The sequence below is a fragment of the Amphiprion ocellaris genome, chromosome 10 (assembly GCF_022539595.1).
Source record: "Amphiprion ocellaris isolate individual 3 ecotype Okinawa chromosome 10, ASM2253959v1, whole genome shotgun sequence".
NCBI classification, from domain to species: Eukaryota; Metazoa; Chordata; class Actinopteri; family Pomacentridae; genus Amphiprion; species Amphiprion ocellaris.
Window position 1 is genome coordinate 22,489,594 of NC_072775.1, and position 143,656 is coordinate 22,633,249.

The 143,656-nt window shown below is 39.7% G+C and overlaps 7 protein-coding genes and 1 non-coding gene across 12 annotated transcripts; 5 read left to right on the forward strand and 3 right to left on the reverse strand.

Annotated features, from left to right (window-relative positions):
- The first annotated feature begins 420 nt into the window (after positions 1-420).
- On the forward strand, positions 421-13,756 carry oprk1 (opioid receptor, kappa 1). The gene is made up of 4 exons (XM_055014070.1): positions 421-6,856; positions 6,989-7,339; positions 8,715-9,067; positions 11,032-13,756. The coding sequence occupies exons 2-4, from the start codon at positions 7,095-7,097 to the stop codon at positions 11,568-11,570; spliced, it is 1,137 nt and encodes a 378-aa protein (XP_054870045.1). The 5' UTR covers positions 421-6,856; positions 6,989-7,094; the 3' UTR covers positions 11,571-13,756.
- A 6,465-nt stretch (positions 13,757-20,221) lies between these two features.
- chmp5a (charged multivesicular body protein 5a) lies at positions 20,222-26,992 on the forward strand. Its single transcript, XM_023286845.3, has 8 exons — positions 20,222-20,380; positions 20,751-20,855; positions 20,936-20,982; positions 22,500-22,593; positions 22,911-22,982; positions 24,558-24,666; positions 25,051-25,166; positions 26,534-26,992. Exons 1-8 carry the CDS (start codon positions 20,312-20,314, stop codon positions 26,582-26,584), a joined length of 663 nt encoding a protein of 220 aa, XP_023142613.1. The 5' UTR covers positions 20,222-20,311; the 3' UTR covers positions 26,585-26,992.
- Positions 26,993-29,291: 2,299 nt separating this feature from the next.
- On the reverse strand, positions 29,292-29,383 carry trnar-ucu (transfer RNA arginine (anticodon UCU)). Its single transcript is given in 2 exon segments — positions 29,292-29,327; positions 29,347-29,383. It is a non-coding gene; the product is annotated as a tRNA-Arg (tRNA).
- A 235-nt stretch (positions 29,384-29,618) lies between these two features.
- Positions 29,619-34,130, forward strand: bag1 (BCL2 associated athanogene 1). Its single transcript, XM_023286851.3, has 7 exons — positions 29,619-29,740; positions 31,665-31,793; positions 32,328-32,410; positions 32,485-32,598; positions 32,701-32,808; positions 32,899-32,961; positions 33,064-34,130. Exons 1-7 carry the CDS (start codon positions 29,704-29,706, stop codon positions 33,151-33,153), a joined length of 624 nt encoding a protein of 207 aa, XP_023142619.1. The 5' UTR covers positions 29,619-29,703; the 3' UTR covers positions 33,154-34,130.
- A 12-nt stretch (positions 34,131-34,142) lies between these two features.
- On the reverse strand, positions 34,143-37,092 carry myl12.2 (myosin, light chain 12, genome duplicate 2). Its single transcript, XM_023286835.3, has 4 exons — positions 36,975-37,092; positions 35,366-35,575; positions 34,914-35,075; positions 34,143-34,668 (listed from the first exon to the last, which is right to left on the reverse strand). Exons 2-4 carry the CDS (start codon positions 35,547-35,549, stop codon positions 34,496-34,498), a joined length of 519 nt encoding a protein of 172 aa, XP_023142603.1. The 5' UTR covers positions 35,550-35,575; positions 36,975-37,092; the 3' UTR covers positions 34,143-34,495.
- A 3,088-nt stretch (positions 37,093-40,180) lies between these two features.
- Positions 40,181-66,688, forward strand: myom1a (myomesin 1a (skelemin)). 3 transcript variants are annotated; one of them, XM_035955690.2, is made up of 38 exons: positions 40,183-40,339; positions 41,660-41,871; positions 45,961-46,101; positions 46,196-46,382; positions 46,521-46,678; positions 46,902-46,994; positions 47,145-47,233; positions 47,657-47,701; positions 48,432-48,593; positions 48,720-48,881; positions 49,477-49,618; positions 50,076-50,275; positions 50,353-50,409; positions 51,940-52,064; positions 52,717-52,900; positions 53,115-53,289; positions 53,823-53,944; positions 55,387-55,583; positions 55,823-55,949; positions 57,534-57,718; positions 57,843-57,957; positions 58,170-58,326; positions 58,449-58,555; positions 59,293-59,337; positions 59,560-59,696; positions 59,814-59,958; positions 60,304-60,363; positions 60,450-60,517; positions 60,614-60,739; positions 61,303-61,386; positions 61,672-61,759; positions 61,857-61,895; positions 62,121-62,226; positions 64,765-64,928; positions 65,050-65,086; positions 65,325-65,347; positions 65,711-65,766; positions 65,954-66,688. In XM_035955690.2, the coding sequence occupies exons 2-38, from the start codon at positions 41,711-41,713 to the stop codon at positions 66,221-66,223; spliced, it is 4,539 nt and encodes a 1,512-aa protein (XP_035811583.2). In that variant the 5' UTR covers positions 40,183-40,339; positions 41,660-41,710; the 3' UTR covers positions 66,224-66,688. The 3 variants fall into 3 exon arrangements, with proteins under 3 accessions (XP_035811584.2, XP_035811583.2, XP_023142611.2); XM_035955691.2 differs by lacking the exon at positions 41,660-41,871 and having other exon boundaries at positions 40,181-40,339; XM_023286843.3 differs by lacking the exon at positions 61,303-61,386.
- A 1,566-nt stretch (positions 66,689-68,254) lies between these two features.
- On the forward strand, positions 68,255-91,894 carry lpin2 (lipin 2). 3 transcript variants are annotated; one of them, XM_023286838.3, is made up of 20 exons: positions 68,255-68,569; positions 74,719-74,919; positions 77,647-77,742; positions 78,282-78,646; positions 78,736-78,843; positions 78,946-79,072; positions 79,153-79,489; positions 79,586-79,685; positions 79,870-80,057; positions 80,498-80,591; positions 80,687-80,756; positions 80,846-80,938; positions 81,094-81,176; positions 81,526-81,673; positions 81,933-82,081; positions 83,464-83,550; positions 84,053-84,205; positions 85,578-85,692; positions 87,830-87,933; positions 88,906-91,894. In XM_023286838.3, the coding sequence occupies exons 2-20, from the start codon at positions 74,728-74,730 to the stop codon at positions 89,048-89,050; spliced, it is 2,754 nt and encodes a 917-aa protein (XP_023142606.1). In that variant the 5' UTR covers positions 68,255-68,569; positions 74,719-74,727; the 3' UTR covers positions 89,051-91,894. The 3 variants fall into 3 exon arrangements, with proteins under 3 accessions (XP_023142606.1, XP_023142604.1, XP_023142605.1); XM_023286836.3 differs by lacking the exon at positions 68,255-68,569 and adding an exon at positions 71,778-71,974; XM_023286837.3 differs by lacking the exon at positions 68,255-68,569 and adding an exon at positions 71,780-71,974 and having other exon boundaries at positions 78,285-78,646.
- Positions 91,895-91,976: 82 nt separating this feature from the next.
- Positions 91,977-114,881, reverse strand: emilin2a (elastin microfibril interfacer 2a). The gene is made up of 9 exons (XM_023286852.3): positions 114,600-114,881; positions 113,875-114,000; positions 110,753-110,943; positions 108,638-110,596; positions 99,833-100,180; positions 95,806-95,859; positions 95,442-95,501; positions 95,170-95,310; positions 91,977-93,130 (listed from the first exon to the last, which is right to left on the reverse strand). The coding sequence occupies exons 1-9, from the start codon at positions 114,743-114,745 to the stop codon at positions 92,808-92,810; spliced, it is 3,348 nt and encodes a 1,115-aa protein (XP_023142620.1). The 5' UTR covers positions 114,746-114,881; the 3' UTR covers positions 91,977-92,807.
- Between the last annotated feature and the right edge of the window lie 28,775 nt (positions 114,882-143,656).

Consider the following 143,656-nt stretch of genomic DNA (forward strand, 5'->3'; position numbering starts at 1 on the left):
AGTATTACTTGATAACAAAGGAGGGACATTCTCAATGGGACAATACAGGAAACGTTAGACATAATGGTCTAACAATGTTGTCTGAGAGCATTTCAGAATGCCTGTAGAGGACATTATCCTACCTTCAAGAAGAACATTCTGGGAAATACAAAAAGAAATAAACATGTTTTTGAAACATTACTAGAACTTTGCAGAACTTTTGTTTTTTGATATTCCTCTCCAGTTGTTGATTAAAGCCCTAAAATCCCATTCCTGTGTGTTGAAGTTACATAGAAGGAATGGGATTTCATTGTCATGGGGTTCAGAGACCCCAGGGGCAGACAGAGAGAACAGGCAGACAGGCTGCGTAAACAAAAGGATTTATTCAAAACCAAAGTCCATGCAAAAAGGCAAACTACAGAACTAACCTAAATGGGAAAATCACAGACCGGGAAACTAAGCTTGGGGGAAAACTAAACCAAACCTAATACAGAAAATAAGCCAATCTACGTAAGTATACTAGATTTTCTATCAATGGAATTTTTCTTCCCTGATAGCATGGACATGTTCCAAGATGACGATGCCAGGATTCATGGGGCTCACATTGTGAATGAGTGGATCAGGGAGCATGAGACATCATTTTCACACATGGATTGACCTCAACAGAGTCCAAACCTCAGCCCCACTGAGAATCTTTGGGATGTTCTGGAGAAGACTTTGTGCGGTTCGACTCTCCCATCATCAATATAAGATCTTGGCAGAAAATTAATTCAACTATGGATGGAAATAAATGCTGTAACATTGCAGAAACTTATCGAAATGATGCCACAGTGAATGAGTGTCGTTCTCAGAGCTAAAGGTGGTGCAATGAAATATAAGAGTGTGTGACATTTTATTGGACAGACAGTGTAGGACTGTGGTGTGTACAGCCAGTGTGGGAGGTAATAGGACTTTTTTTTAAAATTCATATTCTGTCAAGTGCACCTATGTTCAGTGAAGAACTGGATTTTTTGTCTTTTCTTAAAGACTGAGAGAGACTCGACAGATTGAACAGAGTTTGGTAACTCGTTCCACCACAGGGGAACCACAGAGGAGAAGAGTTTAGCTATCGACCAGCCCTGCTGCTGTTGTTGGTGGTTGTATCAGGTGCCTTTTGTTGGCTGAGCATAGTGACAGGAGGGAGTGTAGACCTGAATGACAGAGTTCAGGTAGGAGGGAGCTGTTTTCATTGTATTTTGAATGCAAATGTCAGAGTTTTGAATTTTATGTGAGCAGCAGCTGGAAGCTAGTGAAGTGATCTGAACAGCAGAGTGACCTGCTGTTTTTGGCTGGTTGAAAACCAGACGTGCTGCTGCATTCGGGATCATCTGCAGACGTCTGGCCGTGCATGTGGGGAGGTCTGCCAGCAGGTTGTACTAGTCGATGTGTGTATTGCAATTCTACTACAAATCGACCACTGTGGACTTATCGGGACTTATCCGTCAGAAGTCATACAACGACTGAGCAGCCTTGGCAGAGAGTACTGTGCTCTCTAAGTGCTTTTCTTGTTTACAAATGTATTGATAGACAGTGGTTCTAAATTGCACTCAGTTGCATCCTGTTTGTTTTAATTATCCTTGGGATGTAACAAGCACTTGATTGGAGCCCTCATGTGGCAAACTAAATGGATGGAGCAGAGTTTAGAAATCACACACCTGTATATAAGATCCCACAACTGCATGTCAGGACAAAAACTTCGAAATTCCAAGAACTCCGTAGATCACAGCAGTTTTATTGTAAGCAGGTTTTATTGACATCATGCCTATATATGTCAAAAACAGACACAGGAAAGTGTTTCAGCATAAGAAACTAAAAAGCAAAAAAGAGAGACAGCAGCAATCATTAATTTCAGAAAATATTTCAAAGACAAACACGGATCAAACAAAAGCAGGCCTAAACAATGGGTCTTGAACTGCTTTTCAAGTGTCCACAGTGCCCACAGGTCTTAAGTTCAGTGGGAACGAGCTACAAAGTTTCAGAGCTACAATCTCAAAAACGTCTTTTATCTTAGCCTGGAGGGAGGGCAAAGATGTAAAACCATCTCTAAAGCTTTGAGTGTTCCCAGATGAGCAATGGTTTCAGTAACAGTAAAGTATGAAAACACCAGGACTCTTCACAGCGTTAGGCATTCAGTTAAACCGAGTAAATGAGCAGGTCGCTCCTTGGTCAGGGAGGAGGCCAAGAATCCCACTGTCCCTCTAAGAGAGCTTTCGAAGTCCTCTGCAGAGAACCTGCTGGAAGGATGACCATCTCAGCAACACTCCACAATTAGAGTCTGTTAGGAGTCTGTCAAACAGCTTTTAAAGGACATCTAGAGCATTAAAAAAAACATCAGTTTACCTCATGAGTCAACAACTGAACCTATATGAACAGAAATTCAAGCACTATGCCTAGCAAACACCAGACTCTGCTCATTACCTGCAAACCCTGAAGAAAAGCATGGTGGTGGCAGCATCATGCTATGGAGTTGCTTCTTAGCAGCAGGGACTGGGAGAAGAACTGAAGGGAGATTCAGTGCAACCAAAAACAGAGAAGACCTTGAAGAAAACCTGCTCCAGAACACAGTAACCTGAGACTGGGGTGACACTACCTATTAGCAAGACAGGGAACCAAAGCATACCGCCAAGACAATGTTCGGTGGCACTGTCCAAAAACATGCTCAGGTTAATTGGTCACTCTGAATTGTCCGTAGGTGTGAATTTGAGTGTGATTGTTTGTCACTCTGCCTTCACCCTTAATCAGTTGGGAGAGACTCCAGCCCCCGACGACCCTAATAAAGACTAAGCGGTGTTTAAATAATGGATGGATAGAAGCATGTTTTTGGACTGTGGGAGGAAGTCGGAGAACCCGGTGAAAACCCACAAATGCACAGTGAGAACTTACAAACTCCATGTAGAAAGATCCCAGGTCCAGGCCAGGATGCAAACTGGGCATCTTCTAGCTACAGTGCTAACCACTGAGCCACTGTGCAGCCCTCTGTAGCACTGTGCCATTTCAATAAAGTTGTTTTTTAAGGCGGACTGTCATATTCACTGGTCAAAGGCGTGTCACTGTCTGATCACTGTCCCTTAAAGCCACACCTGACCAGGCTGTGGGTTAAATTATGGCTTAAAAATTTATCACCAGTTGAACATCTCAAAAACATTTTGAGCACAATTTGCTAATTTAACCCATTTCTACTGATAGAAATTCAATTTTTAAGTTTTTCCCCAAGATTGAAATAAGACCCTTTTGCATATTGTCTTTTCTTTTCTTGTGTGTACTGTTATTATATGAATACTATATTAAGTTGGAAAATTTGATCTCCTAATTAAGATCATATGATGAACTGTCGGATTTTCACATTAAAGCTATACAGTCTATATAATCAAATATACAGAGATTATTGTGAAAGTTTTTGCCAGTAGTGACTGACCCACAGATTTCTCCTGACGCTGTTGTTCCTCTCAGCTCTACAGGGCATTTTAATGTTTCAGTGCAATGATTTGGTGTTACGATCTGCACCTTTGCTGTTTTCTTTCCCTCCTGTTTCTCTTGTCAGCCCCTTGTCTAACAGAAAGTTGTTAAAGGTCTAAAAACAACAGGTTATATTGGCATAACACAACAGTACTACTGACAAAATCCAGAGTCCTTACTACTTTGTGTTTTGTCGATGTCGGACCGTGTTTTCTGCCATTCCTTCTTTCTCTTTGCTCGGTGAAGTCCTGTGGGTTTCTGTTTCAGCGAGTTGTTCAACCAATGCAGTGACCTTAAGGCTTTAAGCAGATGAGCAGCTTTTTTTGAATGTCTGTGACAATTCTAGCCAAGCGTGGGAGAAGGAGTACAAGAATAATCAATAATATAGTTGTATGGAAGGAATATTGTGCTATGGTTGAGTTAGGGGATTTGTCTGTAAGATCTACATTTAGTGCTGAAGTTGAAAGCTCTTTTTGTCACAAAGCTCTTTTTGCTCACAAATTGAACTAGCTATTGTTCCTGTCAAATGTTTACCAAGAAGCTAACAATTCACGTGGAAGGATTAATTTAAAATACCAAAAAGGAGAGAGTAATCAGTTGGTGAAGAACTCTTGAAGGAATGAAAATTTCTGTAATCATTTTGGAAATCCTCAACAAAACGAGACACTACTTGTCCTCACAGAATGTTGAATAGATGCATTCATCGTGATACCAATTAACTGAAGCACTTCACCGAATGGACTGCACTTCAGGTGTATTGTACAAAAGGGAATAAGATCCTTTTTGCATTTTATTTTTCTTTAACGTATAAAATAAAAGGGAATAACATGTACTTGAGTTCCAGAGAAGGAGAGGAAGTTTTTATAATGTTAACTCCAGATCAGGTTTAGAAAAAGCTCCTTTTTGCATTTGATTCCCTTCTAATGGAATCAAATGCAAAAATGTGGTTTCACACCTCCAACTACATGCTCAGCTCCTTGATGTTTGATGAGGTGGAGTGCAAAGTCTTTATCCACATCAACTGCTACAACATGCTCACCAGCATCTTCACCTTGACCGTGATGAGTGTGGAGGCCTTGGATTTCCACATGCCTGTCAAGGCCGAGACAATCAATGTGATGATAAAATCCAAAAAGGAATTTATCCTTGACCTCATCTGCTGGGGGTAATACAGCAAGCATTTCCTCTCCTCCTCTGGAACGCGAATTTAAAAAAAAAAGAGCCACAGGAAGAAGCAGATTGTATCTCTGCATAAACAGACCTTTAGCACTGCATTGTTAAGATTCTGGGTAAATAAAGTAAATGTGTTTTTCCTCCACTGAATCCCTCATGAGGAAAGATGTGAATGTGTGTTAAATATTTGCAGTGACAAACACATCCATCTCTAAAAGTCAAGCATGTACAGTCTCTAACAATAGAAACACACCTACATGAGGGTTTTGTCACTCATGCAACAGCTGGCCATGATGGGTCTCTAAGCAACAACTGTTAGTGCATGAAACGAGGGAAAGACAAGAACAATTACGTGCTGGTTGAAATCTGTTTCCTATATGTTGGGGGAGAAAAAGAGGAAGAGCCGGTGATTTCTATCAACGAGCCTCTTCTTTAGCTGGATTTTTTTTTTTATTTTGAGCTTTCAGTGCTGTTTCAGTCTATATTATCGTGAGTGATTAATAGATGCATGAGTTATGGTAGAGTGAGAGTACAACAGATGAATGATAGACATTTTTTCCATTATATTCCACTGAAATGAAAGGCAACGGTGAAAATGAGAGTCTTCTTCTATTGCAGGACAATAGATTCTGACCTGAGTGGAGTCCAAACATGCTGCTGGGAGAATGATTAGTTTTTCTTGGAAGCTTCCTCCCCATGTCAGTGCTCATCTTTGCCCATGCTATTTTACACAGCTGCTGCTTCTCGTTTCTGTGCTGCTGGCATGATGCAGATGCAAAGATCTGGAGGTTGCCGCTAAATGTCCTTCATACGTTGATTGTCTCCTCAACATCTAGGACTCTGATTCTTTTTTTCTTTTTTTTTGCAGAGTTGCTAGGAAACATTTCATAGGTCATTCCAGAAATGGAGGACATTTTACGTTCCACTTATCAGATTTCAAATAATCCATGTCCAAAATACTAAAGAATGCAGTTGTTGTGTAAATTTAATTGTCCTGAGACCAATTTTTTTTTAAAAAACTAGGAGAAAATAATGTCTGAAAATATCTTTTTAAATACCAAAGCAAGTCTGGAGTTCCCCATAAAAGGCAATTTTTCTCTTGTCCGACCCACCTGATGACCAAATTGAATCTCAAATAAAACTGTTAAAATTAAATTTAAATCTCCTTTTTTTGGTACTATTTTTTTCATTGATGTCTCTTGTAATTGTTTGAACATATTTTCAATCAACATAGTATTTTAAATAGTAATTATTATGCATGGAATGTGTGTCCCTCAACAACCCTGTTAGCATAACCTTTTTAGCTGGTAGAAGAAGAAGAAAGCAGTGAATCACACAATACACTGGAATTACCATCATTAAACAATTTTCCAAAAGAATTTTGGAAAAGAAATTTTCCATATTTTCATAACATAGTCAGCCTCATTTAAAAAAAAAACTTTTTTCTTTACTTTTTTCCCTCAGTAAGTTTGTCCTCTTGGTCAGCAGTAACAACCAGCTAAATATCTAGCTTCTACTGATGAGAAAAAGCTAACATTAGCATGGATTAGCAACCCTGTTAATGTGATTAGAGTAGGGTTAGCAAACAACAAATAAAGCATGGAATAAAAATGGTACCATTGATGTGTAAGCTGAGCCAATCAAGCCTTTCATAGTTTATTATCTATTATCGCTGAATATTAAGCATTTTGTAAAAGAGAAGAAAACTTTTGACGCCCAAATGTCCTCCAATTCTAGAATGACCATTATAGCAGCAATGAAGGGAAATCTAACATGTACAGAAAGCTGGGTGCATGAAACTGAAGCTTTTTTTTCTCTAACAGACAGTTGAAGGTTAGTGTGACTGGATCTGCTGGTGTTTTAGGGGGTTGTTTATGAGAAATGAATGCAAAACGTAGCGAATCTAAATAAAGAGCGTCAATATTTTCATCTGCCTGTGATTCATGAGGTTGGTCCCCCGCTGCTGGCTGGATGCTCTGTCATATCTGTTGGCTCAGCCTCTGATGTCATTGGATGAGCAGTGCGGGCTTCCAGTGCGCACCTTCGGGGACGCAGCGGCGACACGGACACTGAATTTTCCAGCTTGCTCACCAAACTAGTCACAAACCTTCTGTTGGTGCCACATTTCCTCCGCGCAGACCTTCCTTTAAGCTGCTCCTCACCAGGCTGGCTTCATCCGAACGAACTTTTCAGAAGCAGAAAAGAACAGGTAAGGTGGGTGCTACACTTGTGTGGCGATGTCCTTGAGCGCAGGCTGTTGCGCGCTTTCTCTCTCACAGATCCCACAGTGTTGAGAGAAATTGCCCTTTTTTTAATTGTCTTTTTTTAATGGTTGCTGTAGCAGTGGTGTGAGATTCGCATGTCTTCGGATGTGTGAGAGCTGCTGAAGTTGAGCGGTGAGTTTACGCCTGGCAGCAGCAGCAGCAGCAGCAGCAGCGTCCGGCACCATGGAGAGCGGCGTGGTGCACATCTTCAAAGAGGACCGGTGTCCGTCGGGCCAGCCGGGAGAGTGCGTCCCAAACTTCACCTGGCAGCCCGGCTTATCCGACATCTTCAACTACACCCCCAACGGCACCTGGGAGGCTGAAGCCGAGCCCATGTCGCCCATCATCCCCATCATAGTGGCCGTGTACTCCGTGGTGTTTGTGGTGGGCTTGGTGGGCAACTGTTTGGTCATGTATGTCATCATTAGGTGAGTTTTCAGCTTTGAAATATGCAACATAGGCATGCATGCTGTGTTCAAAACAACGAAAGTCATATGGGTGAAACGGCATCTTCACGCAGAGCGCAGCTTACACAGTACAATAGGAGATCTGGTGCGTACTGGGCTGCACAGTGGCTCGGTGGGTGGAACTTTAGTCTGCAGCTAGAAGATCCCAGGTTCGCGTCCTGGCCTTTCTAGGATCTTTCTGCATAGGGTTTACATGTTCTTCCTGTGCATGTGGGTTTCTTCCGAGTTCTCCGGCTTCCTCCCACAGTCCAAAAACATGTTGAGGTTAATTGGTATGTCTACATTGTCTGTGGGTGTAACTGTGAGTGTGATTGTTTGCCTCTATACCTAGTGATAGACTGGTGACCTGTTCATGGTGTCCCCTGCCCTCACTGTAAGTCAGATTAAGCAGTGTATAGATAATGGATGGATGGACTGCATCTCAGTCACTATTTCATACTCACTGTGCTAAAAATATGTGACATAAGACAACTTTATTGTGAATTTGGCTGAACTAAAATGTAACATACAGTATATGAGCACAGGGAGCAGGAGAGAAGCAAGTACACTGAGTTTAGGTTGCACTGAAGCAACAGATGACATGAAAACACCCACAGCCTGCTCTGCTTTGTGATTTCAAAACAGTCTTAAAGTTTCAACCATCACTGAATGTATGTCAGCTTTTACCGTTTTCACGCTGACCTGTGGACATTCGATCAGCGCCAACGGTGATGTTAGGTACATTCGGTGGGCTTTGCTTGTGGCTGAGTCATCTTACAGTTAGCAGAAGCAGCTCTAGAAAGTAAATATACCTGGTGGACTGTGAGGCAGCAGCTCCTGAATGGTTTACCTGGGAGCAGAGAGGAGGCAGGATTATACAACATTTGATCCTCAGTTGGAATGTAGCAGCTCAGTAAAATTCACACTAGCTTTTTCAGCTGGGAGGCTAATTGTGGGGGCGTACATTTCATATCTTAACAACTTTAACCACATACCTCCAAGTTTATAACAACTACACAACACAATATAAGGATTTTATCATGTGGGACATGTAAAGTCTATAGGCTATATTTCCTCTTGAAGCCTATTTGTTACCTTTTTGTGTGGTTCAGTGTAAAGCATCATACAGATTTTCTTATTTTAAATGTTGCCCATAAATCAGATGATGGAAGTGGAAAAGTGGGGGTTATTTTCCTCCCTCTGCCTCCTTTCGCTATGTTTTTAAATAATTCCTTATCTGAAAAGGTGATTTCATTATTCAATTTCTTCCTTTACAGCTTTTAAACAAAAAACAAATGTACAATAAATAACAATCCAAGACTATTGCTTCTTCATGTTTCCATCTTCTCCGCTACAGATACACCAAAATGAAAACAGCCACAAACATCTACATCTTCAACCTGGCTGTGGCCGATGCTCTGGTCACCACCACTATGCCCTTCCAGAGCACCGACTACCTGCTCAGCTCCTGGCCCTTTGGTGAGGTGGCGTGCAAAGTCTTCATCTCCATTGATTACTACAACATGTTCACCAGCATCTTCACCTTGACCATGATGAGTGTGGATCGCTACGTGGCCGTCTGCCATCCCGTTAAGGCCTTGGATTTCCGCACGCCTGTCAAGGCCAAGATTATCAATGTGATCATCTGGGTGCTGTCATCGGCTGCTGGGATCCCTGCCATGGTACTCGGCAGCACTAACACCAATAACGGTACACTGACCTTGCAAGCATTTACTTTTTCTTTGTCTGAATCAGTTGTGATGGTTAAGAGGGTTTTACAAGTCTTCCTGTTTCACTGATGGAACATATTTGTGTCATCTGTAGAGACAGAATGCCTTCTATCTGCTGCAAAGGGATTCTAAGGCAATTTTAAACTCAAAGCTCTACTACAGTCAAGCATCAGTGCCCTGAATGCAGGTTTCTCGAGAGTTTACTTTGGCTAGTCAATTAGATGAAGCGATGGCAGGTATAATGGGTCTTACTTTTCTGAGAACTGCAACTGAAAAAAATGTTTTTCTTTTAGTGACTGTTAGATGTGCATATATACAATGAAGCTCCATTCATTATACGAATAGGGCACTTTGACCCAGGGCTAACAGACTACCTGGTAAGTCTAGTTAAGCTTTCTGGATGGACAACATTACTGCATCACAGGGCCTCATACTGTACGTTCTATTGATGCTAATGACATGGCTCCACTGATGGCAGTGTTGGTTGTTTATTTAGCACTTTGGTCCGGACTGAAACAGTCAAGGCTAATTGTTTTATGGATTGGCATGAAATCTTGCGCATACATTAATTTCCCCAAAAGGATTCATCGTGATGACTTTAGGGATCATCTTATTTTTCCTCTGTGGGGTGTCATCTTTTCTGGTTTAATGAAGTGGCTCAAGCCAACCCAGCACTTACTGGGACTGGGTGGATTACCATGAAATCTGGCATCAAGACCCCCGGAAGATGAACAGAGTTTTCAGTGTCACCAGAAATATAGATTTTAAACCCACTTGCGCATAAGCATAAGCAATTAATACATTTTTGTGTCACATTTTAATTTAGTTCTAAGCTGCTGTAAGAATCTAATAATGCCAGTCTTAATAACTGTGGATCCTCTTATGTGAATCCATAAATGGAGGCAGTGTATGAATAGATAATAAATGTCAAAATAATATAACATTAATAAATAGTTAAAATATATAATTAATGCTAAATATTACAGTGGCATTAAATTAAAAATCCTAAATTCAAACATTAAAAATGCATGCAGCACTGTTATTACATTATCTTGCATAAACCAGTCATTAAATGTTTAGGTACAGTTAAAAAAAAAAATGTTAAATGGGTGTCTTGAAAAAAAACAACTTGTTTATCTATTACCATTCCTGAAAATGATTTTCTCTCCTACTGTACTTCAGATTTTATGCTAATGCAGAAAAACGTTACACTAACACTTATAATTAACAGGGCAAACATTACAGCTTTTGAGCACATTGGCTTGCTGACATTAATGTTTAGCTCAAAGCACAAGAGTACAGACTATGCCCTGAATATTAAAGGTGGAAGTAGCCATTGTGACATAACCATTCAGTATGTGGACAACTGTTTTAAGCCTCAAGTTTGGAATTTAGCTGTCACCATCTTGGTCTTTTGAAAGTGGATGTACCCAACAGAGGTTGGATCTGACTGACAATCCAAGGACACAACACATGTCCATCCAGTCACAACTTGGCAATCATGAAGTGGCCTCGTCCTAAAACATAAGTTTCTATATTTTCTGTTTTACTCTAAGTGGAACCTCAGTTTAAATTAATAACATCATGCTGCCTGAAAGAACAAGTGATTGAGATCATAAATTTATTTAAAAAATGTTTACTGAGGTAACAGATACACTAAGAAGTATTCATTTTCTCATACACTTCTGTATAGTTGGAGTTTTTTTTTTTTTTTAACAACCAGACACGTCGTTCCCTGCTGGCTATTAGAAAGACTACAGGTCAAAGGCAGTTTCACATTAGCTTCAATTTTCAGTCCCTGAGGCTACGTCCATCTATTACGTACAGTGCTAACTTACAGAGCTGCTAGCATGGCTGTACATTTTGTTGAAGTCTTGTTTTTTATGTCTTTGAATGTGCCTGGTTAAGTCCGCTACACTAACTCTGCTTTTCTGTAACTAACAGGGACTACAGAATGTGCTTTACAGTTTCCTGAGCCCTATACCTACTATGACACCCTGATGAAGATCTGTGTCTTCATTTTTGCCTTTGTGGCACCTGTCATCATTATTACCGTCTGCTACACGCTGATGGTCATGCGGCTGAAGAGTGTGCGCCTGCTGTCGGGTTCACGCGAGAAGGACCGCAACCTGCGTCGGATCACTCGTCTGGTGCTCGTGGTGGTGGCCGTCTTCGTGGTGTGCTGGACGCCCATCCACATCTTCATCCTGGTCAAGGCGCTGTCAGCCAATGTCCCTGAGACTACCGCCGTCACGGCCGCCTACTTCTTCTGTGTGGCGCTGGGCTACACCAACAGCAGCCTCAACCCCATCCTCTACGCTTTCTTGGATGAGAACTTCAAGAGGTGTTTCAGGGACTTTTGCTGCCCAGGAGCCCAAGGACACAGTGACTGTCAGGGAGTGAGCCGAGTCAGAAGCACCCTACGGGATCATTCATGTCCTGCAGAAGCACGGGGAGGAATGAAGCAGGCCAGGTCTGTATGACTAGCCATGGACATGTCTTCGATGCCCCATCAGGGCTGGGAGGACTCCAATGACCTGGGCTTGACTCAAATCACCACTGCCATCTGAGCAAGAGCCTAGACGGAGAGCTAGATGGGATTTCCGCTTCTGTTATGTTGGTCAAATAGTCCAAAAACATGTTCACTTAAAGAATAAGCAAAGTGCTAATCTTTATTTTCTTTTTATTGTTACCAAATTCAATGAAAAGTCAGAGAAACAACAATGATTTCATTCCGCTAATTTCACACACAATATGTTGCCATGAATATTCACTAACACACTAAACTGTATTAATCCACTGCTGAAAATTGTCCCCACCAAATCCACTATTTACCCCAGGTTGAAAACAATTTTAAAGAGCGTCAGACCAACATGCTTTGGTTTTGGCTTATTGGATTTGTTGAGAAAACATTAGATATGTCCTCTAAAATAAACTTTATTATAAACATTTTAATCCTGTGAGAAGTATAAACCTGTTCAGTCATTCTATCATATTTCATTATTTCTGCCATTCCTACTGAAGAAATTCAAGCATCTATGAGGACATGTACTTTTCAAATGATTTATGTTTCATATCAACACTGCAAAGATGGAGAAAGATGTCCAAACAAGACAAACCAAAAGTATTTATGTGGCTAAATTCACATGACATGTATATTTACATTTAAGTAAATAATATAGTTCATACATGCACAAAAAAATAAATTGATGCTGTAGGCACAGAATGAAAATAAATTATTGTCCCTGCTTATTTAGGGAGCAACATGCAGTACAAGCATCCGTTTAAAGTGACATTGTTTTTTGTGAATCCTAGTTTTGTGCTTAGCTGGATTGTACATGTGTGAATAGCTTTTTTCTCTGCATATTCTAACTTTGACATGTATGTATGTATAATATAAAATAACCTCTCAGGGATGAATCCTCTAATTCACAACTCAATCACTGAAGGTTCTCAATCTAAGTATTTTGTCCCCTCATCAGACGGCTGAATTTCACTCGACCTCACTGTGAAATCAGCAGCTATTGTTCTTTGAAGGTGGACTTTGTGCTATAATAAACTACAATTACTACATCTGACGCTGTTCCACACCTTTAAGCTATTACAGCTGTGATGTCGCGTCTCACCATCAAGATGACGAATATTGTGCACAGTGCCAACCTGGCATGTTCTCACCTCGTCTTAAATGACAACTATGTGAAAACTGGGCAGAGGGCTCCAAGGCAACTGCCAACATGACAGTAACAAACTTCTATTTGATTCCATGTTCATTCTGTACATTTCTGCTCAGTGTTGCATCATTTCAGCCTTAAAACCGTGTTGTTGTGAACTGGAATGCTCATGTCTGGAAGGTGATATTGAGCAGGTCATTTAAAAAGCAACACCACTTTTTCACCTTTAGATATTCTACACTGTCTGTGGTGACTGTGCCGTCTTGAGCTGTGGTTCATTATAATGAATACAAGTCTGTGAATACTTACAATTAAGGGACATTTCTGATGATGTATCTTGAATTTATCTACTTCCACATGATTCTGTTGTGGTGTATACTGCGCCTTTGTTTCATCTTGTAAAAAACGATTCATGTGACTGATTTACTGTCTTGGTTTCTTTTTTTTTGTCTTGGTTTCTTGAATTATTGTAGCTGTTGTTGTAGTCACCAGGTAAACCATATTTAATGAAATATGTTCTTAGTGTAGAGTTAAGCATTCAAATATTTATCTGTTCAAATCTGATAGAGTAGTGATAGCAGAAAAGTGTTTTTGTGCCTTGTTTGTGTGCCTTATGTTTAGCCTCTAATTTCAGCTTCTGAAAGATCAGCGTTTAGCCACATCCATTTGTTTCCTTTAAGAGTGTTTGAGATTACTGCTTGAAGTTATTGTAGCATTACTTAAGAAAATCAAAGTTTTACAGAGGATGTGCTGTACCACCAATAGCTTGGTTGTAGTGTAGAATTCCTCTGCTATTCTAACTTATTTGATAAACAACACTGCATTAAATTCTAACTGTTTTTAAACAAAACATCAGCTGAATTCAGCCCAGGTCTGAGCCTCATGTACGTCCAGTGTGCTGCTGCTACTGTATCTGATGGATATTTTGATGTATATTTTATCTTTGAATGTCAAAACCTGCTTTATACATGCACAACTGAGTCACAATAAAGCTGTAAAATCAGAAATTGGTTGATTCAAGGAAGACATTGGATAATAAGGGTTTTCATTCAGCCCATAATCATATCCATGTGGGTTCAAGGAAGACGACTGTCACAAATCAGCCTTGAGAATGTATCCTCCCCCCTCCCCGTTTTTCAATCATGTCCATTCAGCTCAGATTAAAAAAAATTGCGTTTCCATAGTGAGTGCACTGACTGATAAGCAGAAGTCCAAGGCTGGCTTTGCTAATTGTAAGGCATTCTGTGTTGCTGGCCTTGCAGAGGAATTCGAAATGACTGAAAATGCAGCTCCTGTGTGAAGGGCTTAAGGATATTTTGGTGCTGTCATGCCTCTCTAGTTTTTTTAAATGATTATCTTTTTATTCTGCTATAGACTTCTGTGTGTCTGGAACATTTGGAAGCTGTGGGTACAGGTTACAAGGCCAGCACCATGAAAAGCTACGAGTGCAGCCTTATATCTAATTAAATTACTGCTATCCACACTGACACACTCTGTGATGAAGGATTTCTGATAGCATGGCAGCCAACAGAACAATCACATGCAATATTAGAGTATAAACTGAGGCAGCTGTGACACTTACGTCAGTCCAGTTCTCTCCATCATTCAGTCGTTGTCACAGCTCTCCATCTTCGTGTCTCCTCCGATACATGTGCTGCGGCCTGAAGAAAGGGATATGAGAAAGAATGTTCAGGATACGAGAAGCTTCCTCTGGCAGCTTCAGTCCAAATGTACTTACAATTAATAAACATACTGTATGTACAAACAACTATTTTTTTGACATACAGTGGTGGAAAAAGGTTTTCGGACACCTCAAGGATTTGTGTAATATTGCATTAAGATTCACTCTTAGGTCTTCAAGTACAATTTCTTTTATTACAGTCACAGCCAAAATATTAAACAAATTCTAAAAAAGCCATTTAAAACTTAAAATTGATTGGTTCCACAAAAATGCATAAGAAATTTTGAGTACTGAGTCATTTTAGTATCTGTGATCCACTAATGAAGGTCCTGCTTTTTATTAAAAGACAATTTTTGTTGCCATGCTTCGTGTCTATATGAAGCCACCACATTGTGAAAGTTCTTCAGAGACAAAAATGGCTAAAACAAGGAACCTAACATAGGAAACATGCCTGAAGATAGAGATTCTCAGCCAGGAAGGGTACAGCTGCTGCCAGATAACCAGGAAGTGCAGATGTAGTCCTTCAGCAGTTGGGTAAACTGCAGAAATATAGATGAACCAACAGCTTGGAAGACAAACCAAGATCTGTGCCTCCAAGGGTTTCTTCAACAAGATATGATCACATCCTGATCTGAATGTGCATTGAAAACCACCAAATGACATCATAGGAGCTTCAGCAGCAGTGGTCAAACCAAACTGGTGTCCAGTGTTCCTCCTGCACTGTACATGGTCGACTTTTAGATCATGGCTTAAGATCCTACAAGGCTGCCAAGAAGCTCCTGCATTGTTGGGTCCAAGCACACAAGAACTGGACAGGCAGGAAGTGAAACAAGAGTCTGTGGTCAGAGGAATCCAGCTTCCAGCTTTATCTTCCTCCTGCTAATGTGAGGGTACACAGAAGGCCAGGTGAATCATTATCTTCAGCATGTACAGTACCTACTGTCAAGCATGGTGGAGGCAGTATCATGGTTCGGGGATGCATGAGTGCTGCTGGTGTTGGTCATCTCACTGTCTGTGATGGCACATTTAACTCTGTCAAGTATTGTGATATTCTCCAAACCTGCACGCTCCCTTCTGTACGTGCTCTGTTTAGGTCAAAACTGAATGTTTCAACAAGATAATGTCTCTTGTCACACATCCAGGGCCAGTAGAACTTGGCTGCAGGAGCACAGTATCCAGGTCTTAGAGTGGCCAGCTCAATGCCCGGACATAAACCCCATTGAAAATCTGTGGTGGATTATCAAAAGGTCTGTTTCAGAGCGTAAACTAAAAAATTTAGAAGAATTCAAAGCAGTAATTCAAGAAGAATGGGACAAGATTACCCCTCAACAGTGTGAAAGGCTTGTGGGGAACATGCCAGCCAGGATTAGAATTCTTCATATTATGAGGTTCAGTAACAGGCTCTTGCTTCTAATAAGGACCTGACAGGCATCGTTTTTCAAAGAAAAACTGTGACTTATCACTTGTTGCATAAGGCATGTGGTAATCATAATGGCGATGGAAGAAAATAGAACATGAATCTGTTATTTATGTGTGTTAGTACTAAGTGTAATTAGGACATATTAACAGGCCATTGGTGCTTACTGCTTTTTGTTGAGACACTCATTATAAAGGGTTTATGAGAAGTAACATTATTTGTGGTTCATAAATTATTTGATAAAGCTTCAAAGATTTCTCACAAGAACAAGACTAAGTTGGCAGGTTGTCAAAGATCTCTTTGTAACTGATGTCACAACACTGTGAATGTGAATACAGCGTTGATAAAGAGATTTGGATCTTTCTCAGAAGGGAAGTCCTATCATTGTTCACTGGAAGGTTTTTCTGATGAAGTAAACAGCTCAAGAAGCAAAATGAGTGTTATGCATGAGCCCCAGCCAAGGACAGGAGAGGTTTCTGCTTTTGTTAATCATGCATGACATGACTGATAGTCTGAAGTCTGAAAAACAAAACATTTAGAGATTTCACCATACAGGAAAATATAGAGGGCTTCGTTTCACTATTTTCTTGTATTTTGTAGCCAAAATTATTAATTGATGTGGGCTTGGTTCATTTAAATACCTGTTCAGATCAGCCAAATTATCAAATTAGCCATGACAAGAAAATATAAAGTCTCATTAGGCATCAAATTACCCTCACATTTATCTCTTGACCCATTAGCAGGGAGCCCAACCCCAAGTTTAGGTGCCACTCGATCTAAATGTAAAGTAGCTCCACTTACATCAGTAGATTGCTACTTCCACTCTAATACATCGGGAACATTCTAATGAAATTACATAATAGCACTCCAGTGGAACCATTTATCTGCAGAATAAATGCTTCTGCTTTGATTTCAGGCACATAGCTGTATTTCAGTATGATTTTTGAATGCTTTTACTTGCAGTATTTTTGTATTGTTGTCCTGGTATATGCCCCTGGACTTCCACTGAGTCCTGAAGTCATTGATTCAACCCCTAAAATCTCATTTCTGAGTATCAAAGTTGCTTATTCACAAGTATTTTTTAATGAAAATAATCCCTTATGTCTCAGATGTAGACACCGTTTCTCTGTCTAGAATGTGCAGATCAATGACGTTAATGCGACTGTTTTCTTACCCTTACCTACTCATTACCGTCACATTACTCATTACTCCGCCAAGGAACACGATGGAGTTATGTGACGATCGGCGTACGTGAATCCTTCCTTCCGTCTGTGCACAACATTACTCAAAAACAGACAACCGGATTTACATGAAATTTTCAGGGAAGGTCAGAAATGACACAAGGACCGATTGATTAGATTTTGGCAGTGATGCAGCTGATGGTCTGGATCCACGATTTCTGTATCACTGATAACAGCATGGAGTCACTGTAAATATGACAACAAGTGAACACTACGTCAGCTGCCTACTGACGATCACATGGTTGTGATCCTACTACAAATCGACTGCCGCAGACTTATCGAGACTTAGCCATCGGAAATGATATAAGGAATGAGCTGCCTTGGCGGACTACTGCAGTCTTTGAGTACTTTTCTGGTTACAGCTTGTGCTCACCAGATTACCTGCAAAACTGCAAAACTTCCCTGTGCTACAGAATAGCAAGTTTATGTATTAATAATGAAGTAATTACACCATAATTAAAATCCCTTCAGACTAAAATCTCATTTTCAAGAGAGACCTGGCCAAGAAGCTACACATTATAAATCAGATTATAAAATTAAGCTCGACAACAATTGACATAGGACAAAGTTAGGCACATTAAAGCAATCAAGAAATGAAGACCCACAAAATAAAATCTACTTTCAGAAGAGAAGTTGCACTCTCCAGGTACACATTTTTGAATGAGAGCTTTGAAAGAAGACAACATAATTAAACTGTAGTTTCTTCTCAAGGTTATTCTGGGGTCAAAATAGCAGAGTGTAGTTCTACTAAGTTTAGAGCAAATCCTGGGTACCATGTGTCATTTAAATGAATTAAATTTTTAAAACATCTGTTGCTGTGCAATGGAAAGTTACAAAAGTAACAGGGGAGTTTGCCGAGTATTGCTTTGGACATAAAAATATACAAATGCTGTAGTTTTCTTGGGTTTGATGAAGGCCAAGTTTCAAGGTGGGAATGCTCAGACATAGTGTTGATTGCTAATGTTGCTCATAATGCCGCCAGCATTTTAAACACCATACATATTAACAAGGTGGAAAAAAGGATTTTCTCCAGGGGTGGAGGTGTCTTTGAGAAAAATCTACCAACTTAACCAATAATTCCACCTCTGATCTGTAAAGCACTGGTTATTTGATTCACAGACTTTTGGTCAAGCCATGGCAACATATAAACCCTTTGTAAAGGTACCTTTTCATAATGCAGTAACAATTACTGTGTATCTCTGGAGGGGTATTTTATACATTGTGAATTATACATTACAAAAAGTCAATATTAATGTGCAAATTAGTCAACATCTGATTGAAATCAACATTTCATGCCACTGAGTAAGCTCAAAGGGAATCTTTGGATTTGTTGGGATTCTCACAATTCACAGATCAATAGGTTGTTTTGCCATGAATATCAGGTTAACAATGTTGCCAAAGCGTTAAGGATTGAGGAATTTTATGTAGTATTATTTTCCAGCAATTCATTTGCTATACCTATTTATCTGTTGGGGGACATAGGGAGAAGGGAAGGGTACACCAAGAACACGCACAATCACACTCTTACTATGGCCAGTTTAGAATCTTTAGTTACCCTATTGTTCCTGCTACAGGATAGAACGGTGTATAGAAAATGGATAGATGAAATTAACATATCATGTTATGTTTTTAGACTGTTGGAGGAGGGCAGAGTACAGGGGAAACATGCAAACTAGTTGAGCCAGAGACTTGAACCCAGGACCTTCTCTGTGACAGTGCTAACCACTCCATCACTGAGCCACCACATGCTTTATTATGTAATATTTGACTGACTCTGATTAGGACTGCAGAGCGACATTTTCTTCAGGTGGTCAGTGTTGGGTCTTACCTGATAAGTAAGTCTCAGGACCAGATGTCAAAAGGGACTCATTGGGGTTTGCAGTGCCTGAAAATCTCACTATGTCTTTGGAGCTGGATTTGAGATGTGACCAAACTGTGTTTTTTATGTAATAGTGTAGTCCTGATGACTGAGTGGACCCTAAATTTCACTACCATTGAGGGTGATTCCTGAGATTATACCGTAAATATTTGAGTTCAGATTCTAATTGGTATGCCTGTTTTGTATTTTTCCCCAAATCTGAGTTTATCTTTGGTTTCCTGAGATCTAGGATTTCTTATGGAAGATCATGACTTTAGTTTTGTTAAGGCTGACGTTCAGGGTCCAGATCTGACAGTATTGCTTCAGAAAGTCCAGATGCTGCTGTAGTTCTTGTTGCGTGACAGAAACGTTAGGTCAGTGGCACAGAGCACAAATTTAACTTGCTCTTAGGTAAGGGTTAAACCATAACCATCCACACTGCTCCAACATTACCTCTGGGTCATTGATGCAGATGTTAAATACTGTTGGTAATAAGCTGTTGCCCTCGACAACACCGCTCTCAGGTGAGGAGGTCTGGAGTTTTCTTGTCAGACTGAATGCTGCATTTATTACTAACATACATTGACAAATATGTCATCATTTTTAACCCCCGTACTGATTTAGATATAGTTTTTTTCTAAAGATAACCGAATATAACCAGATAGATACAAAAGCCATCATCATGTTTCAAATTCAAGAAACGTGCAAAGATTTTACTTTTGTTATTTTGCTGTATGTTATGATTAATTACAGTATAAATGTGGTCATTAGTGCTGTCATCCAAAGGCTGTTGATACTGCTGCATCAACCTTCACCAGATTACCGCTCACACATCATTGTTCTTAAGTGTCTACTGTGCTGTATGAACAAGTATACAGGGCTATTTGAAGATGCAACATTTGCTGTCATTTTCCCCACCCAAGGAAAAAGGTTTACCTTTGATGTGAAAAAAATTTGTCTGTTATGCTTTCTCTACAAAATAATACTGCAAGCTCTTAAACTTGTTATGTGAAATGCCTGAGATGACAAATGCAGTGAATTGGCGCTGTAGAAATAAAGCAGAATTGAAGTGAATCTTACAGGCAGTGGAGGACTAACAAAGCCTGACGGTGGGAGCTGTGTCTGTCAGCTGGGACAAAAGGCTTTTTCTGGAAGCTGCAGTTCATCCACTCACCACTGAGAAACAGCAGCGCATCTAAATCTTCATTGGTCAAAACCGTTAAGGCCAACCAATGGGATTCTTTTGCGTCTGCGCAGTTGCTTCCGGGTGTCTTCAATGAAGAAATCCGTTTGGAATAGATTCGCGTTGTTTTCTCAGGAAAGCTAAAAGCTACGAGGCTATTAAACGTGTAGAAAATGAACAGAATATTCGGTCGCGGAAAACCCAAAGCGCCTCCTCCGAACCTGTCGGACTGTATTGGTAACGTGAGTACAGTCAGGCTGGGAGTTAATGTTGTTTACGTCCATATTATGTGACCTAACGGGACCGTTACTGAGCTAGCATGGTTACAAAAGGGTAGTCACAACAACAAACCGGGTTCGGTAGCTCACAGGCTACAGTTAATACGTGCTCTCCGTTACAAAAAAGAGAAATACAAAGAGAAATGTGATACAAACAGCGACGCTTCTTTTACATTCACCATGTTTGTGAACGACAACTCTCAATTCTTTGACAGGCTTTCACCCCCATCTTTTTCTGTAATGCACACACATACTAACAGGACTTTTCAGGACCATTTCTGCCCTGTCAGGATGCCGCAAATCATTACCTCTAACAGATCTCCTCCTCGCTCAGGTCGATGCCAGGTCAGAGTCCATAGAGAAGAAAATTAGCAGGCTAGATGCTGAATTGATGAAGTACAAGGATCAGATGAAAAAGATGAGAGATGGGCCCTCGAAGGTAGGACACACAGCCTTTGGTGTTATAAAGGTTACAAGACGCACTTAACAGCAACGTTATTTATTCCCTTTCAAATGCAGAACATGGTGAAACAGAAGGCGATGAGAGTCCTGAAGCAGAAGAGAATGTAAGTGTCCCAGTCTAATGTATGTTTTAGCACAGATATAAGAACTACAACCAGACTGATGTGTGACTGATATTTTTTTGTCAGAGCCCATCCTAATACTAACAATAGAAGCACTCAGAGAGCGCAGTACTCCGCCAAGGCTGTTCATTCCCCCATATGGCATTGTCAGAAATGTAGCTTCTTTTTTTTTTTTTTTTTTTTTTTAGAAATGCAGCATTTGTTTATTAGTTGTTGATCAGAAATCACGGCAACATAGAATGTGGCCATTTAATATTGATGTACCCACAAACAAAATGACCTTTGGCTGAGCACAGGTATATATTATGCATGTGTACGTTATGTATGGATAATCGCATGACCTAAATATGTAGCGGGTGGCAGGGATTGATGGGACTCGGAAACACCCCCACAATTTCATCAATTGTTCCTCATATCATTTCCGATGGATCCACTGCGGTCGATTTATAGTAGGATCACAATCGTGATGGTCAGCAAGCAGCTGACGTAGTGTTCACTTGTCATAGTTTCAGTGACGCCGTGCCACTGTCTCGCAATGATACAGAAATCTGTAACAAATCTGTGGATCCAGACTATATGCCGCATTACTGCCAAAATCTAATCAGCTGGTTCTTGTGTCATTTCTGACCTTCCCTGAAAATTTTATCCAAATCTGTCTGTCCGTTTTTGAGTAATGTTGCTAACAGACAAACAGACAAACCAACACCGATCGTCACATAAGTCCGCTGCATCCCTTGGCGGAGTAATTATCAGAAATGAAAGAGACAAATAAGCGATCTCAGGAACCAATATATATATTTGCTGTAAAAATGTACATTTTGTTGTTAAAATGTAGAGTAACACAAGCTCAAAACTTTGTTGAAATGTCTTTATATGTTTTACATGAAAAATTAAAAGACAGTTTTTCAAGGTTCATCTTTCAGTATTGATAGGCTATCACAGCTGTTAGCGCTGAACAATTAATCGATTTCAGCTCAATTTGCAATTAGCAAATGGGTTCCAATTTAAGATGTAAAATTGGTAGCTTTTAGTGATGCTGTATTGAAAATCAAATTGCAATCGCAATATCATCAGAAAAATTACATTTAGATATTTTCACACAGTCATTCAGCCCCTGCTGTTAACGCGTGATCTGTAACCAAGCAGATAGTGCTGGACATTGATTGAGACTACAGAGTGGTAACTACTAACAGAGAGGCAGCTATAACAGAGAGGCAGCTACAACAGAGCCAAATTAGAAAATCTTTGAGTTATTTTATTCAAATAGAAATAGAAGAAAATTAAATCACAAGACCCTGAGGCAATGCCATCAAATAAAGCAGAAGAAATTCAGTTTATCATAATGTAAGACAAACAAATTCTCACAATTTGAGAAGCTAGACTGAGTAAAAATTTTGCAGTTTCATGAAGACTGACAAACAGTTTATTGATCATCAAAATTGATTAATTATCATTAACATGGATAAGAACTTTCAAAGCAAACTGCTGTTTTTACACAGGTATGAAGGTCAAAGGGAGCAGCTGGCTCAGCAGTCTTTCAACATGGAGCAAGCAAACTACACAATCCAGACATTAAAGGACACCAAAACAACAGTAAGAGCCACACTTCTTGAGAAGAACACCAAGCAGTTTGGGTTACTGTTACTGTTACTGTTGGGTTCATTTTTTCAAAACAACAGCTTTTTTTAAAACCATGCTACTGCTTTTACTATACAAGAAGTATTTTTTTAATGAAAGATTGTTTTGATTTTGTTCTATCTTTTAATCCCTCCCTAACACAGGGACACAGATCTGACTTAGTGACTCTGCATGTGTTGTTACCCAGAACGCACCTGTACCTAAATAGACATGAGACAGATTATGTTGCCAGTGACTAAATATACCTTCTGCAACTTATTTTCTGTTCCCAGGTGGATGCCATGAAGATTGGTGCAAAGGAAATGAAAAAGGCCTACAAGGATGTCAAACTTGATCAAATTGACGTATGTTTGTTACGTATCAGTGAACTGTCTCTGTTATATTTACAATTAAAGCATAGGTGATTCCAGCCAGGCAAGGCATGAATGCCAATTCCGATGAAGTGACTTGTACAAACTGAAGCAGGGATTATGTCCAGCTAATGCAGGAATCACCAACGTTAGAAATTACTTTATTTGTAGGAATTGTAATTTGCATTTCTGTGTTTACTCTTTGCTTTGCTATTTACGTTTTCCAATGAGGCAGCAAATTAGCAGGTTCCACCCTTCAGTTTGCAGATTTTAACAACCTGCAGTGTCTACCATGTTTCAAGGGGATATAATGAGCAAACCTGCCAGGTCTTGCTCTGTTTAAGCGTCCAATTATCTATTCCTTATGGTGTCTACTGTTAAGGTTGTGTGCTGGGAGAGCAGGAAGGAGGACCCAAATGCAGATGTAACCGGGAAAGCAGGAACAGTACTTAGGTTTTTTCACCCTCTGAACTCAAAGGTTCTGGGTGTTCTTTGCTCCTGTCACAGTTTTCCTTGCTATGGGCTCATTTTTCACTGCAACAGCACAACCATAGCAAGAGATAGACAGAACCCAAACATGTCTTTTGTGTATTATAACACAGTTATTCAGCATCATCCACAATTTTAAACTTGCAACTATGGCACTAACAAAGTTAGAATATCATCAGTTGTTAAAAAAAGACAAGAAAAACAAAGTAAAAAAGAAGGGTTACAAAAAAAATGTCTCTTGATACTACACATACTTTATTACATACATTTGTATTTGTTTCCTTAATTCTCCTGTGTGCTTTGTGGAAACAGCCTGCAGTTAAGCCAAAAAAGTCTCTGAATTTTGTCATTTGCATTTCAAAACTTTACAGTTGTACCAAAGACCACAGAATTACGTCTTTTTCAGAATCTGTTTTGTGTAATTATTGCATTTTTTAAGTGTATTACATGTAGAGTAAAATAATTTTGATGAAGTATCACAATTTTAACCTTAGACTTGGTTGCGTTTTACTCTCAGATAGAGAATTCAGCAATTCCTTCTGGTCTAACAATTTTTGGCTCTGATAAATATGTAATTTTAGCAGATTTTAAAAACAACATGCTGTTCAAACTTGCCAGTTGGTTATGGGATTCAGCGGGTTACCGAATGCAACAAACAGAAGTTCGCAGGCAGGATGGCAGGTTGGCAGGCAAATAAAAACACAGGCGGCCAGAGATAGTGGTCGGACAGCTTATCAGGAAAACAGGCAGGAAAAAACACAGCTGGAGAGCTGGGCAAACACACTAAAACAATCTGGCTCGGAGTGGAAGTGGAGATGTGTGTGTATATATAGAGAGAAGCTGACTGGGAGCAGGTGAGGTGGGTGTGGCAGATTGGTGGCAGGCAGCAGACTGAAAGACTGAGGACATCTGGTGGGTGAAAGGGGTGATGCAGAAAAACAGGATTAAAGTAATCTGTGAAAGTGTACCAGGTGGCGAGAACTTCTTATCTTACATGACAATATTGTTGGTTGCGAGTAAAAATTTCCCCTGTCGCCGAGTTCAGACACTAAAAGTGGGCACATATGTTTGGACTTTCAGGATTTACAGGATCAGCTGGAGGACATGATGGAAGATGCCAATGAGGTACAAGAAGCCCTGAGTCGCAGCTACGGCACTCCAGAGATCGATGAGGATGATCTTGAAGCAGGTATGCCTGAATGTCTGACGTATTGGTTTTCACTTTGTAGGCAGACCCATGCATTTAGTGTCATTAGTAGAGTCCTAAGTACACTGTGTTTTCTGAATGTGCCTTTTCTCAAAAATATCATGATAAAAAATACTCTACACATTAATAACGCTTACAGGCGTTGCTGACTGCAATTAAAGTCCAGTGCACTAACCAGGACAGAGCTATGCTCAGTTAAATTACTATGAGAAGACAGTAGATTTTAATGAGACTATGAACTGATGACTATTTAACAGTTTTTCAAACCTTCAAACTTTAAATTCTGTAGCTTTTTTACCCAGGCTACCCTGGGTTTTTTGATCCCTTGTGTACAGTATTACAGTGGCAGTATAACTGTGGTTTCAGAGCTGGATGCACTGGGTGATGAGCTGCTGCTGGATGATGACAGCTCCTACCTGGATGAGGCCTCAGCTGCTCCATCTATCCCTGAGGGAATCCCAAGTGACAGCAAAACAAACAAGGTAATGGTCTACAGGACACAAAGTTTGCTATCACTGATGACAGTCAATGCATGGAGTGGAGAGTTATGCTTAGAAAATAAACACCAAAGTAAAATCAGAAGTAACTAGAAAAGCACGCAGAGTGCAGTCCTACACCAAGGCTGTTCATTCACCCATATGGCATTGTCAGAAATGCAGCATTTTTTTTTTTTGCTGAATTGCAGCATTTGTTTATTAGTTATTGATGATCAGAAATCACACCAATGTGGAATGTGGCCATTTAATATAGATGTACCCACAAACAAAATGACCTTGCACTGAGCACAGGCATGTGTTATGCATGTGTACATTATGTACGGATACCGAATCACGTGACCTAAATATGTAGCGGGCGGTGGGAATTGATGGGACTCGGAAACACTCCCACAATTTAATCAGTTGTTCCTTGTATCATTTCTGACAGGTAAGTCCCGATTAGTCTGCAGCGGTCGATTTGTAGCAGGATCACAATCGTGATCATCAGCAGGCAGCTGACGTAATGTTCACTTGTCGTCGTTAGAGTGACACCGTGCCACTATCTCACAATGTTTCTGAAATCTTTAACAAATCTGTGGATCCAGACTATAAGCTGCATCACTGCCAAAATCTAGTCAATTGGTCACTGTGTCATTTCTGACCTTGCCTGAAAATTTCATTTAAATCCATTAATCCGTTTTTGAGTAATGATGCGAACGGACAGACAGACATTCAAACCAACGTCGATTGTCACATAACTCCGGCACGTTCCTTGGCGTAGTAATTGTTCTATAGTTCCATCTTTCGTATTTACCTCATTATGTCTGAATCATATTTTTTAGCTCCCCCAACTTCTAGGCAGCCGCTAAAATTATCTCATTAATATATGAAATAAGGGTAACCTATTACAATGATATACAAGCAACCTCTGTGATACCTGTTCATGGTTTAGCCTGTTTTACAGAAATTCCTGCGTAAATTAGCAAAAAGTCAGTTTATATATCAATTATATTGTATAGAAATCTCAAACTGCATAAGTGCATTTAAAACATAAAAAAAATGTTACATACAGATAATAATACAGATAATGCAAAGTTTCTATCAAATGGCAGTTTGTTACGTCGCCATCTTTACCCATCAGCTGTAAGATCAAGCGAGAGCCATTCACTTCCCATCATGCCCTGGGGCCATGCAGAGAGCAACTGCAACACTTGTTTCCAAAAAATGCAGCTGCTGGGATTTTGTGAGATTATTGTTGCCTACGTTTGCGTTATGTCAGACCAAGTCAGGTGTCGGACATCTCATGCAAGTGTGTATTCAGAGTCCCGTTTGCTTGTAAACTGACGATATTTCTTTGTTGTTGTTTTTTTCAGGATGGTGTTTTGGTGGACGAGTTTGGTCTGCCACAGATTCCTGCCACATAAACAAGGAATATATTAACACAACTGCACTACAACTAAAAACACTTTTATATGTAGAGTAACATTTATACATGGAAAACCATTTGACTTGAGAACACTACGATTTTGACGCAGTCCTGGTGTTGGGTTTGTGTATTGTTACTACTACCGTGCTAGCATGTGGCCTTGTAACATACTGAACCTTTTTTAAAACCTTATGCCCCTCATTATCTTCATGTCATCCTCTACACCTTGTCAGTGTCGATCATCAGTATTGTTAATTTATGTTTATTTGTTGCTAGTTTTGTGCGTTATTTAGTCATTACCGTTTTGTTTGAGTTCCCAAAGGTGGAGATGATTCCCACTTAGCCTGTTTAAAATACCTGCAGGGCTATCTGAAACATGCAAAATAAATGATGTGCTTTAAATTAACCTGGAGTTTTTGATTACTACCTCATTTTTCTCATTTGCTATACCTCCCTCAAGGCAGTTTAGGCGTCAAACACTGTTTTGTTTCTTGTTTTTTTATTTTTTTTGGTGGAAATGTCTCTTTATATAATGGGATCAGGTAGTCTTGCATAGGCCATTTTCTAGAGCTGATACAGTATTGTGTAGAGTGGTCTGACTACATCTCATCATTCAGCTGTTAGAGACAAAAAAAAGCTGTGGTGTGTTTGTATTTCTTTAATCTAAAGTGTCTTGGACAGTAACTTGTGGAGCTGCATTACTGCATGATCCAAACCAGTACAAACTTGAAATTTTCATTGAGCAGGTTGCTGCAAGTAGGTTGTTTTCTGTAGTGAAGAGGATTCTGAAAATGGAAAGGAAAACACTTAGGTAGTAGAGGGAGGTTAAAGTCTTGTGAAATGTGCAACAGGCAGCAGGCTAATAGCTGCAATCTACATCCAGTTAGACAGACTGGACACAAGGTGGCAATTCAAAATAGAATAACTATGGATCCAATAATAATGGATCAGATGGTGTTTTCCAAAATAGATTTAGTGATTATATGAGGTTATAATTCATATTTCAGGAGTAAATAAAGACCCTGTGCTGAAGGGAAAAGACTTTTCCCTATCTGAGAATTTGTTGCATTTTTTTTAGTTGTTATGGTGTTTTTCTTTCTTTTTTGAAATAAACTCCATTTCTTTCATGTTTGTATTTGTGGGTAACAAGTGCATTTGACATATATGGGTCGCAACTGTATTCTGTCAGAAAGTCTGTAGTACAAAGTATGGAGTCAGATTTGTGTCAAAATTATCAAACAAAGCTTCTGAAACTTAGAACTTAATTACAGTCCATGACCACACGTCTATCCTCCGTCCAATCACCACTCGCATTGCTTCCATAATATGATGATGAATCAGTGCTCAAAGCGCTACCGGAATTTACTATGCTCTCTGGCCAATCAGCGCTCGGATCGCTACGAAGACCAACCCCCCGTTGCGACCATAGACCGTATGTCTGGTTGCGATCAAGAATTGCCGGCTGGAAACTTTTAAATTGACAGACGATAACAACGGACTACATTGCTCAACAAACACTTTGAAAAGTAGTTATTGATTTATAGTAGTTTTTGTCGGTGCAAGTACATGTGATATTTTTTTTTAAATGAATAACTTAATGCTGTGGCTAAGTAACATTAAGACATACATAATTACCATCACCTGTCCCCTCACTGTTTAGTTTGTTTTCGGTAGCGGTGTGAAGACGTCATGCTAACTTGAACTTAATGTAAAAGATAAATGTTCCCATCTGTTGATGACATTTTTGAGTTGGATAAAGAATGAAATGGATGATAAGTTCTACATTACTGGTAAGTACAGTAAAGGTTAAGGATAGTGCATTTGACTTCTAGCCAATCACATGAGGAGTGATTCAAAGGTTGTGGGTTCATGTCCCACCTGAGTCGGACTTTTAGTAACTTCATGTGTCTGTTGAAATGGTATGGAATCAGACTTGTGTCAAAATTGTCAAAAAAGTTAGTTTTTTAAGAGAATAAAACTCACTGAAACAACAAAAGTCATCTCAAAAGTAAAACTTAAAACTTGCAGTCATTATTACTTTTTGTTATTACTACTAATTATTTGTCCAATAGTATAAACTATTAGTCTTTTGCAATTTTGATTATATATCCTTTTCTTCACAGTTCCCTTCATTCTTTCTGTTTGCAGTCACATTACCGAAGGGCTGTACTACCAAGCAAGTTTAACAGAGCTTTCTTTGTGTAAGTCAGCTTGACAAAAACTAAAGCCCCAGTCACGATGGTGGTTATCAACCTTCTTTGTTAAGTCAGGCTTTCTGCTTCAAATTCTGAGCCATGGTAAAAAATTCTGCTGCTGCCAGTGATGCAAGACATGAATGCTGGTAAAGAATCTTTAATCATGTATTAATATACATATTTTACCGATTAGTGCCAACGTTTATGTCTAACGCAACAGCTGCACATTAAATTTTAACTTCAAACTTCATTTATTTAAACATGACTTTCAACTCAACATACCTCACAAAGCCACTGATCTTGCTTTATAGTACAGTCCCTCTACTCTGTCATTTGGCCTTCTCAATTTTTGTTTGCAATTCGGAAAAGGCCTTCATATAAGAAGTCTTTATTCAGATGTTTGGCTATTGGCTAGTGACTTTTTTTCTTTCCAACGCTTTGACAGTTTTGGCACAAATGTGATTTCATATTAGTGCAACAAACACATTCAGTTAATTTGCCTTAAAAGTCCGACTCTGGTGGGACTCGAACCCACAACCTTTGAATCACCTCTCAAGTGCTTGACTAGAAGTCCAATGCGCTATCCATTGCGCCACAGAGCCAGCTGTCCCGTGTAATCGTACACTGTCATCAACTTTCAAATGTTCCGTGGTGATCCTCTGTTTTTGCTACATATAGCACCACGGCTGGTTGCCTTTACGCTTTTAAAAAAACAAAAAAACTTTCTGCTTTTGTTAAAACAATATATTACGTACGATCATTTTTGTGTGTGTGCTAATACGTAAATAAAAGATTAATCCATAAGATGAATAATATACGAAAGTGTTTCCGGTTCGTCCCGGAAGTAGTTAGCATCCGCAACAATTAGCAGGGGTTAGCTTTGTGGTTCATGTTGTGAATAAAGGACGCTTTATATAGCAGAATGTCAGAGCAAAGGATAACTGTGACAGTCGCTTACGGTAATAAGACTTTGCATTATCTTATATATGTTACCATGTGTTATTAAATCCATGTGTAGAAATAAAAACAGCAAGTTTACTAAACATCGACTAAAGCCAGAAAATACTTAGCTAATGTAGCGCTTTGCGAGTTTGCCCCAAGTTAGTTACGCTGAATAAAAATTAAGTCATTCGTAAAAACATTTTAAAATTCTCAGAGAATTATTGCCCTCCAATGAATGTATTGCACTAATGTCAAACTGAACATTTATTTCATACCTGCATTGCTATCAGTCAAATACATGGAAGTCACTGGTGTTTTACCAACAATTTGTCATCTGTGGTAGCAATTATTCTGATGTCTCTGCATTATTTTACCTGCTTTGCCTGAGATATTAAGTATAGGTGTTTTAACCGGTTGAATTAGCTGAAAAGGACCCATTCAAGTCGCATATCGTAGCTTTCCACTTGCCTGCAGCCCGTACATTGGTGACTGAAATGTTACTAATGCATCAAAATGACTTGTTTTAATTCACGAGAGTTATATTTAAAACATTAGAACCATAGAATAGTTACAGAATAGGTTTTTACTTTATTGTATATATAAAACCCATCTGTAATTCATGTTAATTATTGTTTTGACAAGGATAATAGACATACCAAACGCATACACCCTAAACAAAAAAACTGGACTGAAATATTGCCTATAATCCTGGGTTGTGACTCAGTTATTTTCATAGCTGATTAATTTCTGAAATAGTTGATTAGTTGATTGGTCTATAAAATGTGAGAAATGTTGATGTTGTTGGCAAACGTCTTGTTATTCACACAAGCCAAAGATATTCAGCTCACTGTCAAAGATGAGGAAAGAATCTAGAAAACATTCATATTTATTCAGCTGGGATCAGATAATTTACTGTTTTTCTAATTATTTAATCCAATTAATTATTAAAAGAGCTAATGTCATACCTGATCGAGCTATAAACTGCAAACATTACTTTGGTCACATGAATAAAAGTGTGAGTTTTCATGGAAAACATGAAATTGCCTGGGTGACCCCAAACTTTTGAATGGTAGTGTGTCTAAACACACACACACACATACACACATATATATACACACCGGTATATACCATTTGCTTTACTTTGCTGATTGATCATTAATTACTGCAAAGGAATTTTGTGTACCTTTTGTGGTCTTCTAATTTCTGTTGTTTTTGTTAGAGAAGTGTTAGTAACCAGCTGTGCACAAAAACGTTTCGAGCTATTCTGCTGGTCACAAACTCTCAACCACTGAGGTAATCCACACCCTGTTCAGGTGTGGCTTGAAAGAACAATGATCAGATCGTGATCAGTACACAGACAGTCATTTCACCAGCCAACATAACAGGTCACCTTAAAATGCAGCTCTGTTCAGATGACACAATGCTATAGATGACAAGAGAAGGGTGGTAACAGGCTGCTGGATGCCGTCATGTCAGTCAGCAGGCACATGAATGTTCACAATTCCACTATTTATTGTCTAAAAATTAATTTCAGACAGTGTGATCCTGTCCCCTAAAATTTCCACCAACTTTGCCAAGCCCTTAGGACAACATTCCACAAGTCTGCGTTGACAAACTCAGTAAATTTATACGTTGCAGATGTGCAGATTGTACATATTTTTTGTGTCATGATGTCCATTCTGTTGCAGAGGTACTGTATGTTGGAATAAAAAATACTAATACTAATACTAACAGATAGAATTTAATGAAATATTACATGCTTTGTTAATATGTTTGTTCAGTATAATTAAGTAACTAAAGCGTAATTCAGGGTTTAATGAGGTTATGTGGTGAAAATGATAAATATGTGGGATAGAACAGAACAGAAAAATCTTACTCTCACTGTTTCAGTGTATGCTAATATATTAATAATAGCAGCTGTATTTTTTCTTCCCACTCCAGGATCCACTAAACACAGCATCACACTAACAGGCCAAGATGATGGCAAGGGTCCTAATGTTAAAGACCTGTCAGATGCTCTCACTCAGGCCACTGGAGTCCCATCCGCCTCACAGAAGCTCATCTTTAAAGGTTAGACTGTTAGTCTTTCTTTCCTTTCACAAGCAATTGAGCATAAATTTCATAATATACTAGTGCATTTTTAAAAAAATGAACATTGTGTAAAATTAAACCAAGAAGGTCTGCATTCATTGCAAGTAAAGTGAAATATTTCAAGCTTTTTTGTTTTAATTTGTGGCTTACAGCTCATTATAATTAGTCTGGTATCTTAAAATATTAAAATATTTCCTAAGATCAATCCAACAAAGGGTTTACAACACAGGAGTGTACAGCTTCCTAAAAGCATGTTTATTTAAACAGTCTGTATTTGGCTGGGGCTCCTTTACTATGAATTACTGCATCAGTGCAGCATGGCATGGAGGCCATCAGCCTCCTGAGGTGTTATTTACGCCCAGATTGCTTTGATGAGCGGCCTTCAGCTTATGTTTTTGGATCAGGATATTTTCTCATTTTCTAGTCGACAGTACCCCATATTTTTCACAATGTTCAATTTTTTTGAGATGCTCCAGTATATCTATACTTGTCTTTTACATCCTGCTGTTCCAGGGAAGTCACTCAAAGACATGGAGGAGAGCCTATCTAGCTATGGAGTCAAAGAAGGCAGCAAACTCATGATGATTGGAAAGCGGGTAAGGCCTTTACTTGTGCAATGTTTCTGATGTGTGTCTGTTCATGTAATCAAATGCTGACCATCTCCAAACAGAACAGTCCCGAGGAAGAAGCTGAACTGAAGAAGCTAAAAGACATCGAGAAGTCTGTGGAACAGACAGCTAAAAAGCTTGAGAAGGTAGATGGGGAGCTGACTGGACTAAAAAATGTAAGCAACCAATCATGGCCAATGAGCCAAGTAATATTCCAGCACCAGGTTGCCTTGTTTTCTAATATATTTGTGTTTGAACTTTTCTCTGTTTTTCCACAGGGCTTCCTGGCCAAAGACCTTCAAGCAGAGGCGCTGGGCAAATTAGACCATAGAGTGAAAATAGCAGCTGAGCAGTTTATGAAGATCCTGGAGCAGATAGATGCTATGGTAACTTATTTTGGTGTTAGGTGCTCATTCTTTATAAATGTTTTATTCATGTTATTTATAGCAACCTGAAAACTGCTTCTCTTTCAACAGAGTGTCCCAGAAAATTTTAGTGACTGCAAAATGAAGAAAAAGGGACTTGTAAAGACAGTGCAGGTGAACCTATGTTTGATTTTTATTTCTCCTAAGAACAAAACCATCTTACTTTAATTGAAAATAATATTTAACATAATAAGTACTTTCTTTTTACATCCATAGGATTTCCTTGCCCAGTGCGACAAGATCGAGGCTTGTATATCAGACCACCTATCAAAGATCCAGTCGAAAAACCTTGCCCTGGCAGAGTAGTGAAGTCTCCCATATCATGTGCTATATATTGCTCTGTGAGCAATTTCCAAGTATACAGAGAGCTTCAAGTGTGAAGCACATCCTGCTTTATTTATTGTTGGTGTGATGTGTAGGACAGTCTTCATCACAAGGGATTCTGTGAAAAGAAGGATGCTGGCAACACACTGTCTGGGTTAGAGACAGATATGTAATGTTGTCTGACACTCTTTGAAAAGATCAGAGGTGCTTTGAACTGCAGCAGATTATGTAGATCCTTCAGAGCATCCAAACCTAATGGTGAAGAGAATTGCCAAAGCCAAATGCCTATGAAAAAAATCACCCGTGTGTCACCTGCTATTCCTCAAACTATACAATAACAGAGAGAACATGTTTTTCTCTGTGTACCAATTACAGCGTGCGCCTTATGGCCCAAAGTATATGGACACCCCAACATTGTACCCATGTTGAAATTCCATAATAACACAGATTATTCTACATTAATAGCTGCATCCACTCTTTGGGAATGCTATTTTCAAGAATAGGGTTTGAGGGAAGGGACCTACTCCAAAGTAGGACTGAAATTGTATTTTATTGTCACTTTTCTTCATATCATAAATGCTTATCTTTTGATTTTAGAGTGCCAGTCCCACAACAGCAATGTGGTGGCATTAGGAATTATGTGTCATGTGCATTTCTCTTAATATGATTACATTTCATTGACCAAAGAATAAAATGATTGATGAAACGGTTGTTTGTTGTAGCCCCAGCCCATAAAGTAAAATGGACTGAGGACAACACAGTGCTGTCAACATACTTTTGGTCATATGATGTATGCATTTATTATTCTACCTTATGAAAAACTTGAGTTAAATCTAGCATCTGACCCCATGTGATAATGTGTCTTTTGTGGAACTGTAATTGCTTTAAACCATCATTCAGTCTGACACATCACATCCACTTTCCTTTGTTTTAAAATAAACCTTTTTGAAAAATGAAAACAGCCTCGTCGATTCATCTCAGAACACGGTTTAATCTCAAAAGTTTAAATGTCCTACAAAATACAACTGATTCAGTCACAATAACAGATGTCGCGTGTCCGATTATTTCCAGCTTTATCCATGAGGGTCCTTTCGTAAATTTTTACCAACTTTTATAGACCCTTTAGTAGTGTTATCACAGATGTGCAAATGAGCTTTTAAAGTAGGGTTGGAAGGGGGTCCAACAAGCAGCTTAAACAAATGACCTTCAGTAGGCTGTACCACAGTGAAGCTTTGCCATGAGCCAGATTACAGGATATAGCTGTTCTAACTGGAATGGAAACCCATTAAAGACACATGAAGTACAGAATAAACCTTAAAGGGTGCTAATCGTCCTTATCCTTTGCACCATGTTTTAGAATACGTGTGAATGCTACATAGTTGAAGTTGCCTTTCTTGTCAATGGGAGCCTCACGGAACAACTCGTCAACTTCCTCATCTGTAAACCTGTCGCCCATTGTAGTGAGCAGCTCCCGCAGGTACTCCTCCTGAATCACACCTGTTGGGAGAAAACATTTTTTACTCGTATGTAAAAGGAAGATACAAATCTCAGATAAGTTCAAATTAAAATGCTAGTACAAATAGCTACACATGACAAAAGTGATGCCATTTCTGTATCCACTATGATCAAGAAAACCTCACTAGTTCTGGAGACATGTTGACAAATACCATAACGAGGAACAATCTGAATTCACAATATGTGGAACAGTTTACATATATCTTACATTTAACATTTGAACCCACCAGTGCCCTCCTCGTCAAAGCAGGCAAAAGCGTTGCGGATCACATCCTCTGGATCTGTGCCGTTCAGCTTCTCCCCAAACATGGTCAGAAACATAGTGAAGTTGATTGGACCTGGTGCTTCATTCATCATGGCCTCCAGGTACTCATCTGTGGGGTTCTTACCTGGGAAGGGCAAAAGGTTAGAGTGGCTTTAACCCATTGTAGATTTTACCAGATAGTTCTTTCCAGCTTTCATTTCTTTATCCCTCCTTTTGGTCAAACTACTCTTTAAGTTACTTAAAATACTACTTGAGGGAATGTTTGTTATTGTAATTTCTTGCAATTAGCTACCCGTCTAGTGACATCAATCTCAAATCCAAGCAAAATAGTCATTTGGTGTTGTACTGTAATTGAATTGGCAGAACATCTACTTTCAACCACTGTTTAAATGTGTGTTAACATATGAAGTCCACCTAATGAGGCCAGCATGTCATGAAGGTCTTCTTTGTCAATGAAGCCATCCCTGTTTTGGTCGATCATATTGAAAGCCTCCTTGAACTCCTGGATTTGAGACTGATCAAACATAGCAAACACATTGGAGGTGGCACGCTGGGGACGCTTCTTGGTGTTCTTCCCCTTGGCCCTTTTGCTTGACATGTTGACAACTGGTAGGTTCGCCCCTCCTATAATGTAAATGACATGAAGGCTGTTAGCTTTGGCTGAGCGATATGATCTCCTGTAAAATCTAGAACATTACGTATTTATCATATTTATCTTAGTGGCATTTTGTTTGCTGTTTTTTAATGTTTGTTTAGCACATTACAGTGTGACCAGTGTCTATAAGGGCCCGTACGCTGGATATATGGGGTGACTGAATGACCAAGCTTTGACTTGTGTCCAGGTAGCGCTACGACTGTCCTAAGATATGTACAATAGTTATGACAAAAGCAGTTAGACTGGCTTTATGGTTTACATTTTATTTGGCTGCAAATGAAACTAATAGAATAGAATAATACTTTATTGATCCTTTACAGGAAAGTACTTTGTTACAGCAGCATGTTAACATGCATTCAATCCACAAACCCGACAGAACACCAACACTACTAGTCATCAGTATGACCATATACATAGTTGATAAGTGAGAAAAAATTCTAAAAGTTAAAGCATATGCACAGCATATAACTCATACTGTGAATTGAAAAGCCTGATTGCAGATGGTAGGAAGGACTTTCTGCTGTGCTCAGACCTGCACTGAGGGGGGATGAGTCTGTGGCTGAAGATGCTTTGCTGAAACACCTCCAGATTGTGTAGTGGGTGAGAAGCATTGCTCATAATAGAGTTCAGTTTCCTGAGCTTTTAATGAATCATAGCAATGCATATCTCTCAGGATTAACCTCATAAATTAACACTTATGTCATTGTCTTTTGAATACATGTTAATCTCTTACACAAAATAGTAGAAACTGCAGGGCAATGTATTAGATTCAGTCTGCTTAATATAATTTCTGGGTGAAAATACCCATTTTATTAACGACTTTACATTACTGTATGGTTTGAGTTCCATTCAAAGTATCTGAAGTTAAACCAAAACACCTGAAACCACATTGCCTCATGTCTCAGTTGCTATTATGAAGCTCTACTCTAGGGCCATTTGTATTAAATGTTTTATTCTGGTAGTTTTGCACATGCTGTTTGAGAATAAAGGAATACATTGTCATGTACCTGCAGGAAACTAGTGTTGTCATTTCAGAATGACACCACAATATGCTAGCGTTCCCCTGCCACACATTAGCCAACAATGCACAAGTTAAAACAAATTACCATCAACTGCGTATTGCTGTGTGAAAATTATTGCCAATATTTGTGCTGTAATACATGTCTGCCACTCAGTAACCCTACATAACGGGAATAAGGCATTTTGTTTATTAGCCAGCTAGCCAACAGCTGACCTACATAACCGCCTGACCAGACTAGCTTCAGCTAACTAGCCGAGATGAATTCACAGGAAAAACATAAACTTTTTGTGTCCTCTAATCATGTGGCCCAAATATGCGCAGAACAGATAAAAATATAAATCACCTACCTTGGAAATAATGTAAAAGGTGTGCACACAGCTACCAGAGCATCCACAAACAGATGAAGAGGAACCATCAACGTTTTACTTCCTCCTTCATACACTGACCAATCAGAGCGCAGCCGGAAGAACCAACTCTTTGGAATGTACCATGTTGTCAGATCTACTGCTTTTAACATAGACTATATATAAAGATATACAGTCTATGGCTTTTAACTGCTTTTCATTTTACATTTAATTAGGTATATCAGTGGAATGAAAATGTGTGAGGGAACTGACAATAGACGACGAGTGATTTTTACATAAATAAAAATAAAATAATAAAAGGACAACTGCATTATTGTGATAATTTCTCCAAATGACAGACAAACAATTTAAGCAATATAGCGTTAATAGCTAAGTTGTTGAAGTATTTATTTATTCATTTAAGTGTTTAGCCAAAATTCTTTAACCTCAACAGTTTAAATGTAAATGTTAAGATCCTACAATATTGAACAAAATGCAAATTAAGCTGACTGAACCAACTATTAAAGTTCAAACCCCAAAATATTATAGAAAATACATATTTACCTGACTACCTTAAATGTTAAGGTTATGGCCCTTTATTATTACAATTAATTATGCAAATTCAACTGACTAATTTGAATGTTGCGGTTAAGAATCTACAGTATTATTTAGACACAAAGCTACCTGACTAAATCAAACAATAAAGGTAAAACCAGCAACATTATATAAACTGCAAATTTACCAGGCAAATTTTCAGATTTGGGTTAAAACCCTACAATATTATATAAAATACAAGTTTGCCTGATTAATTGAAACATTAAAATCAAGATCCCAGTATCAAATACAAATTTTCCCAAATATATTAAATACTAAATGTAAAACACCACAATATTATGTAAAACACAAATTTTCCTGACTAACTTTTAATATCAAAGTAAAGTCCCTACATTATTATGTACTCTAACCCAGAGGTGTCAAACATACAGCCAGCGGGCCGAAAGTGGCCCATCAGAGGATCCAATCCGGCCCACGGGAGGACTTTGCAAAGCATAAAAATTACAGAGACAACATTAACTGCAATGTTTCAAGAAAAGTAAGTGTTATTTTAAATTTGTCCACTGCACTGCCACATAGGGTGACCAAGTGTCCCGCTTTGTGCGGAACTGCACAGCATTTCCATCCCTTTTCCATGTCCCACCCATTGAGACGCTGTCCCGCATTTTGATTGGCAGCTATAATTTTCGAAAGTTGAAACTCTAAAGGACAGATGCTAGGAGTTTTGTTTTTTATCTGGCTTTTTTCTGTTAGTCAAACAGCGCAGATGTACGTTCACGACCAGATTAACCTGTCAGTGTCTTGCTGCCGAACCTTGTTGTCAGTTGCCGTAAATTGTGCCAGTCGTGACCGGTCGCGACACACCGCAAAGCAGACACAAACACTAAACTATGGATTTTGGCGGAGATAATGGAAAGTACAGCAAAGAAGAGGAGATGCAGCTTCAACAAAGACTGGGAAGCTACATATCACTGGGTGAAGCCGGTGCAAGGTGATTCTCAGAGAGTTTTCTGTGAAGTTTGCCAGAGTTCGTTTTCCGTTTCACACGGTGGGGAATACGACGTGAAGCGACACAGTACATGCAAGACCCCCCTCTCAGCTTTGGTAAGGTGTCCCACATTGTCCCACACAAATATGCTCTTTGTCCCACAATTAGTTTATTGAGATCTGGTCACCCTACTGCCACAACTTTCATGCATTTTTTAATGTATAAATTTGATAAATTTACAAGGCAGGGGGATAATGTAACCTTCTTCCTTAATAGGTCCCACTTTAATTTGTGTGGTGTGGTGGTCAGGATAGCTCTACATGTGGAAAAGAATGTAAATTAAAAATAATTTCTAGATGTTGACAAGCTGTTTTGATCATAAAGTGAAATACTTCATCATTCAGTTTCAGATACTCACGAGGAAATGTTTTGTGCCTTGTAGACACACTGTGATCTGTAAGTTGTATTGTGTAAATGATAAACTGAGGCAAAATATTATTGATATTGAACAAATTTTTCTTTTAAAATTCGAGTTGTTCATTATGTTTTGTAAAAAGATAGTTAATTCAATGTGAACATTTTCAGAATGTACTTTTTTGCACTAAAACAAAGGGAAATACTTAGTGTTGTTGTTATTTATAGGTTATTCGTTAATTTTACTGGTCTGGCCCCTGAAACTAAAATGAGTTTGACACCACTGCTCTAACCAATCAAGTGGCTCATTTCCATAATTGTGTAATAATAATATTTGACCGCCAGGTGGCAGCATGTACTAACGTGTCGCACAATCTGATTTTCCAAAATTTATAATATATTGATATCTTTCTTTATCTCGACATTGAATTGTGGCATTAACCCACAGCATGATTTTGCACAACAGAATGACAACAGATTTTTCATTTCTTCCTGTATTTGGACAGGACAGTGCATATTAATGAACGAATGATCTCATAAAGCTTACATAAGGTTGCCGCAAATAAGCCAGATTTAGCTCAAGGCTAATTTCCATCCGTTGTCCCAAACATAACAGAAAAACATACAGGGTTGCAGATGTATAAAAACAAGGTAGTAAAACAAAGACAATGGCAATGAATTAATTCTGGTTGGGTTAAATCTACCCTAAAGTGCTATTATTTTAGTAAAGTGCTTTCTAGGCAGATGAATAATCATAAAGTGCTTAAAGTTAAAGTGCCTGATTTTCTCAGTGTTCACAAGTTTGATTGTTAATCAACCATGCCTTAGATCAAGGACATAAAGTCAGTTGGGAGACTGAACTGTGATCTAACAGAGATCAATCAGTTTAAAGTTCCTTCAGGTCACATTTTGCTGCAGCTCTGCCATCAGGATACAGTCTGTGGGCCAGAGACAGCAGATTGGCAGGTTTTTGGATGAGCATTAGAGGCTCTGAGATGTTTCTGTCCATAGCAGTTGTTTGATTAGTTTGCTCCAGTTCATGTCAGTCACTCAAGTGCTACATATCTTCTTCTGAGGACTAATTTATCAGATTTCTCCATCCAGATGCCCACATTTCCCTCTGCAGCGAGCATATCGGAGGCTGAGGCCGAGCAGAGGCTCCTCAGCTCTCCTGGCCCTTCTCATGCTCTCATGGTCTAAATTTAAAGCTGTCCCAGCCTTAAAAGGTCCTGACGGTGTCTTGTGCTTTCTGCCGAGTGGCAGCATTATTTTTGTTCTGTGGACTGCCTTCCTGTCCACTGCCCCTCACCCTGCTGCTTTGCCTGGATCTGAACTTGCTTTAGCTTATTTTGGAATAAAACACCCTTTCTCTAATTTTCTGCATTTGTGGATTGGTGGATCTTTAATTGTGGTGAGTGATTTTATTTTACTTTTTAAATCCCAGTCCTTATCCAGTACTGAGGAACTGTTATTCTGTAATCCTGAAGTGATCAAGCCTGAGGCCTACTTCCACTGTATTGATTTTATGAATAATGTGTTTTAATCAGTTTGTTTTATTGTCTCTGATACTAGCAGAATTTTCTTCATTTTAGGATACTGTGTTCTTGTAGATTTAACTGCATGTGTCACTGTAGTGGGTTTTTTCCTGAATGTGAAAGTGCTCATTTATTTCATTAACATTTACTCTACCTTTAAAAACAAGAGATTTTTATGCCCTACATCTCTCTGTCTTCATTCCCTCTGTGCCCTCATGGCTTACAGTCCATTTAAACATGTAGCTCCTGACGCTGCTCGCAGTAGGTGTTGCTCAAGCACATAACCAGCAGAAAATATATCTGTGATCAGTTCTCATAAGACTACATGTGATGTGTAGATTATAGAATGACTGTAGTCTGTGGTTCCATGGTGATGGGATGTGTTCAGTGTTTTCAACCTGCCTAACTTGAGCAATGCCTTCATGCTTAAATTAGTGGTCGTGATTCATTGCTTGGTAGATTCACAGAAAAAAAATAGGTAACAGTTTTGATGGTGTATTATTTGTTGTCTTTTTAATTTTTTTTCCCAAAAATATCAAACATCACTCATTCGATCTGCTAGTTTTCTGTGACTCTAAAAACTTTGAATATGATCTGTAGTTTAGGTGAAAAAAGCAGTCAGAATGTGACATAGCTGGCTTTAGGAACTTGTGATGGTATTCAGTACTATTTCATCACTATATTTATGATAAATGAGTAATAAGAAAATAATAGGGAACTTAATCTGTAAAGAATTGAATTATTTGTTGCTGCCCTAATACCTCCTTATTGTAATATTAATATACACAAATCCTGCAAGTAAATGAAGACATACTTTAGTATTTTACCCTTCTTTTTCTAGCAGTCTTGCATCTCACCACATTTTATTTTCCAATTCTTCACAAAGTATTTTCAACTTTTGTGTTTTAAATTCACGTATTGTCATTGAGGACATAAAAAGAAGATATGGAGTTTTTCAAGGTTGCCACAGTTTATTTATTACCTGCTGCTTCATTTAACACAGTAGATTTTAACCAGAGCTAACACTAGGGCTACGCGTACAGAGCAAAAATCATCATAACACCATCTTAACACCATCTTTTAAAATATGTTTTGCCTGAAACATCACTCCTAATACCTCATTTCCATCCCCCGCTCTAAACTAATGCCCGGTTTAGAAATCCAACGATATTAATGACAGTGAGATTGATTTACAGAGCTGGTAAAGTAAAGGACAGTGGTTGTAAGTTGGCGGAGTGGCCCTCAGGATGTCAGGATCATTACAAGTGACGTTGAAGCAGCAGCAGCAGCAGCATCAACATGTGGAGAAGCAGCAGCAGCAGCTTCACTTTGAGAGCAGCTATTACCTGAGCACCAAGTCGTCTGTTAGCCAGAAGTCGTTCTCGACTTACAAGACCAGCAGCCATCGGTAAGAGGACGGGAGGGACGCTGATGCAAGGTCTAAAATACGTATAAGATGGGTGATGTTATAGCGCTGTAAAATAAAAAGCAGGTTGTCTGCATGTAACCTTCTACCTCCATCACTTCTGAAGTGATGGATGCGTTTACCTCTTTGAAATATTCAACAGTTTACTTAGAGTCTGGACTGACGTGTTCAGGAGCATGAAACAAGGATGATGTCGATAAAAGTGTGTTTTCATGAAGATCAGGTTGTTTCTATTCATTGGTCCTCATTTACTCAGTGGTTTGTTTTTTTAAAGATCTTCATTTTTCTTTTTCTAATTTTTCTAATTGAATATTGAGCCTGTGAAGCCTTGCACAGCCTTGTGTCACTGATTCACAGTTTTACTAGTTCATAAATTGATATTTTTATTTTTAAATCTCACTTGACAAGTCACGTTCGTAGTCTCAAGTCAGCGAAATCTCAAACGGTTAAACCTTTATTCCTAATTTGTGTTACTTACAGCCAGTTTCCCAGACATGGTTTAAGCCTAGTACTGGAATAAAAGAAGAAAAATCGATGAGTATCTCAATTGAAAATAAAGTTTTTAGTTCTGAAAACTGACCTAAGTCTGACCCTAGCCCACTTCTGAAGTTTACATCTCTGTGTTGTTGTAATGTTTCTACTACTCACTCACAGTATTTTGATGATGTGTTTATATGGAAATATTTGTACCATTGTATTTGGGTCTGAAGGGAATTAACATCCGTAGCCAATAGCACATAAATACACAGCAGTAGAAAGCCCAGTGAATACAGTAATACAAAGACAAAGTTATATTTCAAGAAAATATACTGAAACATGTTTAATATTTTCTAGTTAATACTTCTTTTTTTCTTCCTTTTTTGTTTTCTACAAGATTAAATGAAATAGATTTGTCTATGGACCTGGGATCATACAAAATAAGCCATTTTTTAATTTGAATATTTCAATTATTACATTTTTTTGCTATTGTCTGATATTTTACTGAATACATAGTTAATGGCTAACGAAGAAAATTATAGACAAAGTAATGGTTAGTGAAAAGAACTAAAAGTTTCAGTTCTAACTTGAGACCTGTGTAGGTGAACTTTCCCTTTCCAGCCTCTGCCTGATACCATAAATAACAAAGTGAGTCACAGAAACTTACATCTGAAATTTCGTTTTAGAATTGAATTAGCCTTGATTAAAATCGAGAATAGAGTTGTGTTAAAGGGATACTAACGATCAAAACAAGTCTAGAACTAGTAGCTGGCAAAAGTAGCACCTCAGAGCTGTATATATATGTGGCTCTTCCATTGTGTCACTTATCAACATGTAACATGTTGAGAGTTTCTTTGTCCTTCAGGCTGCAGGGCTCAGTGTACATGCTGGAGCCAGGAGAGCTTTCTAAATGGGGTCAAGGGAAGAATTTCAGCTGTAGTGAGAAGCTGCCAGATATATTCATGGACAGCAGAGCTATTTCTGTAGACAAGACATGAGACGCTGCCATTCGGCCAACTGTAAGACAGACATGAAATAGTAGCTGGCTGGACACTGGCTTCTACAGAAGGTTCATAGTTAATATTTGTTGGACATACACTACCGTTCAAAAGCTTGGGGTGACTTAGAAATGTCCTCATTTTTGAAAGAAAAGCAATGAAGATAACATTAAATGAATCAGAAATACGGTCTAGACATTGTTAATGTGGTAAATGAGTATTCTAGCTGGAAACAACTGATTTTTAATGGAATATCTATGCAGAGGTACAGAGGAACATTTCCAGCAACCATCACTCCTGTGTTCTAATGCTACATTGTGTTAGCTACTGGTGTTGAAAGTCTAATTGATGATTAGAAAACCCTTGTGCAATTATGTTAGCACATGAATTAAAGTATGAATTTTCATGGAAAATATGAACTTGCCTGCGTGACCCCAAACTTTTGAACAGTAGAGTATATTCACATTCTACTTGTCAAGGTGATTAGTGTGTGTTTTTTGTGGGATGGTGTGTAACGGCACCTTGTGTCTGAGTTTCCATGTGGTGCTTTCACTGCTCATCATTCAGCTCTTGAGACTGATGCACACCCCTCAACTTCTCAGACTCTTTAGAAATGAAATGCTCCTTACAGCAGGGAAACTTTCTGTACCTTTGACTTTCTCTCACACTGAACCAAGGACTTCCGTTCAGCACACCTGGTGAGTCAGCAGTAGAAATAACTTCTTGATAATCTTTTGTGAGACTATCTCCATGTGCCTCTCTCTGCGGTGTATTGAGCCCATCCACCAGCTTGATCCTGTCTTACCAGTAAGGAATAACATCTATTGATGTGGAAACTAAGTCCCAAATCATGGGCCCAAGTCTAAGACTTGACCGTATTTAAATGGTCAAAAAGCTTCTTTAAAGATCCTCCAAAAATCAGCCCTTGAAGTCAGCATTCAAGGGCAGCAGGATTTATTATCAACCAAAAATCCAGGAGTAATTCTTAGCAGTGAAAACACCACAAGAAAAACCAAAGATACTGAGCTGTGCATTGTCTTTTATGCTGTGAGAGATGGTCATTTTCCCACACCTATAGGGCGTATTATTGGAGGGATAGTTTTGACATCATTATACTTTTCTGAATCTATTGGTCAGATCATGACATCAGGTCATCATATTTCACTATTAGATCACACTTTACAGAGAACATGCCCAGACATGTTCAGACCTTGCCGTTATTTTGTGACAGATCTCCCGCATGTTATGCCATTATGTATTAAGTTTCTTACACATTTTTAACAGTTATATTGCCTTACATTTACACCATTATGTTTTGAGTACTCCATATTTCATTTTTCTACAAAGAATGTGATTTGTCTTTACACCAAAAATACATGTTTTACTTTATGGTCTTCACATATACCATACCATCAAAACATCAGTCATTACTAGAATATTCATCATTATGTATTTTATACACGTTTTAACTCTATTCCTCCATCTAATAGCATTTTCCATGATTATATCATCTTTTACTTTTAGCACATTATACCCAAAAATATTACACACTATCAAAGCTGTGCTATGCTGCTTTTTCTCCAGGACAAATGCAGAGACTAAAGCATACTCAGCAGAGATTATGTGTGAACGCAGGGCTGTAAAATCAACCTTTCCACCTTGGTGAATAGCCACCGGTTCCGGTTCCATTTTTAAACCCTGCTGACAAAAGAAAGGTCTGAGAGGCTGATGAGTCAGAGTGCAATATGGGTCAGGACCCTAGAAGGTAGATGGAAATACATCTTCTTCTCTGAGTAACTGGACTGTAGCATCAGCTGAATGTGTCATTACATAACCAACATACGAGTTTTAAGGTTTATATATTCAGCAAGCAGTGTGGTTCATGGTTTTTGTGTTATTTTTAGATGACTGCGCCTTTGCATTCTTTCTTTTTCATTTTTTTTATTCTTGCAAGCAAATGTGGTGTGTTTGCTCAGTTGAAAGTTTACAAGGCAAAGCGAACATTACAGCAAATAAGCTGCAGTCTCCTAAATAACCGTAACACCTGATTAAACTAAATCAATTTTAACATAAGCTGAACATTACAACCTTAATAAAGGTAGTATTTCTTCCAGAGGTGTTGTAGTAGACAACTTTAGACTAGAATTTAGTAAGCAGAATTTGTTTTATGTACTTAGAGTGCCAGGATTTGTTCCATAAAACCTACATAATGAACTGTCTCTGGCACTCAGCTCCCAGACACTTACCGACCTACTGATAATTACAATCGCAAATGAATAGCTTCATTATTTTAAAGGGCCAAGTAACTTTCTAAAACAGTTTGGCACTGTGGTATTTGGCAAATATTACTTGAACATGGGGTAGGTAGGGCATTGGTTTGAGTCTATTTTCCTCAGGGGATTAATAAACAAGTATCATTTACAGCAACAGGACAGTGTGGGATTGATTCAAAATAAACTAAAAACTGTATATTTCACAAGCCTTTTCTTTAATGTATAATGCTGTGTTTAAATGCTAAAGAGCACACCACAGTCTGTACATGCGACCACTGGATGTCAGAGTGCAAATGAGCTGAATCTTGTTTATCACTTCTAAGAGTGAAGACTGCCGTGAAGACAGAGAAGGGGCAGGAGGTGGTTAAACTGAGCCCGCTACCTACGAGAGCCAAACGCACCTACCTGGCGATGGACACAGACAAAGAAATCATTGGCTATGTTGTTCCTGTATTTAGAGCCAAGTGAGAAAGGATCTTCAGTACAATTTCTATCACACACACTGTGTTTTGGGACATGTTCCTGTTGTCACATCTTGCTGGTTTTGCATCGTTTCAGTCATGAAGTGGTTCGGGGCCTGATGGAGGCCCGGGAGGAGGATGTTACAGAGGAGGGGATTAACTATGTGGCCATGAGGAACCTGTTTGTCAGGGAGGCTCGGGAGGCAATGGATGTCAAAGTGGAGAAGAAAACCAGAACAAAGCAAGTCAGAGAATCCGCTGAACGCCTGCAACTCGGACGGACGGTAATTCCCCTCCATTCCTCTGTGGATTTATGTGTACAAGGGCATGATGTTCATTTTGAAAAAATCTAATCCATCGCATGAAGCTCACATGTAATCATTCCCTTTATATCACTAACTGGTTTCCCTCCTGTGCTGTAGATGGATGAATGGTCCGAGTTTCGTAAGAAGATGAATCCAGACAGCCTCACACACCCTCCGGAGTTTATCGTGAAGCCCCGTGGACAGACGGTCTGGGAGGGCAAGACTGTCAAGCTGCACTGCACTGTGGCTGGTTGGCCCAAACCCAGGATGGCCTGGTAAGTTACGCTCAGAGTTCATTTTTCTCCACCTTCTCTGAGTCACAAGGAAAGAGGAGGATTCGAGTGATCAGTCATGCGTGTGTCATCGGGAAGTTTCCGTCTCCGTCAGCCAAATCTATTTTCCACAGCTGCAGCCTGAACACACACACTCCTCTGCAATTAAACACTCTAAAGACAACAGTAAAAATAAACAGCTGTCTTCTTTTTTACTGTTTTCAAGGTACAAAAACAACGTGCTCATTGATGCCAAAGCCCACCCTGAGAAGTACACAGCCGAGAGCAATTACAACATGCACTCCCTGGAGATCAAGAAGTAGGTAATCATTCAGCTCACACCACGTGGTCTCAATCAGAACTAGGAACATTTACCCCAAATTCACTTTATCCACACCTGAATACATTCTTTTCAGCAATTTTGAATGAAAAACAGATCATCTTACACGTGTGCACATTCTGTTTTCAGCTGTGATTTCTTGGACACTGCTAAGTATCATGTCTCTGCCCTCAATGTGAAGGGGGAAGCTTCGTCTGTGGCCAACATTGTTATCAAAAGTAGGTACCTCAGTCTTTTCTTTCACATATTGTTCCCTCCTTCTCTGCACAGCCTCTCCTGTCTCCTTCAGTTAGAGGTCAAAATAGATGTTTGGAATGCCAACTTGAACTCTCCATGCTCCCACAGTTGTGTCTAGAGTAGCACTCTTTACAGAAACTGGCTGCAGGGAAGTCTTAAAGCTCATTTACAAAAGCTGAAGATAAGATAAAGATAAAGTTCTTTATTTCTCCCCACTCCAGGGGAAATTTACATTGTTACAGCAGCTTTATTTACAATATATACAAGGGTGAAAAAAATTTTTAACAGAAAAAATAAAAATAAAGTTTAAAAGTGCAAAGATGGAGTAGTTGATGAAGATGAAGCAGTTTTTGTGCTAACAATTCAACATAATTACTGGCTTACTGACAGATTTCTCTCCACAGGGTTCCAAGAGGGAGAGGAAGCAGGCCCACTTGATCCTAAACCACGTAAGACAGTTATGTATATATATAATATATATTGTACATTTCACACACCAGGTGGTCAATACAAGCCATCAAATCAAAAAAGTATAGCGTAAGGCTATGTTAATCCAAACTGCTATATCAGCAATGGAAAAAATGACTGTGTAACATTTAAAGACTTACTCATTGTGGTAAATCCACAGAATGTGTCAGTTAGGTTTGTTCTTCTCAGCACTACAGAGTGTTTTATGTTCTTACCTAGAAAGCTGTTTTAAGTGAAGCTTTTCTAGAAGACCAGATACGATGCAAATACGATACGACTGTACTGCAGCTTAGTCTGGAATTAATTCTGTATCTTTAAGGTCAGTTTTCTTGGTAAACACACAGTTACTAATTCTCATGATCTTTTTGCTCATACATAAAGATCATAGAAATAACAGTATTACCAAAGTATATAGGCAAAATTTTGAATACAATAATCTAATCTGGCAACACACTGATCCATATTAAGCAACAGAAAGGAGTTCTTCAGCCTGATACACTTAAACTGAAGGATTACAAATTCCCTGTTAGTTGCTACTTTCTGTTAAAGACACAAAGGGACACTGAAGAGACACTATAAGTGAGCCTAAACACTGTTGTGTCTAGAAAGAGTGTTGAAGGGACAGGAAATATGGAACTGTTAAGCGAAAAATGTGCTGGATGGGGCACTTTGACCATATCAACTTCATTGAGTGTTTTTTCCTGTCCCCAGATGGTTTCAGCCCTGAGCATGGTGTAACCTTTGAAACCACTATCATTGACAAATTTGAGGTGGCCTTTGGCCGTGAAGGGGAGACAATGAGCCTGGGCTGCACTGTCATCATTTATCCCACTGTGAAGAAGTACCAGCCTGAAGTGGTGTGGTACAGAAACTGTACGTAGAAGACTGAAGTGGAAATAGTGCATCGTCTTCACTAAATTATTCATCCATGTTTCCTTTCCAAGTGTAATCTACTCATGTGTCCAATCCCACTTCTTTGTTATTGACTTGTCTCACCAGCTGTCCCCTTGAAGCCCTCTAAATGGGTGCACACCCACTGGTCTGGGGAGCGTGCCACACTCACTCTTATCCACCTTAACAAGGAAGACGAGGGCATGTACACCCTGCGCATCAACACCAAATCTGGCTTTGATTCCTACTCTGCCTATGTGTTTGTCAGAGGTAAAGTGCCTAAAGTCATCTGTCACAGGAGGTGATTTCACTACAGAAGTAGGGTCTCTTAAAATGTAGCTTTCTAATTTTGTCTTACATCAGTATTTTCATTTACCTCCAAAACCACTGACCCTTAAATCAGCCCTGAATTGTACAGTTTATGTAACAGTGCTATGTGCAAACTGCACCATATTACAGATGTAGTGGGGAAGTATTTAATTCTGCTACAGCTTTAAGTGACACACGGCTCTGTGTGAGGTGTTTGGATGCCTATGAGGAATGTTGTTTCTATATCTGTCTGCATGTCTGAAAAGCCGCCACAGAGCGTGTGCTCTGTTTACATCTAAAGGTTTATACAGAAAAAAGAATCTTCAAAACCTCTTGTTAATGTTAGTAAGGTATAAAGTACTGTATCTTAGCTAGTTACAGTGCTGCCACACACTCTCTGTACTGTAAGGACCTTAGTAAGTAGGTCAGAAAGTGAAAACTGAGAATGTAATGGAGATCAGCCTGATTTAGAAACAGCTCCTCTCAAATGTGTGTCTTCTTGCTTATGTGTGTGTGTGTCTGTGTGTGTGCGTGCATGTGGACCTTGCCTTGCCAGATGCGGATGTGGAGGTGGAGGGGGTTCCCGTGGCTCCGTTGGATGTGCGCTGTCATGATGCCAACAAGGACTATGTGGTGGTAACCTGGAAGCAGCCAGCGGTGGAGGGCAGCAGCTCCATCCTGGGATACTACATCGACAGGTTGGTCACCTCCCTCACTCACGCTTTACAATATTTTGCCCATGTTTTACACAACATTATTTGCCAATTCAATTATAATTCACTTTACATAGGATTTCATATCATTCTATTTACAAGACATACAGTAAAACTTGATTGTACTTTTTCTTTTGATGTAGAAAAACAAATACTGCAGGCACATGTCGCTCACCCAAATTTGTCCTAGATTGCCGTCGAGCTGCAGTCTCGACAGATAAATGTCATCATCGAGATAAATAACACCTACATGGATCCCTACCTGCTGTCACTGTGTGGGCAGGTAGTCTGAATGATGGGCTGTTTATTTCTGTGTCAGTTATTTATATCATTCAAGCCCAAAGAGGCTGACGTTGTCTAAGACCAGCTTTTTTGCTGTGAGGTATTTTTTCTTGATGTTAAATACCAATGTTCGCAAATCTAACATAAAAATGTTCTGCAGGTGTGAGGTGGGCACCCATCACTGGGCTCAGTGTAATGACACCCCAGTGAAGTACGCCCGCTTCCCTGTCACCGGACTGGTGGAGGGGCGTTCTTACATCTTCAGGGTGCGGGCCCTGAACAAGGCAGGAGTCAGCCGTCCGTCCCGTGTCTCTGAGGCCGTGGTCGCCATGGATCCCTCTGACAGGGCCCGTCTCAGAGGTAAGAGTCCCGCTGATGTGATTCAACAAACCACCCCTCTGAATTTTTAAATATATTTCTGTTATTCCTCCCAACAGCTGGTCCTTCAGCACCTTGGACTGGAATGATCAAGTTCACAGAGGAAGATTCCACTGGTAAGGAGTATTAAAGTATTAAGGTATCATGTTAGATATTGTGCTCTTCAGTTGGCTCGGCAGTTTATAGTTTGTCCTCGGTGTAAAACTTTAATATCTTTCAAGTACTGATCAAGTTATGTCAGGAATAACAAGTTTAGCAGTCAGACAGCGCAGTACTCCACCAAGGCTGCTCAGTTGTTGTATGATTTCCGACGGATAAGTCCAGAGAAGTTTGCAGCTGTCGATATGTAGTAGGATCGTCAGCTGCCTGCTGACGATCATGTGATCTCCCAATGATACAGAAAACTTTAACAAATCCGTGCATCCAGACTATAAGCTGTATCACTGCCAAAATCTAATCACTTGGTCCTTGCGTCATTCCTGACCTTCCCTGAAATTTTCATCCAAATCCTTTATTCCACTTTTGAGTAATGTTGTGAACACACAGACAGACGGACAAACGCACACCGATCATCACATAACTCCACCACGTTCCTTGCCAGAGTAATAAATTAGGCCAGAGCTCTGCCTCCTGACACCCACATCCATCTTTCATACTATCACGGCATTAGCAAATCTCAAACAAACCCACAAATCTATCTATAGACACGGTTGCAGGATACAGACTTCTCTTCTTTGGCTTTGTCACACAGCAGTATGATCGATGTGTGTCTCCAAATTGAGAAAGAAACTGGAATATAAACACTTGACACACAGTGATTTTTCTTTTATATGTTTTCTAGCATGACCTTATTAAAATGGACTCATGAAAACAGATCTACTGCATACAGATTCCAAGTTTTTGCTGTAAAATCATTAACCCCTTGATGCCTATTGTTGTGAATTTGCATCATACTACTTTCATTCAGACTGCAGCCGAGATAGCGTATTGATTCCCCCAATGCCGGTTTGTGCATATTCAACACGTACCTCAAAACCTTTTGCAAGCACTGGTTTCTCGTAGGACCAGTCAAAGTGGGACCTAATTATTATGTATCTGTTGTTATTATTATTATATATCTCTTCTATGCATAATAGACAAATTAACAGTCTACTTCACTTTATTTTAGCATCAGCTGGAAAGCAAAAACACACTTTTTTTTAAATTTAATTGTAAATAAATTCAGGCATCAAGGGGTTAAGAACAAAGCTCCAGATAAGTCTACCGCCATCAGAGCTGAGCTGCTACATTTTTTTTTTCAGTAGATTCTTTATACAGACATTTCTTAAAATGTATGCAATATATAATTTTGGACAATATTTTATGCAGAAGGAGTTCCTATATGACTGCTTGTACTGACAAATCATTAAATGTTGATCATTTGAGACATATTTTGATAACTGGCATAAAAGGAGTTTGTGAAATAAATATATTTGTTTTCCTCATACTAATGCAACCAAAAATACTGTTTTCTTTTGGTATCTGCACTGAAATTCAGCTATATTTGCATAAGAATCAACAATCAGCCCAACAGACCTGCACTAGTCATAAGTATAAGCTCTCTGGTTGATCACCTTCAAATAATGAGCGTTGTCTTCCCTACTCAGTGGGCGTGGTCCCTGGAGAACCAACTGATGTTGTGGTTACCGAGGCAACCAAGAGCTATGTGGTTCTCGCCTGGAAGCCCCCTGTGCAGAGGGGTCACGAGGGAGTCATGTATTACATAGAGAAGGTGAGGAGAAATGGAAAAATGAATCATGGGCATACATCAAGTTTCAAAATATTCTTCGATATAAAGTGATTTCCAAGCCTTTGTTTTGGTAGTAAATGAGAATTCCAATGTTTTCTCATATGGACCATTATTATTAACAGAAATGTATTTGTAATACAAGTCACTGAACTAAAGTCTAACTGTTTTGTATTGGATATTGTATTGCTGCTCAATATTAAATGTGAATGTTCGCAAGATGATTGTCAGCATATGTTAATGGACCAGCGCGCAGTGATTAGCATCATTGCAAATATGTCAGTGTCAGTAATTTATAGCTTATGTCCTTTTTTCAGTCGTTTCATTGAAATATGAAAACAACACGTAGACGGAAAAAAGACAGTTTTTTCAGAATATCCCCTAATCTTAATTTAGATTTTTCTTTAATTGTTGAATTTTACTACCAAAAGTGAACCTATTCAAATGAAACAATGACAGTAAATGTTGACCACAGACCATTAGACAACTGACATGCAGAAGACTAGCAACTGGAGACTTGATACCCCTCATGCCATACCATAATATACAGTGACGATGACATTGTTCGATTTCCCTTATTACAGTCATGTTATCTGCCTCCGTGTCTAACATTTCTCTGGCTCTCGGTCGACCACAGTGTATGTCTGGGACCGACACCTGGCAGAGGGTGAACACTGGTATGCCAGTCAAGTCTCCCCGCTTTGCCCTGTTCGACCTGGCAGAGGGTAAATCCTACAGCTTCCGTGTGCGCTGCTGCAACTCGGCTGGCGTGGGCGAACCCTCTGAATCCACAGGAGACATCACAGTGGGAGATAAACTGGGTGAGCTGCCACACTTGGGAATCGGCATCCTGCATAGGGCTGCAGGAGGTTGTCAAAAATCATAATAGCACTGCTTTACTGCCCGGCCCTATTTCTTCATCAGAGACTCCTGCACAGTTCTGCATCATTGTTGTTCATTATTTACACTTACTGCTAACAAATCCTTTCTTTCTTTCTTATTTTTTTTTTACTACCCTCTTTCTCTCTCTAACAGATCTGCCGTCAGCTCCAGGCAACCCAGTGGCCACCAGGAACACTGACACCTCTGTGGTGGTCTTCTGGGCGGCCTCTAAGGATGTGAAACACTTGGCAGGTTACTATATTGAATGCAGTGTGGTGGGCACGGATGACTGGGTGCCCTGCAACAATAAACCTGTCAAGCAGACCAGGTGGGCCAGACATAAAGTATTCTTTATTAAAGTTTGAAGAAAGACTGTAACTTTATTCAATAGCATTGACAGTGACAGTTATGGGAAAATGAAAAATGATAAAATGTAGTGTAATAATAGCACAAACTGGGAAGAATTTGAAAGCCACAAAATGCCAGATTTTGAACAGAAATGTAACATTAATATTTCAACAAACAACTCTTCTCTATGTAAGATACAGTGGAGTGAAGGCATTCTTTTGCAGAGAATGAAGTCTCACTCTGGTCATACCAGACCAAGTAAAGCTAGAGCTGCCAAGTAAACCCCAGACAGACTGTTAGAGACTGTAAAAAACTGTTTTATGTTTGATGCCCTTTAACTTGGAGAGTTTCTGAAAGTAGTTCAAACTGCATGGCTGAATCCACTGAGGTATGTTTCTTCCAGAGCAGTTATTCCCCTAAATAACCCAGGTCCAGTCTGTTGGTTGGCGGTAACACTTTCTGCTGTTATTAATAATAAACTGAGTAAAATGATAATCTCTCTATTCTGTTTAGGTTTGTGTGCCATGGCCTGACCACTGGGGCCAACCTTGTGTTTAGAGTCAAGGCAGTAAACGCTGCTGGATACAGTCAGAGCTCCTCTAATTCTGATGCTGTGGTTGTACAGGCTGCCATCTGTGAGTATCTGCATCAGAATTAACTACCATTGGTCACATTGTCATTCACACTGATTCATCCTCCCAGCATCATCCAGAGAATGATTGTTGAGAATGTATATGTCTTTTTCTTTCTTTTTCTTTCTTTCTGCTTTCTTTCTATTTTAAGGATCTCATACACTACCTGTCAACAGTTTGGGGTCACTTGGAAATGTCCTTATTTTTTTAAAGAAAAGTAGTTTTTAAAAAAAAAAAAAAAATGAAGATAACGTCAAATTAATCAGATATATAGCCTAGACATTGCTAATGTAGTAAACGACTGTTCTAGCTGGAAACGATTGATTTTTAATGGAATATCTACATGGGGGTTCAGAGGCCCATTTCCAGCAACCATCACTCCTGTGTTCTAATGCTACATTGTGTTAGCTAATGGTGTTGAAAGGCTCATTGATGATTAGAAAACCCTTGTGCAATTATTATGTTAGCACATAAATAAATGTGTATATCTATATCTATATATATGTATGTATATATATATGTATATGTATATGTGTATATATATATATATATATATATATATATATATATATATATATATATATATATATATATATATATATATATATATATATATATATATATATATATATATATATATATACACACTACCTATATATATATGTGTGTGTTCATATATTAACTTCCACCGTTTCTTCGTCATGTCATGGCCCAAAATTTTCATCTGAACCCATTTTTAGATTCTCAGAGAATACTTTTTCTTTTGCAGTAAAATTCCCATGTACTCTTGAAATGCAAGTGCTGCTTGATGTACTGCATGCGCCTGCATGATATATTCATCACTAACACTACATTTAGTCATGTTTCCCATTCTGGCATATTTTTTTTTTTTTTTTAGTGACAAGGTTAAAGCAGTCAGATAATGTTTTACAATGCTTTTACTTTGTGTAGATATTGATTTCTGCAAACATGCTGGAAACATTCTTGCTTGAGTTTTGTTTTGCTATGTGGTAACTCTTCAGGGGTACCTCTTGGTGCATGGCCAAGGTGAAGGCTAAAAAATTGTGTTCTTAAAGAGCATGATCCTAACGAGAGACTCACCTGGCTTCGGAGATTTTCTTAGTGAGAAAGTTGTCCTGCTTCTGGCCTTGAGTGTAAGTATTTTATCCATTACAGTGATTCTAAAAATAGTGTATTGCTTGTGTGTGCAAAGCATGTGGCTTGTATAACTGTAGCAGTTATAAACGCTGTGATATCTTAATACTAATGACCAATAAGATCTGTATGAGATTTGGCTAATGCCAGGCCATCTGTTTGAAATTATGAGTGATTATGAGTTTCTCATTAAGTACAAGACAGTCTGAAGTGACTGATTTTCTTTGACACACTCCATCACGTTTTCTCTTACAATTGCTTGCCAACCAGCTTGTCTTCTCTCACCACAGCCATACCTGGGAAACCCAGCGGTGTAACCCTGCTGGAGGCCGTCAAGGACTACATGGTCCTGGGCTGGACTGCACCCGCTAACAACGGAGGAGCTGATGTCAGGGGATACTTTGTGGACTACAGAACCGTGAAGGGAGGCGTTGTTGGGAAATGGCATGAATTGAACCACCAGGCACTAACTACAACTTCATATAAAGTAAGTTCTGGTACCTGAGGCAGCACTACACATTTAGAGTGGAGCTGATCTGATCTGTGACTGGAGGAGTAGTAACCAGTCACAGTTCTTAGTATCATCACTACATTTTGTCAAGCTGGCAGTCAGTTTTACCACATTATTAGGTTGTTTACAAGCGCTGCTTGGTAATTACAATAAAAAATAAACTGTAGCTTAGAGTGCATGTATGTTTTAATTGTCTCTAATTATTTGCATTTTAGGCTGAGAACCTGAAAGAAAATGTTTTCTACCAGTTCCAAGTGAGAGCGATGAACATGGCTGGTGTGAGTAAAGCCTCTCTGCCCAGTGCAGCTCTGGAGTGCAAGGAATGGACCATTACTGTTCCAGGTATGGGAGGCAATGTGCTCTTAGATTTTACAATGAGAATGATGACTAATCAACAGAAAGTTTTTTGGCAAGTATTTTCAGGATCACTTTACCATTTAGGGCTGCACAGTGGCTTGATGGTTAGCACCATCGCCTTGCAGCTGCAAGATCCCCGGTTTGTGTCCCAGCCTGGGCCTGGGATCTTTCTACATGTTCTCCCGGTGCATGCATGGATTTTCTCCTGGTAGTCCAGCTTCCTCCCACAGTCCAAAAACGAGCTGAGGTTAATTGGTGATTCTAAATTGTCCATAGGTGTGAATATGAGTGTGACTGTTTGTCTCTATATGAAGCCCTGGGATAGATTGATGACCTGTCCAGGGTGTCCCCTGTCGTCACCCTAAATCAGCTGGGATAGAATCTCTCCCCCTGTGACCCTAATGAGGATTAATCGGTGTATAGATAAAGGATGGATGGATGGATGGACTTTACCATTTAACACTTTGCAGCTCTTTGTTCAATTTGTACCATCAAAATGAATCTAATGAAATATGGGTTTTAAATTTTTGTTGTCCATTTCCTTCAAGTACTTCACCAACGGATAATCACATTTGTATTGTTGCTTGACAATGCAATGTTTAGCAGTTAGCTACTCAGTGGTTCCAGTCTAGTATTAATATTCACAAATGTCTCCAAAACTGGGTAGCCAACAAATTATTGCATGGTCACATGTGTTACATGCATATTGTACCTGTGCTGTTGGATCAGTGGTTTTGTGTGAAATCCTCTAGCTACTAATAGTACAGTCCAACCATAAGCACAAAACACAAAAAATAGAACATTGAGTCATTTTTCATTTTGGTTCAAATATATTCTGAAACAAAAAAACCCATGTGACTAATTTAAAATGAGTCTGAGAGACAATTAAGCATCTGTATCCATTTGTTTCACTTTGATGGTGCAAATTGATCAAAGAGCTGCAGTGTCACACGGAGCACCTAAGAAAAAACTACTGAACGCTATCTGGTTGGAAAGATATTAAGAATGTATGCCCTACCTTTCTAATGTGATAATTCGAAATGTCTTTTGGTTCTGAACTGAGTGTTGGTCAAAACACACAGTTTTACGATATCAACTAGGGTCTGACAAAATTTAGTTAGAAAGATTTATCCTTTAACTTTTCTTACAAACTGAATGATGATAAAAGAAATAATTCATGAATTTATAATGAAAATTTGTGGTCGTTAAGGTAATACAAGACTTACAGAGACAAACACCCAACGAAGTTTAGATAACAGTCAGTTAGATCACTTGTATTGGCCACAGCCCATCTCTAATAGATAGCCAATTCATCGGATCATGAGGACACATTAAAAATGTATTTTGAACAATACGCAAAACACATTTCTGTTCATAATAGGGTTTCTGTGGAATTGCCATATTGGTTAGCAGTACCATGATTTAAATTAAATGTAATTCCACTGACTTTGAAACCCTCGCTATATTGTCAATATTTTTCAATTATATTTTCTTTTTTCAACATTTACAGTTTGTTTCAGAATCTGTAATTATCCCCTGATCATTTAAATATCTCATATGTGTTTCCAGGTGCCCCTGTTGGTCTTCATGTGTTGGAGGTCCGTGACACTTCAGTCGTGGTTCTGTGGGAACCACCTGTATTTAATGGCCGCACTCCTGTCAACGGCTACTATTTGGACATCAAGGAGGCGTCTGCTGGCAGCGATGGCTGGAAGGCTGTTCACGAGAAGGCCAACAAGATGAAATACATGAAGGTAAGGATGATCCATGTGTTGTGGATTGGACAACATGGCCTTCCTGCATTTATCTTCATCTGAAATATGCATATGAAATGACAAAGGAAGTTACCTCACCCTGACTCGTCATGTGCCGATTCAGGTGACTGGGCTGAAGGCTGGTACATCCTACGTCTTCCATGTGCGTGCTCAAAATCTCGCTGGAGTTGGAAAGCCCTCAGCAGCCTTAGGCCCAATCCTGGCCCAGACTCGTCCTGGTGAGTGTGATTGTTATGTAACTCACATATTCAGTCACATAGTGGTCCTACGCAGGTCTGGAAAGTTTTTCAATAGTGACACAACTTCAGCTTGTAGACGTCTCTTCACTGACTTTCCTGTCTTACATTGTTATTATTTGCCCACACAAAGACTGAAATCTGTAATTCTAGTGATGTCCTCGCAAGATCACCACTGACTCTCTCTGTTGCAGGCACCAAGGAGATTTATGTGGATGTCGATGATAACGGAGTGATTTCTATGATCTTCGAGTGCTCTGAGATGAAAGAGGGCTCTGAGTTTGTTTGGTCCAAGAATTACCAGGCAATCACAGACACCTCTCGCTTGACTATTATCAGCGAAAAGGGCAAGTAAGTGTCCTTTATGTGCCCAGAAAACCCAACACCTGTCTACACTGCAAACATTTTCCCCATCAAACCATCAAAAGTCCTTCATCCTCCCTCACATTCTGTTTTTGTGTGCTCACCTCTAGAACCAGAGCGATCTTCAACAGTCCCTCCCTGGAGGATCTGGGCACCTTCTCCTGTGTGGTCACCAACACTGACGGCATCTCCTCCAGCTACACGCTCACTGAGGAGGGTGAGTCAGATAACACTGGTCCCATTTACAGATACAACTGACGTCACAGCTGTAGTGCTGAGTGAGTGAGTTTGTGAGGACTTCAAATGGTGTGAAAAGGAGGAATTGGATGGACTGTCATTACAACTCACGCTGCTGAAACAATGCACAGCCATTTAAAAAGACAGAATTTAGATTTGTGTAATTTGATCAGTTGTTTGTAAAATTACAGTGTTTATACATTTTGGCAAAACTACCAAATAAATAAAGCAAAGAGAGAGAGAGAGAAGCCAGGTGCTTCAAGACAAATTTACTAGCCTATTTCTTCCTTCCACCTTCCGTATTTGGTTTGTATCCAGTTTTGTGGAAGGTGTTTTCATTATAAACCACAGGAAAGACCCTCTGGAAAGTCTGCAGATATGAGAAGTCACAGAAAGGGCACAAAAAATCTGCATCAGAAACCTCATGCACTTGACATTTTAACAGTGGGACTGGACTAAACCCACACACACTCAGCAGGAATGCGCCGCAAAGTTGGTGAGTGTGTAGACTGGGATTGGACCAGCCTTAGATGTGTATACTGCTGTCTGTTAGCCTGTGTCAACAGCTGCTTCAAATTAACCTCTGTTACTCTGAGGTATATTTGTTTTTCTCCTGAAGGTTGTCTATTTACTTAGCTCTGTTTGTCTGTCAGTTTCCAGAGGTCATGGCATTTATCCATTTTATTGTTGTGTTGTTGTTTTTTTCCTTTTCGACAGGCCTCAAGCGTCTTCTGGACATCAGCCACGAGCACAAGTTCCCTGGTGAATATCAATACAGCACACGATAAGTTATTAGCACCAGAGTTTATATTTTATACTGATTCAAGTGTAGACACTGTTCTAGATATGATCAATCTATAAGCCTATGTTTGCCCAGAATATTGCTGATACCAAGCTAAAGGTACTCAATGGCTCACGATAATTTTTACATAGAAAATGTATAGTTGTTTCCACAAGAACTTTTAAAAATGTGCTGCTCTTCAGTTATTCCCTTCAAGAGTCAAATGGCCATGGACCTGCTTGAGAAGGGTCGCGTCCGATTCTGGACTCAGTTGGAGAAATACACTTCTGACTGCCAAGTGGAGTATGTCTTCAATGATGTCATCATTACTCAGGGAAAGGTAGGAATCATGCTTGTTTCATGTTATTCAGTGTGTTTACTTCTAAATTGGAATAACTTTGTATTAACTTTTCAAAAAGTGATGTACTGAGGTTTCTCTGTTCTTTATTCCTTCCAGAAATACACAATGAACTTTGACAAGTCCACTGGCATCATTGAAATGTTTATGGACTCTCTGGAGGTCACCGATGAGGGAACGTTCACCTTTAACCTGGTGGATGGCAAGGCGAAAGGCACCACCAGTCTGGTGCTAATTGGAGATGGTGAGATCTCACATGGAACTCTTACTTCCATGCTGCTGTTATATTCAGATTCATTAGTAAAATAGTTTTACATGTGGAAACAGAATAGATAGCCTAACCTGCCGTTTACTTATAGTGAAATCAAACTAAAAGCATTACTCTGTCAGGTGTGTTGCATTTATTGCAGTTAAAGTACATGTCCATTGAGAGGCAGCAGAACACAACCTTTCCTTACTGTTATCTATTCTTGATTGAGGATGGAGCTGATTTTCTTATGCAGTTTACAGTGGTGGAAAGAATAGGAATTTAAAAATCTTACTTTGACACATTTATGTTTTTTGTTGTTTTTTTAAAATCATTGTCCAGAATTCAGAGAGCTTCAGAAGAAATCAGAATTTGCGAGGGCGGAATGGGTCAGGAAACAAGGTGAGGATTCTCACTTCTTCCTCACAAAAGTTTATTGCTCAAAGACAAATGTGTTTCTGAAACTGTTTTCTGTTGCCTCTCTGCAGGTCCTCACTTTGTTGAGTACCTCGACTTTACTGTTACTCCAGCATGTGATGTGCTGCTGAAATGCAAGGTGAGAAAATGAACTTACACTGCTGGCAATATTTCTTCTAAAGAAGCTGTGTTGAGACTACACAACTTGTTCCCTTGTCTCTTCTTCCTTTCACAGATCGGAAATGTCAAACGAGAGACGGAGATCATTTGGTCTAAGGACGCCATTGAGATTGCAGAGGATGATGAGGATTCTCAGAAAATTGAGATGAAGGACGGCGAGCTGACCTTTAATATCGGAAAGGTCAGCCTTTAGATGGAGGCCGTACTTTGTGAAGAGTCGTGAGCTTATGAGTAAAGAACTGAACGCGATGCTGATGCAGCAATGCTTCCGTTGTAGAGCTTGACTAGATGCTGCGCTGCTAACCGTCCCTCTCTGACACACAGAATCATAAATGATGAAACACTTTTAAAAATGTTCCCCTTCCCATCCCAGTGGAGTGCTGCTGGAGTCAGTACATTAGTATCTGGGCAGATGTTTTTATCTAGAACTCGCCTTAGAAGCAATTACTTTTAATTCTTATTGTAAAATTGTGTATTACAGACATATAGATCACGTGTCAACATTTATGCCCATTTAATGCTAGTGCAACATAGTGTTTGTGGCTTTCATTCATTCACTTCATTTCTAACACTATATTCAATTTAGCTCTGCTGGCCACCTCAGGAAGGGCCCAGTGCCAGTGAAGTTAAATTGAAGTTTCATTAAATATGTCTATTCATCACTCATTAAGAGAGGGTTAGTGTCATTGCATGAGCTCCTGTCAGTCGCATTTGCAATAACTGGCTTATCTGTCTAATTTACAGTGGATTATTAAGCAAGAGCAAAAGAAAGGAAAAGAAGGGAAAAAACCACCAGCAGACGACGTTCCCCCACCTCCAAGACCTAAAGTCTGGACATAATCTCTCTGCCATAAGTTGACGCCTTATTGCTCCATGTGTCCTCTTTGTCTTACCTTTTTCATGTGTCCCACCATCCTTTCCATGTTTTCCTCTTAACGCCTGCAGCATCATGGGCGGGAGAAAAGCTTGCCTTTTCGGATTAGTTGGTCCCTGTCTGCCTATTCTACTGTCTGCTACCTGTCCTACGAATATTACTGTATTTCCCTCTGTTAGGTTGAAGGGAATAAATGATCCCCTCGTGGATACTGATGTGACTTTTGCTTTGAACTCTAGATCTCTAAGCAAGATGCGGGTGTTTACGAGGTCTTCTTGAGGGATGAGAGAGGCAAAGATAAGAGCACCTTCAATCTGACAGATGCAGGTAAAGTGTCCTTGATGAATTTCAGTGCTGCTCGTTTTACAAAAATGTGATATCAGCGAAGATGACATTAATTACTGGTATGTCTTGCTTTTCTCAGGATATCAAGCTGTAATGAACGAGCTGTTCAGAGTTATTGGTGAGTCAGTAAAATTCAAACCTACCATTCCGTAATGAAGCACAACACAGTCTACACATTAAAGCAGAATGTCCACGTGTAAAGTCCACATGTACAGTATGTTTCCTCAGCGGGAACTGTTGATAGTTATGCATCAGCATATTCTATGCTTCATTTATTCATCATCAATCTATATGATTTCCAAAAGATGCAAGTAAGTGCTTGTTTTTGTTCATTTCCCTCTAGCCAACTCTTCCAGTGAGATCAAAGTTGTCAGCACTGAACATGGCATCATCCTCTACTCCATGGTCACATATTACAACGAGGACCTGCGTGTTGGTTGGCTCCACAAGTATGTAAAAATGACCTTCTTTGCGTATACATTTGACGTCATTTTTTTATTATCTGGTCTGTCATACACATTTATTTGTAGTGAAAAAATCTCTCTGCTTTAGTGTAGCTGTTCTTGAAAAGGCATACCATTATCTAGACTGGAGTAAATAACTTGACTCAACATTATAAAATATTGCTGTAGTTTAGATTCTACATGTATTTATCGAAGACAGCACTTATCCATTTGCTACAAATTTATTGGATGTAGCCCAAAGGAAAATTGTCTGATTATAACACTAGAGTCTTACAAGCTATACTCAGGACACATGCATACACTGATAAAAAAAAAAAAAAAAAAACACAGGGCAACTAAAATTAAAGGTCCCATATTTTGCCCATTTTCAGAAAATGAATGAGAGGTTTCACGTGTCCCTAGAATATATCTTTCAGTTTTTCAACTCAAAATACTGCAAAAATGGTTCATTTCACAAAGACTGTATGACCCATCTGACTATTCTACTGTCTGTTATCTGGCCCTAGAATTCATACTCATTCCATAAAAAAATGTCAGACAGCAACTTCATTGTGAATACAGCCATATTAAAATACAGTATGTGAGTCATTGCAGAACTGGAGGACATTCGGGCTTCAAAATTAGCCGCACAATGTGCTATCACTAATAATTTTTCTATTGTTGTGGTGATTTCTACAAGTACTAAAAGTAATCCACTGCTTCTTCAGTTCCTCAGATGTTGGGAGTGTATGAAAACCCTTGTGTTCACTCTTTAGGGTGAACTTTAGAGTGAGCAGAAGCAGGTCTACAAAGTAAATAAACCTGGCAGTTAGTGAGACAGCTGCTGATTCTGAATAGCTCACCTGGAAGCAGCAGACAGTGATGAGGCAGGATTATACAATGTTTTAGACAGGCAACCATCGGCTTCTCATTCCTACTTACCAACTGACCAAATTTTAGCCAGCTCGTAAAGCTAAGAGGCTATCTCACTGAGACGGAATGTGAAGAACAGTAGTAGTAAACATCTTCATATTCCTATAGCTTTTATTTCTCATTCCCAAATTTTGAGGACATCCAAAATAATTTTCACCATATGGGACCTTTAAATGACTGCTGATGCTAATATCCTATACTAGATGTATCTGCATGGAATTTTCTTCACAAACTATCTCAAATGGATGGAGCAGGACAGTTCATGTTTTAGAATCAAGTATAACATGTGCATATAAATTATCCAAGCTGAACAGTTTGTTGTTTAATATAGCTACTAAATTTTCAGATTGGATCTTGACCCCATGAGCTGTCCTTGACATGGATATAAGAAAGACACCATTACCAGATTTAGCCAAACGGATCGTTTTAATCAGAAGCCTCTCAGCAGGTTGAGGTTGTACAAAGAATCAACAAGACATTGAAAACCACGTCAAAGCATAAACTCAGGGAATGAATGAAAAGAAAGCCTTGTAAAAGCAGTTACCAAACAGACACAAAAAGACAAAAGCAAAAAAGACTAAACAACACAAAGGATTTAATTCATAGTCTTAGAAGTAAATACTAAAGACACATAAAGCACACATGTACACCAAGAAAAGCACAAAGCAATGAATAGGAAACAACACCGACTGATTTCAAGTTTACTATCTAAGTTATACCTGCTTATAGTTTTCTTTTGTCCAAATGGATGGAGAATAACTCTTAATATTTTACAAACAAATATAGTATGTGGATGTAAACAATCCAAGTTTAAAGGTTTCTGTAAATTATCCATGGTAGTCATGATATTACTTGTTATCTACAACCTTCAAAGGTTCTACATAAACTACTGCAACATGCTTTGCATATATGGAATCACCTAGGCAAGCAATATATAATATGAAGCAATGTCCTGTTCCTGCACTCTGGTGAATAATATTGCACAATAACAAAATATTTAGACCAAAATCTTGAGCTCCCTTTCATGATCCTGTGATGAATTACGTGAAAACTCTACATACGCTGCTTTTCAAAGGTTTGGGGTCACCCAGACAATTTCATATTTTCCATGAAAACTGACACTTTTATTCATGTGCTAACATAATTGCACAAGGGTTTTCTAATCATCAATTAGCCTTTCAACACCATTAGCTAACACAATGTAGCATTAGAACACAGGAGTGATGGTTGCTGGAAATGTTCCTCTGTACCTCTATATAGATATTCCATTAAAAACCAGCTGTTTCCAGCTACAATAGTCATTTACCACATTAACAATGTCTAGACTGGATTTCTGATTCCTTTAATGTTATGTTCATCGAAAAAAATGCTTTTCTTTCAAAAATGAGGACATTTCTAAGTGATCCCAGAGTTTTGAACGGTAGTGTAGATGGGAACGAGATCTCAGCATGTGTATAATTTTGTTGTAATTCAAAGGAGATTTTGCAAATGTAGCTACTGCTCCCTCTTTGAATGTTTGCTCTTCATTGAATTAGATCTCATCATGCTACAGTTTCAGTCAATGAGGACTCTAGCATTACTTGATGTCTGTGTTCCCTGTTTGTTCATCAGAGATGGTAAGATTGCTGCTTCAGAGAGGGTTAAGTCTGGTGTCACAGGAGAGCAGCTTTGGCTTAAGATCAATGAGCCCACTGAGAAGGACAAGGGCAAATACACCATGGACGTCTTTGACGGCAAGGACGGTGTAAAGAGAGTCTTTGATCTGAGTGGCAAGGGTGAGTGACAGTTTGAAGTCAAAAAGAGAGAGATGCTCCAGGCATAAAAAGGATTACATTCAATATACTTTGGATATTGTGGTGCAAGTGTAACTAAAGGATAACTGTTGTTCTGCTGCAGCGTGGGAGGAGGCATTTGAAGAATTCCAGAAGCTCAAGTAAGTAAACAACCTCACCTGACTTGTTCCTCTTTTTGTATAATTCTGTATTTCTGTCTGAAATGATGTTTATGCCAATATATAGTTGCTGTCGTCACAAACTTAAAATAGACTCCATGTACTCTGTAAGCCAGTTCAGAGGCCCTCAGAATACATTTCCAGGTATTGTATAGCTTTGGAATAACCATGATACCATTTTAAGATGCTTCTGACAATATCTTTCTACTTCCTTCCATAGAGCGGCAGCAATCGCAGAGAGAAGTAAGTGGTTATTTATTCCTTGGCTTCTACCGAGAGGCATTGCTCTGTGAAATGATGTAACATTTGCTGGATACAGAGACCTTCAGTTTAATTTTTTACTTTGGTTCAGTGGAATTGAAGATGCAGCAGTTGAGATCTCATTAATAGAAATGAGATTTTCTGGAGATGAAATTACCATGCCTCTGAAATATTGAATTTAACAAAGACAGTTTTAAGCTGAAACTTACGTGGTTCGCTGAGGTTCACTTAGCCGTTAAAAATGCAGTTCTGGTGGATGTTGTGCTGTCAAAAGACAAATGCTTTCAGGCTGACTGACTGATTGATGGTTGACATTCTTGGCTCACTCCTGTACGTCTTGCTTAGACCGTGCTCGTGTTGTTGGAGGCTTGCCAGATGTGGTTGCAATCCAGGAGGGCAAGGTAAATAAATTAGACATTCACTCTGTTAATACACCGTGTGGAAGCCTTTAGCTTCACCTTTCACTTCATATTTCATCTAATCATTCCTGTGAGCGTCTCATCCTTATGAACTCTGATAAGATCTCCTGTGGAATGCATGTTTGCATGCCATACATCAATCCCCTTCCAAACTTCTGTCCCTCTTTAGTCCCTGAACCTGACTGGCAACGTCTGGGGTGAGCCTCAGCCTGAGGTGTGCTGGATGAAGAACGACAGGGAGCTGCTATCTGACGACCGCTACAAACTCAAGTTCGAGGCGGGAAAGTTTGCCAGCATCACAATCGCCTCCGTCACCACGGCTGACTCTGGCAAATACGCCCTCGTGGTCAAGAACAAGTACGGCACGGAGGCCGGCGAGTTCACCGTCAGCGTGTACAACCCAGACGACGAGGACAGCAAGGAGGAGAAGAAGGACTAAAGGATGATGCAGCGTCGTGAAATCAAAAAGAAAACAGTAGCGACCGGGCTGTCTCCAAAGCATTTTACCCCGGCACATGCCGGTGCAACAAAGCAGTTAAATAAACCATGAATCCAGCTGCTTCCTCCTGTGTCTTTCATGTGCTGGGCTAAAGAGCTTTGGGCATTGCTTGTCAAGGAAGCAAACAAGGAAGGTGGCACAGACAGAATAGTTGTGTGCTTGTAGTTGCTTGACATGTCTTCTGTCTCCTGTGGCCACTATCAGCAGTTAATGTAATGTATGGAAGATGGTTGACCTGTGATTAATCTTTGTTGTAAAAACAGCTTGAAGGCCAGCAAAAGCAAGACACCATCTTCTTCTAATATTACAGTAGTTATCTGAGTAACCTTTAACCTCTTAAGCCATGCCATCCTGAGGTTTTCATACTGTGAAAAACAATAAATAAAGAAAAAATGTTGTCATGAACTTCTTCCCAATTATTTGGTTTGTGTTGTGAGACACTGGAGAATGTGTCACAGGCACCACTGATCAGAGCTCTTGGTGTCTATGCCTAAACTGCTCTTATGTTCAGTATGTAGTGTGTGCATGTGTGTTATGTATGTACTGTCTGCAAGCTGCAAGTGTAAGTCACCACAACTGTTTGTAAAACAGGAGGAGCGGGTAAACCGTGATGACGTGTAGACTAACGTGACTGTGACAGCACACACAAAGCAGCCAAAACTGGTTCATTTAAGGTGTCTCACAGTCTATAGAGCTCCGTGCAAAGTAGTACACGCACAACTGGCATAGTTTAACATTTGTAATGTGAGCATCAGACACTGCCAGAAAGTTGTGTTGAAAGTGGGGGGAATGTTGTATTGCAGGAACAATAGAAGGAAATCATACTGATAAAATGCCCTGCAGCATTTGATCTGTTTTTACATAATCTTCCATGAACAGCTCATTCACTGAGAAAGATACCTTCTCAGGAGTTAACTAACTTGACTGAAGGGTTGGATGATTAATGACGACCAGGAGCATTAATACGCCTGGGTGTTCAAAATGTATAGCCCCCGATGTTTTGCCTGAGACAGCAATTAAACCTCAGAACTGCTCAGTACGGTAAATTCTCACATTACTATCCACTGATACAAAAAAAGAGAAAAATCATGACAATAAACAAAGTATTAAAGCTATAGAGGGGATGTTGAGGACAAGCACAATATAAGGTAAAATCAACTATAAAAATAAAGCCAGAGGCAAAAAGAAATGTGGATCAGACCTTAAATAAACCTACAATTTTTCATATAAAGGGTGACATGAGAAGAGACTTTTGAGATGATACTGACATCTACATCTGGTAAATTTGTTGGAAATAAACAAAACTCATCACCATTGCTAACACCTACTATTAAGTAAGGAAACCAGAACATAATTTATATACACTGCTCCAAAAAAAATAAGAGAACACTTCATTCTTGTCATTTTCTTCTCAATAAATTACATCGTGTATATGAATGATAGGACAGTGGAAAACAAAATTATTAACCCACTGAAGAGGGGATTCACAGTCACTTACGTTTCCTAACTGGACAGACTGATACCCCAGAAGTTTAGCTGAATTGATGTTATGCTGTGATGATTAAGTGTTCCCTTAATTTTTTTGAGTAGTATAGTTTCTATGAACTCTATTTGTGGATACAAAACGTTTTGTCCATCATTCCTTTCCAGCAGATTTGATCTGATTTTCACTATTTTTTTTGAAATATTGTGTTATTCGAGTTTATGAGTGAACCAGTAAATCACCCAAAGTCTTTTCATAACATGGATCTGCTTTTTTGTGTGTGTTTTTGCCTACTGATGCTTATCTATTGTAATCTGAATTCATTTCAATCACCTGTGTATAGATGTCAGACCATAAATCAAACTAAAACCCCCTCAGGCCTCGATAAATGAGATCCAGGGGCCTCAAATATCAGCTGTTTACCGCGGTCACCTCTCACCCAGAGTGCATTGCTCTGTGCATTGATCTGTCAATAAGTATCTCTTACAGTGATCTGCTGAGGGCAAAGTCTTACTAAATACAACGAAGGTGCTGGGTGTTTTTCGATAACCCAGATTCTGCAGGCAGAATGAGAGGACGGAGCGGCTGAACGGTGCCAGCAGCTGTGAGACTGCGCCGCCACTGTGCGGCTCTCTGTCCCATCAACTTGAGCTCGCTGCTGCCAGCAACACCAGTCGGTCACGGTGGTCCAGACACGGACACGTCAGGACGCTTTTCGGGACTTTCACGTACGAAGATATGGGGACTGACTGAAAACACCACCGCGTCCTTCCTCGGCAGCATCCCGCTGAAGTAACCGAAAGGTAAGCGCTTAGCGACGGGATGTTTTGAGCCCATTTCCCTCAGCTGCCTGTGATAATGCACATTTCTGACTCTGCCGTCAGCTAACGTTAGCTAGCATGTAAGCCGGCTAACATCTTTTAGCTGCAATGGCTTAATGCGACTCAGAAACGTAACGACTGGATAGGAAATGTTTTCATCACATAAAAAAATGAACACGTCGACTTTTCATTGAAACCGGCGACCAAGCGACTGAGTCTGGCACGTTAACGTTTCGCCGTTTGCCGTTAACGGTAACCAAACGGTGAAGCTAGCTGAGGGTTAACAACCTGGCACACAGCTAGCTCAGCCTGGGCTCCATTCATTTTTCCTCCAGTCTACTATTTATCGCTCCTCTGAATGTGACTTATTAGACATGTCCCAGTGGCGAGCACGGCTGGGCGAAATAGTCCCGATTTAAGTGTTGTTTTCTGTTCGGTTATTTCCGTAGTTTCCATACAGCGCTTGTGTACTGCTGTCATTTCAGTCGAGGGGAATATGTGTCAGATTTAATCTCCCAAATTAGCATTTTTAGCTGCAGTCGCTACAGTTGACCTTAAAATTGCCATTTATAATTGGACTGTGTCGTTGATTTACTTGTGCCCTGTGTGAATTCACGTTTTGTAGTTAGTTTTAGAATACTGGCGTGTAAGCTGTACTGACACCTCACCAGAAAAAACACCTGCCTGTAGGGGGTGTTTGTAAACAACATTAACAAGAGACAAAAAACCCTCTTTCACAGCCATTAAATGTAAATGTATAGTGTTAGATAGTCACACACTGATACTGTCACTTATCACTGACACTTCAGTCGCCAAACTTAGGTGGCCTTATAAAAGTCATATAGTCAGTATTCAGTTTGATCTATTATAACACCTCACTCATCTGTGCCACAATTATAATTACATCAGCTTTGCAAATAAACTCTTTTTTTATAGGCTTTCTGCACTTGTTGAAACTTTTTCAGAGAAACACTGAATATTTCTGATTGTTTTGGTGGATGTAGTAGTAAGAGTTTCATAGACTGCATCCTCCAAGTCTAACATAAAGTTGATTGAACTTACACAAGTGATAAACTGAAGAAAAATCCTCAATTGATCTGGTGGCTGTGTTGTGCTGTGTGGGGCAGTGTGTTGGCATAGTTTGGGTGCACTTGTCCCCTTACTGAGGGTCACTGAAACTGAAACAAAGTTGTTCTGGGTGATCACCTTTACCCTATTTTGAAGCATTCCTGTCTTGATGCAGTTGGTGTTTTCTTGACTGTGCCCCCATCCACAAGAAACAAGGAGTGAATGAATGATTTCATTATTAAAATGTTGTCAGTTATATTACGTGTGCTTTGGCCCTCACAGTCACCAGATCTTAACCCAGTTGAACACCAAAAGCAGATTTTAGACTTACATGTTGGTCAGCAAGCTTCAACACAATCTTTACACCAAATGAGGGAATGTTTTTTACAATAATGGATATTAGTCCCTCCAGTAGAGTTCCAGAGAGTAAGAGTATCAAATCCAAGGCAGGCTGAAATGGTTTTTGTGGCACATGGCATTTATTTGTTATTTAAATGTCGATTTATTGGATGGCTGGTGTATCTAATGCACTGGCAAAGTCTCTTCTAGGACTGTAACTAATGATTATTTTTATTAGCATTTAATCTGTCAGTTACTTTCTTGATTAATTAATTAGTTATTTGTTTTATAAATGTAAGAAAATGTTGATCAGTGTTTCCCCAAGGCCCAAGATTACATCTTCAAATGTCCTAGTTTGTCCACAATCCAAAGATATTCAGTTTGCAGGTATAAAGGAGTTAAGAAACCAGAAAATATTCAGTAATTTTTTAAATTTTGTGGTCTTATGAAAATCCATGTTGACAGCTAATTAATTGTCACAGTAAATTCTTCAGTTTAAAGGAAATACCTCTCAATTCTCAAAGGTTTAACTCTGTATTCTATTTTGTGTATCTCCAAATTTACATCAGCCAGGAATTTTAGCACACAGTGGAAAATTAGGAAATGATTTGTCATTTTGATGACAATCTGTGTTTTTCCTAGCACTAGTGAATGTGTAAAAAAGAACTCCAGCACTGTCTGCCTGTTGTTTTTGTTGTTGTCATGGTGTATGTTACACACAAAACGAGGAGACTGATTTTGGTGCAGTCTGGTGTAACCTTATACCTGAAAGAGTGTAACATGAACCTTGTGTGGTCTGGTTTTTCGACTCACTTACAGGACTGATTAATTTGTCACCCAGTCAAAGCAAATGTCCACCAGGTCATTTCATATGAAAACCATAATTAGAATTATGTAGTAAGAACGGCACAATACAAGCAAGCCTGGTGTTGTAATTCGTAATCATAGAAATTTGTAGTTAAAGGTTCAAAGCTCCTAACATTTCAATTCGAAATGGAAAGTATTCATCTATTTATACATGGCTCTTGTCAAATTCTTGGAAACAGAACAGATTCTAGCACAGGGGGAGGACTGACCCACAGCCCTCAACTCAGTAGGCCTGTGTGTTTTCCTTGGTACTGTTTACAAAAGGCTTAGCAGATGGGATGGTAGGGATGAGGCCTGTTTGGGAGAGCCTCATGCATTATGTTCATTTTTGGGACTTACTTGGGATCTAAATTAGGCAAGAGGATGGTGGAATCTTTTGTCATCCTGTGTCCAGGATGTCATTAAGTTCAGTGTTAAGGAACAAAAAAATAGCATGCTGAAGTCCAATGTACCTAATATCCTATTGGCCAACCCCCCACTACCCACACACACACATTGTCATGCACAATAACAAGCACAGGCACCTAAGATTGTAATGTACATGTGACTGGCGGTGCAAGAACGTCACGCTGCAGAGTACTGCTTGCTTTTTTCCCTGAGCTTATAACCTTATCAGGGTAAGACGTTGCATCGCCGTTCACAGGAATTAGCTGTACCTTATCAGCCACACACCGCCACCTTAAAGGGGCCATCCCATTGGCTAACCCTTTGTGTCCTGTCAGCTGACTGGGTGAACACATGTGCACATCCTGCAAAAAAATAGCCCAGAAGAAGGCTGACAAAGTTTATGACAGTGTTGCATAATGGCCACTGGCTCCAGATAGTATATCTGTATTTTCCCCCGGGAGAGTCATTCCAAGGTGATTAGGAGGGCAATATTTGAGATTGGATTCAGGATGGCAGGGAGACATTATCATCCTAATCTGAGGGAGGAAAACATTTGTCCCAGTGGAGTATCCTGAGGTTGGTAAAGTAAGAGCAGGTGCTCCACCATTAGTGATGAAGAGACAGAGGTCCTGGGGGAACAGGGAACTCCAGGGAAGCAACGCAGAGGACAACACAGACAACAGTGAACAGGATGAGTCCCCATCCCAGAGGTTGTCTTGGTCCCTGGTGAGTCAGTAGGGACAGGTTTTCCAATCAGTCATGGCTTGGGTCTGAGGTTAGAGGGCCTGATGCACTGTTAGTCATCTTGTATTGTTTGGTTTGGCAGGTTGCTTGGCTCGTGGCTTATTGTTGTAGCCCAGTCTAGTGGTTTGACACCTAACCACAGTGAATCAGGCAGTTTTTAAGACTACATTCAAGATTTTTTTTTAGGGCAAAGATAGATTGTGAAATTGGAGAGGTTTGCTGATATGGTGTTGTGATCTAGTGAGAAGTAGTCAGGCTTGTCATGCTTTTTGCATCACCCGTCTGATCTAGTAATCATCTTTAAATAATCTTTCAAAATACAGAGCCTGTCCTGTTTGATTCGTACTTTGGGTCTACCCGTATGTCTGCTTGTGTGTTCTACCTCTGAGTTGACACTGAAGGGAGATAAAGAGAATGCCTAAAATCAGGTGAAGCATGTTTGTCACACCTGACTGACTTCTAGACAACTAACAGCTGCAAAACAAAGAGTAAGTTTTGTTTTTAATGGAGTATTCCCAGTGGCCTCATGGCCCTTGTAGATGTTTGAATCCTTAAGGCTTACTTCTTTATGCATATCTGTGTGTCTCTAAGGAAGAACCAAGGGGCCTAGTATGCATCTCTACATTTGGTTTTAACTCCGTCACTTAAAGGCACTTTCACTGTGGTGTCAAAATAAAAGTGAAAATAAATTATATATAGCGTTCCAAATTTGCATCATCTGTTTGTTGCTTGACAGCAACGAGACAGGTTTTAGTTACTGGAGAAACAGAAATTCCAGATACAGGCACAAGAATACATGGAATAGATGGACAACATACCACGTGTACACTTTAGCCATGACAGTGGCACATTGAAATCTGAGATGAACGATAAATCATGTCAGCACTTTTTCCACATTTATTGTGAAATTGCAATCTATGCAAGGAAGCTGAAAACAAATCAGAAATTGTTCAGTGGGGGCTTTTATTTGAAAAACTTGGATAAGTCTGACTGCATAAATGTGCACTACAGGGGTATATTTACTTTAAATATCCATTATATGTTATAGACTTCATCTTTTCAGTTGATACCTGTCAAATTAGTTTATGTATTAATCACCTTGTTAATTTTTAAGTCACCTAAAGTCTTCATAACAATATGGACTTGTTGTATTTGCCTACTCTTTTGTTTTTTGTAAAGTAAAAGCACAAATTCTTCATAACTTTTCACTAACCTGAAAATAGATAACATATTTTACAACTCAGTGTGGAAGTAACCTCACTGTCTTTGTTTTTAGTACTTTTATTCATGTTGTAAACACATGCATACCCATGTGATTCTGTCAAGCAAGCAGCAGTAAAATACACATTTTTCCTCAGCTTTTAGTTGTTGTCCGTAATGTGCGGTTTTAAGCTGTCGTCTGGTGAATGGTAGCACTTTGTCACAACATTAATGTCGATGTTCCAAAAGAGTCATTTTAGTGAAGGTCAGCAAAGGGAAAGGACTATATTTTTTCATCCTCCTTGTGTACGAATGTGTGGTGACGTTCTTAGAAAGAACTGAGAGCTTCCTGTTCCTGAGCTTCCTCTTGAAGTCATTACAAATCATCTGAACCCTTTCCTCACCCCTGTGAGCACTTTGCTGTGATGGCTGTTTAAGTTCCATGTCTGGTTGTGGTTAAAAGTGAGTCAATCCTTGCTGCATGTGCAGATTTTATTTCTCTTGATTCGTTGGCTTACTCTCTGCTAAAAATATCATGCCAGTTTGTCATATTCCATGATGCCACCCTTGTACAAATGCCCCTATTCTTTGCCCAGACCCCAACCCTGCCACCACCACCCCCATCACTGCTCTCATAGATAGAGTCGGAACAAAAGGTCAGTGTCAGATAGGACCATTTCAGGTTACATAAACCCAATGAAGTCAGCAGGGGAATGTGTTTACTAGCCCCACTAAACTAGACCCCCACCCGAGCAACCCAAAATCATGTTTACTAAGTTAATCATTACACAGGCTTGCTGTTATGGTGCACAAATGACTGCAAACAATCTTGTTTAGTAAAAGGAGCAAAGAGGCCACAGGAAGGCAGGAAAGTTTGCATGATTATGCACGATTAGCCTTGGCCTGTGAGTAATTTTCTCTCCGATTTAGGAGCTACAACAGCTTGCCAAGTAATTTACAGCCCCACAAACTGCTCATCCAAAGTCACTAACTTGTTTTGAGAAAATGTGCAGCATTAATCCAAGCATGTGTGATTATAGCCACAGATACTTCAGCTTTATATTTGATGTATTCAGAAGAGAGTTATGAATGTAAACAGGATGTGAACTGCTGTAGGCCAGTGGGATCTCTGTATGAGGGTGTATCATTGTTTCGGCACAGCCATTAGCCCCTCTCTCTGATGTTCCTCATGTGGGACAATAGCCAGTGATAGGACAACAGTGGTGCACTGGCAGTCTGTATGCAGGTCAGGAGATAACAGACACCACATGGCAGGCAGGCAGTTCTGTGAGCAAGACAATATTGAAGCAAAAGCCAAATGAGGCAGTCCAGCTGTCTGAAAGAGCATACTTTAAAGAGGCCACAACAGTGGACAAACTACAAGAATGTCAGGGAAATTAAGTGGGAAAACTTGTAGATTTCACAGCTTGTCAACAGTCTTTATGTCTGGACACTGACTGAGCAATACGCCCTCATCCTGTCTTTCCATAAACTCAGCTAATATTTCTGTTCTTTTCCCCATCCAGGCGGACACCATGAACTACGTGGGACAGCTGGCGGGTCAGGTCTTAGTAACTGTCAAAGAGCTGTACAAGGGCATTAATCAGGCCACACTGTCAGGCTGTATTGATGTTGTGGTTGTCCGCCAGAGAGATGGCACCTACCAGTGCTCACCATTTCATGTGCGCTTTGGAAAGCTGGGTGTACTGCGCTCTAAAGAGAAAGTGGTGAGTTTTTTTTTGTTTTTTTTTTTTAATTGTGATTTACTTTCACTGACATGTTGAAGCAATGGACCTCTGATAAAGATGCATTGTATCAGTTGAGTTTAACTACATTTACTAAATGCACATTTGACAGAAATAGTATATGTCAGCCGTAAAATGTTTTGCTTCCCTTTGAACAATGCAATACAGCTCCCAAGTCTGACAGTATAAGACCATATTTGTGTTTGGAATTCCCATACAGACCTTTGCAGACTCCTCTGTGCTTGAGGACAGTGGCAAGAGACTTTATTAGCAACTACTAGCATAGCACATCTGAATCTCTGACTGAATGATTTGTTGTTGACTCACTGGCATTATGGGAAATGTAGGTGCAAGGTTTGGACAATAAAGAATTCTGTGAGATCTAAAAATAGGCATGTCTCTTGTTCTGCTGCAATGATTTCCTTTTTTTAAACTGCACATCCTGGGTCTGCCAATGTTATACAAGTGCAGTGTTAAATCTGTTGAGTAGTCTTTCAAACATCGGCAAAGATAGTGACTACTGCATAACATTGTGTCCAACATAAGTCATATTACTTTCTCAGGTTTTTAGAAACTTTATTTTTGGTTACTCCAGCGCAACTTCAAAGATGCCCACTTCTTTTCGTGATTAGATTACTTGTCATGAGTTTCACTATGTATAAAGTGTGCTTTATTGACATCTCCATATTAGTTTTCTTCAATGACATTTCCCCACACTGGGCTCAGAAAAAGGCATGTGATGACACAGTTCCGATGTGGGTACATAATAAATATTGAACATAGTGATCACAGATGATAAATCATTCAGGGAAAGGTTTTGTTTGCAGAGCATATGTTGGATGTTCTTTCTCACTGATGGTGGTTCTTACTGTATACTCTTGGCTCGACATGAAATTCAATTAATCAAGGTTGAGGAACAGTGGTGTTATTTTTAGCACCCACTTTGCATTTGGTGAAATAGCATTTTTGTAGACTGTCTGTGTTGGCCTAATTGATGGGGTGGAAGAGCAGGTTTAGTCTATTTTGGTAGCAGTGCATAAATAGTATAGAAATGTAGAGCTACATATTAAGTACCAGTTACTTAGATTTGTTATCCTGTGTAAACATTCAGAATATTTCTTGCTGTTCCATTGGCAATTAGTAATGGCTAATATCAGACAGAGGTTATAATTCAGTAAGTTTTGCAAAACGCCAGTATGAATGGTGAACTTGTCCTGGCTTCTATTCTTAGAACAGTTATGTTGTGCACTGCCTTGAAGGAAAGCTTATTTACTTGCTGGTGGACCAGAGAGGATAATGATTTGTGCGGGACTGACACTGTCTCGCTGCCTACCCAGAATGTTGATGGGCTCGGAGGGGAGGAATGAATGAGTGGTTTCTATGGCAACAGCTCTACAACTTGAATGCGTGGGAGAGGGAGGAAACGTGAAGAAAAAGGCCTCAGCGGGGGCTGTTGTGGAATGAGCAGCTATGCATATGTCCCTAAGATCACTTATCAGAGCCTTGAGGGATGTTGCTAAATATATATATATTTTTAGAAGTTGCTGGACCAAATTAATGATGTGATATTTGTTCCTGACGTGCAGACATTCTGTACAATTCAGAGTGGGAATTCAACTGCAGCTGACAGCCAAATACTAATTAAATTTTGGCTGTGCATATGGTGCCTGTCCCCATACACCAGTCATCTTGGTTGGCAATCACAAATGTTTTTAAAGTACTAAAATTCTAAAAACATTTGGGATAATAATTAAACACAGCTATGCATAAGTAGTTCTTCCCTTCCATTTTTGTTCTGTTGGCTGGAGCTGAATGTGAGCTTCTAAAGTCAAATTTCCTATTGCTGTCAGAGACAAATAACCCAACACTTGACCTCAATTTTGAGCATCTGCAGACAGCCATTGCCTGCAATAATTCCAGTAATCCAGCATGGTGTTGACAAATCCACACCGTAGCCACTCAAGTGAATGTAACCTGTGACCAACTGTGTAAGGCTGAAGAGGACCCTCATTCAGTCTTGCTCATTTTTAACTGAGTATTAAAATTCCCAGCCACCGCCACACATAAATTCCCCTTAGCAACCCTGAGGGGGTGAAATTAAATCTTGAGGCTGCAGAGAAACCACAGCAGCAGTAAAGGACACCAGCAAAAGGAAAGATACGACACGACAGATCACATGCACGGGAAGAAAAAGAGATTATCCTGCTGGACATTGGCTGCAAATGAATATTGATGATTTAGTTTCAGGTTGCACAGCACTTGTGAGTCAGAGTCTGCCTCCTCGGTAGTCTTAGCCAGACGTGACCTGTTTTTTTCATTTGTGGTGTCAAGTTTCTGAATGGCCCCTGGTCCACTGGGGTTTGCCTGGCAAACATGAATGGCCTTGTTCTATTGGCAGGCTCCATAGAATGCAAGCCCAGAAGACCCATACACTGATTAGGTTTTCTTAGTCAAAGCTTTGGGAGAAAGACAGGACTGGTAGTAACTACAATCCTTCTATGTGGTCTGACCATATAATGCAAGTATAATAAAACTAGACCCAGTTTGTTTTTAAACCAATTAAATGGGAAAAAATAAGATCTATAGATGATAGATGCTCAGATTAACAGACAACTAATCATCAAACATTACAATGACTGTACCATTAAATTGTCAGTATTCATGTTGGCCCAGATTTGTCAGTTTGTGTCTTCTGCCATTTTTTTTCAGATCGACATCGAGGTGAATGGAGAGCCCGTAGACCTGCATATGAAGCTTGGTGACAATGGAGAGGCCTTTTTTGTCCAGGAAGCTGAGCAACTCAATGTAAGCATGTCAGGAATAACAGTACCTGTGAAGGACACAAAGTTTAATTAAGATTGCTAGTACTTTGTAATGTAAAACTGCTTGTTCTTTTCTGTTACATATCAGTAACAACATCTTTCCCAGATGTCTAATTTTTTATGCGGCTTATAAACGAGATACTTGTCTTCTTCCGTTGTTTTGGCATAGCAGCAAAATGTCTGAAGAACTGAGTTCAAAAAAATTCTGCACACATATTTTTATAACACATTCAGCACACACCAGAAAGACACTGTCTTACGGTGCCTTTGCTTAATACCTACAGCAGTTTTGAAGTACAATGGTATGGTAATGTTGGAATGAGGAAATAATTACTCCATTGTTGTATAGTAGCTATATTTGATGAGTGGCCTGTTGCTTAAGCTGCCAGAGCTGTTATTGTGACAGCTCAGCGGTGATAACCTGCTCTATTTGACTGAGTCACCATGCAGACTCTAGGTATCAATAATTCTGCTTTTGCTTGTAGACAGTGTAAGCCAAATGTTCATGCATTCTTATTTTAGCAGATTGTCCCTGCCCACCTGGCCACCTCTCCAATTCCCACTGAGAGTCATCTGTTCTGGATCTCAGAAGTGGAGCACAGGGCACCAAAAGATCTGGAAGATGACCCTGTTGACCCAGAGGACCCACCGGAGCCTCCTGCTCCCAGCACCCAGGCCACAAAAAAGAAGAAACGGCGCAGAAAGAAGCACAAAGGGGACCCTCGAAGAGAGGAACTGACCCCACCGATGTCAGTCACTACTGCTAATGCCGTTGCTGCTAACACACCCGCTGCTACAACTGCTGCTATGTCCAGCACTGGGCAAAATGAAGAGATCTTTGAGATGGACATGAGCTCTGATGAGGAAGCTGCAGCACATGTCTCAAGGCAAGTGCATGATTTTGTTGCTGCAGCTAGGATTTGTTTTTTTTAGACAGAAGGTTAATTAATATGTATCTTTTGCTCTCTGGATTCAGGTCACCTTCAGTGACCACAATGCGTGACATTGACCCTAAATTACCCGCAGCCAGACACAGCCTTGATGGTTATCCAATGTCTGATGGGGACTGGCCAGCAAATGACAGGTATGCATTTACATGAAATAGAGCTGTTAGCAAGGTGTAGAATAGATATGTAAATTGCCTGTGTCTTACTCATTGTTTGTGTTTCTTTATCTGTCTCTTTAGTCATGGGTTGTCTCAGGCCTTCTCCCCAAAGAGTGACTCGGAACTGGTGATGAGACCTTCAGAGAGCTTGCTCAGAGCTGAGTCCCACATGCAGTGGACCTGGGGAGAGTTTCCAGAAACAACCAGGGTAAACACTTCTTTCCAATAAAGCTCAAAGCAGCAGTCAGTGTACCTATCATCATAGTAACTTATATATCCAATATCCAGATCACCAAGAAAGAGAAACCAGAACTACTAAAGACAGTGACCATCACCCCATCAGAGAGCACACACTTTCGCGTCATCCTCAGCTCTGAGGCCATGGAGAATGAAACGGAGATTGAAAAGGAAGAAGGGGCCTCCTCCTCAGTGTGTACCATTGTGAAGCCCAAGCCACGCACTGTTATTACCACTGTAACGCCGGTCAATCCACTGTCACCTGTCAGCACTATGACCTCCGTGAGTCCTGTCACTCCCCCAGAACCTCTGGATGTTCTGCCACCCAATGTGACGACATCTACCCCCTCCAACAGCCAACAGAGTGATTCACCCTCAAAGAAGAAGGGTACGTTACATGGCTGTCCACTGGATCTTTTGTCTACAAGTCCTGGTTAGCACTGGTTATACATTAGGTAATAACTAATTCTGTTGTTGAATGCAGGTGTCCCAAAGAGGAGCCAGCATCAGGGTCCTGAGGATATCTATCTAGATGACCTGAATGTACTTGAACCTGATGTTGCTGCACGATATTTTCCCAAGAGGTCAGCTTATGAAAGAGGCACCTAATTACTTGACCTTTTTTAAGATACAGAATACAAAGTGTTCTATTTTAAAACTGAACAGTGGAAGGGAAAACAGCCCTATGGTAAAACAACACTGAAATCCTTAAAGTACAATACCGTAATGTACTGTTTTTTCTTTTTCTCTTTACTTTTGTTGCCGTAGTGAATCTGAGGCGGCGACTAAACACTGGATGGACTCAGAGATGCGCTCCGGCTCACAGTCTCCACAGTCAGTGGGTAGTGCTGCAGCTGACAGCGGGACAGAGTGTCTGTCTGACTCAGCCAGTGACCTCCCTGACGTCACCCTGTCTCTGTGTGGAGGCCTCACAGAAAATGCTGAAATATCCAAAGGTACACGAGAATGACACTCACACTAAAAAATGCAGCCTAAAATGCACTTTTGTTGAAGACAGAAAGCTATCCCCAGCCAGTAGAGGCATCCAGCTAAATCTGTTACATGACTACAAAGTTTCTTAGCTGTATTATCCACATAGGGAGGTATCTAGCTACTGTTATTGAAGGGCCATTTTTAAAAAAATAATTATTTATAAAAAAGTTCCCATTTCACACTTTCCCTCTTCCGTCTCAATTTCTCTGTTTATCTCTCTGATCTCTCATCTGTCAGTAAATTAAATATATATGTACTCTTCTGGAAGTGTGTATTAGAAGCTGTGGCTGAAAGTAGAAAAAGTTTTGTGACCTTTCTGTGTAGTAAGATGTTAAGCTTCACCACCACTGACCTTGTCATCTGCTGTCTTTAATTAGTCTTCCTCTCCTCTCTGTGTTTGCAGAAAGGTTCATGGAGCATATCATCACCTATCATGAATTTGCTGAAAATCCAGCAATTATAGATAACCCCAACCTGGTAGTAAAGATAGGAAATAGGTATGTATGCGTTTTCATTTCACAAAGGAAATGTACAAGAAGGTATTTTAAATGTGTGACCCTTATTGTGTGTTATCTATGGTGTGTGTTCTCAGATATTATAACTGGACACTAGCTGCACCCTTGATTCTAAGTCTGCAAGCATTTCAGAAGAATTTACCAAAGGTAATTTAGCACTTTGTTCAGTTCATTCTGCATGCGCCATTGTATATTAGCACTTAGCTCACTATTAACTGTCTTCTTGTTAATGTTAGGCTACAGAGGAAGCTTGGGTGAAGGAGAAAATGCCAAAGAAGTCAGGCCGCTGGTGGTTCTGGCGAAAGAGGGCGGATAGCACAATCAAGCAGGTTTGCATGTTACCATAAGTACTCAAAACTGAAAATGAACTGCTATCAATTTCATTTTTTTAGGCACATCATTGTGGCCACTATTATATTTTTGAATCTCATTTCTTAATTGTGCTAATTGTCCAGAGATTGATTTCTTTCCTTCCTTCCTCCAGTCGGAGACGAAGCTTGAAACCAAGGAGGAGTCTCATTTGGAAGAGGAAGGGCCCTCCATGTCTCAGGAGACGCTGGCCTTACCGTATGTGATTCCAAAGATTTACTGATATGTGTGCTGTCAAGTAATACAGTAATTTGACTAAATCAGACTAAAATATTGGGCAGAGGATAGAGTTGGTGAAAAAAAGGCTTTTTTTAGATTAAATAGGCATATCATGAATGATGCATGTATGTAAAGTGACATTTAATAAATGTAAACAGTTTCAGGTCAGAATTGTATGGAAATAGACATTGCTAAGTCTCAATACAGATACATGTTGTGCAATACAATACATGTTTTGTATGTAGCAGTTTTGTGCCAGCATTTCACATTGCAAATAATTATCAGTCAGAATAAATATCCAACCATAACTTGCAATGTTGTACTGTAGGCCTAAAGTAGGAGATTCATCCAGTGATGAAGAGTCCAAGGAGGTGAGTGCTGCATCCTGTCAAGAAAGATTGCATCCAGGAGATGGCCAGCACCATCCCAGCCCCCACACTTACAGAAAGTCACTACGCCTGTCCTCTGATCAAATTGTAAGTACTTTGTTTAACATGTTTACAAAGAGTACAAATGGCTTATTTGGTAGCTTAGAGTTCCCTCTGCTGGCTGGCAATGAATTGCATAGTGTTTTCTCCAACTGTAGTCTGTAGGGGGCACTAAAGGCCTGTGCATGTTCTATGTACTGTGGCAAACAAATTGCATTGGAGGGTGATGGCTAATTTGTTGGAATACCTTTTAGTGAATGAAATTGGCTGTTCCCAGATGCTCTCACAGATTTCCTTGTGTTTGCAGGCCAGTCTAAAATTGAAGGAGGGACCAAATGATGTGACGTTTAGCATCACTACCCAATACCAGGGGACATGCCGCTGTGAGGGCACCATCTACCTGTGGAACTGGGATGACAAAGTCATTATCTCTGACATTGATGGCACCATCACCAAGTACGGGCATCCAATCACTCACAAAAGAGTCATAACCCATCCAAGCTGAGTAAAAATATTAGACTACTGTGGCATTTTTTGTAAATTTATGTTGCTACATAATGTACATTATTAGAGAACAAAACTGCAGCTTCAAACGAGTATGCACATATATGAATCGAGGGGAAAATCGATCTTCTGTGTAATCAGCTGTGATGATTGTGGGCAATGTTGCACTACACAGTAAATTACTGTGTTATTGTTGCAACACGTTACATTGTTCTAGCCTTCTACTTTACTGGTTTAAGATTTTGTTTAGGTTTTTTCCCTTAGCTGCATGCTAATAAAATATTTCTAGTAAATTCTAAATATTGATTTAGCATGGGGAGTAATCAATGTGGCTGTCATTCAAACTCATCTGTTGTAGAGCCTTTTTCACTTTGTGGATCTAATTTTAAATCACGAGGCAAATCACGTAACCACCTATTGCACCAGTCTTGGATCATTTTCTGTGAACATCTATTATGCAGAAAAGTAAGCAATTCACGCAATAGCAAGACAGCATCTGTAGTGTTTTAAAGTCCCACATGTCTGTAAATTGCCCACATACTTTGAAATAAGTCTCCTCGTGGTATGACTAGTATGATTACGACAGATTGAAGCCCTCAATCAATGAACAATGAGATACATTGGTGAAAATATCTGATAGGTTGAGGTTACATGAAAAAAGAAGATGAGAACAGGTCTTAAGAGATCTTTTCATTTCCTTTCTTTGACATTTGTGCTGACGAACTTCATTGCCGTGGATATGTTCAAGTCCTTCTCAAACCACAGATATTGTGTACGGATGTAATCCAGTTCTTTTTATGTTAAGCTATTCAATTATCCTGAAGCCAGTTGTATCGCTTTTGAACCAAAACTGACGTCTGCTGCCTTTATGACGCCCACTCTGAGGTTCATAGGTGGTCAACATCAAGCAGCTCCCAATTGACTGCAGCTTATTATATCAGTGACCCCTTAGGCCAACCTGTGACATGTGGCTTTCTTTGAGTAACAGAGTAAAGAGTGTAGGGACTATAATGAGCCCATTTACATTTCAGTCTGCAAGCACATACAGCCATAAGCTGAGGGTGAGACAGTGCCTCCCTTATGGGCTAGTAATCCTCATTAGTGGAGAACTATCCCTAATGTTCTATATTAAATGATAAAATGGTAAAATATGCTTCTTTATATGACCTCTTTTGTCAGTCTGTGCTACCAATGTCCTTTATTTTCTTTGATGCACATTCATTCGCTGACTCTCTTAGTCTGCTGCATTTTTTAAATTTCTCAATGATGTGCCTGGCAGATAGGGGTGTCACTATTTGTTTGTCATTAATATTTGTTTGTGTTTATTGTTTTAGATCAGATGTATTTGGACAGATTCTTCCACAGTTGGGGAAGGACTGGACCCACCAGGGCATTGCCAAGCTCTACCACTCAGTAGCTGAGTAAGTGCAACACCGATTAACCACAGACTTTCTGGGTTTGATTCCCAATCGGCTTTCTGTGGAATTCATATTTCCTCCTAGTGTTTGCGTGGGGTGCTCTGAGGTGGATGACTCAGTAAGTTTAAATATCATTAAGTCTGAATTATTCCAGAAACTAAAAACACCATTAATCTCATCGTTGCTCAAATACATCTCTTATTGAATTTCCTGTTTTTGTGTTTTCATCTTAATTCTGGAACTGCCTTGGCTACTTTAATCATTTATAGAAGAGAAAATTAAATGCACATAGGATCACAAAGACTATATTGAGCACGGTTAGAGATTGTAAATAGACTCCTTCCTCTGTAAAGTTTTCATCGGATCGTTGTCACTTCCGCACATTATGAAAGCAACCAGTAGAAGAAATCTAATTAAAATGCTATTCTTAGTACTTGCTATTATGGTCATGATAATATTATATATTAGAAGAATCGTTAATGAGCGCTGCTGTCCCCATCGGCAGGAATGGCTACAAGTTCCTGTACTGCTCAGCTCGGGCTATTGGCATGGCAGACATGACAAGAGGTTATCTGCAGTGGGTCAATGATGGAGGCACCATCCTGCCCCGTGGACCTCTCATGCTCTCTCCCAGCAGCCTCTTTTCTGCTTTCCACAGGTACAGTAGTATGTGCTATAAATGGTTCCCAGTCTCAATATCCTAAAAGTTATCATATACATTAAATATTCCTTATCCCCACATCTTAATTCTGATTTTAAATTCAAATTTTCCTCCTTTCAAACTTAAACCCTTTTTGTCTGCAAACATTAAATATCCATAAATTTCTCAGTATCAAAATCCGGCTCACTATACAATGTCTCACTCCCTGTAATAAGTCTTTCATATGCCGTGGTTATCAAGAATACAGAAAACTCAGGCTCATGAATTCATAACTAAAAAGATGTTAACTGTCTCGGTAGCCTTTCCTCCAACTCTTAGAAATATAGTCAGTTGTCCAACTGTCACAGTCCCAGATGGGAATTGTCTCTTCAGAGACAGGAAATGGAGAAAGCCCTCAGGGTGTCGTCTTTGATGTGGGATTGACATGCACATTAATTAGCTAGTTGGATTCAGGAGATTTGGAGGATTAATCGTTGTTTAGAAGTGAGCTATTGATGGAATATTATAGATGAAGACAATCAATTGTCTAAATGATCTCCTTCCAAGTGACATTTAAAGTATCTTTGCATGTATTCTGCAATTTAGCTGGGAACTGATGCGAAAGGTGCACAAGGGATATTATGGAGCTCTGCAACAGTTGTCCAAATGAATTGTATTAGCATGTGTTAATGTCTAGTTAATTAAACATTACACATGTTGACAGAGTGTCTAGCTTTGCAATGACATAAATATCAATGGCTTATTGGTATCGCTAAATTACTTTGACCAACTTCTACTCTCTTTCTTAAATATGCATACAACACATACAGTAAACAGGCCTCTGTATACCATGTAGGCATATTCGTAATTTTTGCCAAAATCCTAACAAAGCCAAAGGCAATGGTTATTTGATTTGTACACCTCAAATAAACTGTTTGTGTTGTTAATAGTTTTGTTGAGGATGTCGACCATGTGCTGTTGTGTTTTATATCTTAACACAGCACTGAAGTGGGGAATTTTTTTTGGTGATCTCTATAATAGATGGGTAGTGCGTCACCACAGCAACCCACAACATGTTGATTTGTGTGTGCTGTCGTTAATTTGCAGATATTTAAATTGCTTATGTGACACTCTATCATCCTGGATACTTAGACTTTCATCACAGAAGCTTGACTTGATATTAAACGGATATTTTTAGAGTACATTTGGGTGTTTTGCAAATACATACATACCATTTTTGTATGTACAGAAAAGAAACAAAATGTAATTTAAATTGAATGTATGAAAGAAGTTTTAGAGAATATAATCATGTGTTAATTCTGACTCAGACTTGACCCATGATAGGGACATGCATGCGTGCCGCTCTAATGAAACCGTCTGTTTGCTTCAGGGAGGTCATTGAGAAGAAACCAGAGATCTTCAAGATTGAATGCCTTACAGACATCAAGAACCTGTTCCAGCATAACAAGCAGCCATTCTACGCCGCCTTTGGGAATAGAGCTAATGTGAGTTAATGCATGTTTGAAGATGTCAGACTGTCAGATATTAAAGTGCTCGTTATTACCTGTCAGTTAGCCGTGTTTTCCAGAAGCTGATGCAGTCACGATGTATTGTAAAATCAACATGACACTTTTGGCTATCAGCTAGCAGACACAAGCATGTGAAATCAGTAATGGGCTGAACCTGAGCTGAGCTCACTAGCGGAGTATGATTCCATGTGACTACATCTGTGCAAGGGAGCTCAAGTTGGGCACAGCATCCCATCTTCAGCTGCATAAACACCAACACCCAGACGAAGCACTCGGTCAGCCGTCAAACATCTGTCTGTCTCCATCTGTCACCAAAGAAAACAAAACAAAAAATAAAGACACACAAACACACACACACACAGTCATGCTCTTGCCAACCAAAACATTCAGTCTAGAAATTTTGCCATTACATGCATTAGGTGGAACACAAACAGGAAATCTGTGGTTGACGTTATTAACGCCCTTATTTCACTTTACACTAGTGTGTTTTGTGTATGAAAGGGTACTTTCTGAGAATTACATAATGAAGTGTGTTCTCTGACGCCTGCTAAAGCTACTGTTAGTAATTTTACCCCACAAAAATTACAGGTTCATTGACATACTTTATCAAGAGGAAACAAATACAGTCCCCTCCAAAAGTATTGGAACAGTGAGGCCGTTTCCTTTCTTTTTGCTGTAGACTGAAAACGTTTGGTTTTGACATCAAACAATGAATATGAGACAAGGGATCAACATTTCAGCTTTTATTTCTAGGTATTTAAATCTGAATGTGATACACAACTTAGAAGACAGCACCTTTTGTTTGAACCCACCCATTTTTCATGTGAGCAAAAGCATTGGAACATGTGACTGACAGGTGTATTTTGTTGCCCCGGTGTGTCCTATTACATTGATTATTCAAAGAATAAATAGCGCTCAATGTCTACATTTAGTTTCAGATTTGGGTTTCGCCTGTGCAGACTGCATCAATAGTTAGAGGTGTCACCAACATGAAACCCAGAGAGTTGTCTGAGTGGAAAAACAAGCAATTGTGAAGCTGAGAGAAGATGGAAAATCAATCAGAGCCATTGCACAAACATTGGTCACAGCCAGTACAACCATTTGGAATGTCCTGAAGAAGAAAGAAACCACTGGTGTCCTAAGTAACAGACGTTGAACAGGTAGACCAAAAAAAGCAGCAGCAGTTAATGACAGAAACATTGTGAGAGCTGTAAAGAAAGACTCTAAAACAACTGTTAGTGATCAACAACAACCTCCAGAGGGCAGGAGTGAAGGTATCACAATCTACTGTTGGCAGAAGACTTCATGAACAAAAGTACAGAGGCTGCACCAGAAGATGCAAACCACTCATTAGCAAGAAGAATAGGAAGGCCAGGCTGGAGATGAGCTTCAAAAATTCTGGGACAAAATTTTATGGAGTGATGAGACAAAGATGAACCTTTACTAAAGTGATGGAAAGGCTAAAGTTTGGAGAAAGAAAGGATCTGCTCATGATCCCAAACATACAAGCTCATCTGTGAAACACAGTGGATTTAATGTCATGGTTTGGACTTGCATGGCTTCCTCTAGGACAGGCTCATGAGTCTTCATTGATGACGGAACACATGATGGCAGCAGCCAAATGAACTCAGAAGTCTACAGAAACATTTTGTCTGCCACTTTAAAGAAAGATGCAACCAAACTGATTGGGAGAGATTTCATTGTGCAGCAAGATCAAAACACACTGCCAAAACAACAAAGGAGTTCATCAAGGGCAAGACGTGGAAGGCTTTAGACTGGCCAAGTCAATCTCCAGACTTAAACCCTATAGAGCTGCATTTTACCTGCTAAAGAGGAAGACTGAAGGGAGTAAACCCCCCAAAACAAACAACTGAAACTCTGTTTTAAGTCTATTTGTTCCAATACTTTACTGTTATAAACACCTATACACTTATAATTCTTTTGGAGGGGAGTGTAAATGTGATTCTAGATAATCACAATTGAAAATACATGCCTGTGTTGTGCTAATGAACACCAACACCTGAAAAATGAACTTCAGTTTGTACATGTCATGAGTCCTGTGGGCAGTGTTTCAGTAGTTTCATAGTGTTTTAACCATCATGTCTCTATACAGGATGTGTTTGCCTACAAGGAGGTCGGTGTTCCAGTGTGTAGGATCTTCACAGTTAACCCCAAAGGAGAGCTGATCCAGGAGCAGACCAAGGGCAACAAGTCATCGTACGTATAGTACTAATCATTTCTATTTCACTCCAGTAGTTAGGACATAAAGTAATTACCATCACAGTTAGTACCGGTGTGCAGTCATTGGTACAAAGTAGCGTCGGATAAAAATCTCCCAAATCGGTTACTTTAGCATTTTTCAGTTCAGTGTGTTGGTTTTCCACCTTGCACCACTTACCCCATTTTTAACAGAAAAGGTGGGAAAAAAAACTCTGAGCAACTGACTGTTTTCTGCCTGCCCAGCAGCAGCAAACCAAACACAGATGAACTTAGAGACAAGCTGGTAAACACAGTGGGGCATTTAGCAGCTTCAGAGATAGATATTCCCCTCAGGAGCTGGTGCCGAACTAAACACAGCGAAAAGGAGAGTGAATATTGGACTGAAATTTGTCAGCTGGCCAGAAACACAACTTGAAATTCTTTCAAACTTTCCACAGTTTGCAAGTTTGTCCTCAGGTAACATGGAGAAATAAATTCAGCATAAGATTTCCGTATGGTATTGAGGTTTTCTAACGGTCCCATATGGTAAAAATCTAATTAATTGCATTTTATGTGATGTAAAATCCAAGCTGTGAGAATATAGAGATTCCTAATAATGTCGTTCATTAAACCATGCCTCTCCTAGATGGTGTCTCAGTTTTACAAGCCAGTAAGAAAAGAATCCTGTGTAAAATGATCGCACCAGGTGTTAATACAGTTATGTTAAAATGAACCGTCTTTGTGGGAGTTGAAAATTGAAAAACACATTTCATTTTTTGGGAGAGGAGAAGAGGAAAATATGAGACTTTGAATAAATTTATACACCTTCTAAAACCTGCTTAGGAATTCTGCTATTACTGGTTTTCGTTTTGCTCGATCACAAGCTAGTTAAAAGTCTAACTGTTGCAGATTTTAGTTTTTAATTCTCACTGGTTGTTGTTCTCCTTCCATCTGTCCAATTCGATCTCTAATTCCATCTTTCCTCTCCAGTTATGGCAGACTCAGTGAGCTGGTTGAGCATGTGTTCCCTTTGTTGAGTAAGGAGCAGAACGAGGCCTTTGTAATGCCAGAGTACAGCTCTTTCTGTTACTGGAGACAGCCGATACCTGCCATCAACCCAGATGAACTGCTCTGATCTTGCACTTATGGATACACAGGTATATGTGTACTTGTGACTGAACTGTGCACTTGGTTGCATCTCCTGAACACACATGGACTGGAACCCAGATTTCCCTCCATAGTACTCAGACACACATGACTCTTTAGTTCGTGTGACACAGTAACAGGGTTATGACTATAAATGCATTAAGCTGGTAACATGTATTTTCCTATTAGAGATGAGAGGAGATTATTACTGTTAGAGTAAAATCCAGATGATTATGCCCTAAAAGGTTTATCCCTGGGAGACAAGAGACTAATCACTAACTCATGCCTGCCTGTGAAAGCATTCTGCCCAGTCACTACTCTGTCATCCACGTCACTATGCAGGAATGGTGATTGACAACCCATCTGGTCTCTGTAAATCTCTAACTTCTAGGTCTGTATTAGCCTTAAGGGGTGCAACAGAAGCCCCACATGAGGCACTACAGTCTGAGCAGTGCGGAACAAAACATTACCTGACACCCTGTAGAAGTGAAATGTAATTTTCAAAATTTAAAAAAAAAAGAAAAAAAACACACTGCTAAGTAAAACAGCACATGCAGTCAACACCAGGCAGCAGTTATGTGCTGGTCATATGTGCTGTGGCTGCTAAGTTTTCCTAGATGAACGTATCCAGCCTGTAATTGGAGGCTTTATTCTGGTGAAAATAGTAAACCAGTCATAGTGGCTGGGAAATAACAGATTATACTGACCGAATTTAGTAACCCACTGTAGGAGCGCTACAGTTGGTGTTCGGTTTTCCTGACACTGCTGACTCCTGACTGACTGTGGTCATTAGTTCACTGTTGGCGGAACAGATTTCACTTGACCACGTTTTCCCCCCGGAGAGGTTACGGCCTTCCTACTCAATGAGTCACGGTGGGTATTGTTAATATTCAAGGTCATACCAGGGATATTCTTTTGCCAAGTATGCGAAGATGCACAGTTAGTTGTGACTTAAAAACAAATGAAGCAGCTTCATGGTATATTGTCTTGCTGTTATTTAAAAATGTTTTTTTTGTTCTACAAGCTCTGGCAAATCAAGTGTGTTTTGTTAACGATGCACTCATTATTTATGATAATTGATATGTTTAAGTTATTGATTTCTATCGTGATGCCTTTGCTTGTCTAAAAAAAAGTAATTTATCACCGATGCAATGTGGAAATACTTCAAATTTTGTATGTTTGGTCACAGATTAACACGCACTTAACAGTAACTACCAAGCCTCGTGCAATCTTTCTTTAGTCACGTCTCCCACAACAACCTGTATTCCGTGTTTAACAGTAAACCTTTAACACGTGAGGCACATAGACATTCCTGAGCAAACCTCAGAATCCGCAGCTTTAGTATTAAGATATGCGTGTAAATGTAAGAGATAACGCTTGAGTTGGAACAGTGGAAAGAAGCAGATCTGAAAAGAGCTTAAAATGAAGGATTTTCGTTTGCGAGGTCCTCTGTAGGATGACTGTGGGATGATGTAAATGTGTGTGTGTGTGTGTGTGTGTGCATACCTAATCACTGAGTGCTGCTGCTGGTGGGGTGACAGTATCGTGCACCCCTTGCTTATGTTCCCTCAGTGGCTTTACCAAGACTTATCCAAGGCACTTTGTCTAAGCTGCACCCAGAGACGCAGACTTACAACTCAGCACACCTCTCGCCCACATGCACTTCACTGACGGTCTAAATAGACTGTAGACCGAAGTATGCAATTATTGCAGGATGGAGAGTTTTTCCTCTTTGACAATTCAGTTATTCTGAACAATGTTGATGTAAGTAATGGTTGAAAGGTGGGTTTTATTTGTTGTTTGTAAAGAGTAGGAATGAAAAACGAAATGAAGTTTATTTGGCCCACTGAAAAGACGTGAAGTATCACAGCCTCTCCTTAGCCTCAATGTGCGTGCGTGTGCGTGTGTGTGCGTGTGTGTGTATGTGTGTGTGTGTGTGTGTGCGTGTGTGTGTGTGTGTGTGTGTGTGTCAGAAAGAAAAGACTGATCTGAGGCCTCTGGTGTCCGGAGGAAGAGAAATTTGGAAACTTTGTTTGGATATAAACAGGAAATACTTGACTCTGTAGAGGAAGCCTTTTAAAGCACTTCCTTGGCATAATGTGTGTATGATTTAGGAGATGACATGAATCATACCTCCAAAACGAGTGTACCAGGAACATGATATGTGCTAGTGAGGACTAAAAGTGCAGGAGCAAACACCATTTCATTAAAAAAAAAAAGCACAATTTATGATGACAGCTACATCCAGACTGTCGCTATTAGTTGTCATTATTTCACAAGTGTTTGTGCGTTTGCTCTGTCGCTCCATTGTTTTGTGATGATTAAGACGTGTGTCTTGTTCTGATTCGTTTGCTTGTTCTCTCCGAAGTTTGGTGAAGTCAAATAGATCTATCTTATAATTAGCAAAAGGAATTCCATTCTTTCTATGAAAGTAAAGCATCTTGTGTGAAAGAATCACACTTCATCCTCTATGATCCTGGGATATGTGGTCTTTATTGTTTGTTCTCACTCAAGTGCTGTGGAAAATTATCTGGTATATATGCTGATCATCATATTCTTCTGTCTTGATGCCTTTTTGTTTTTATTATTACTTCTAAAGTGTATGGTATTTTTGTGAGACTACGTTTCGTTTTGTTTGGATGTAACGCTTGCGATTTGATTGTGTCTGACCAACAGAAATACCTTAAATGTATGCTGTGTTTGATTTGTATAGAAATGTGTTGAAAGTATGTTTAAAGAACAAAGTCCGTTGTAAGAAGAAAAAAAGCAGGCCTAATGAAGCTAACACTGTGGCTCGTGGTCGTATTTGTATCAAATAAAGTTTCTAACTGAATACATTTATGTGTGCTGCACTTTTCTCATCTCCAGTCTGATTCAGAGTCAAAAGGTTCAACAGTAACCACAGGCTAGTGGAGTAACTTTTAACCTATTGTTTATTTTTAACAGTACATTAATGATATTAATGTTATTGCAATTTCAGTCCCTCAGGTCCTCCATTGAATATCACAAACATTAAACATTTAACATTCATTCCGGTTATTTGTTCAGCTTTACATTACAATCGATATTTTCCCTTTCTAAGGGATAACAGAGCCTATACTGAAGACCAAATAGTTCTTACAGTTAGTCTTCGGAAAATTTAGTAAGTCTCAGGAGTGTGGAGAAGGAAAATTCATCCACGCCCACTTTACATAACCTTGTCTTTCCCTGCCATGTTTGAAGCCGGCCAAGTTTGTATCATTTATACAATCTTCTTGTGTTGCTAAATCTTTCTTTTCCCCTACCCGTCTCTTCATGTATTAATCATCAACTGCTCTTCTAAGTGTATGCAATAAGAGGAAGTGAGCTCATGGGTAAAGGTGATTTATCAGGATTTATTGCCTAAATAACATTATATTCCTCGGATAGTTGACCATACTGAGTGTCTCAGATGCTGTTGCTAAAATAAAAATGACATTTTACTGTTAATTTACAAACACTTCTACACAAGACATTCACAATAAGTACAAAAAATTCAACTTGATAATCAAATATATTAGATACAAATCCTGCTTCTTGTATTCAGATATCTCTGGCAAATGGCTTACAAATTGCAATATAACAGCTGAATTTCTAACTGAGGATCTTCACACAGTGGCACTGCGTGGGTAAAATAGCTGCGTCACAGCAAATCAGTAAAAACGTGATTTTGTCATTTCCTCCAGTCCAACTATCTGGGAACAAACTAGTCCTCGTTGTTACTCCGGCTATCTGTGGGTCTGTGGCGCGTACAGGAAGATGCCGCTGAAGGTGGAGAGGATCTCCCTGGCCTCGGTGGTGGCCAGCTGGCCTCCGGTCCTCACCAGGCCCACGCGGTCTCCTTTTCTCAGGGGGAGGATCAGACTGAAGGACACGCTGCCTCCACAGCCGCAGCTAGCAGCAGCTGAGCCTCTGTGTTGACCTGCAGAGCTCTGCAGCCTCTGCACGCTGCGGTTAGACACTGACAGGACGGCCTCTACGTGGCCACCCTGCTTTGCAGTCAGCACGCCTGAAATCAGATATCGGCCGTCCATCGGTACAGTGAAGGTCCCTGTAGATGAGAAAGGCAGTTATTTAGTCTGTGTTCGATCAGTAATGATGCTAATTTTCAGCTTAGTAAATCCAAGTCAGAAATCTGTTTGTCGTTTTGCTCTGTTCGCTTAAACGACAATCGATTCCACTAACAAGTTTTTACTGTGTAGTCAAAGCCTGATGTATCTCGTTCCTCTGTACCGCAGAGCTCCATTGTTAGATCACACTGTTGCCTTTAGTGACTCTACCACTGTAGTTTATTTGGAGTTGATCTGACTTCCACTGTCACTTCATCAAATTCTCATTAGTGCACACAGAATAATTCACAGGTGAAAACGGTCAAATAACCCAATAAATGTGTGTCTGCTTGACTACAGGAAAGCTCCGGTCATTTATTGAATCCCTAAAAACACATCTCAGTGTATCAAAGTTACATATACTACTGTTCAAAAGTTTGGGTTCACCCAGACTATTTCATGTTTTCCATGAAAACTCACACTTTTATTCATGTGCTAACATAACTGCACAAGAGTTTTCTAATCATCAGTTAGCATTTTAACACCATTAGCTAACACAATGTAGCATTAGAACACAGGAGTGATGGTTGCTGGAAATGTTCCTCTGTACCTCTATGTAGATATTCCATTAAAAATCAGTCATTTCCAGCTAGAATAGTCAGAAACACATTAACAATGTCCAGACTGTATTTTTGATTAATTTAATGTTATCTTCATTGACAAAACCTGCTTTTCTTTAAAAAAAAAAAATAAGGACATTTCTAAGCGATACCAAACCTTTGAACATTAATGTATGTCTGTTTGACTACAGGTCAGCTCTGGTCATTCATTAAATCCATAAAAACTCATCTAAACACTTAAACACTGTAAAAACTACACTACACTACACAATGGAAGGTTGTAATATTCAAATAATTCAGCCACAAGTGTTTGAACCAGAACACAGTTTTCCTTATTAATAATAATGATACAATTGACAGGATTGGGGTTAAAACCCTAGAAGTCTGAATCCAGTGTCGTTCCACTGCAGCTTCAAGGTGGAACGGCTCAAAATGTGTAAAATCTGTTCTAGTCTGAGCCAAAGAAATTCATCTTGGCCTCATCTGCCATCCCCGGTATTCATCAGGCTTCTTTTTATGTTCTTCAGCAAAATTTATGCTTGCAGTTTTGTGGCGAACATTAAGCGGGTTTCTTTTCTTGGACGACGTCTGTACAAGGTGTCCCGATAGTCTGGATACATAGGAAATCTCTTTAACTATCTTTTTTTTTTTTTGTCTCCACAGATTAAATATGGCTTTGTCGAAAGAAGACAGAGTTGAACTGGTATTTCTCAGTGGACATGAAGGATGGACATATGGAAAGATAGCAGATGAATTTAATGCAAGTCATCCAAGGGGGATTCCACTTGGCTTTTCAAGGATGGCGAAGGTGGTTAAAAAGTTTAAAGAAATGGGCAGTGTCATGGACACACCCCATTCTGGATGACCAAATGTATCAGCTGAAACTAAAGTTTCATGCTAGCCCCAAAAAGTCCCTTCTCTAATCCTAACCCTATCTTTTGATATATTCTTCTTTCATGTCCACTGAGAAGTACCAGTTCAACTATTTCTTCTTTTGAAAAAGCTATATTTAATCTGTGGAGGCAAAAAAAAAAAAAAAAGATAGTTAATGAGAATTCCTACCTATCCAGACTTTAGGGACACCCTGTAGAGGCTGATGTTCTTTAAAACGTTTTTACTCATTGTCTCTTACACTGTTTGAGCTGTCACAGAATCTGTTTTCCACAGATAATCAAATCCAAATTCAGTTTGGGTACCACAAGAGCAAATTAATAAGATCATGTTACTTGGGTAACATCATGTGAACTTCTATGTAAAACAACTCCCTGATTAGACATCATCACTAGACATCAAAATCTTTTTTTCTTTTCAAACTTTGTTCTACAGATCAAACACAGTTCTTCCACATTATCCCATATCATAACAACAACAAATAGGAAATCTTTCTCTGGCAGATCTGTTTTTGTTTTGTGTTGGTGCACCTGTGTGGGGATTGTAGTGTCCACCGTCGTTGACTAGGATCCTGTTGAAGCGAACGATGCCAAAATCTCCAGAGAAAGGCTGCTGCGTGAGGCCAGCGGAGAAGGAGAAGGGATCTGAGAAGGCGCTGTTGTCCACTGAAACTGAACCCAGAAACATGCACAGAAGTCGATCAGTATCTCATTTCAAGAATAAATTACTGTATGTTTACTTCATTTGCCTCTTCATCAAACTCTTATATTTGAAGTCAGAATAGTAAAATGCTAAACTGTACCTGGTGCGTCAGCTGGAACTTGATACATCGAGTTCCAGGGCACCTTCGCTGCTGCAGGAGCTACAAGGTAAAAACAGCAAAGTCATTTCAGTGAATCTTGTTCATTGATGCCAATTTAACCATTACCTCTAATTTTAAAATTTGCCATGCAACAGAGGGTAAAACTTCCTGGTGCAGACAAGCTAAAATCCTTCCACAGCCCTCCCACACCTCCTTAACAAAAACATCCAGTCCCCACTCTTGTCACACTCCCATCCTGCAAATTGTTAACAGCTTTCCCCCATTTTTTTTTTTTTACATTGATGTAGAATGGCAAAGCCTGCAGACGCGCGCAATGCAACTTGATAATGAACTGCTGCAATACCTCGGCGGCTGGTTGACGGAGGTTTGAAAGACGCAGGCTGCAGAGGAGGATAGCCTGCAAAGAAACAAACAACACATTATGTTTTATCGTCATTTGAAGAGAAAGGCCAGTGAGTGCTCTTACCAGAGGCAGCTGTTTGGTTTTCCATTTGAACATTATGGCAAAACACTGTGGGAATGTTTCCCAGAGAAGAAACTAAAACAAAAAAAATCTAGACTCCATAATTTTGGTTTACCAGTTGCTTTTTGAATCGGTTTGATCTGAATTCAGCTGTTTCACTGCAATTTGAACTAAAGCAGATTTAGGTGTTTACATTTTCATCGAACCTTGAAATGGATTTAAACCTGCAGGTACAATAAATAAGAACTGAGTTCACGCCTGTGCAACATCACTTCAATGATTCAAAATTGTATAGCAATACAGTAAATTCATCGCATCTAAGTTGAACAGGGGGCTGTTTGCTCTTATGTCAAATTATGAAGTAACAGTTTAGTTTTACAATAATAAAAATACAGGCTCCACACCAGGAAATGCAACAAAATTCAGCAGTCCTTCTTTACTGAGATTCAAATCTTTGACTCTCTTTAATCTCAGCTTTTCAGTTCTTTGTATGTCCACCTTTAAGTTTAAAGATCTTTTTTTTCCCAGCTGCTCTTACTGGAGGGGTTGTGCTGCGCTACCTTTTTCTTTGAAATATCAAATGAGTCTGTTTGAATTTAAGTCAAAAAACTCATTTTTTTCTTCTTTAAAAGCTCCTGTGTGATTTTGTGCTTTGGATGGTTATCATGCTGGAATATTGCTCCTCTATCAAGCCTCTCCAGACTGGGAGTCATCCTGTCAGTCTGTATTTTGGTTTATCCACAGGCACTCATAGTCTTATTACTCCACTAAGCAACGTGGAGCAGATATGTGACGATGGGTGTTGGTTTGTCCGTCCGTCTGTCTGTCCAACATTTTGAGCACATCTTACTCAAAAACAGACTAACAGATTTGGATGAAATGTTCAGTGAAGGTCAGAAATGACACAGAGACCAAGTGATTAGATTATGGCAGTGATGCAGCTTATAGTCTGGATCCACAGATTTGTTAAAGAGTTCTTTATCATTGCGAGGTAGTGGCACGGCGTCACTGTAACCATGACAACAAGTGAACATTATGTCAGCTGCCTGCTGATGATCACATGATTGCGATCCTACTAGAAATCAACCGCTGTGGACCACGAATTGTTTAAAGATTTCATCCGTCGGAAATCATACAACGACTGAGTAGCCTTGACGGAGACCTACGCTCTCTGAATGCTTTTCTTGTTTATAAATGCCATCTCTCCAACCACCGTTTGCACTCATGCAACTTCATATCATGACACTCCCATCTCCATGCTTCACTGTTGGGACTTTACAGTCGCTGTGCTAGTCCTGACTTCTTGGTCTCATCATCTTTCTGGCCATCTCTCAGTATTCATCGGGTTTCTTTTTATGTTCTTCCGCAAAATGTATTTTCGCAGTTTTGTGACAAAGAGGAAGCAAGGGTTGATTTCATGGACAGTGTTTGTAGAGGCTGATGTTGTGCACTGCCCCTCACACTATCTAAGCTGTCACAGGGGCTCTGTTTTCCATATATAACACCTGTGTCAAGTCTGAAGCAGCTGCCTGTCTGTTTCTCAGAGCTAGATTAAGTGGTCTCACTTTAGGAGGACACCACTGCAGCTCTGATCCTTCTATACCTCCTGATGACTGCTACAACAGACAGATTTTTCATTGGTCACATCTACTTCTCTCAAAGACTCACAAATATCTAATATCTCTACCAATTCTTTTCCACATGGAGCCATGATGCAGACAGATGCACTCTGTATTTTAAATATTGCCTTTCCAGAGTATTTGTTTTTGGTGATTGATTTAAGGAAATGCTCGACTTGCGTGTTCTAATGCTACATTGTGTTAGCTAATGGTGTTGAAAGGCTAATTGATGATTAGAAAACCCTTGTGGAATTATGGCAGCACATGAATAAATGTGTGTGTTTTCAGGGAAAACATGAAATAGTCTAGATGACCCCAAACTTTTGAACTTTAGTGTATTTCTGTGTAAAGTGCCATATAAATAAAAGTGCTTGCTTAATATAGTTGCACTGTTTCATTTCCAAAGAAAACCATCTGCTGCACAACTGAAATAAAACCAAGCAACAGTAAGCATTCACAGCCATGTAAAATAAAAAAAGATGATGTGACAGCCTGTGCTTCAAGAAACAGGAATAATTTAGTGCCAAAGCCTGAACATATGGCGGAATTGTCAATTTTCAATCTAAGTTTTGTTTCTTGAGATAAGATTTCTAACTAATTGGCATTTGCATGACTTTTTCTCCCACACTATCAGTGAACAGTAACAGTTTAACTAATGTAGGCTGCTTTCCGTTCCTTTCTTGCCAAATAAAAACATGTAGGCTAGAACAAAGCCTTTGTTTTGTTGTTTGATATGCTATTTAATCTTCGTATATACAGCCCAGTTAGTTCAGATCCACAACTATCAAAATCTGTTTCCTGCTGTCTGTTCTATTTGGTTAAATATGGCATCCATTAATATAGAAATTCTTAAAGTACATGACCAAAAAAGAACAAACACTTGGTTCTAAATCTTGGGAATGTTGATTAGATTAGATGATTCTGTCTGATGTGACTGTGACCCGACTGTTGACAAGAAGACCACACGTTTCCTGTATTATGTCACACATGTGGTCATGCTGGCTCCCCTCAGCTCTACATGGTGCCAGAATACTGACAGAGTGCTTCTTGTTATCGAGCTTCATTCATAAATGTCACAAGTACTCTGTGCATCAGAATCTGATGTAACATTTTAGAATAAAGCCTGGGGAAAATTCATCATAGATGTTTAGCACCTGTAGGGTATCAATTAAAATACTTCTTAGAACCCTGAGTCCTGTAAACAGCTTTGTGGGTATCACATTAATACTCACTGGAGGCTGATTTTTCATTGTAATATAAAATCCTGCACCTTTATGGAAACAGTACAAATGGAAGTACAGAGAATTCAAAAATGTCTTGTGTGCAGTCTGACACAAGTAAAAGCTGACTTTCTTTGATTAGCTTTTTTTTTTTTTTTTTTTTTTTTTACAAAAAAAATTTAAAAACCTGCAATTAGCATGTACAACATGTTTCCAACTGTCAATAGGTTTTACTAATATGATTAGAGCAAGAGAGTTTATTTTGGACATTTTGTTTTTTATGAGAAATGCAGACAAAAGTGATTTTAAGCTTAGATTTGGTCAATTTTCCAGAAAAAATAAGAAGCCACACACAATTAGTTCAAGTATAATTGGAAAGGTGACAATCCCACAATTCTTTCTGTTTTTACACTTCTTTTTCTATTAAATAGTACACTATTTTGGCGATTGCTCTAGGATTGTTTTCTTCAAACCCACTGATCCAGCACAGGGTTAAAGAAAAGTACACAGCACAAGAATCCTACTACTCAGGCAGAGAAAATTACAAAAGTCAGGCTACAGTTAATTAAAATGTTTGACTTACGCAAACAAAATTAGAAAAACAATAAATAAGAAAACGTTGACTTTTTATAACTAATGTAATGTACAATGCATTATTGATCTTCCTGGAGAACTCATTATGCCTAAAAAGCAAAGCTGTATATCTCCAGTGTAAATGTGAGCAGCAGTAATGCAGCTTTTGGACCTTCAGTAAAACCCAGCTGACAAAAGAGATACTAGTGAACAACCCCAGCTAACCTCCTTCCTTCCCGTGCTTCTTTTCTTGCACATAACATTAGATAACTATAATATGTATTTCAGCAGTTCACCGTATGTATCAATTACTTACATGCATATCGTAATTTTTATTGATGCTGATTTTGTGCAGCAAATACATGTGGTCTTGGGTGAAACTAAAGGGAAACAGCATGTACACTTTTGGCGTTCACACCTATTAAAAAGTAACACTAACACTTTCGCTCCGCATGAGACGACCCAAAGGTCATCATAATGATTAGCATTGCTCACCTGGTGCGCCAGCAAACCCTTTGACAGGTGAGCTGGATGAGTCCTCAGAGCCTCTTCGCACCGTCACCCTGCGGATGTACCCTGGAGGTCCTGCCTCGCCCGTCTCCACCACAGGCCTTATGGGAACCAGGGGCAGATTGGGGCGGCCTGGCTGATGTGGGCTGGAGGGCTGGCTTGGCGGACTGATCCTGATGGTGTGTGTGTTGGGTTGTGCTGGTTGGCTGTATGGCTGCCTGGGACTGGAAGGCGGTGGAGGGATGATGACGGGGATGTGGATTTGTTGGATTCTGGTTCTGGACGGGGTTGCATCTGGCACAGAAGCAGGCCTGTCTGGTCTTAGGGTCATTCCTTGGAAATTTAAAGGCAAAGAAAGACAATGGCAAGACTGTAAATGTGCAATTCACCTCACCTTTAAAGCACCAGACATTTCTGCTTAATGTTTTGGTAAATGCAAGCATGCAATTGTTGTTTTGCTTGTAAATCCCATTTCCTCTACCACATTCAGAGCACACCTCTCTCTTCCTTTAATCGCTTGTATTCTCATGACATGCCAAATTAGACCTGGCTTGCACAGCACCTCTGAGCTTGTATGTTTTCTTTTGAACCAGTGCCATTATTACCCTTCATAAAAGCAAAGTGGGCGGTCAGCGGGAGTTTTAGGCATCGAGAACCATCTGAACAGAAACTACTTGGCTGCTGGCCAGACTCCCTGAGGCCACAGACATCGTCTGGGCCTCTGAGGTGAGAGCACAGACACTGAGAGTGTCCTGGGGACATATCACAAAAATAATTACAGTACCTGCTTTGTGTCATCCCCCTTCTCACAATCAGGTGTCAGACAGATCTGTGTCATGGCGTATTTAAAATTTAGCAAAGAGCTTTGTCCATTAAGTGAATCGTTTGATGCTTTCTGTATCTGTATCTGTAGTGTGGTTTGAACCTTGTAGTGCGGAGGGGCTGCATGAAGCACATGTTACAGGACTGCAGGAATATTACATAACATTTAGCCAACTTATATCAAGGAAATGCCTCTTTATTCCAAATTAGTGGACAGTTAGATTTGGCAGTAAAAGCTCTGCTCATTCAGGAAGCTCTCAGAGAATACAAACAACATCAAGAATTCTACAGGGAAAATAAACATATTAAAGGTGGAGTCTGCGACACTTGAGACAGATTATGGATTTAGTTAGTTAGCATATCTAGATAGATACACTACCAGTCAAAAGTTTGGGGTCACCCAGACTATTTCATGTTTTCCATGAAAACGCACACTTTTATTCATGTACTAACATAATTGCACAAGGGTTTTCTAATCATCAATTAGCCTTTCAACACCATTAACTAACACAATGTAGCATTAGAACACAGGAGTGATGGTTGCTGGAAATGTTCCTCTGTACCTCTATGGAGATATTCCATTAAAAATCATCTGTTTCCAGCTAGAATAGTTATTTACCACATTAACAATGTCTACACTGTATTTCTGATTCATTTAATGTCATCTTCACTGAAAAAAAGCTGCTTTTCTTTCAAAAATAAGGACATTTCTAAGAGACCCCAAACTTTTGAATGGTAGTGTAGATGCCAGATTTGCCATTTGCATCCCTCTTTCACTGAGCCAGGGCTGTTTGTGAACACTGGACTGTTGTTTTCAGTGGACAGCTAGCAGACCGTGAGGAGATATTCACAGAATCTGACAGAAAAGTGAACTTGATAAGAACCGCATACTCAACCTTTAACTGTTACATACTTTAGCTAGTTTAGAGATAGCTGTAAATATACATGCATGTCAACAAACCCTCAAAATCAAGTTTTGTACCTTGCTAACATGTCTCTGTGTTGTTTAGTTATGTGTTAGAAGACAAAATAAGCAGTCAAGACCATGGTTGAGCATTTCCACCTTGAAAATTGCAGTGTACTGAAAACATCTTGAAAAACATTGATTGGGACCTCCAGAGTTCAGTCCCTAACAAACCTTTGATTCAGTCCTGTCAGCTTGCAGAATGGGGCCTTCTGTACATTATTCTTTTTAGAAATGGTGTCTGATTTGAACATATATTGCTGAAGAATATATCATTGTGCCATTGAGTTTGAGCAGAGTTTGTTTGCCCAAGGGGTGAATGGAAATAGAAACAGGGACAGCATAGGGATTCTTTTCATGTAAAAAAATCTTCTACATATGTGGCTCTGATACAGCGAGATGAGTTTTGATGGGTTAAATCAACGACTGGAGGCGGACTTTGAATATTCACAAAGCTATTAATAGAAGCAGCTTTAACACAGGGAAGATGGAGTGATGAGACGTGCTGCAGCAGCAGTGACTGTAGATATGAAGGTATAAGTGTTGCAACAGTGACAAGTGTCTGCTATAAAGGCTCCTTTGTGTATCTGTCTGTATCCAACTGAATGCTAATGGCGATCAGCTGTCATAATGAGCCATGGATGCTGACGCATTAAGTAAACAGCTGATGTGAGGAGCTTCTTCAGTGCTCTGGAGGACAGTGCTCCATTGACACCAAGCCTGAGTACAGGACATCCTTACAGCTCTGTGAAGCTGAACATAAGCACTGTGGTGGTTTGAGCTAAACCAATATACTCACATGCACTCATGAAAATGTATAACATGCTGATGTTTAATGGATAACATTCAGTCATCTTCTCAGTTTAGCATGTTACCAGCTAATCTTGCAAAGACTTTTTATCGCATCTAACATTCTTTCTCACTATTCCACATGGAAATATCACTAAATTCACAGCACCACTTTTAACCCATGTGCATGAGGAGTTTTTCAGACTAGTGATAAAAGCCATAGTTCAGTGGTGCAGAGCTGCAGCTGGAGTGACTGCTGGCTAACACCTTGTTCCGTTGTCTGACTATAGAAACAGGAATGTATGTAAGTTAGAACAGCTTTACTGGTAATTTGGCTGTGTTAAAAATACAGTTTATATGAGCACAGAGAGCAGGAGAGAAGCAAAGGTTTGCGCGCCATGACTATTCCTTGTTTTGTTGGCACATAGCAGTTCAGTGTATTTCTTACTTTCTTGTAAAGTAGGGAACAAATCTAGTTGGGGCGGGGGGGCACTTAAGAAATGATATAAGTACATGTCTTCATATCTTAACAGCTTTTAGTTTACAACTCCAAGTTTATAACAAGCACAAAAGACAATAAAAATGGTTTTCGACATATGGGATTTTTAAATCCACAGGTTACTGTTGAAAGGATTTTTAGTATCTTGTAACTAAAATAACAGTTTTCAGAGGCTGTAAGTAATCCTTTACGAGGGCTATAAATCCAGCCACAGTTCCAAAAATTACAATAAATCAAATATTAAATGTTAATTCAACTTTAAAACAGTAATGGATAAATCCCAAAGCACCTGAAAGCAACTTTATTGCATTAGTCTGCCCGTTAGTCTGGATTATGAAAGTAATCAGCCACTCTGTTATTATCAAATAAAACATCATCAGCCATCAACAAAATTCTTCCTTCTTAGTGTGAGTGATACCACAAGCTACTCAGAAACCACATGTATAATCAAAAACAAATTAAACCCAGCAATCATGTTGTACTGAGATAATCAGAAATCTCTTCTTCATTTCCTCCCCATGCCTGCTTCAGGACGCCAGTTGGCTGAGTGCATATTTCCCATGAGCTCTCAGCCTGTGTCTCACTAAGGGGGCAACCGCAAAGTCGACAAACACACACATTCACACGCGTGCTGGTGCAACCAAGAGCATCACCAAAACCAGATGTTATTGCTTACGAGCAGACAGAGCCGCTGCAGGGGGAGGTGGGGAGAGGGGCACTTTAGTCAGCCGCTCTTGCGCAGAATTGGGTGACAGTTCGCGAGTGTTCAGAAGTGTCTGAAAGCGTCACGGAATATTGCAGCAGACAGGCTGATCACGCAATGGAAAATGGTGTCAAGGGGCTCAGAGCAGAGCGGGGTGCGGTGCACATACAACAATGTATCACTCACCGTCTGACATACATTTTTCTTGTACTCTTTCTTGCTAAGCACATGGACACAATTTTGCCCTCCACCCCATTTTCCTCCAGTGATATTAATGACGGGAGGCTCAAATTGTGCACAGCATGGCAGACCTCTGGGACTCCCATTGTGTATAAGAGTCTCTTCTGACGATTTCCAGATGGGCTCCCGGGTCAGAGATGGAAACACCTCACCTCGCAAGCTTCAGATATCTCAGACGCAGTCAAAACGCTCACTCAAAATTCTGAAGGCGACTAAATATACACAGTGTGAGAGTGTGTGTGGTGGTGTCGGATACAATTTTCCTTTCTTTCTCAGTAGACAGCCTTCGACTTCAAAAAGCCTTTTATGTCTTGTTTTCTTGTATTTCCTCATCACAGTAGACAGTTAATCTTACTGCCTGTCTCTCCGATATAAAGTCAGAATGATCAATTGCAAAGCATTGATCCATGAAATCAAAGCCTTTACTATATCCCTGCTTTAAAACAACTGCCTTTTTTTATTTTCTGAAGGCCTCAGTGTTGATAGACACGTACAGGACAGGGAGGAGAGAGAGAAGTCCTCTGGCCATCTTGGAAGGACAAATCGGGAAAAAAAAATTGCACAGAAGGAGAGAGCAACAAGGGTGTAAAGAGAGAGCAATTCAGAGATGAGAGACAGAGAAATAAATAACAGGGATGTGATTTGAGCTGGGCTGGGATCATCTCCAAAAAAGAGGAGAAGGAAAAAAGCAGATTGAGAATCAAATGAGAAAATTCAGCAGAAGAAGGCTGATTAGTCACCATGTGAATGGGGAACAGCATGCTCAGTAGCACTTTCCATATTTCTACATTTCCTAATAAGCTCTATTTAACTAGTTTGCAACCATTAAGATGTTAAAGTCTCTTGCGTAATTTCTAAATAACTGCGTTACAGTCATTTCTGCTTTACCACAGCTCCCCATCAGAGTGCAAAGCAGCAAGAAACAAACACACACACATGCTGTAGTGGTCGACCTCCTCAGCAGCAGCTGCTGTGGGCGAAGCAGTGCCAACATTTTGTAACTAAAGTCACACAATTCCATTCAGCAGTCACACTGAGTAAGGGCAAAGCTATTCCAGTTAATCTTTCAGTTATGTTATTACAACACCTCATCTGTTCGCAGCCTCCTCGGGGTCTTCATATGACTGTGTGGAGAATATGAGCTCAAACACAGAGAGGAAACATTTCAGTAGGCTCCCAACCACCACCACACCCACCCAGCTGGGATTTCTAGTGGATATTTTATCTCTTTTTAGACTATTTCTCCTTTTCCAAACTCGAGGAAAGCATTAAATCTTTGGCCACACTACCCAACTCCCTTGCTTGTGGGATTTAGGATACAAGCACTAAGTGAGAGAAAATGAGATTTGCCCTTAAAGTAAGATCTGGAAATTTCTGGAAGTAAGCCTGTTCACTTTCTTGCTGAGATTTAGATGAGATGATTGATGAAAACTCTCATGTCTGAACGGTAAATAGCAAGCTGCTGCCAGCAGTTTGCTCATTGAGGTTAGAACAGGGTAAGGATTAGTCTGGCAAAAAACACCACGCAGCACCTCTAAAGTTAACAAGTTGTATCTTGTTTGTTAAATCAGTAAGAAATTGACATTTCAGTGACCATTCAGCCTTTTACAGGAGGTTATGCGCAGAACTATTTCTTGGCCAGAACCAGTTACCAGGCAACAAGTGGACACTCCAGGAAGCTGCTGTTAATTTGTCTTAGAGCTTCAGAGATGGATTTTGTTACGTTTGGACAAAGTCAGGCGAGCTCACCCCCCTCCATTCCCAGTCTGTGAACTAATTTAAATAAGCCAGCTATGAAGGCTAGCTTCATATCTGCATTTACGTGGTATATACATATTCTACAGTCCTGCTGCAGTTCGCAAACTTCTGTGTGATTCTGTGCAGAGTAGAGGTGCAGTATGGGCTGGTTTGTGGTTTCTCAGAACTCACAATTATGAGTGTTTATTGTCGTTTCTAACAGCAACACCAGAAGTTAGAGTAAAAAATCATCTGTCAGAGGGGAGGGAGGTGATATTATTTAAAAATGGAGATAACGGCGCACATGACGCATCAGGTAATCTCCCTATATGGTTTGCACGTATGGTAAATGCCACAAATAGTAGAAGAGCTAATGAAAAGGCTGAACTAGAGAGAGGAGTAGCTCACAATGCCCTTCTCCTCTCTCATCTCAGCTGGCCGATTACTGCGTGAAGTGATTGTGAATGTCAGATCGTCTGTCTCGCAAAGTTACAGAGAACGGTCGACACAAACACCCTATATTCAACACTGGAAAGGAGTAGGAGGAGGGGGTTTCTGACACTATCTGACCATAAAGCATACAATTAGGAGTGTGTATATGTCCGGCTGAAGGTTTCATGCGAGATGATGAAATCAAATATCAATTTTGAAATGACAAATGACAGGCCATATTTGGCAAACACAGAATGGAAACAAAAGACCTGCGTGCTTTCCATTTCTCTATAGCACAGCCATTAATCCATCTGGCCTGCTTTTCTGCACAGCTCCCAATCACACCATTGTTTTGGACGACGGTGTAAGAAAGGGAGGCACCGGTGGTGGGGCCCCACTCATGACATCACAGCTGAGGGTAGTCTAAGCATCTGGTCCTGGGTGTGGAGCCCTGCTTCTCCCCTCTCCATCAAGACTGACTCCAGCAGTGAGTCAGGTCCCTTAATGAGGACCAGACTCCACACATCAGGCTGAGGTCACCCTACGGGAATCTCTGGAGGTTGGTATGTGTACTTGTGTAAGGAGAAAGACAGGAGGGAGGGAGGTGTGCTGTGTATGTGAACTAAGAGACTGGGAACTGAGGTTGAGGTCTGTGGCAGGAGTGAAAAAGCTATGTCATGGTGAAAGAAAGAAGACCTCACAGCTCAACATGCTCATAAAGGGAATAATGGGGAACAGTCTGCTAGGTGTTCTGACATTTACATAAGGGAGCAACGAGGCACGAAACAGTGCAAGTAAATCATCACAGCAGTAAAGCTGGGCTGTAAAAATTTAAGATTCTATTTACCTGTCTCATTCCCTATATAAAAACTGGGAAATTCTTGGGACAACATGAGTCTAAGTCACAGGAAGGCTCCATTGTGGGCCTCTGCCTCTTGGTGCTGGGACATATTGAATGACATACTCAAGGCGAGCATGGGAGGCCCCGTGAACTCGTGTCCTCCCACTCCGGGAAATACCCTGTGGCCATTCATGGGATCTGATCCTTCCCTCCAAGCCTCCGTGTAAACCAAGCAAGCAGAATGCATTATGTGGAGGATTATCTACAGGAAAAGTTTGTGTTTACACAGATGTTAATCACACTCGATAAACTCATATGTTAAAAGTTAAGCAGGAGGCTGAAAAGAGACAGTGTGTATTTTTTTTAACCCAACTTATTTTGGCTAAATCCTGTGCTTGACTACACTAAAATGGGAATCCACTAAACAATGCGTAACTAATTGACTTTCAAGCAGAAAAATTGTGCCATAATGTGAATCTAATTGCTGTCATGATATGCTCTCATGATAGCTCTACCCACTAATGAAGCAAAGCCTGCTAGCTAGTCCAGGCAGTCGGCTTGTGATTGCTGCTACATGATGTTTCTTTCTTACTGCTACATACTGTGCAGTCAGCACAGCTGTCTTTTCATTATGGTGTTGTACTTCGGTTGTCAATCTCACTCTTTTGCTGCCATACAGCTCACCTGAAAGCCAGTTACTGCTGCTGCTGTTGTGGCAAGCACCATCTTCATGCCTGGTTTCATCTTCAGGCTCTGAGGGTATCAGTATGCTCCAAACAAAGTGTGTGTCAGATGGTCAAACATTGTCTCTGAAACCCCTACAACACACATCTTTCCCAAGTCAGAATTGGGGGTTGTGTGTGACGATTTCTGCAACTTTTTGAAACTGATAATCTGACATTCGGGACACGTTAGCAGCGGCTCAGCTGGTGTGCAGAGATTAGAAAGCAAGCAGAGTTTGAACTTCTCTTTCAAGCTTTTTTTTCATTCTATACACAGCTACATCAGTCATTTTTATAAAATGAGTGCAACACGAAATGCCTTCCAGGAAAGACTTTCTAAAAGTATGCATCACTATTCCCATATGAGTAATTATTTTGTCTTGACACTCTGTGACACTTTGCAAATGGCCTGGATCTTTGATGTTTTCGGATGACACAATGTACTGAGAAGTTAGTTTCAAGCATACATGAGTATTATTAAGCCATTATAGCCACTCCCCATTCAATGCTGTGTTGAGCTTGTTGCGTCTTTTTGGGGAGTGACCATGTCAAGCCTTGATTATACTCCCTTGTGGATGCACACATGAACGGTTGCGGACAGCACATTCGTTTTTCTAATTATACTGCTTGCTAGTCTGCTTAGAGGATGCATTCTCATAGATGTGCAGTAGATCTGCATCTTTGTATTTCACTAATGCATACTATTATCCTTGCAGCATAGTGGCACAAATTTTGAGCTGCAGAGGTGCGTATGGGAGCTTTCTTGGGGAAATGTATGTAATGTCAACCCTAGAATAGCCTTGTGTACTTACAGATGCTGGAAGTATAACATGTATGGTATGGATGCCAAATATTTTACATTCAAACAATAATTCACTTCAGTCAAAATTTCTTGCCGATTCCAAGGTGATAAGTATGACCTCTGATTGACTTAGCTCATGCGAGTGCAAGCTAAAGATTTCCTGTCATCATCTTGTTTTCCAGACATTACCACTGATAACCAATCATGTCATCAAGCTATTACAAAAACAAACAACTCACCTGGCTCTCTGGCAGTGACATCTTTCGAGACATGCTTGGCCATGGCAGACAGCTGTGCCTGGAAGCTCTGCATGGTATTCTGTAGTGCAACAATTTCTGCACCATGATTTCCACAGGTGACATTCATCCTGTGGACACAGTCCCGTAGGCCTCCAACATGTCTCTCCAGCCCATCTTTCAGTTCTCTGATGTTAATCGAAACTCCATCTAATCTTCCACACACCTGTTCTAGTCTGGTTACACGTCCATCCACAGCAGAGATTCCATCCGAAACACCCTGTGTATTCTGTTTGCATTGATTCAGTTCAGATGATACCCGTTCACTAAGTGTATCAAGCCGATTCCTCAATTCATCCACCTGATGACGAGTAGCATCAGGTGAAGCCCAGTTATACCTTCCTGGGCCTCCGCTACCACTCTGCTCTGCTTGGCAGCATGTTGAGTTTATTCTGTGCATATCCTGGTTATATTTGCTCAAGGAGTCACTTAACCCGGTAACAGCTCCAGCCAGACCAAGAACATTATCTTGAAGATTAATCAGTCCCTTCTGGAAGTCATCCATCGTCTTCACACGTCTCTCATTTCCAACTGACTGCCTTTCAACAAGGTCCTCCAGCCGCTTGAGCTTGTCTGTGTTTGAACTGACATCTGTGTGAAGAACATCCAAGTCATTTCTATATCTCTTTAGGTCCTTCAAAATGTTTCCTAGACCATTAGGTGTAGGCACAGAACTTTCGTCACCCGCAGTAATTCCTGAGGTTGTACATCCTGCAGAGCACAGCTCTCCAACAGCATTAACCTTATCATCTAAACCCCGCAGGAGGAACTTGTTGTTGTTGACTTCTGCCTGGATGGCATCCATGGAGTCACCAAACATCCCTGGGAAGGAGTTGTTGCTCATTTCCACCAGCATGTTTGTGAACTGGTCCTCCATACTGTTCAAACGCTCACCCAGGAGCTGCCGCAGTGCTGTCACTTCGTCTGTAATTGTACGGGTCAGCTTCTCTTCAATGTAGAAACAGTGAGTCTCTGCATTTTGCTCTGTAATATTAATACGTGCCTCCAGCTCCTCAATCAGCAGGCCAAAATCACTGTCTTCCTGAGGTGCCGACAGGTGTGCCAGCTCATTGTCAATGCGGACGTTCAGGATGCGGTGAGCCTCTGCAATACGATCAATCTCACGCCACAAGTCTTTATGGTCACTGTGGTCCTTTTCCTCATTGGGTGGTTCAGTCTGCCTCTGAGTTCGTATAGGTCCATCTGCAGCAGCCATATCAAGACGTAGTGCACGGATCTCCTTTCTCAGATCAGCTTCCTTAGTATCCACTAGCTTGGTCAACCTGGCCAAAACTTGGTCATGGCTGTCTTCACAGTTCTTCTGCGACGCCTGGATCTTGTCATTGCATGAGTTCTGCAGCTTGGCCATCTTTTCATCCACATTCTGGTCTAGCTCTTTCTTCAACTTCTCAAATTTTCCATCAATGTAGGTCTGTATAACATCAAACTCTGCTATGGCTGGAGTCTGAGACTGAGAGGCATCCATCAGGACACGTATCTGCCCCTCATGACTTGTCGTGATTCCTCTTAGATCGTCCAAAGCTTCATCCTTGCTTTTAAGTGCATTATTGATATCATCCAAACGAGCCTCTATTTTCTCAAGGGCCTTTTCTCCAGCAATCCCACCTCTGGTAGCCTGATGACCATCCAGCACAGCTGGGCTCTCCTCTGTGCCTGCACCTGCGGCACTGTCTGGTGGACGCATGTTGTTTAGAAGTGTTACTAGCATCTTCTTTGTGTCGTCCTGCAGGTCTGTGCGGAGGTTGGTAGTTAACCCTGTCAAAGCGGACTGGAGATCCAGGACAGTCTGAGATAGACGTTGAACTTCATTTTCCAGAAGATGCACCTTGTCTGTCCCACCATGTCTTGTCTCATGGTGCGCTGTCTCTCTCCGCTCTGGCCCTATAATCACGGAATAAGATAGAAATTTTCATAATAGATAAGACTGAATGATTTTGTCTTTTTTTGCCACAAAGGTAGCCTTTTTGCTCTTTTAGTTTACTGTGACATTATATTGTAAATTGAACACTCAGGATAGAACAGAAAATGATTTCTTACTTTGTGTGTGCCGGGTTGTATGTGCAGGATTTGCGGGGAGATGAGGCTGTGTTCCCTGCACTGCTTGTCGATCCGGGGCTGCCTTTAAATCTTTACAGTTCAGACCTTGGTAACCAGGACAGCATCTCCACTCCAACTCTGTTACTTTTTTGTAGGCAATCTTGTACGTGGGTCTAAACCGAGCTTGGTATCTGTAATACAAGGCAGAGAATCAATGTGCTTTGCTCTTCAATGTCTCAAACAAATATTTAAGTTCTTTAAGATAAAACTCAGGCCATTAGCAAAGAGTTATGAGTGTTATTGATTTCCATGCTAGAGCTATTCTGCTATTTCAAAGAGAAGAAACAGTTAATATGATTTTAGGGGGAAATTTTGACTCCTGTAATAACCAGAATGTCTGTTTTTTGGGGTTTTTTGGGTGAGGGTTTTTTTTGGACATTGACATTTTTGAGTTTCTCCAACCATTTCCCAATACATGAAAATTTCAGCTTTCTAGCCAAAGAAAACAATTTCCAAAGAAACAATGGATGACATCACTTTCCTGAAGGCAGGGGTCATGTCATGTGAAACATCTGGAAAGTTGGTGTCTGTAACAATCATTTTTGCACATTCCCCAACTGTCACTGATAACACCACCATAGCTTGACTAACAGGAAAAAAAGGAAGGAAAAGCCTGTGGGACAACAGCACTTAAATTACTTAAATCTCATCCTAGCATGAGATAATAAGGCCACACTGTGCTGTTTATCATAACTTGAGGTGTCTGTTCTCAGTTCCAGCTTTTCTTGCTCTACACAGGAATATGGAAAAATGCTCCGGTGACCTAAGAATGATCAGCTTCCAGGATTCTTTTCCACAGAACTGAGGCTCTTGTGCATGCCGAAGTGGATCGCTAAGTTAAACCACAGATAGCATGTGTTTACAAATAACAATGATTCACAAAGAAAAATCTATTAAATTGCAACACAACATCTTGAAGTGCAGAACCACAGCTGTTACTCACCAATTACTGTTACAGATGCTCCTGTTTACAATAACATTTACTGAGGAACATAATACTTTGCTTACTGTAAAAGCTTTGGATTCGGATATGAGCTCTAATCAAATTGTGTGTTACTTCAACAAGATTTAATATCACATATGACTTAGAAGGAGGGAAGAAAATGTCCATACTATCAGAATGCATGACTATTTAGATTACACACTTGCCTTTTAAACTACAATTATGAATCTTACACTCTATCACATAATTTTTTTCAGCAGACACATTAATTTTACATAGAAATGGATGCATCTCCTAAATACAACTTAAATGAAATTACTATTGATGTGGTTTCCAATTGAACTGATTGTTAAGTCTACTATTTTTTACTTAATAATTATGTAAATTATTATGACATTCAGTCAAGTTACAGGATGGACTGAATATCTGCTAATGTACAATTGAAAGTCATCTGTTAGTGAATGATAACGCATTTGAGCACCTAATAAAACTAGATGCACGGACATGTATATTTAGAAACATCTATCTGGAGTTGGAATTTGAAATGGGAAGTCAAACTCTGATATTTAGAGCCAAAATTCTCTGGAGCAAAAGTCAGAAAAGCAGCAACTGCAAAAGAGAATTGGCTGAAATATAAATAAAACTTCCTTGCACATGACAGTTGACTTCTTCATTTATTCTCATCACACCATTCCTTGTCTTAGAGAGTTGGCACTCTTGTTTAGGTAACTTATATATTTCTTATGATGAGTTCTGGGCCAAGTGCCAAGCATTGTACTGGCAGTCTGACTGAGATATATGCTAAATAACATGTAGGCCTGATTGTAAGCTCCAAGCTACCAGTGACCCTGAGCAAGAGATGGATGGATGGATGGATGGATGGATGGATGGATGGATGGATGGATGGATGGATGGATGGATTGGAGAGAGTGTTATAGTATATATTTATATACACATATCAGAAAATCCTAAAGACCCCTCTGGTGAAAATCAAGTCAAGTAAATAAACAGTCACCATTGCCGACTATTTCCACATTACCAGCACAATCTATTGATCACAGTCTCAAAAACACAGACTCAGACTTCCAGAGTTTCATATCTAACACATCTAAGAAATCAATCCTGTAGTCTTGTGAGGGTTTTCTGTACCATTATTCTTCTTCACAATCAGTTCAAACATTGGTGGCTGAATTACAGCTTGCTACTGTGTAGACCAGTTTTACAATGTTTGAGCAGAGTTGTAACTGAGCTGGTGTGCTTGAGTTGCAGCAAGCGGCAACGACTTCATAGATCTGCACATTCAAGAGAAAGTATCGATGTAGGGCTAAACATAAGCCATTTTGAGATTGTAAGGGATTCCTTTCATGGAAAAAAAATCTAAATATGTATCTGACACACAGAGATGAGTTTTAGGTGACCAGAGTGGGATTTTAAATGGTAACACAATAACAGCATATTCTGGATTTTTGCCAAAAATCATTCGCAGAATGGGGAAATACGCATTTGTGTTGCTTCTACATATGTTCATGAAAATGCCAGTAGAACATCCATCCATCCATCCATCCATCCATTTTCTTCTGCCAGCTAAGTATGACATTGCAGATGTCCCTTTCTGAGGTGGTCTCAGGCCAGATGAGACATGTAATTCATCAAGCAAGTGCTGGGTTTACACAGGGGTCTTGCCCCAGCTGGACATGGCCAGAAAACCTCTAGAGGAAGGTTCCAAACGAAGTACGGCATTCCTGTTTTCATACTGTTTGGTTTTTGCGTTGGTAGTTGCGCATTAGAGATGGATGACTCGCAGATGTGGAAAGGGGAATGAAATGCGTGGCTTAGAATGAGCTAGTATCAACTGCTTCGGGTTGGAATAAACTATGAGGAGAGCTGCAGTTCTCATCAGCTTTACTCTGCATTTCATACATAACCACGCATCTTCGTCAGTGGACTTTTTAACTTGCTTGGAAAGCTGTGCTCTTCGGTTCTGCCAACTGAGTTTCATTGAGCCACTGTGAATATTTGTGCCTCTAGCTCTCTCTCAACGAAACATTTTGTATCCAGTCTGTCTCATACATCTAAACATGCACCCTCAACCCTTTCCCCTGGCTCCCCGGATGCTCACGTCACTTGTGGCTGGCAGTTGGGCTGGTAGGCTGGGCAGGGGGCCACCACGGGCTCCTGGAAGCTCTCCACACTCCCTTGCACGGCGCAGCTCACGTTCCTCTGCACCACATAGGCGCACCAGTTCCTGAGGAGGGAGGCACAGATAAACAAGATATATACTAAGAGGTCTAAGTTATTTTAGAGGAGTATCGTGCACAGAAAATAGCTGGACATGGTAATATGGCAATAAAAAGAAACTATCATAATGAGATCCATGTGCTTTACTGAATTTTCCATTAAAGCTTCGCTTCAGGGAGGTTTTTCATCATTGTTTTTTTTCCACTAGTTGATTTTAATTCATCAAGAAACATTTGCAAATGCACTGATGGTCTCTTATAGACGATAGATTGGAGTAATCAGTGACATTCCAGCGTTTATCTGGACTTTATCACCTTTGGCAGCACTGGCAAACCGAGCCAAATTTAGTTGCAGTCTGATAAGGCAACAGTGACCAGGCTGAATATGACCATAAGAGGCTAAATCTTTACCGATCCGAGGTCGCTCCGGTCAATGAAAAGTTTGGAAGTCGTTACGTTTTTATTGGCAGCTGCGCAACAAAAGCGCACAGACTTTACCTTGAGGAGACGCGTAAAGAGGAACGCCCGCGTTGAGCTGCTTGCGAAGACTTTCTCAAAAAACAGCGAACTTTAAAAGTCTGTAAAGTATTTTTTAAAAAGCCCGTACCTGTTTCTGTGTCTGTGTACCACTCCAGTGTGCGCAGAGCCTTGGAATAAGTCATAAGAGGAGGGAGACCCGCAAGTGAGCTGAAAGTTTAGAATCAGGGTGAAAACTGTCCACCGCCAGTCCATCTCTCCATGCCTGGGATTCATACTGAACAAAAAAAAAAAGCCTGGAGATAAATATTTCTAGCACAGAAAAGGAGCACTACCCTGTTATTATCGTGCGCAACAGAAAAGTTACATTGCCCCTGTGACTGATCTGACTCCAGTAAGTGAACTTTGGGGAAGTCCACATTCACTGCAACTCCCTTGGAATGACGTTCAGGGCCCACCACACCCTCCTCCCAAAAAACTCTGATGAGGGGAGAACAAAAACACTTCCCTCATTCTTTAACAAAACTCGAAAGCTCAGCTTGTGGCGAAGTTCGGCTTTAATTAAGTTACTCTTCTAAGTCTCAGAAAACAATGGGTGGTTAATTAATGTAAGAGGCGCAGGAGATGGTGCCATCACGAAGCCAGTCAGCAGTCAGTAATTCACACCTCAGTGTCTTTGAATGCAGCCACCACAGTTGACAGAGGTGTGTGGAGTGGTGGTGTTGATGATATTCATGGTCAGGGATAACAGCACTCATTTGCATTCTGTCTGCCCCATTGGCAAGTAGGGATATTAGAGGGGATATAGTTTGCAGCCTGGTCTTTCCTGCAGCAGCTCATTGGGCAGATTCTACTTTTTAAGCCAAACTGAGCAAATTGCTGACATCTTAGTGTGGATGGAGACAGAAAGTAATACATTAGTTGCACAAGAGCTTCAATTTGCAGCACTTGAGGCAGGAAGTCATTGTCAGTACTTTAGCGCTGTGTGAAAGTGTGAGCAGGAGAGTTTCCATGCACACGGTGATGCTGTGAAAATTATTTTAGCGAGATGGCCTGAAGCAGTAACCCCCTGTTTCCCAGGGCGCTGTCACAGGGAATACTCCATAAATTTCTCCTCATCAGACAGATGCTGTCAGATAACACAAAACTCATTACGGGGGGCAGGGAATTTAAAAAAATAACAGAATGGGGTGGATGGTGGGAGGAAGACTGAGAGTTAAATAAAGACAGAATGAGAATGCAAAGCAGATGTGGTGTAATGATTCAGAGGGATGTTGTGCAGCATTATGGGAGGAAGACGTGTAGCAAGGCAAATGGATTGGCTACACACACATACACACGCGCGCATACACACACACATACACACCAACGGCAACCCCTTCTAACCCCAAGAACCTTTTACCACGAGCAGGCTTTTTCTCTTAAATTGCAGTCAGAGCAGAGAAAGGCCTTCCCAAAATAAGACTGCACTCACCATGCAGCTGCGCCAGGTCGGCCAAGAGAAAGATGCTGGAAAATGTTACGTAAGAGAATGATGTCTGCAGGGATATCAATCAGCATGAGCAAGTGTCAGGTAAACTTGATATGCTGTGAATATCCCCATGCAAGTGTTCCTTTAATGAGGGTACTGAAGAATGCCTTCATTTCCCTTTGTTAATTCTTTATATTGCCACACAGTTCTAAAGTGCACTATACATTCAGCCCATCAACACCCAGCCTATTCAGAGAAGAAAAATATGTTGCCAACAGGCTTCACTGAGAGTCACATTTGTGACAGTTTGTGGTTGTTTCTTTAGCTTCCAGAAGAGGGCAGCACAGCTACAGTAAAACCAGCAAGAGCTCCTTGTAGTCATGGCAATTCCTTTCCCAAAGTGCTGGAGTGAGAACAGGACATTTCATTACTGAGGCTCTGCTGAATTTCCAGTTCCATCAACTTGCCATGCTGTGGTCATGTCTGTGCTGCAGACTCTAAATTCACAATCCCTATTTATAACTGCTGTTTTTTTATTGATCTTATTATTTCTAAATTATCAGCAGTCATTTCTGTCTGTTATTCTTAACTGATAGTCGTTGACAGCGTGTAGTCAACAGGTGATAATTCAGTTTCACAAGTTCAAAATATTATGCAGTCTGTGTTCACTGCTTTAATTATAGATGGGTTAGAATAGCTCTTCACCTGCTTGTACTGTAATTCACCATGATGACATTATCGAGCCTGACACCTATGTGATCCACTCAAGTTAAAAATAGTCATTAACTTCATGTATGCTCTGACATTAATACAGAGCAGGGAGTAATTTACTGAAGTAAAATACCAAGCCATACCTTTCATTAAAAAAAAATCCAGCATAAGCTCACAGATAAATCCAAGAGACATTTCCACGTTTCACCTTTCTCAGATCAATTTCACATTTTTCTAGAAGTTGGAGAACTGATTGGAACTGGAACAGCCTGTGTTGAACCTGAAGCAGAATCCTTTGCGGCATACAATGTATTTGTCACTGAGCCATGCATTTTGCAAGGCCACCGCTGGCCACGGCTCCTTTTGAATCCTTTAAATTCAATATACACTGTGACCTTGATCTTTACCTTAACTGATAATAAATGTGCTGGTGTACCGGGAGGTGGGGTGGCAGCCGCTGAGGCAACCCGAAACAGATTTTTCTTCAGAAGGACCAGATTTGTGATGTTTTGCAGACCCATGACACCCCATACGTCCTGGAACACTGCTTCAAAGCATGTGCATCAAATTATATCCAGAAAGAGCTTACTGCCCTGTGGATTTTGCAGGCATTGTGGATTCTTAACACTGAATGTGCCCTCATAAGAAAACAATACTAACTTTTTGTGTCACCTCGGGAGAGCGAGCAGTGCTGCAGAGATTGCTTTCATTTGGCAAGCTACAGCTATGCACCATGATCATAGCGCAACACTTCCACTGGGTGACTCAGTGGGAGAGGCAAGGCCTGCACACGCTGCCTACACAGGTGCTTTTCAAAGTGGGGTCAAGGGGCTGCCTCAGGGTGCTGTGGTGGGATTTCATTTTTCTCTCCTTTAGCTACACACAGCGAAACAGAGAGTATGAGACACGATGTTTTGATGTGGCATTTTACTTTATTCACCCACTGCAAGGTGGTGTTGAGCTGATGTGAATTCAACAAATGGTCTTAATGCGACGCCTTTAATGTGGAGAGTACTTGTCGCACCATTCTATATGAACAGACACCTTTATAGCACAATGAAACAGTGGCTGGCTGTTACACCCACTCTCAGAGGCTTCTTGAATATGTGTTTGTTGTAAAGGAAGCAGAAATTATGATGCAGCAGACAATCAACTCTACCAGAGAGTCTTCCGCCACTGTTTCTGATTTATTCCTCTTGTCACCTCCTCTCTTTTATCCTACATTTTCCAAAGAAAAATACCTGACAGAGACTGACTTTGTAATAGTCAACTAAAGGAAAATAGCACCCTAATTAGTCAACCTTTCCATTTTGTGTGAGACTTGCATTTGTCGGGGGCTTAGCCGATTTGATCTTTTTAGATTATTAATTGATGTAACACTGCGAATGACCTCTTCTGGATTTGGTTGTGGGTTTGAGTTATCTTGTTATGCTGAGGAAAAAAAGCATAATGGGCGTGATTCACTGCAGTGCCATGTTCAGAGCGTAAGATAAAGAGAAAGTTCAAACAAATGTCATGGTCTGAGACATGTGGAGACAGACTTGGAGACAAATAGAGAGATACGTTGCCTGTGTTCAATGTACACAAATAATGCACCACCCACACACACACACACACACACACACACACACACACACACACACACACAGACACGGGCCTGTGCATGCAGACACACACAGCAGATTAGGAAAGCTGATTTATTGGTTGTAAAATGTTAATATAGCTATAAGCCGTGCTCATGAATTGTTAATTAAGGCCTTGACATACTCGTCACCTAAAATGTTAATGAGGTGAGATTGCGTCGGGGCGGAGAGGTCTCTGTGAGAGACTGAGCAAATACAACAGATGAGCTAAATCCACAAGACCCCCACACACTATAATAAGAAACGCTGAAGGCACCTGAGATGGGTCGTGCCCATTCGGCCATAGAGTAATTAAATTATTGAATGGCAGTGTGTGAATTAACCGTTGTGATAGTGAAAGGAAATGATAAATATGTTCTATTTTTTACCCTCCTTCAGCCTATGTCTGTACTGTCTGCTGCAAACTGACTCATCAGAGATGGAAGGAGTATTTAGTATTAATTTAACAAATAGAAATGAGCAGGTTTACGATAACAATGCATGACAATAATTCTTGTGTTCAGCACAGAGCGTCCACACCAATGCCGTCTCTTGGTGATATCAGGCTATTCCTGAGGATCCATTTTCTATAACTGCTTTATCCTGCGGAGTGCAGTGTTGTTGATCATGAACACCAAATTATCAGGTTTCACCCCATCTCATCCACTTCGATACTGAGGGTGATTTCATATTAGTGGTTTTAATTCAGAAATTTAACAGAAAAAATAGCAGCTTAGTTGTAGCGAGTAGTGTTAACAATATGTGGCAGTGAGTCACAGGTCAGTTAATTAGATTTTTTTGAGTTGGATTAGTCAGAAGCCTTGCTATTTAATGACACTGTCTATAACAATTCTATCCCATAAAAAATAATGTGCCCTGTATATAACTAATAAAGCAGTTGTCTGTCAAATTTAATCTGTGAACTAAGCAGTACAAACATAACTGTTGGCTATTTAGGCTTTAGATGACCAAGACCCTGGGCTCATACAAGGTTGGTTTAACAGATTGTATTCTTCTGGCCATTCCCAGAGCATCCAAACTTTGGAATGACTTACCTGCTGAGATATTTGCAAAATATGTTGCTTCTTTCAAATCTCTCATAATTACATAGTTTTTTTCAGGCGAGCTGCCATATCTGGGTGATTTGTAATTTATTTTTCTTTATCCTTTGTTGCTACATTGATATTTTTAATCATTTGTGACATTGTCAAGAAAAGTGCTATATAAACAAAACACATTCCTCTTACTATTAAAATTCATTTTGAATGAATAAATTAAACTCTTGAATAAATGTACTTTATTATTCTTCATCACAGCTCCCCATCACCCAGTCACAAATCACAAAACTGCAGTTCTGTTCAGACAGACAAATGGAGTCATACTGTATCCCATCACCACAAATACTTATTCACTGTACAATAGGGGATTACTCAACAGACCAACCCGTCACTGGTCCTGGAGGTTACAGTGCCAGTAGTCCTCATGATCAAATCCTCTGTTTACTGCAGAGCGACAGCGTATTTCACTGGCAACGTAAATCAAACAGCCACAAGGTGATGTGCCAAAAACATACCCTGCTTTATCAGCTCTTTTCCTGTAAATGGGACCATAATTTACAACGTGAACACCTCCTGCTGTACTGCAGGAGGCATGATAATAATCTCTGAGATCATAAAGTCACAAGGAAAAAGTTTATTAAGGTAACAAATCAAGTGAAAAGTAGACTCATTTCGCATAGACTACTGAACAATCTGACATCTTTTTGCAGCCTCAGGAGTTGCCCTCTGCTGGCTGTTCATGCAGGTTCATTGCACTTTGTGGAGCATCAGTCCTTGTACCTTTTAGTTGTGCTCAAGGATTTGTGGGCCATGATGCAGTATTGTGCAGTGTTTTACAGTATATCCATTTTACATTATCTATTTTTTTGAATTTATATTTACAAGAAATGAACACAAGCTGTTTCTAAGGATCTGCTTCAATCTGCCAATATACCAAATAAAAGCGACATGTGTAAGAAGGGTAAAACATGGATGAGACACCTCCTGTAATCTCCCTCCTGACTACGTGATGAAGTTTATACTACACGAATATACATATACAAACTTCTTTATTCTTTACTGTTTAAACGAGAAACATATGGAGGATTGTTTCTTGACAAATTCAACCATAATAAAGTTATATTCAATAATTAACTTTTGTTTTCCAACCCAGTTTAAATTAGTTGGCAATAATCAATCAATTTTAAATAAGAAATCAAAAAAAAAATTATAAATAAAGAAAATAGGTATTGTTCTTAAGGTGAGAATCTTACATTGGTTTACTTTGCTATTTTCACTGCAGGGGTGTATATCCAAAAAAATCCAGCTTCTTTTTTGAGTGTGGTTAACTTTTGTCACAGTTTTATTATGATATGAAATATAGTTGAGTTTGTAGAATGAAGCTGGGATACAGGAACGCATCAGCTGAGGCGGGCTATTTAAATGTTCACCACTTTATGTTACACCGTTTGGTATGTCGGTGCTGCTCCTCGGCTCAGCAGTGTGTGAGCTAACCCTGCCAACTGTTGGCTCATAGAGTTTTTCCTCAGTAAGTTAGCCTGTAAAAACTTCAGTTATGTGGCTTGATAAGCGCTTTGTGAAGGAAATGTGGACCAGTATTAAACTAGAGTTTATTGTCCTGCTCTCTGTAGCTACGGACCAAGTTTCAGAAGGGACGACTGCTTCGCTTCGCCTAGCTAAGGTATTTATTTATTTATTTGTTTGTTTGTTTGTTTGTTTGTTTCTGCTAACATGCACATCGAGAGTCAATGTATCTGATAAGTGAGTGTTTGTTGGCTTTTCTATGTAATGCTCGGGAGTTATGAGCTGCTGTTTTTTTACTTTGTGGTTCGTGTTTTCGCTGCGGCTCGTTGCTATTTTCTACTCTACCGAGTGGAGCTAATAGCTAATTGGCTAGTTAGCTGCAGCTGTTTTGGACTGGGCTGGCTAGGTGGGCTATTATTTCTTTTGGTCGTCGATTTTCATGCTATTATGCAATTTATTCATTCATATTATGCAATTTATCTGCAGTGTATGGTGGTGTAGAAATGCACACTCAGTAACCAGTTTGTGTACACTTGCTCAAAATTAAAGCAGTCCAAAAAAAAATAAATAAATAAAAATAAAAACCCAAACAGTTGAGCTAAAAATTCTACCTTAGACACGTTTCTGGTATTTTAACTGCCTTCGTTTATAAGCAGATGAGTGACAAATGAAAGAAAAAACCATAATCCTGACCGCAACAGTGAGTGCTGTGAAAAGTTGTTGCTGGCATGGTGTGGGCCCATTGATGCACTAATTTCTATATCTTCTATAGTTTCTTTCTTTCTATAGTTTCTTTTATCATGTAGTGTTCCACATATTAATCAATTAATTTGTTTTTGATAATCACATAGTTTTACACATTGGTTTTCATTTCAGACTTCTTGAACAGACATTATTTTTGTATTCCTACCATTCTGATGCACAACATGGGTCTATGTTATTCCTATGTTATTTCCTGCATGACTGAGTGTGTCTTTGCTATATCTTTGAAATTATTCTTATTTTATCTTTTTATATTACAGGTATTCATTGAAAATCAATTATTTTTTTGCATTCTTATTTTAGGAGCAAACAATTTTTTTTATATATATATATCTTTGCATCAATTAAACTGGTATGGGTCAGAAATTAACCTACAATGCATTCACTATGGAGTGTGAGAGGAACTTTATATACTTTATATATCAAAGTATTTGTAATTAGTGACATATTTACCGTAGACAGCTATGCACCTGCCACATATTTCACAACTCAAACCACAAATCTGATGCATGTAAATGTTTTCTTACTACTATTTTGGCAAAGACAATATTGGATATCTTCTAAAGAATGACTCTTCTTAATGTATGAACATAAGGTGACCTTCACCCTCACATTTATTACTAGGGCCACTACAAATCAATACAAAGTTAGTCTGAGTGATTAACTTCAATCTGTAATGAAACCTTCCTGTCCTGATGGGAGTAGTCTCCTCCAGGACGACAATGCCCTCATCGACAGGACACAAAGGTTCACTGAGTGGTATGAACACAAAACATAATTTACTGTTTTTAAGGGTTTTTGGACAGACTGGGTTGTGTTTAAACAGGTCTGAAACACTGAAAAGGAAGATTTGGTTGCAAAACCGGCACAGCATCAGTTGTATTGAAATATTTCAGCTACAGAAACGATGATTTTGACCAAAAAAGGTACTGTGTCAGCAGTGTTTTGCAATTGTTGCCACCACGCAAGGCAAGTAGGCTAATTTGTTGAGACGGCTCTAAATTATGATTTCAAATCCAGATATGAATGTCATCCAAGCGAACAGAATTTTCTGATCCCGTCACACGACAGAGGTTCCAAATGGCTTTTTTCAGCTTTTTAAAAAAATGGTTTTAGATGCAGATGCCTTCCAATACAGAATCGCCCCGATTGTTCTAGAGTGATTAGTTCTTCACATATAGTTAATAAAGTGAAAATTCCTGTATTTAATTGTATCAAAATATACAATGCATAAAAACTATATATGGAAATATTATTTTTTCCCCAATATTGTGCAGTTTTAGTTGGCAGTACAGTCAAAATCTCTCCAAAACAACTGCAAGAAGAATTGCAGATTAATTGTTAGACTGCATTATTTTTAGCAGAGTGCAAATACGACTGCTTTAAATGATTTTTGCTACATTTTCACTTGTTGCTGTAGTTTTACTGTATTTGTATTTTGTTCATTTTACAGCTGAAGTCTATAGTGAAGTAGTATGTTGGCTCTATGAAATGTAAACATTGGTTTTATAGTAGTAGTGACAGTTGATATTCAGCTGGGAAATAGGAATATATCCACTCAAAGAAATGGGGTTATGTGGCTGCTCACTGCTTTGTGTCATAGTTCCATTCAAACTGCTGAGCTCTTGTTCACTCAGCTTCACTCATTTGAAAACTTTAAATCTGTATAATGTACTGATGCCCCACTGCTGCTTTCAGCGCTGCATGACAAGAGATTGTCTGCTCCCAGCTATGAATTTGTGATTTGTGGCATTTAAGTGAATAATCATACTATACTATATTACACTATAGCTGACATGTGTTTGCTGCTGCTGCTTTATCAGGTGAATTGTTGAATGTCAGTTGATTCAACTCAGCTCAACAGATTTTCTCTGCAGTAGCTGAAAGTGCTTTGTTGAGGAATGGCCTTGTGATGACTGCTGAAGGCAACAGTCAGACCGCCGAAGACCTGCACTCATTATGCCTTTTCTTTTTCTGACAGAGAAGTTTGATATGAACACAAATCTTCACCGGGCAATGCCAAGAAAACACCACGGAACAGAACAAATAACAATAGACACAGACACACTGATAACACAAAGTATGCCGATGCTTACAAAGATAAAATAACAGATGGTCACTCCTAGGAGAGACAATGATTATCCACAAAAGGAAAAGTTGCCATCATAATTAGTTTCTTGATCTACCACATTTACAAGTTTGTTTTTTTTTGGCTCTTTATGCTCTATCATCTGTCTGACACAGTAGTGGCAACTGCAGGTTTTAAATATAATGTGATTTGGGGTTTGTAATCCTTTCTCCCAAATCTGTAGATATGTGGCCAGTAACCTACAAGATGAAAATAGTAGGTTATGTTGAGGTTATGCTGAGGATTTGGAATGTGCAATAAGTCAGGCCTGCTTGGTTGTTTAGGTGAATTAGCCATTTTATTGATAGTGTTCATTTCCCTGCAAGCAAATGTTTCAACCAAAACAGTTCACTATTTGACTAACACTATTTTGCTGCATCCTGGGCTTAGCACAGTTTACAATTTCATTTAGCAGACGCTTTTATCCAAAGCGACGCACATCTGGGAGTAGATACAAAACGAGCTAGGTAGGCGGACCAGCACTAAGGACCTTGCCTAAAGGTCCTCACTGGTCAACTGTGCCCTGACCCATGACCGGGATATGAACCAATGCTCTCCCATGCCAAGGTCAGGTGTGTTAATCACTAAACTATCCAGCTGCCGCCACCCAAGACAATTGTGATTGGTTTAAAGAAATACAAAGCAGAATGTTGTTGAGGTGCTGACAGATCATTCTCCAGACTGGCTGGCTCTGGGAGATGAGTTCTCTGCTGACCATTGTGTTAGGTTGTGGGGAGTGATGAATTCAGAGCTTAGAAATGAAATACCAACTCTATAGACAATATATAAGTTTGTTTCTGTATATGCTTGCTGACAAAACTGCATTTAGAAATCTCTCATTTTTGGCCTTTTAAAACTGTAACTTTTGTAATCATATGTGCAAATGTCAAAACATATTGCCACATTGGCACAAACACATTTGATTTGTCAGCTAACCTTATACAAAGTGCATAAAAGACCTAAATCAAACCAAAACATGGTGTGGCCACCCTTTGGCCTTAAAACAATACTGGTTTACCAAGGTTGACTGCACAGTTGTTCCAAGGACTTGGCAGGTAGGTTGTTGTGCAAGATCCTCTGTGGATTTAGGTTTTTAAGCTGTTTCTGTCTTTGCAGACTAACTAAATAATGTTCAGATAAGGCCTCTGTGGGAGTCGTGCCATCTGTTGCAGGACTTCTTGTTCTTCTTGTTACTGAAGGTGGTTCTTTTTTACTCTGGCTGTACGTTTGGGGTTATTGTTATGTGCTGCTGATTGAATTTGGAACTGATCTGACACCTCCCTGATGGCATTACGTGATGGATATGAATGTAAGCATCTGAAGTGCCTAATGACTAATTAGTGCCACAGTATTACTCTAAGCCGTTCTAGTCATTGATTTAAAGCATATCCTGCCGTGGGCTCATACACCCAGAGATATTAAATTGGATAGACATTATGGTATAAATGTCACATGCAACTCATATACACATTTATATTATCTCATTGTATGACAAACCGATTTTTCAACTGTTAAATGTCTAAAATCTTATAGTCAGTTCTTTGATGATCGCGTCAGCTCTACTAAAATTTTTCCTTGTTTGTGCTGCAGATAAGTAGGAAACACTATGAGGAAAAACAAGAAGGACTTTTCCTACTTAAAAGAGTTAAAATTACAACTTGATTTGGTCCTCAATGGTAGTCATACTAAGAAGGAATCTGGGCCAGATTACTGTAGTAAGACAACTTTCAATATCCTCACTATAATGTGGTTTGGGGTTTGTAATCCTTACTCCCAAATCTGTAGATATGTGGCCTGTAATCTACATGATGAAAATAGCAGGTTATGCTGAGGATTTGAATGTGCAATAAGTCTGGCCTGCTTGGTTGTTTAGGTGAATTAGCCATTTTATTGATAGTGTTCAATTCCCTGCAAGCAAATGTTCGACCAAAACAGTTCCCCCTGTTTTGCTGGGACACCATTGCTGTATCCTGGGCTTAGCACCACCCAAGACAATTGTGATTGGTTTAAAAATAAATACGAACAAGCACAAATGCTTTCCCCCCCAACAGCACAATGTTGTTTTTTTTTCTTTACTTGATATAAGATAAGAAAAAAAACAACTATTACTCTACTACACCAAGTAGAGCCACAAAGATGTTTGCTTTAGCAGAATTTATCAAGTTCATCTTTTCACACACACATAGAAAAACAAGGCTCTATTCTTCTCACATAAAGCCTGTAGTGCTTGTGACAAATCTCTTGAACTCCTCAAGGAGTTTTCATCAATAAAATAATTCAACCTTAGCCATCCACCTTTCATCCTAAATTGATGTTTTTCGTTTAATTCATTTACGTTTCATACCTCTTTAGTGTTCGCTGTACTCTTTTGTCACGCAGTCGCATGCCTCCGTTTAACATAATAGAGTCAAGGATTAGTCTGAATCAGAAGTAAGTGATGTAACCCTCTTTCAGATTTTGTCCTTTTGTTGTTCAGAGGGAACAAACACTCCTCCATCTGTGCTTTGTGTAAAAGTGTGAAGAAAGAAGTAACCCTGAGCTTTGGCTTGAATGCCGAAGCATTTTTTTTTTTTTTTTGGAAAAGAGCGCAGCTTTCCAAATATCTGACACACTCTCAAGTTTGGTTTCATCACAAACTTTAGCAGAGTGAGGATCTTTTTAGTGCACACTTTGTTGTTTAGACACAAAGCTTGATTGGAAATTTGGGATTATTAATGTAGAGTTGACGAATAATGGTCCAGCATGATTTACAGATGTAAGTTAGTCATTCTTTCTAATGACATTAGTAGAGCATTGATGTACAACTTTCTGCTGCAGTATGACTCAGAGTGATGTAAACGTTGAGCGTATAGCAGGTGGGGCTGAAAGTGATGATGTCAGTGTGACATCATTAGAGATGTGAAATGCGATGAGTTAAATGGCCCTCTTTGTTTATCCCACTCCTTTTACTGTACATATTCCCACAGGTTCCCTACTCTTCCTCCTACATGCAGCACACCCCCGTTGTGTCAGTCTGTGCCAAAGCAACCACCAGAGGCTCACAAAAGTAGCCATCTTTTTAAAATAAAAAATAAGAATCCTCTGTTCCTCAGCAAGACACAGAGCAAAGAGAAGAAGGCAGAAAGAAAATGCAGATCACCACTGACCTCTGATCCATATTGGTGTGAATGTAATTGATTTCCCGCTGTGTGGAATCTGTCTGTCAGATGCACAGAACAAACGCTCACTGACTAGTTGAGCAGACAGAGAAAATCTGGACTTTATTTCACAGCCCTGTCTACATATTCTTCTCAATTACACCGACAAAGTACAGCACACATGGCCTTCGTATGGTAAGCAAGACCTTATGGCAGCTGGCTTTTTGCTAAAACTGTACACAAATGGGTTTTATTTAATATCTGTTTTAATAGGGACAGATGGGGTTTTGCACAAAATATGGAACTTAACATGAAAAGACACCAAACACAGTACAAAACATTGTGACAATAAAAATAAAGAGTAACAAAAAAAGTCAGATTTTTTTTTTTTTAAGTTTGGTATTTAATCTTTCAGTTCTTTCCGTTTTTACTGAGTCTGACACTGACAACAGTTATCGTCTTGATCTTTATATCACCAAAGTAACTATCAGTGAAATAAAAGCATAGCATTCACATTTGACGTTGAAAGTATTAAAAGCTTGCTCAGTACTGTGTGGCAAAGTTTAATTTGCTAATGGCATGATCCCTTCTGGATTTACTGAAGCTGTGTGTGGTTATTACTGAGATTGTTCAGGACCACAAACCCGTACACTTGACTTGACTCGACACTGCTCCTGGTTAGTTACTGGTTAAATTGCTTTATTGTCACCCAGCACCAGCACGTTCTGTTCTCATATATGGCCTTAAAGGTATGTAACCTTCTGAACCCCAAACAGTTGCAAGGTGTTTTTTTTTTTTTTTGCCCCGGTCACATTTTTCTCAGTGTGGGCTCAGTTCAGTCCTGCATTTCTATGGAAACAGCACAACCATCACTAGTAAAGACAACTCAGATGTCTTTTGTTGAACATAATGTCAGAATGTCACAAACTTAAAGTTGAATTTTGTTTCATTATTATTTTCCTTCATAAATGTTAAAAAAAGAAAAAGTGGAACCAACATGTAAAACATTTTCGCAAGTTCCTGCAGGTGTTAGAGATACTGAGGAAAAAAGGCGACTCCACATACAATAGATACTTCACTACTTACACTTTTAGTTTGTTTCCAAATTTCTCCTCTCTACTCCATGAAAACAAAACCTGCAGTTCAACCCAGTTTAGCTGAAAAGTCTCTGAATTTTTTGTTGCATGACTGTTTGTTCCAACTGAGTCACCAGTGGTTTCACAATTGTGCTGAATAGTGCAGAATGTTTTGTTCATTTGCAGAATCTGTTTAGAGCAAATGTTGCACCCATGAAATGAACGGCCAGACTCAGGTTCATCTTCGTTTTGGGCAACTTTTATTAACAACCCTCGGTTCAGTAACTTCAAGCATTTCTTTTGTTTTTCTGCTACTACCACACACTGTCGGGACTTGCCTTCCCACAAGTCATTGCGTGTCTCTTTCTTAAAGGTACAGGACTATGTAATAACACTGCAGGTACACATTCACAATCAATGTTATTGTACATATCAGCATTAAATGTTTTTTTTAACCTTTGCAAACACTTATGAATTATGTTTTTAACTTGTCTTGAATCATGAATTATATCTTAATACCATGTGTTTTTAACTTTTTAGCAGGTGTATTTAAATTTTAATTAGAGGATAATTCCAAGGCGCAACACCCTCCCCCACTAAAAAAAATAAAATGTTGCCAAAACATTTTGTAAGTTTATATGAACAAACATGCAAAAGTGCTTGTGTCTTATCCTTATCTTCTAACATTGAACATTCTAGTCAATCAAACATTTCTTTCTTTCCAAAAATACCTACACACCAGTGACTACAAATGCATGAATACAGGACAAATTGTTCATAACTTGCATTCCCGTTTCTATGTATAGACTTAAATCATTGGTACATTGGTAGGCCTCCCAAAGTCCATTAAGTCACATATGGCTGTATCTACCATTCCACTTAGCTTAATGTCTTTGACATTATATCATGCTTGATATGTAGTACTCCCATTCACAGACTACTTTTGTGTTATCTAGAACCACACACTTCTTTCTGTAAATATACTAAACCAAAACTCATACGTGTAGTATTTACTCTTAAGTCACAAGAAATATTTCTGAAAAATGACTTATTTGTTTGATAGCACTTATAACACAATTGAATAATTAACTCTTTAGTTTAACTTTCTTTAAACAAGAAACAGCTTAATCAAAACCATACTTCTATTTCTTAAATGAAGTAACACTAGGTTTTCCTAGCTCTTCATAAGTAAAGATACACCGTGGTTGACGTGTTCTGGTAGAACGTCTCTCATACACAGTTTCATGTTTGTCCTCAGAAGAAGTATCGGTATCTTCAGGCACAGTAGGTTCAACTGCTTGGCCTTCAGAGTCTGTTTCTCGATCCTGAATGTCCTCGAGTCGCTCGTCCACTGGATCAATAAAGTCAGTAGCAACATCTGCCTCTTGTGACTGACTTATGTTGGACTTGAAGACAGGAGCATCTGGGTTGAGTTGAGTGGTTTGGTTTTGACGTGGCAACCACAAAACATACTCGTCCTCAGAACTTTCAGAATCCTCTTGAACATAGTCTTTGGTTCTCTGTTTTTGTTTTGTTGTTTGATGCCTTTGGTTGTGTTTCTCGTGTTTCTCTTTTGGTCGTTTAATGTCTTGTCCATCCATGAGATAAGGACAGGGTAACAAAAGATTTCTGTGGAGAACTCTTTCTCTCCCTTCTCCGTCGATTGGTATCACAACATATACTGGACTGTCCTTTCCTCTTCTTTGTTTCACCACATGTACTTTGTTTTCCCAGTAAGCTCGTATTTTACCAGGTCCACCTCTTTCTGAAAGATTTTGCACAAGTACATGATCTCCAGGTTGTAGCACTGAGCTCCAGCTTCGTTGGTTATAACACCTTTGTCCTCTTTTACCTGCCTTTCTCATGTTTTCTTGAGCAATACTGTATGCTTCCTGCATTGATCTTTGCCACTTCTCAGCGTAGCTTTCATGAGACTGAGGTTTTGTCTGTTCTCTTGGAATCAAAAGATCAATTGGCAGAATTGGCTCTCTTCCAAATAACAAGTAGAAAGGTGTAAATCCAGTAGATTCGTGAACTGTTGAGTTATATGCATGTACAACTTTGTTCAGATAGTCTTTCCAGTTTGGTTTTTGCGTTTCTTCCAGCGTCCTGAGCATACCGAGTAAAGTTCTGTTAAAGCGCTCTGCGGGATTTGACTGGGGGTGGTAAGGTGTTGTCCTTGAGTGTTGAATACCACAGTAGCTTTGTAACTTTTTGAACAACTCATTCTCAAATTCTCTCCCCTGATCGTGGTGGATACGGGAAGGAAAACCAAACCTGGGTATAAAGTCATCAAACAATTTGCGAGCAGCAGTCTTACCAGATTTATTTGGTGTAGCATACGCCTGTGAAAACTTAGTAAAATGATCAACTATTACTAAGATGTATTCCATTCCACCTTTGCTCCTCTCTAGATGCAGATAATCAATAGAGATAAGTTCAAATGGTGCTGAGGTTGTAATAGTTTGGATCGGAGTTCGAGTCTTTTTGTTGGGTTTCTTTTGCTTAAGACAACGACAGACTTTTGTAACATAATGTTCGATTTCCTCTCGCATTTTGGGCCAAAAGAATCTTTCTCTTGCCAAGGAAACCATTCTGTCTGCTCCTAAGTGACCCATTTCCACATGTAGTTGCTGATAAATCAGTGACTTGAGTTTTGACGGAACTACAAGCTGATTTCTTGCATTTGTCTTTCTCCATAGAATTCCATCTTTGTCCAAATACAAATTAGTCCATTCTCTTAAAAGTCTCTTTACATCACTTGTTTCTTTGACTTTTTGTTTGTACTTTATTCTTTCATGTTTCTGTTTGAGTGTGATTACTCTTTGTATCACTTCATCCTCTTGCTGTTTTGTTTGAATGTCTTTGACTGGTATTGGTTCAACTGGTGTTTTACATGAATCTGTAAACTGTGACAGTACTTCAACGTTACATGTAATAGCTGAAATCCAGTCAGTATGTCCATCTTGGCTTGCATTTACTCCTTGTCTGACAGCTGTTATGTCTTCAGGTTTACACTCCTCTGTACACTCAGATATGATTTTGTCCATCTCTGCAGGCTTACGAGACAGAAAATCAGCATCTCGATTGACTGAGCCGGGTCTGTACTTTAGAGTAAAACGAAAATCTGCTAGTTCAGACACCCATCTATGCCCTACTGCATTCAGTTTGGCAGTTTTCATCACGTAAGTCAAGGGGTTGTTATCACTGTATACTGTAAAATGAGGGGCATGAAAAAGGTAATCTCTAAATCGCTCCGTGACAGCCCACTTGAGAGCTAAAAATTCAAGCTTCCCTGAGTGGAGTTTGTAATTTTTTTCTGTTGGAGTGAGTGTCCGTGAACCATAACCGATTACTCTGAGTGTACCTCCCTGACGTTGATACAGGACAGCCCCAAGACCTTCCTCTGACGCATCAGTATGTAGTACAAATGGCTTTTCAAGGTCTGGGTATGCCATTACTGGTGGGTCTGATAGCGCATTGACAAGTCTCTCTAGTACCTGCTGATGTGTGACTGTCCACTCTACAGGTTGAGACGGTGGCAGCTGTGGGGAACGACAACTCTTCTTTGTTGTTGCCTTACTTTTTGTTTTTGGGTGAGACAACAGTTCATAAAGAGGTTTTGCTATTCTCGAAAAATCAGCAATGAATGATCTGTAGTAGCCTAAAAAGCTAACTAATGATCTCACTTCTTTGACAGTCTTTGGTTTTGTATTTTTCAATGCTTGAACCACTTCCACTTCTTTTGGATTCATGCAGTAACCAGTCTCTGAAATAACACGACCGACATAGCATACTTCTCTTTTGAAAAAGTCGCATTTCTTTGGTCTGAGTTTTATTCCACAGTCTTTTTGTTTCTTTAACACTTTTCGCACATTTTCGACATGTTGATCAAAGTCTTTGCTAAAAACTAACACATCATCTAGATACGGCACACATACCTCATCTCTTAAGTCTCCAAGGCAACCTTCCATATACCGCTGAAAAGCAGCCGGGGCGTTGGTTAAGCCGAAGGGAATCCTAAGCCATTCATAAAGACCCCATGGCGTGATGAAGGCTGTGCATGCTCGACTTTCTGGACTGATAAAGCCCTGATGATATGCTTTACCTTGATCTAACACGGTGAACCAGGAGTTCCCACCAAGATTTTCAAGAATCTCCTGTATTCTTGGAATAGGATGTCGATCAGGGTGCGTCTTTTCATTTAACTGTCTGTAATCGACACAAAGTCTGATTGTAGAGTCTTTCTTTCTCACAATCACTATTGGTGAAGAGTAAGAAGATGTTGATTTCTGTATCCACCCTTTGCTGAGTAGATCCTGGATATGCTTTTTCACCTCTTGGTACAAGTGACGAGGGATGGCATTGTATGTTTTTGTAACTGGAACATTGTCTTTTAGATGTATTTTCATTTGCAGGTCTGAAATGCATCCTGTGTCCCATTCATCTTTTGCAAAAACATCACTTTCCTCTCGTAACATCTTTCTCACTTTTTCCTGTTGGTCTTTTGTCAGGTGTGAAAGATCAACTGGTGGATCCCAATGTTCACTTTCATGTTTAACCTCCATTTCCTGTGTAACAGTTGTCTCATTCGTTGTCTCATTGTCCTTTTGTAGTGTATTTGTGATTTCACCTAGATCTTGTACTGTGTCCACAGAAAACAACGACCCTAGTACAGTTCTGTTTTGGAGTCTGATATCATTGTCTGTGTTGTTCTCAACTACAACTGTAATGATTGCTCGTTCTTCACTTGGCAAATGTAGTAGTTGCTGTCTTACCTGTAATCCATTTGGCCATGGTGTGTTTTCATTTGGTTCGAGTATTGCATACTGTCCTTGTAACACATTTTTATTGACCTTTCCACAGATTACTTTGAACATTTTCTGCTTTGGAATGATAACATCATTTCTACCTAGTCTCACTGTCTGACTTTCTGCTGTATTTCTGTCTTTGCTGAGTACAGAGAGAACTGCTTTGGCCGTTTTGTGTCCTACATCTAGTGCTGATTCAAGGCTATGTAAGAACTTATTAGAATGAGCTTTGTCTGTTGACACATTGGTCTTTGCTATCTCCTCTATAACATTGAACCCAACTATTGGCTTAGTGAGTGGCTGAGTGCTAACCAGGAAAGGCACTAATAGTTCACTGTCCTGATTTTCTGGAAGCCTAAACTGCACTCCTATCCAACCTTCATAAGGTATCTGAGTTCCATTAGCAGCAGATAAATCTAAAATACCTTCATCAAGAAGCTCTTTAACAGGGCGAATCTCAGCATTAGGTAAATTAGAATTTTTCCAGTCTAAATCAACAATCGACACTTGAGAACCTGTGTCCCAAAGAGCAGTGGCTGGGACACCACCAATGTAACACTGAACAAGACTTTTGCTTCCTACAAGCTTTGCTGTCTTTTCTTGTTTCTTAGAAAGAGGCACATCATTTTGAATGTGTGTAATGTCTTTAAGATTTACCTTGTTTACCTCTATTTTGCAAACATTAGCTGTGTCTTTCTTTTTTCTACAGCCTATTGCCCAATGATCACTACTACCACACTTGTAGCAGTGTGTGCATTTACCTTCTGGGTTTGACTGTTCACATTTGCGACACTTCCGGGGGGTTTTCTTGTCATTGTTTGCGTAGTTTTGCTTTGGTTTCACACTTTTGTCATAAGTCTTTGCTTTTGTTTGAGTCAAACTTGCGACTTGGGTTGTCAAGTTCTGTATTGCCTCACAAATAACCTTGTTATTCTCCTCAAGTTTCTCCACAATAGGATTTGCTTTGGGTGTTTGGTTTTTATTTTTCTTTGAAGCAACATTTTCACTTTTGTCATCATCATCTTGCACTGAAGCTACTTTGACGGTCTTTTGCTTGGTGAAGGATGAAAGCTTGTTCCTTCTTTCCAGTTCAACGCTGTAGGCGGTGCTCATCTTCTCCAGTAGCACCTCGTCCTCGACAGAAGCATCCTGTAAATAAGGCTTGACATCCACTCTTACAGCATCATCTTGTAAACCAGTCAGAATAGTTTGCAGAAACTGTGTTTGCACAAGCTCAGGATTGTATTTCAGTCCTACTTTGGCTCTTTCTGATGCAAACAACACTTTTTGTCTGAGATCCATGGCACGTATAAGAAACTGAACAGGTGTTTCTTTAGGCTCTTGTACTGCTCGAGTTAAGGCATGATAGAGTTCTGTTGAATCTTTCTCTGTAAAATGTGTCCTAAGCACTTGCCTTAAAGAGTTTAAAGTTAGCTCTGTTCTGCTTTCTAAATAACTCTTTAGTTTGACATCAGGTGCAATGGCTTGGATCACTGCCTCAACTATTTCTCCTTCATCATAACCTTTTTTTAGTCCACGTTCAATTTGTCTTTCAAGGCATGTGAAGTTTAACTTGTCCTTTTGTCCAACTTCTCCTATTTGTCCAATAATTCGAAAATCTTTTCTGTATACTGGATGCATACTTGGCTGTTCTCTCAGTTGTAATGACTCTCTTTGTGACGTTATGCTGTTATTTGACCTTTGTGGTGATAAACCTGCAGTACCGCTTTGATCCGGTGGAGGCATCACAGGTTGATCCTGTTGTTCCACTTGCTCCGGCGTGGCAGCAACACTCACGTTTTCAACAGTGGCTGGTGTTTGCAGAATATTAATAAAGTCATTTGTAGCCAAAAGAATGGATAAACCACTGTCCTCCAATGTTGTAACATCACTACTTTCCAGATAAATGAGTATATGCCTTCTCATTAATCGACATGATAGCTTTGTTTCATCACTCAGCTCTAGCTTAAGCTCTTCACTTAGCTTATTCAACTCAGCCAGTGGTAAAGTTAAAAGCTTCTTTTCAATGTCGTCGAAAAGCGTTTCCCACTCACTGTCCATGTTGTTTAGTCTTTAGGTTGTTCACAGATAAGACAGGGTTAGTCCGTTGCTTTTATTTTGCATCCAAGTCCTCGTTGATACACACCAGGCTGGCTGTAGTTGGTCATCATGGCGGACTGGAAAAGCCGTCTTCTCACTCTGCTTCGCGGGTGAAGAAAAAACAGTCTTCTCCGGCAAAACTTGGCAGAAAAACTTACTTGAACCGGGCGGAAACACCAAAATTTATGTTGCACCCATGAAATGAACGGCCAGACTCAGGTTCATCTTCGTTTTGGGCAACTTTTATTAACAACCCTCGGTTCAGTAACTTCAAGCATTTCTTTTGTTTTTCTGCTACTACCACACACTGTCGGGACTTGCCTTCCCACAAGTCATTGCGTGTCTCTTTCTTAAAGGTACAGGACTATGTAATAACACTGCAGGTACACATTCACAATCAATGTTATTGTACATATCAGCATTAAATGTTTTTTTTAACCTTTGCAAACACTTATGAATTATGTTTTTAACTTGTCTTGAATCATGAATTATATCTTAATACCATGTGTTTTTAACTTTTTAGCAGGTGTATTTAAATTTTAATTAGAGGATAATTCCAAGGCGCAACACAAACAATTTATTTTTGTCAAATTTTTAAATGAAACAATTGTAATAGAACAAGAAAAGCACTCATAGCGCAGTACTCTGCCAAGGCTGCTCAGTTGTATCATTTCTGACGGCTGAAATCTTTAAAAAATTTGTGGCATAAATCCTGGCACCATAGAATGTGGCCATTTTATATAGATGTACCCACGAAAAAAATCACCTTGTGCTGAGCACAGACATGTTTTATGCATGTGTACATTATGTACAGATACTGAATCTCGTGACCTAAATATGTAGCAGGCAGCGGGAATTGATGGGACTCGGAAACACTCCCACAATTTAATCAGTTGTTCTTTGTATCATTTCCGACAGTTAAGTCCTGATAAGTCTGCAGCAGTGGATTTGTAGTAGAATCGCAATCATGTGATCGTCAGCAGGCAGCTCATGTAGTGTTCACTTGTAGTCATAGTTACAGTGATGCTGTGCTGCTATCTGATGATACAGAAATCTTTAACAAATCTGTGGATCCAGACTGTAAGCCGCATTACTGCCAAAAATCACTTGGTCCTTGTGTCATTTCTGACCTTCCCTGAAAATTTCATCCAAATCTGTTAATCTATTTTTGAGTAACGTTGCAAACAGACAGACAAACGGACGGACAAACGTACACCGATCGTCACAGAACTCCGCCATTCCTTGGTGGAGTAAAAAAGTGGTTTTGATAAAATATCACAAGTTTAAGCTTAGATTTGATTAAGTTTTCTGATTGAGTGGCACATCACAGAATCTCTGCTTTTACAGTTTCTGGCTCTGGTCAGTGGTTTAATTTTGGCGGTTTTTAAAAGACAACATGACTTTCAAAGGTCCAGTTCTGAACCAATATACCCCTCAAAGAAGGGCCTGATTTTTCACGACTTAACGACTAAGCCTCTGAAAACAACATATTGACAAGTTCCACATATTAATGAACAAACAGAAAAAAGAACAGAAAGAGGTTTTTCTCTGAAGAAAGTTACAGAAAGCTACCCAACCTTTAAATTTCATTTAAGTTATGATTAAAAGCACTGAGTTTTGTTTTTCAAAGAAAGCTATTAGTTAGGCCGCGAGTATCCCTTAGAGCTCCTTGAGCAGAAATCTAGAATAGCTGATCCATGGGGCTGATTTTTATGATTTTCTTTTTGTCAGACTCAAATAGGCATTGGAAATGATTCTTGTTAAATGTAGGATTGTTTTGAAACCCCTAAGAGGCTCACGCTGCTTCCCTTGCACACAGTATTTTGTTGGGGTTCTCTACATCAGAGGTGGTGATTGTAAAACGAGTTATGAGAATAAGACCCAGGTAGAAAATGCAAGAATTTCGCTTTACTGTTTAGTGTTAGACATGAATTCACAAATACCTGACCTGTTGTTGTTGGTGCTCTGCAGTGACTTTCAGAGTTGTGCCTCAGTCAGGACTTTGGCTGCTATAAACTCCTCAGAGTGCAGGCCTGTGCTGCTGGCAGTAAAGGCTCATCTGCAACACTGGAGACAGTGATTAGAGCGAAGGAATCAATAATACATGCTAAGGGACGGCTAATGTACCACAGGGACTGACAGAGAGACAGTGACGTCTCGAATACCCAGTCTGCTGTCTCATATCTGCTGGTTTCGACACAGCCAGAGCAAGCACATGAGGTATGAAACGCAACAGGGGAAATAAAAGCTGGGGAAGAGAGAGGTTAGACAAATAGAGATAAAAGAGCTTGGAAGGAGAGAAAAAGAACACAGAGGTACAAGCAGGGTGTAGCAACACACAACATTCACAGGTTCGTTTAAACTGTTTGGAGTCACTCTTTTTTACGTTTTCAGTTCAGCAACAAAAATTAAAGCTGAAAAAAATAAAATAGAAAATAGAAAAATACCATTGAGAAAATTGCAGCATATGCACTTGGGTGACCCCAAACTTTTGACTGGTAGTTTAATTACACGAGAACTTTACAACAGTTCATAGGCATGTAGCCATGTAAATGTGATGTGATGAGACATTGGTCGATACTACAGAGTGTTGGTCATAAATAAAGAGAGGTAGCTGCATCAAAGCCACAATACTGCCTCTTTAAAATTTATTTATTCTATAGGGATCTGGTCAAATAAAGTAACAATAGCCAGACTGATAATTGATCTATCCTGAGTTGGATAAGTGTCTGCCAAGCTTTCAAGGCTAACCCTGCTGACATGATATAGCTGATGGACCTTAACTGGTGCACAACCATGAAGTTGCAGGTGGATTTTGTACTCTACAATTTTCATTTTGGGAACACCAGTATGTCGACATAGACTTCTGACAACAATTGTTTGACTCACCATCATTAATTCTAACTGAATTAATGATTTCCATGAATCCTCAAATTATATTATTAAAAAGACATTTCTTTTATTGAATCTAGAAGAGGAAAACCAAACAGCAGTGGGCAAACAAAACAAGCTTATTACAGAATCTTGTATTTGAAAGAGAGCCCTTCATCCTCACACCAACATGTTGTCTCAAAAATCAATACCGGGCTGTGAAACAGGCCAAAATGAAATAAGTGTGCAACCTATCCGGGAAATAAGATTGGCAGGCAGACAGACAGCAGCATGCCACCAGTCTCTGGGGACGGATGCTCGCCAAGCGGTCTCTCATCCAGAGGGATTGGGATTAATGTCTCTACTGCATTAGCACGCTAGCACCACATCAGCCGACTGACCTCAGCACCAGAAATACTAGATGAACCCGCATACACAAACGAGAATATGAACAATAGAACAATATTCTAATTAATCAGTGATTGGAACAACTGCATGCAGTGTACTCCTGTCCCCCTCCCTCATCACTGCACCTCCACCTTTCTGTCTCATTCCCAGCACTGCTCATCATTAGGCAACGAATACAAATACACAAACATAGCTTAGAAATTCAGATATAAAGATATTTGTCTGCACACGAGGGGGCTGATGTCCTGACACAGCTGCTGTCTGAATAAAATCTCATTACCGGATTGACGCTTCAGAAGCAGACTTATGCACTACGACACTGCAGGTGGATTGTTGCTGCTAAACTCTCTTTGTAGTTTTAACTTTGCATCAGCGGACCTGCCTCTGTTAGCACCTCCATTCTGCAATGCTGCCTGTGTCATCCTGTTCATCATGACCGAAACGCAAATTAATCTAGCAAATATGGAAATGCTGTATTAATATTTCTGATATTGTGCCAGTTTAAATACAGACTTTGGCTGTTGAATGCTTCTTTTGTACCGCAGAGGACGCACACATGGCATTGAGCAGTACGGGAGGCGGCACATATCTATGTTGATGTAATGGCATAAGCGTTACCACGGTGACACAGTCGAAGTTACAGAACTGTTCTGACTCTAAACCTCGACTCAGGTAGTGCTAATGTGAAGCTCAAGAGAAAAAAGTAGATTTTTGTGTTCAGGGTACTACTTGGAGTGAATGAAGCTCACAGAATGTGGCCTTATTCAGTGAGTTCAATACATTCAAAACTCTCAATGCCAACAACAGCAGAGGCATTTTGGAAAAGCAGCATTTGACAGTGTTAACCAGAGAGAGAGGCAGTATGTCATACGAGTTACTTTCATACTGAGGCTGCAACTGAAAAATAGTAAAAAGCCTAAGCCGAAGGTGATGTATTCATTTTTTTATTTTGTCTTACCAACAGTCCAGAACCTGGTGATATTCAAACAGCAATGTAGAAAACAGTGAAGAGGTCTTTATTGAAGCTGACAGTAAATTATTCAGGCCCGTAAATTTGTGATTTGTTTTTTCTGCTTCAATTCAGTCATTAGCTAAAACTGTCGATCCGTATTGATCAGAGCCAAGGCGATGTCTTTAGATTGCTTTTTCAGCCAGCGCTCCAGAATAGAAGATAGAAAACAAATCAGAGATTGTGAAAACCAACAAATTTTTGTCCTTTTATTTTTCACAAAAGCTTGTAAAAAATTTCATTGACATTTTTATTTCTAATTTTTATCATTTATCAGCACTGGTAATTTTCCTTTGAGGCTGGTCAAAACCTCATTTTGAGGTTATCAAGGATCCCTAAATGCAGGAAAAACACTGGCAGTGCACCAGTATGGAGGTAGCATTGAAAGCTTGGCAGACATTTTGCAAGTTTTTTACAGATTATCTAACAATGTAGCTGTGTTCTTAATGATGAGAAGAGTGAAAAGACAGTACTACTTTGTACAATTCTGAATCTAAAATTGCACCACTGGCAGTAATGATCCATTTAAGCAAATTTTTAATGCGTTACCGCATAGTGCAGTATTCTTACTCTTAGGTTTACTGTCAAAGAACTTTTTCTGTTTTTGTTTCTCTTGTGGTTAGAATTCAGCTCCTCATGAATGGACACTGTTAGTTATGAGCCAATATTGAATGCATTTAATGCTCATTAGGTGCACTTGAATTCCTGAACACCAACCCAAAGAGCTCTGCAAAATTGTCTTTTACCTTAAATTTTCATACATATCAGTGAAAAATTTATTTCAGTCTTTCATTTTTGCACAGTTGTGGATAACATCCAGTTCATCCTTAGTGTTCAGTTAAAGTACTTAGATTTACTATGTCCATCCACTCGTTATCTATACACCACTTAATCGTCATTAGTCACGGGGGTGCTGGAGTCTATCCCAGCTGACTTAGGGTGAAGGCAGGAGACACCCTGGACAGGTCACCAGTCTATCACAGGGCTACATATAGAGACAAACAATCACACTGACATTCACACTCACGGTCAATTTAGAGTTACCAATTAACCTCAGCATGTTTTTGGACTGTGAGAGGAAGCCAGAGTACCCGGTTGAAAACCCACGCATGTGCAGGGAGAACATGCAAACTCCATGCAGAAACCTCCCAGGCCGGGACACAAACCAGCGATCTTCTAGCTATGAGGCAAAAGTGCTAACCGCCAGGCCACTGTGCGTCTTAAGGAACATTTACTACTTTATTTTTCTTATACTTGAGAATTTACAGGTCAGAGTCTTGTGATGGAGCATTACTCACTGTTATGTGTATTTGCTTTTTTGTTATCAGGATGCCAGCATTTGGGAGCCTTAAATGGAAGAAGCAAAAATTATGGGCAGTGAGTCATCATTGAATGTTTATTTTTTCAATAAATGAAAACTGTTTGCATTTCTTTAGTTTTCTCTGCTGTACTGAAAACGTACTTAACCGCTACCAAGGTACATACTGAAGCAGAAATGCTAATGATATATCTAAACCTCAAATTCATGAACTGTTTTTCAAACACTATTGACACACTATTTACAATGTTTAGTTTTAACCAAAGCAAATGCACACACACACACACACACACACACACACACACACACACACACACACACACACACACACACACACACATTATCCTTTTTAAATGTCAGAAAAAATATTTTCTCTTGCTGACTCATATATTTTATTCTCATATTGTCTTGCACATAACCTCCTGTAACTTCTCACAGAGTGACTCCTACAAAACTGAAATTATTCAGTATATTAATCGTAAAGCGTCCACTATTTACTGATAAAGTGCAGATGGACAGATGTGGTATCTCCATTTGGTTCAGACTTTTAGAGAATGTTTCAGATTTTGTAACTTGTGGCACCTCTTTTCTCCCTTTTTGGCCACAGCAGCTGAATACTAGATGAGAGCATGTTTAAGATCTGATGAGTTCCCAAGTTGCAAATTTGGGTTGGAAAACTACTTGTGAGTTTATAGGAGTAGGATGGAGGCTGCTGAGTCTTTTGTTGGAGAGACTGAGAACCATGTCAAAGAGAAATAGAGACTTGAGTGCTTAATTGAGAAAAATGTGTGATTTAAACCATGTTATGTAGTTCATTTAAGCATTAAAGAAGTTGGATAACATTGTCGCCATTACAGAGTTTGTACACCAACGAGCAGTAACAAGATTGATTTATTGACTTACTTTCTGTTAGGTCAATGCGATTTTCTGTCACTTCACTAATTCATTAATTAATCATTTTACTCTGTTGTAAAACAGCTAGTATTCTGAACTGTTACAGATTTTTGCATCATGGCATTTCTGGTTTCCTTTTTTGACTGATAGCAACTTGTAGAAAAGCAAGTATGACAATCCTGAGCATAACACCCTAAAGTGATTATGGCTTGTGAGTAACAGAGTAGGAAGCATGTAAGGTTGTCACAAACGGCCTGACTGGCACCTTGTCAATACTCATTCACCCTCCCTTCACCTTCTTTGCTGGGTTCTATGATTCACCTCTTAGGAGAAGGTTGTTAAAGTGTAAAGAGACGCTTGTCTGTGTCGGAGAGGACTCCTCCTGAGCTGGATCTACTGAGCCTGGGATGACATTTTCATTTGACCCATAGCCAACATTCCTGTAATGAGAATCCATCAAAAAGCAATCTCCCAAAATAGAAAGGAATTTCAATTTGAGAACGCTTATATTGATATGCAAAATATGTCAAAAAAAACCCCTTTCAACTAGATGAGGTAGATACATGGGAGCTAGCCGAAACCATGTGATGATGCATGGTATTGGTTTGTTCTGCATACACCAGAATAAAATTATGCTAATGGTTATGTAGTGAGAAAACTGATTTCTAAACGGAGGAAAATATTAATCTAGCTTTGAGTTTTATTGAAGGTGTGCTTGAAATTGATTTCTTTGCCAGGTTGTAAATCAATTATACATTTCCCATACCGGGCCCATATAAAACCACAATGCAGCTTCAGCTCCATAAAGCTGTTTTACAGTAAAGAAGTGTTGGAAGTACATATTACTAAAGATAACTGCTTCTCAGCCACTGTGATCTAACTGAAATATGTGTTTGTTCATAATCAATAACTGCTTGTTTTTGCAACCAATATAAAGAGGATTTGCCTTGTCACTCATGCTTGAGTTAGGAAAACTGACTTTAAAGCTCTCTGTCTAAAGTACGTTTGGTTAATTCTCAAATATTGTAATGGTGAGGTTTCAGCTCTTCTGGGAGAACATTTCCAAAAAATGTTTTTGCCTAACTTTTCTGTCATGCTGATATCTTTCTTCATCTATCTTGTGTTTTTCTTCTTGGCTCACTACTATGACCTTCCATTCTCCAGTATTTCAGAATATAAAACAATGTTTTATTGTATCCTGAAAAAATATTTGAAACTGATGAGGTCCATCAAACGCTCATCAGTTGGATTTTTCGTGTCACAAAATGAACAATAGAAAACTTGGAACACTGAATTTGTTTGTTTTTGACATTGCGTGTTTCATTTGTCAGATCAAAGCACAATTAATTAAATAAATAATGATCTGTGAAATGTTTGATAGACAAGTAGAACATTTGAAGCTTTAGCTTTTATTTCTATTCATGCCTTGGGTTGTTTCACAGGGCTTGAGCTCAGCACCCAACCAGCAGGGCAGCCCAACCTGCCCTTTGGCATGACTGCTTTCAAGGATTACATCTGGTCTCCTGATTGGCGTAGCTGCTTCCAGAGGTCGCTAATGCAAGTGAGTTAAACTACCCTTTTCCCTATTAAATGCATATAGGACAAAGTAACCAACTCATCATAATGACTATGTGCTTATGTAAATATACAACCATATAACAAAGAGCTTGAAAGCTCAGTATAAGCTACAGGGTGACAAATTAAGAGAAAGACCTGAACCCTTGACCTTTAGATGACCTGGTGACTGTTGTGGTGTGGGGACATTTTACTGGCATGGGTTGGGTCCACTTGTCCCTTATAGAGAGAGATCACAGCAAATCAGTACAAAGTTGTTTTGAGTAAGCACCCTTATCCTATGATAAAACATTTCTGTTTGGAAGGGAGTGTAGTCTTCATGGATGACAAAGCCGCCATCTATAGGGGACGAGGGGTCAGTGACTGGTTGTATGAAAATGCTATGAATCATGTGATATGATCTTCGCAGTGACCAGAACTCAACAAAATGCAACAACTATTGGAGATTTTTGACTGATGTGTTAGACAGCACTCTCTACCACCATCAGAAAAGCATCACATGAAGGAATATCTTTTGGAAGAATGGTGTTCATCCCTCCAGTAGAGGCCAGAGACTTAGAGAATCAATGACGTTGAGGATTGAAGCTGCTCTGGCAGCAAGTGACGGCAGAACACTTTACCAACACACTTTACAGCAGGTTTTCCTTTAATTAGTCAACAACTGATATAGCCTCCATAATGGCAACGAGTATTTCCTATAGTCTCTTGTTTG

Coding starts and splice junctions, on each gene's coding strand:
- myl12.2 (XM_023286835.3), bottom strand. CDS start 35,549: ATGTCAAGCAAAAGGGCCAAGGGGAAGAACACCAAGAAGCGTCCCCAG. Junction 35,076..35,365: donor TGACATGCTGGCCTCATTAG/GTGGACTTCATA, acceptor TGCCCTTCCCAG/GTAAGAACCCCACAGATGAG. Junction 34,669..34,913: donor CTTTGACGAGGAGGGCACTG/GTGGGTTCAAAT, acceptor TTCTCCCAACAG/GTGTGATTCAGGAGGAGTAC.
- chmp5a (XM_023286845.3), top strand. CDS start 20,312: ATGAACAGAATATTCGGTCGCGGAAAACCCAAAGCGCCTCCTCCGAAC. Junction 22,594..22,910: donor TAAAGGACACCAAAACAACA/GTAAGAGCCACA, acceptor TTCTGTTCCCAG/GTGGATGCCATGAAGATTGG. Junction 25,167..26,533: donor GTGACAGCAAAACAAACAAG/GTAATGGTCTAC, acceptor TGTTTTTTTCAG/GATGGTGTTTTGGTGGACGA.
- emilin2a (XM_023286852.3), bottom strand. CDS start 114,745: ATGAATCCCAGGCATGGAGAGATGGACTGGCGGTGGACAGTTTTCACC. Junction 114,001..114,599: donor GTACACAGACACAGAAACAG/GTACGGGCTTTT, acceptor CTCCCTCCTCAG/GAACTGGTGCGCCTATGTGG. Junction 95,311..95,441: donor AGTTCCAGCTGACGCACCAG/GTACAGTTTAGC, acceptor TTCTGGGTTCAG/TTTCAGTGGACAACAGCGCC.
- myom1a (XM_035955690.2), top strand. CDS start 41,711: ATGTCAGGATCATTACAAGTGACGTTGAAGCAGCAGCAGCAGCAGCAT. Junction 49,619..50,075: donor CTGGGATACTACATCGACAG/GTTGGTCACCTC, acceptor AATGTTCTGCAG/GTGTGAGGTGGGCACCCATC. Junction 64,929..65,049: donor CTTTGATCTGAGTGGCAAGG/GTGAGTGACAGT, acceptor GTTCTGCTGCAG/CGTGGGAGGAGGCATTTGAA.
- bag1 (XM_023286851.3), top strand. CDS start 29,704: ATGTCAGAGCAAAGGATAACTGTGACAGTCGCTTACG. Junction 32,411..32,484: donor TCATGATGATTGGAAAGCGG/GTAAGGCCTTTA, acceptor ATCTCCAAACAG/AACAGTCCCGAGGAAGAAGC. Junction 32,962..33,063: donor GACTTGTAAAGACAGTGCAG/GTGAACCTATGT, acceptor TTACATCCATAG/GATTTCCTTGCCCAGTGCGA.
- lpin2 (XM_023286836.3), top strand. CDS start 71,861: ATGAAGAGACAGAGGTCCTGGGGGAACAGGGAACTCCAGGGAAGCAAC. Junction 77,743..78,281: donor AGGAAGCTGAGCAACTCAAT/GTAAGCATGTCA, acceptor TTCTTATTTTAG/CAGATTGTCCCTGCCCACCT. Junction 84,206..85,577: donor CTCTTTTCTGCTTTCCACAG/GTACAGTAGTAT, acceptor TGTTTGCTTCAG/GGAGGTCATTGAGAAGAAAC.
- oprk1 (XM_055014070.1), top strand. CDS start 7,095: ATGGAGAGCGGCGTGGTGCACATCTTCAAAGAGGACCGGTGTCCGTCG. Junction 7,340..8,714: donor GTCATGTATGTCATCATTAG/GTGAGTTTTCAG, acceptor TCTCCGCTACAG/ATACACCAAAATGAAAACAG. Junction 9,068..11,031: donor CAGCACTAACACCAATAACG/GTACACTGACCT, acceptor TGTAACTAACAG/GGACTACAGAATGTGCTTTA.